The 144,179-nt window shown below is 48.9% G+C and overlaps 2 pseudogenes; both read left to right on the top strand.

Moving 5' to 3' along the window:
• Nucleotides 1–4,606: 4,606 nt before the first annotated feature.
• On the top strand, nucleotides 4,607–5,393 carry LOC114693864 (annotated as a pseudogene).
• A 17,682-nt stretch (nucleotides 5,394–23,075) lies between these two features.
• LOC114693865 lies at nucleotides 23,076–61,668 on the top strand (annotated as a pseudogene).
• The last annotated feature ends 82,511 nt before the right edge of the window (nucleotides 61,669–144,179 follow it).

Here is a 144,179-nt window from a genome sequence, read left to right on the forward strand (position 1 = left end):
TCGTGCCTCTTCTTTGGCCTATAAAGACTCAGATGGAGCTGGACAGCCAAACTGGGGAGTCCTTTGCTCCGTTAAAGTCCCCAGGGCTTCATTTCCTCTGCCCCTCTGAATTCCCTAGTCCACGACTGAATGGACCCTACAAGATGTGAAATCAGAGCCTGGCCTTTGAGGGTCTGCTGAATGTGTATTTGTCGAGGCAGAAGGGAAGAAAAAACCTTATTTCGAAGTTTATTAGTTTGATTTATAATGTTCAAATATTTAGACACATGGCGCGTGGGCCTGCTTCATTGCTTTTGCTTTGGGCCTCTCAAATGTCAGAGATGTGGGCATGATTCCAGCCTGGGGTACCGGTTTGTTTAAGGAACAGATGACAGGGCACCCTGTGCATAAGCCAGGCTGTCACTGTCCTCCCTTCCATCTCCACGGTGACCTCCGCGAGCTTTTCCTCTCTCCTGTGAATGAACACATGTAAGAAACGGAAATGGAGAAAGTGGTTCCAGGTCTGGTACCGGCAACCGCACAGAGATCTCCCCAGCACGTGTACCATGAGAAAGAGATCAGCAGTCACCGTTACCACCCACCGGTGGCGTCCAGATTCCAGTCTCAACACTGTCGTTAATCAGATTAGCCCTTTTGCATCTGGAACAATTGATTTCTGCTCTGGCCTCCTCTGACCCTGGTTCTGATACTCTGGCACCTGCCTAGGATCCATCGCCTTGGCAGTGGCAGGAGGGATGCTGAAACCCACACAGCAGGATGCTTTTTTGGTGGACAGTGCAAATCTGGACCAACAAGAGGCCAAGGAGGTCTGTGAGGAGAGGAAAGAGTGCAGCGAGGCCCACATGAGCATTTGATTTGAGGCACTACTGAGCAAGGCGGCAGGTCGGAGCGGGAAAGCCTGCTTATGGCAGCTACTATCTTCACCTCGGTGACCGAATCTCAGCAGAACATCAGGGAGGAAGGATTTATCTGGACTCGTGGTTCAGAGAATTACAGTCCATCATGATGGAAAGGCATAGCACCCAGAGCGGGCCAGTCGGCTTGTGGTAGCAAAAGCTTACACAGTGACTTCTCTAGTGATGGGGACAAGGAAGTCAAGAGCTTAGACTGAAATGGAGCTGGTTATTGTGGCGGGCCATGCGAGGGGACCAACAGGCAGCACTGGAACTCACGGAACATGGCTGGGTTGGCAAAGCCACACCTGAGTGAGCCTTGGAGAGGCAAAGCCCGGAGGACTACGTGTCCTGAGGACCTCATGCTGTTACTGAACATACTCTGATGGCCTTCACGGTCACCACATCCCCCATAATCTATGGGTTGTATGAAAACTCTCTGGGGTTCTAACCCTCACTGGGCAATAGTGTACTTACAATAATAATGATTGACTTTTTCCAAGCATTGCTGCGGAAGCAGATTAATTGATTCAACCACCATCCTTAGAAAGAATTTAGACATGTAGGTTGTTAGTAAAGATAGATTAAGATGTTTTTGTTAATGGCTTTGAGTAGAAAATCTTGGGGAACAAATTAAAGTTTAGAAAGGCACATAGTTGAGTGAAGGACTCGTTGAGAGAGTTAGGTTTGCCCCCTCATCAGCCCCAGAGATTAAGTTTTACTCCCTCAGATAGAAAAGTCAAGATGGGTGATTAGTTCCCCGACTCTGTGGATCCCCCTCAGTCGCTGAGCTGCTGGAGGCTGGTCCTTACAGCAGCAATAGGTTATTATTCTCAAAGCCTGTCCATAGCGGCCTAGCTCCAAAAGCCATCCAAATATCCAACCTCCCCAAACAGTGCCACCATCTGGGGACGGGGGGTTTAAACACATGGTCCCATGCTGGACAATTCACATTCAAACCCAAATATTGCTTGCCCAGCGCCACACTAAACTCACAATCAGATGACCCTACACAAGCAAGAAGACATCTAGAGCCTACGGTAGGGCACTGCCTCTATGCAAGCCAGGCCAGGGAGCCCAGTGATTTCTCAGCTCCACCGCCTTCCTCACACAGAGTCAGCAGCTGATCAGTGCTGACATACACAGGCCTGATGAGCCGACTCCATCACTCAACCCCCAATAATAGATGTGAGGTGGATGAGGGGAGAAATTGTTGCCTGATATGATGGATCAACCTAATCATTCTGTCAGCAAGAAAATCTAGACATACATCAGCAGGGATTCAGAGCTGGGGGAGGCCAGATGGTAAGAGATGTGGAGTATTTGCCCATATTGTCTAGCGAGCAGGAGGGAGCTGGGGGAAGGGTTCTGGGCATCTTCATCTTCACCTGAGTTTTTTGGGGAGGGTGTCCTGGTGGTTCTGGTCCTGCCTGTGGAGATAGCTACCCTGCTCTGCCTCTGCCTCTTGCAAATGGGCTGCTTTGAGCAAACCCGTCAACCTTGAAGCCTCAGTTTCCATGTCTAAACACCGAGGCTGCCTGTCTCCCATTAATCATGGGTGTGAGGGTTAGAATCACTGGTTATAAATGCCTAGTGTATTGGTTGGCTGGACACAGGCACACACTAATAGTGTTCCTTATCTTGTCTGCCATGGAGGCCACCTGAGAAGGGGTGTGGCTTTTTCCCAGTCTAGGTTAATGTCTAACAAGCAAATACTCCCTTAGCTGGCAGAGTGGAGAATGTCTTAGCTGCCTTCTTTGTCCAGGCCTGAGGTTGGCCTGTTTGGAATCTGACACCAGAAAGACAGAACAGTATAGAATGGGGTGTCAACAGCCATGCCACAGTGTTGGGGTGTAAGATCATGGAGCTCTTCTTGGCTAAGAATGCAGCAGACCATCTAGCAAGGGTCAGCAGCCATTCCACTGACTCACAGTAAGGAATTTGCCTTTGTTTCTGCTTCACAGAGAACTGAAGTCATAAAAGCAGGATCAAGGGAGCCAGACCCACAGGGCTGGGCTTGCTTATCGTACTGGAGACTATAGAGAAAACCGAGGAGCACAGAGAGAAGGCACCTTGGTAGGGGCCTTCAAGAGACGCCTCCAGCTAGTGTTTTTCAGTTCAGCACACAGTCGGCCTTCCTTCCAGATGGCCCTTCTGGAAGGGTTCGAGAAAGTGAGGAAGAGGAGGAAGGAGAGGGGGAAGGGCTGGGGAAGACCCCCTTCTACAGCGTCTGTCCTGTAAGATCTCACTGTTCGCCCCCATCCTGACCTCAGTTTCTCCAGCCACTTTTATGGACATCTCTGCACCCTTTAAACATATGCTCATGGTTTGGAAGGGGTTGGATTGTCTTTGAAGCTTTCTAAGAGTGAGAAAGCAACCTGTTGGCGGCGCCTCAGTGTGATGGTAAACACTCTGCTCAGCCCCTACTCTCCCCCCAAAACAGTTGCCCCAGCCCTGGAGGCCAGCCATGTCAAGTACTCAGGTCTATGAGAGCTCAGAGTCTGAAATATTAGACTAGGCCAAATGCTAACACAAAAACAAGAAACAGGCAGAGGCTGAGATTAAAGTACATGTTCTGAGGCTGGAGAGGTGGGTGAGCCACTGAGAGTGTGTACTGCTCTTACAGAGACCTGTCTTGAGTTCCCACCATTGATGCAGGGAGGCTTACGACCTCTGGGGACTCCCATGCCGTCTTATGCCTCTGTAGGTATCTGACTCTTGCGCACAACACCCCCCCCACCACACATATATACACATACACACACACAACAAAATAACAAAAATTCTCTCAAAACTCTCGTTTTGAACCTCCTTCTCCAAAAGGCTTCTGGTCCTAATTTGTACATCCCACTCACAACCAAACATGCTCACGTGAATGTATCCATAACCAGCTGTGTGACTGGACTTTACAAAACTGGTCAGATATTCCTATTTGCAGATACTAGAATGCATGCTTTCTCTATTCTACACACATACGTGCGCGCGCGCGCGCGCGCACACACACACACACACACACACACACACACACACACACACACATTGCTGCCCCTGGAGGACCTGTTTTTCCTATCACCCAGGACAAGTTGATAATGTGTCATACCCCTATGGTCATTCTTCTCTCCTCTGCCTTCTTTTGATAATTCAATTCTGTGAGTTTTGGGATGGTTGTGCATTCATTTGTGTTCTGGAATGTTCCTGGGGCCCAGTACAGGGTTGGAATGTAAAAGATGCTGTGTAGGTGAACTGGTGCATGAATAGTATATATCCTTTTTTTTTGTTTAGTTGGTTTTTTTGTTTTTGATTGTTTGTTTGTTTTTCCAGACAGGGTTTCTCTCTGTAGCTTTGGAACCTGTCCTAGAACTCACTCTGTAGACCAGGCTGGCCTTGAACTCACAGAGATCCACCTGGCTCTGCCTCCCGAGTGCTGGATTAACGGCACGCACTACCACTGCCCGGCGAATAGTATGCATTCTTATCACCTGTGTCTATTTTCCTCCATTGAAGAAGGCATGGTGGACTCTCTGCTCCTCTCTATTCCAGAAACATCCACATCTTTTCATGAAGTACCAGCCTCATGCCTGACACATGATGGTGAAGGTCAGGGTGCATAGATTCAGCTGTATTGGGCACCTGGTTACCAGGGCTTCCTTCAACTCTGAAAAGCGGATATTGTCATCACTTAGCCCTTCATTGACCTCAATTACATAGTCTACATGTTCCAGTGTGACTCCATCCACGGCAAGTTCAACAGCATAGTCAAGGCTGAGAATGCGAAGCTTGTCATCAATGGGGAGGTATCCTCACCTTCCAGGAGTGAGAGCCCACCAACATCAAAAGGGCTGATGCTGGTGCCAAGTATGTTGTGGAGTCTACTGGTATCTTCACTATGGATAAGGCTGGGGCCCACTTGAAGGGTAGGGACAAAAGGGTCAACACCTCTGCCCCTTCTGCTAATGCCCCCATGTTTGTGATGGGTGTGAACCACAAGAAGTAGGACAGTTCACCTAGATTGTCAGCAATGTTCCCTGTACACCAACTGCTTAGTGTCCCTGACCAACGTCATCCACGACAACTTTAGGATTGCAGAGGGACTCATGTCCACAGCCCCATGCTATCACTGCCACCAGAAGACTGTGGATAGCCCTCCAGGAAGTTGTGGCACAATGGCCATGAGGCTGCTCAGAACATCATCCCTGCATTCACCACCAGCATCCCTGGTGCTGCCAAGGGTGTGGGCAAGGTCATCCCAGAGCTGAACTGGAAGCTCACTGGTGTGGCCTTCCCTGTTCCTACCCCCAGTGTGTCCGCCGTGGATCTGCCATGCTACCTGGAAAAATCTGCCAAGTACGATGACATCAAGAAAGTGGTGAAGCAGGCATTGAGGACCCTCTAAAGGGCATCCTGGGCTACACTGACAACCAGGTTGTCTCCTGCAACTTTAAATATGACGCCCATTCTTCTGCCTTTGATGCTGGAGCTGGCATTCTTTGCTCTCAATGACAACTTTGTAAAGCTCATTTCCTGGTATGACTGAATATGGCTATAGCAACAGGATGGCGGACCTCATGGCCTCTATGGCCTCCACAAAGTAAGAAGTCTTGGACCACCCACCCCAGCATGAACATGAGAGCAAGAAAGGGCCCTCAGCTGCTGAGGAGTTTGTCTTAGTTAGGGTTTTTCGTTGCTGTGAAGAGACACCATGACCACAGCAACGCTTATAGAGAAACATTTAAGTGGGGAAGCTCACTCTCAGTTCCAGAGGTTCAGTCCATTATTATCAGGACAAGAGCATGGCAGCATGAAGGCAGACATAGTGCTTGAGCTGAGAGTGCTACCTACACCTTGCAGGCAACAGGAAGTTGACTGACTGCCACACTGAGGGAAGCTTGAGCAAAAGAGATCGAAAAACCCACCCCCACAGTGGCACATTTCCTCCAACAAGGCCACACCTCCTAATAGTGCCACTCCCTTTGGGGGCCATTTTTCTTTTCAAACCACCAGAGTCTCTGTCCCAACTCAGCCCCCAACACTAAGCATCCCCTCCCTCATAGACTTCCGGAAGAAGGGGAGGGGCTTAGGGACCCCTACTCTCTTGACCATCATCAATAAAGTTCACTGCTCCCCACCCCCCAAATAAAAGGCATGGAGGGAGATGGGCTGACCCACTGATGCAAGAATGTTCTGGAAGAGCATTTACTAATGAGGTGGGTAGAGCGTAAACTGGGCTTTTTGTCTTCTCTACTAGGAGTGAAATGGGTGAGAAGAGGGGCCCAGGGAAGCAGTGAGAAGCTTCCTTGGGCTATCTTATTCATCTCTCCTGTGGGATGGAAGCTGGATGCCCCCACCCCTGAACTGACTTATAGCCAACCGGAGACAGATGTCTCCCCTCTCCTTCATGGGCCTTTATGACCTCTCCTCTTTTCTAAGGCTGGAAAGGGAGCTGTGGATTATATTGCCTCCATTTTCAGGAGACCGGGAAGGGTAAACTGTGACACAGCCATAGAAGGAACTCAGGCTAGAGAAGTTCCTCCTCACCAGTACTTTCGGCCTCAGCCTGCTTGGAAGCCACCCATGCACCTCACTGTGTCCTCCAGCTCCCAGCATGCAGCAGCCTGGGTCCCCACCTGGGTTGACTTGTCCCTCTCCTGTATTCTTCACTGGCTTTAAGCTCACTCAGACTCAGGCAAGAGGCTAAGGAGTGTTTCTGCTCTGTGGTTACAACTTGGAAAAATACTTGCTCCCTGTTCCTCCCGGTTTAGGCTGAGGAGCTCTTTGCACCCGGCTCTGGAACCCTGTGAGGTAAACCAGGCTGAGGAAGAAAACACAGGGCCAGTGAATGTACTTCCTGGACCTGACATCATCGCTCATGGGCCAGTGCGTTTGCCTGAGGGAAGGAGACTTGAGGTACTCTCTGGCTCAGGAACCCCGCTTAGACCTGAGTCACATGCTCCGTGAGCTTGTGTGGGAAACTTCAGCTTTGGGCTGAAGTGTGAGGTGAGGCCAGGGTTCACAGAAAAGATTCAGGGGTATGGGAAGGGAGGGGCCTCTGAAGACAAAGGGGGTTCCCAGATCCACGGAAAGCTGAATGTAGAGCAACCAAGGGCCCAAAGCCAGACAGCCTAACTCAGACATAAAGAAAACTGCACAACGCGTAAACTCTAGGCCCAGTCTGTGTCTCCAAGGAGCCTGTTTCCCAAGGCAGGCAAGGGACAAAAGGTGCCTGCCCAGGGAGCTGAAAGGGCTGGGCTGGCCGTCCTTCCGCCCGGGTGAGCAGGCAGCAGAGTGTCTGTGGCTGAGGAGAAGCATTAGGCCCAGGTAGGAAGAATGGCTTGGGATGAGGCTCCCTTCTTCCCTGTGGTCCCTCTCTGAAGGGGACATCCTCAGCCATTCCTCTGTCTGGCATCATGCCTGGAACCCCCAAAGTCCCTTTGCCCCTCACCCCTGCTTTGCTAGACCCTTCCAGAACATTCTTTTTTTTTTTTTTTTTTTTTTTTTTTTTTTTTTTTTTTTTTTTTTTTTTAAGAAAAGGATCCTTTACCTTACTAGGTCTAACTCAGGGACTTCAGAGTGTAGGTAGGTCCCACACACACACCCCTAGCAACTGTGGCTGTGATTGGCACACAACAACTACCCATGCTTGGTTTGTGTCGCTCTGCCTGTTTCAAGCACTCAGATTTTGAACTTGGAACATGTGATTTTCATTTTGATTTTTTTTTTTCTGTTTGATGTGGGAAATTTTAAAACATGAAACCAGGTGTCCCTGCTCCAGATGTAACAATCATTCACATTCCCTACCATCCATAGTGAACTGTCATTTGTGTTTTGGTACTTTTTTTTCATGTTTTTCCCTAATGAACACTGTTTTTAAAAGCATGCTATGGGCTGGAGAAATGGTTACATGTTTAAGGAGTACATATTTTTTTTTCCAAGAGACCTGAGTTCGATTCCTGGCACTTGCATTAGGCAGTTCACAACTGTCTGTAACTTCAGCTCCAGGGGAGTCTCATGCCTCTAGCCTCTGTGTGGGCACCTGCACCCATATGCACACACTCCACCTCCTCCCCTTACATACACATAATTCAAAACTAGAATAAAGTCTTTGAAAGCTTGATATAGACTGGACAAATAATTCAACAGTTAAGTGGGTGGGCTGCTTTTCCAGAGGACCAGAGTTTGGTTCTGAGTGACTCATAGCCACCCATATGCATATGTAACTATAGCTCCGAGGAATTTGAATCCCTCTTCTGGCCTACATGGGCATCTGCATTCATGTATGTACACAGACATACACAGACACAGACACACACACACACACACCACACACACACCACACACACACACACAGAATTTTCTTAGCAACCCTGTGAGATGTGACTTGAGAACCACTTGGAAAAGTACATTGTTGGTAATGCTGAGACAACTGAGATTCTTCTTTTGGAATCCTGTATCCATTCTTTCCCTGAGCACTTTTGTATTTTTTAAATAAATTCCCAAGTTGCTTCTCACTGGCTCTTCCAGAAAGTCTTTTCTGCATTAAAGCCAAAGAGCCAGGTTGGCCCCAGTCCAGGTGCCTAAAACAGGAAGATAATGCCTCTGTGGATGACAGTGTGGCGCTTGGTACCTGAATCCCGGCTGCTGTTGACCACACACAGATGTTATTCCACAGCGTGTCTTTCCCTGACATAGGAACTTGCCACTGCTTTGCGCAGATCTGACCTTCCCTTCCTGATGGGCATTCCAGGTGTTCCAGCTTCTCCACGCTGTGGTCTCATCCAGCCTCCCTGCACTTCTCCAACACAACTTCCCTCCCCGCAGGGGTGAATCAACCACACATCCTACTGTAGGACCAAGTTGTCCTGATTGTCTGTCTAGAAAGAGATGATGGAACCCAATGATACTTTAGTTTCTCTGGTTACCACCAAGCTCAATGTAGTTGGCTGTTTTTTACTCTTTTGACTCTTTTGTTCTTTGGGGCCCACCACCAGCTCCCAGATAAATCACACACAAGAGCTTATTCTTATGTAAGAATGCCTGGCCTTGTTTCTAGCCAGCTTTTCTTAACCAATTATCAGTCTATCTTTTGCCTCTGGACTTTTATATTTCTCTATTTCTGTTTGCCTTTCTTACTTCTTACTCCATGGCTTGCTGTATAGCTGGGTGGCTGGCCCTGGTCTTCCTGTCTTTCTCCTTTTCTTGCTCCTCCTGATCTCTTCTTCCCAAATTTTTCCTCCTATTTATTCTCTCTTCCTGCCGGCTCCGCTTTTTTTCTCTCTCCTGCCTTGCTATTGGCCGTTCAGCTCTTTATTAGACCAATCAGGTATTTTAAGCAGGCAAAGTAGCACAGCTTCACAGAATTAAACAAATGCAACATAAAAGAATGCAACACATTTTTGCATCAGTAAAACAAGTATTCCACAGCATAAACAAATGTAACACATCTTAAAATAATATTCCACTACAGCTCAACATAAAAATGTCCAAGTCCCTCAACATCCTTTTCAGAGTCATTTTTCCTTTTTCCACTAATTCAAAATGCCAATGTTTTGTTTTCTGGGTTTTTTTTTTTTTTTTTTTTTTTTTTTTTTTTTTTGGTTTTTCAAGACAGGGTTTCTTTGTGTAACTTTGAGCCTTTCCTGGAACTCACTCTTTAGCCCAGGCTGGCCTCAGACTCACCGAGATCCACATGCCTTGCCTCCTGAGTGCTGGGATTAAAGGCGTGTGCCACCACCACCTGGCTTCAAATGCAACATTTAAACTTATTTTAGTATATAGTGTGGATCATTCTACTCAGCTCTATCAGTCTGGCTATTTCTAAGTTAGTCGGTGCACATTATTTAAACTAACTTCATAACCTATCAATAGCCACACATTTGGCCAAGCATGTGGCAATTTGTTTGCTTTTTATGGATGGGAAAATTGAATCCCAGGGTTAAAATGATTTGCCCACAGCCTGCCTCACCAAGTTTCCGAAGCTGAAAGGGTCTTTACACAGGGCCACACCTTCTCTTGTCTGCTCTTATCTCCTCTACACGCCCCCAGTCCCTGATACCCCACATCATGCAGTTATGATGTGCTAGGGAATGGCCAAGGAGCCTTGTGCCTCAGCCTTGCCATCAGGATTGGAGAGGCTGTGTCTACAGTGTCTCCAGCAAGGAACACCCTCTGGGCTCTTGGAAACACTGGGTGGATGATCATGTTGTCTCAGCCCTAGGAGAACTAGGTCTCGGAAGGTGCTGATCTGACTTTGTCTTCCAGATGCTTATATTCTCAGCTCCTGTACTCTCTGCTCTGGGTCTAAAAGATCCAGAGCCGGGGGGGGGGGGCGGGGCGGGGGGGTCCCCTGGAGAACAGAGAAGTTTTCCAGGAGGCTGTCGCTTGTCGCCCTTCTCTTCCACACTTCTTAATCTTTTCACTCTTATTTCCCCTTTTGACTTGTTCCCTCAACTCCATCTTTTTTAGAATCGCGTTCTTTGGTGGTTTTGCAGGGAAGTTTGTTAAGGAACAAAGCAACAATGAGACACTCGCCTGAGAGGCGAAGGTGAAGCATTCCGACGGATCTGAAAGGATCTAGAGCCCAAAGCAGGTATCAGTGGGTACCAGTTGCTGCCGGGGCATCCTGGAGTCCTGCTTTAATGAAGAAGTGGCCTCTTCTTCCCTAGAGAGAACCCACCAATGCCAACTCCTGAAGTCACTGTGCTTGCCCAGCCCAGTCCCTGATCGGGCCCATTCCTTTATGTCCTTAGTGTCCTGTGCAGTGAGCCTGACTCACTACCAGCGTCTACGGATGCTGTGGGAAGACTTCCTGGATATTGTGGCCTGTGAGGGCTGGCAGTGACCACAGCCTGCCAGGGTAGACCCTGCAGCTAGGGTGTCCCCTGGGGTCTCAGGGGGGCTTGCAGTGGCTGAACTGTAAAGGCCTCTGACTTTGAGTCACTAAGAAAGCTTAGTTTGGGCAGGCTGCTCAGCTTCGGGGTTGGAAGCTCCCCGCACCACTGCTCTAAACCCGTCATTAGTGGGATTGTGGAATGGAGGTCTGGGAAGGATTTTCCAAGAAGCACAGGTTGGAGAGAAAGAGGAATGGACTGCAGATGGGGAAGCCTGGGATTGGGTCTCTTGCAGCTACTCCCTGGCTTTTTAATGTGAAGCAAAAGTAGAGTCCCTTTTGAACCTGTAAAATGGGACGATGAGACCAGATATAATGACTCCTTCAGTCATCCAGCAATCGTGACTGTCGGGGGCTACTACAGGTATGGTGGCGGGAAAGACAGCGCCATCCCCTCTCGTGGGTCTTACCCTTGTGTTCCAGTGTGTGAAGACAGGCAGCAGCAATGGAAACAAGCCAATGAGCAAAGGCTCTTTACAAGTCCCTCAAGGGCTGTCAAGTACCATCGAGAAAACAAATCGGTGGTCACGCGAGAGGAGGAGAGCATGAGAACCGGTCAGAGGTGACTGTCTAGACACCAGTGCCCTGACCTGTGAGCCATGATATGGGCAGAAGAGGGCCTACAAATATCCTGCTGGAGAGGGACCCGTGGGATCTGATGCCTAGGGGAAGGGGTGGAGAGAACTCACACTCTTCACATCTTCAGATGCTATGGTTGTCCTTCAGGATATAGGCTGGTTCACCCAAGTGAGGTTGGTGATGGAGCCTGGAGTATATACCCAGGAAAAATTCCCTGGGAAGGCTTGAGGTAAGGTAAGGGGACCAAAAATGGATTCGGAGATTTTACTATTCAGAGTTTCACCTCTGTCCCAGAGCTGGGATTCTGTGTGAGTATGGCCAGGAAGAGCCTCAGCTTGGTGACAGTTGGCAGCTGGAAGTGAGCAGACTGTCAGTCCTCTGCAGATGGGACCAGATGAGAGTCACCTCTGACGTACATTGAGGGACACCATGATAGGGACATTTTAAGGCAGGAAATGTTCTTCAAGCAGGCTAGGCAGCTCCAAGCTATGAGCCACCAAGAACCCTAAGGTCTTGTGTGCAAGGACTTGTGATACTTAAAAGAATAATTAATACGCATTTTCTGGGTACATTTGAGGACCATGGTTGTCACAAGAACCCAAGAGCTGGGGTTTGCTGTCTTAATTCTAAAGATGAGGAGATTGAAGTTCAGACGTTGGAGGACCCAGTGGGGACTCTCACAGCTGGCCAGTTCATGAACTGGGGCCTCAGCTTTACCCCGCATGCCGCGGAGGCCTGCTGCCTGCCTCTCCTTTACAATTACACAGGCATGGAGTTTTTGCTCCATGGTGCCCGAGGCTTGAGAAGTACTGAAAACCAACTTCATTTAGGAAATGAAATAGAGGTGGGATGATGTCGGCAAGATGGCGGTCTGGGAGTCCCCACCCTTTGTTTATCAACAAAAACAATGATTTCACAAACAGCCACAGAGGAAAATAGGTCCTGGAGAGCTCTGCAGTACAGTTAGGAAGCTGCAGTCCCTTGGTGGAGCACTGACTTGAGACTGGCTGCAAGCAGAGCACAGAGACCATTTGGATGCATTGTCCCAACCTCAGGCCCAGTGTAGCAACTCAATACCAAGAGCTTTCTCCTTGGCCATGACTTTCTTCTGTGGTTGAAAAAGGAGGTCCCGGACCGCTGAGGATCCCAAGCACCTTTGCTAAAGTCGAGGCTACTCACAGCTTTTGCCACTGAAGGCCAATGTTAACCTCAGCTGATCAGGTTACCCAGAACCTACCCCACTTCTGGGACAGAAGGCTATCACATGCAAGGAAAACCCCATGATGCTATAAGTGTATTTCCTAAGTAAAAACTTAGCAGCCTAGGAGACTGAAACAGTCAAAGGACCAAGCAAGACATCAAATACTTCAAACTGAAGGATTATTTATAGGCTTGAATGAAGGAATAGAAATGGAAAAAAAATATTCCAGGCAAGAGGTAACCAAGAGAAAGCAGTAGCTTCTAGGTTTCCAGTTTTCACTCATAGCCTCCCAGTTTAGTTTTGGTAATTCACAGCTCCAGAAATCCCCTCTATTATTTATTATTTTTTATAGTACCAGGAGTCAAACCCAGGGCCTGTGCGTGCTTGGAAAATTCTTTAACCACTGAGCTATATCCCAGCCTACTTATTTTTTTGTTTATTATTACTTATTGTCATTTCCCTTCTCTGTTGAGAGCACCTATTTTCTGACTCTTCTCAACATGAGATGTAGCAGTTTACATCTATGAGGCTATCTCCTTTAATCCCCTCAACTATAGGAACTGCTGTGGAGTCTCCTTAGGCCTTCTTCATGGCTTCGCCTTCTTTTTGGTTACTTTCTGTTTTGTTTTGTTTGGTTTGGTCTTTCTCGTGTCTGGTAACTTTTGTTGAAAACTGCTCACTGCACCACAATGATGCTGGTTTTGTTGGAGTCTCCTGCAGTTATGGTGTTTGGTGGTAGGAACTTATCTGGACTTGGTTTACAAAATGAGCCCCCAACACGGTGCCCTGCCCCTACCATCTCTGCACAGTGTAGTGTCAGCAGTTCCTTCAGTTTCTCCATGATTAATTTTGAGTGTTTTCAATTATTTGTATGTGTGACTGTGTGTATGTGTACATGTGTGCAGCAGTGCCCGTGGAGGCCAGAAGTCTTGGATCCCCCTGGAGCTGTTGTTAGAGGCAGTTGTGAGCTGCCTGCCAGGCGTGGGTGCTGGGAACTGAACTCAGGTCCTCTTCAGGAGCAGCTATTACACTTAGCCACTGAGCCATCTCTCCAGCCCCTTTACTTTAGTTTGTAGTCTGGATTCCCCCCAAGGGTCTGGTCACGTTCTGCGATGCAAGATAATCACTTGAACAGAGAGCATGTTCAGACATCTTGAACAAGAGGCCCTCCCATCCGCTGCCCAAGCTGGGTGCGGTTGGAGAAACAGCTGTGCAGTGAGCCTCCCATGTCCCTTTGATGTCACTTCCAGCGGTACTCTCTTGGGTCTCCCCCCACCCACCACCTCACTCAAGCTTGTTTTAGCAATCCACTGGGTGTATAGAGAGATTGCATTATCTTGACTTCTTCTTCATGGCCATCTTGCCTGAAGGATCTTCCCATTCTGGCTGAGTCTCTTTCCACCTTGGACCAAAGCTATAACCTTAACCCAAGAGAGTTGTAGTTTCCCCCACTTCTTGTAACTGTTTATTCCAAACTGAATAAATAATCTTTAACCCATAAACTGCAGATTTTCTTCTCCACCCCCCAGACCAAACCTGCTCCCACTACCTGCTACAGCTGCTGGTTTCCATTAGCCTTTGGACCAAGCCCACCACAGGTACCAGCAAATCTCTGATTTTCCTCGTCCAAGATAGCACACTGCTGCAGGGTGGACAGCACAATAAGGCCACAGACTAGTGGCCATCCTGGTACGACAGAAGTTCTTAATGATGGGTCATTTTCCAGCGATCTGGATGTTTGTTCTTTGTACTTGCTTCATTGACAATTTTATCTGGTATTATACTTGTTGCCATTAAAAGGGGACTATCTAATGTCTCACGCCACTACCTTGGAGGTAAATCTTGGGTTAGATTACTGTAACGTTTTTCCACTTGACTATTCTATTGCTCACATCTTTTGGTTTTAATTAGAGATGAGCTGCTGCTGCTACCAGGAGGTTGGTGTAGAGTCATGGAAAGAGAGCCCTGAGTTTTGCATAAGGCACCTCAAATGCACAAAAAATAAATGGGGGAAAGTGATGGAGGGAGGCAGTCAGGCTGAACACAGAGCTGGGTGAGTCAGAGTTGGGTCTGGTCTCAGTCCTGTCCTGAAAAGACCTCTCTGAGCTCCTTGACTTTCTACCATGTCTGACAACGGATACCCCGTCTAACCTGGCATTCTTTACCATCTCTCCCAAGGATCCTCTCCCCACCAAGTTTCTGAGGGGCCCTGTGGCTTTGAGAGAGCGTGAAAATGGCTGAAGTCAGTTTTCACTTCTGCTCAGATGTCTGAAGCCAGCAGCAACATCATTCCCTTTGTTCTTTTCTGAGTGGCTGCTGGAGTGTGTGTGTGTGTGTGTGTGTGTGTGTGTGTGTGGTGTGTGTGTGTGATCTCAACCTCTATTTGTGGCAAACAGAAGGGTAGCTTTTTCTCAGGCTAAACCAAGGCAAAGGCCATAATCTACAGCTAGCAAATTGGAATCTTCTAAGCAAGCCCTCCCATCTCTCCCACTCTGTCTCTGGGTAGATGAGTCGGAGGAAGCTGGATCCCTGACTTCCCTTTGTATTGTCCTAGCCTCAGGTTCAAGTGCATAAAAGCTGTCCAAAACATTCTCTGCTCAAGGGGGACAGTTCATTTGGTAAAGTGCTTTCTTTGCAGGCAGAAGAAGCCAAGTCCAGGCCTCAGAACCCACTTTCAAACAAAGTTGGTGTGTGCTTATGATCCCAGCCAGGGGAGAAAGCGGAGACAGGAGGATTCATGAGGCTCAGTGGCCAGCCATCTTATCCTATTTGTCAAGTTTAAAGCCAATGGAAAAAAATACCTTAGAAAAAAATGACACCTGAGAAATAATTTCTGGGCTGTTCCCTTGCTTTCCACACACATGTGCCTGTTTGTTGTAGCTGAACACTCCAGCGGCTTACTCTGTCCTACCTACTGTGATAGGAACATTTAGACCTGAATCCAGCCCTCCCCCCCCCCCCCCCGCCAACTCAAACCTTTGGAACAAGCAACAGCACTTAGAACCCAGAGCTCTGAGCCCTGCTGCAAAGGACTTGTGATAGCTCTTTCCTACACTTGCAGTGAACACTGTCTTAGCTCTAAACTCCCAGGAGGGAAGCGCCATACAGAAACAGACTATGGGCTGTAGTAACAGAAGCTAGCAGATGGATGACACATTCCATCAAAGCTCCAGACCATAAAGAGAAGGGCAGCTCTGCCCACTGGCTCCCATAGATGCCTGGATGAGCAGGTGATCAGTGGCCCATGGTGTCTGCTGGGCCAGCCGGTCCTCTGAGCAGTTTTCGTGATCCCGTTTGCTCCTTGACTGATGTGGGGGAGGATATGGCTAACCTTGGTGTTACAGTTCCTCCCCTGTAACCTCACTCTCTCTTCTCTGAGTGTTCATTGCCAAACAGAGTGGTTGGTTATAGAACCTCTGAGGTCAGAATCATGCAGTGGCTGCAGTACTATCCAATATGGAGGATTTGTACTTACGGAGCATCAACTCCACATACCCTAGTCACACCCATTCTGCCACTGGATGGTCACAACATCCTGTGACCTCACTAATATTAGCATCGTTTAAAAGCAAAGCAAAGTCAACGGACTGAGAAGACACTGCCTACTTCCCACAGGTGGCCCAGACAGAGCCCACTGAAAAATACTCCCTAGAGTTAGTTGGAGGTGTGTTAACCCTGCTGAACCAGCTGAGAGAAAACATCAGCCACAGAGTGAAACCAAAGCCTGTGAGAAAACTTTGGGGTGATCAGCAGGGCTGAAAGCTGGTGCCCAGGGAGCCTCTTCAGGAGCACCTGTAGGGCTGAGGAGCCAGAAGTCCCCAGAAGACTTAGCTGGAGGGTGGAGCTCACACTGAGCTGCTCCTTAGGGCAGCTGATGGAGGTCTGATCACAGCAGCAGGCACACACACACACACACACACACACACACACACACACACACACACACACACACCTCTGTGTGCTGCTGGCAGGAAGCTACCAGCAACCAAAGCTGACTGAGATGAGAAGACTCCCTCTGGGGATGGGATTGATTTTTCTTAACTGGGTCCAGAGCTCCTGGTTACTGCTAGAAGGTTCTTCAATCACATGCAGCCTGGAATCTGAAGAGCTATGGTGAGAAGCTGTTGAAGCCCTGAGAGGTAGGTCTGTCAGCTGGGTTTTGGTCAGTTCGTCTCTCTACAGGTCGTGAACAGTGCTCTGAGGCCTCTGGGGTGGGTGAGTGGGCAGAGACATTGCCTTGGGTGTTACATGTGGAGCTCATGTGCTCTGGGCTGTGGCTGTGGCTAAGACTCCCCCCTGTTTGCTCCCTGAGGAGTCTTTGGATTTATGAAAGTTCATCCATCCAGGGGGGATTGATGTCTGAGGCTCCAAGATGGGAAGGGTAGTGAAGGTCCCACAGAGGGTCTGGACTGTGGGAGAAAATGGATGGGGACATGCTGACCAGCTGTGGGGCTAGAGGAAAGTTCCCCGGCCTCCCAGAAAGGAAGGCAGCTGGAGCCACTGCAGAGCCCAGTGAGGTTGGCAGTTACATGTGCACTATCCGGCTTAAGGTCAATGTCTGGTTGTTGCTTTCTCTTACTTTGTTTTTGAGTGGAATTGTCTGGCTTTTCAGGTACTCAGGGGATGATGAAAAGATAGAACTGGTTTCATAATCATCTTTTTTGGCCAAGATATGTTTTATTAGGAAAAAATAAATAGTTGATAGATAGCATGCTCTTTTTTTTTTCTTTTTTTCTTTTTCTTTTCTTTTTTTTTTTAGACAGGGTCTCTTTGTGTAGCTTTGTGCCTTTCCTAGAACTTGCTTTGTAGACCAAGCTGGCCTCGAACTCACAGAGATCCGCCTGCCTCTGCCTCCCGAGTGCTGGGATTAAAGCATGCGCCACCAACAAAAGGATTTTTCTTTGTTTTTGTTTGATTTTTGGTTTTTCAAGTAGGGTGTCTCTATGTAGCCCTGGCTGTCCTGGAACTCACTTTGTAGACAGTGCTGGCTTTGAGCTCAGAGATCTGCCTACCTCTGCCTCCCGAGTGCTGGGATTAAAAGCCCGTGCCACTACATCAGGCTTTCTTGAAAGGATTTTTTAAAGTATCTTGGACTTGGGCTAGGTTGCTAGCTCAATCAGTAAAGAGCTTGCTTTGGAAGTGTAAAGACAACCTGATTCCCTGGCATACATGGAAAAACCCTGGGCATGGTGGCACACACTTGTAATCTCAGTCCTGGGAAGGTGGAGACAGAGGGATCCCTGAGGATCATTGGTCAGGCAGGCTCTCCTACTCTACAATCTTTTTCTCCAGTGAGAGATTCTATCTGAACAAACAAACAAGCAAACCAAAAAGCCTGCAAGGTGGATAGCCCCTGAGGAACAACACCCATACACATGCACACACATACACACAATTTAAAAAACTTTCAAAGCGTCTCTATTCGCTTGTGATCGGTCGTTGTAGTCATCCTCATTGGCCCACACCAACACACAGCCAGTGTTACCATGAGCTGGAACTGTGGGGGGATTCTCTTGACATGCCTGACCTTCGGGGGCACTGGGTCTAGAGTACAAGAGACAGAAACAGCCACTGGACAGGGTAACTTTACAGACGGCCGCTTAGCTGAGTTACCAAGATCACCCACACCAGGGAGAAGACATGTTGTTGCTGTGAGCTTCTGCCACCATGTACTTCCTTCCCCAACGCTGCCAAGACCACAGAGGTCCAAACGGAGGGGCGTTCTCCAACGTATTAACCTTCCAGACCGACAGGGTCCCCAAATCAAGCGGGGTGGTAAAGTTACAGATCAGTGTCCCTGGTACCACTCCACTGGTGTTAGTATCTTAGTTCTGGGGACTGCCGTTTCCCACAACCCTTGAATTTTTCCAAAATAAAAAGTTCAAAAAAAAAAATTAAAAATTCACACTCATCTCGCTCAGAGCAGAAGTGGTCACATGATGAGTACTCCTGGGGAAACTTGTCTTTGAGCCTTCTGGAACCCAGGAGGCCTTTGCCGCTCACTCCGATCCTCCATCAACTTCAGGACCACATTGTGGTTCCTGCTCCGCACTGTATTTTTCTTCTATTTTTTGTTTGGATTTACGTTTTGGGGCTCTCCCTCGTGTCAGGGGCTGTGGGCTGACACAGCCTGCCCTTCTCTGCAGCGCTCACTGTCTGGTGTGGACTCAGCCTCCCAAGCTCAACTGTTCTTCAAGAAGAAGGCGAGGGGGTACCCAGGCCTGCCTAGGGTGCCTCTCACCAAATGGAGCCAGCCATCCTTTGGGCTCCACTATCCCTCAGGAGTCCACGGCTGGCCTAGCAACTTTGGTCTGTGCTTGAAAATGCTTCCCTCTGAGTGGGATGGAGGATGGGGACCAGAGGCTGACACCGGCACTCAGTGGCCTGCTGTAAGGTTCAGGTGTGTGGAAAGGAGCTGTAGGACAGGGTCACCAGCTTTTCCTCAGCAGGCCTGCCAGAGCAGATGCACTTTCCTCAAAAGTGATGCCTCTGCCAGATTAGCAACACCTCAGAACCTAGAGAGGAAGAGGAAGACTGATAACGTTTCAGGAAGATGATGCTTAGATGTGAATCACAGCCCTGAGATGAAAATCAAAACAGAGAGCAGTGGTTATGACCTAGACTCAGGACGTTTCCACCAGCATGGTTTATGTTTTTGCTGAGCTGTGCTGTGCTGTGTTATGTTATCCTGGAGTCCCCTCCTATCTTCTCATGAAGAACTTCTTCTCTTCTCTTCCCTTCCCTCCCTTCCCTCCCCTCCCTCCCCTCCTCTTCCCTCCCCTCCCCTTCTCTTTTCTCTCTTCTCCTCTCTTCTCTTTTCTCCCCTAACTTGAGATTGAACCTAAGGTCTCAAGCTTGCTAAAAAAGTGTTGTGCCACTGAGATAACCCAGCCTCCCCCCCCTTTTTTCCCCTTTCATTCTTTCATTCTGAGGCAGAGTTTCACTGGGTTCCAGGCTGTCCTTTTACTACGCTCTGTAGCTCAGACAGGCATGGAACTTTCAGTACTCCATCCTCCACCTCCCGAGTGCCTGGGGTCCGAGGCCTGAGCTACCAGGCTTGAGGACCATTTTTGGGTGAAAGAAGCAACAATGAGATACTGAGTGTGAGGAAGGTTAGGATATGAGGAGGAAAGCTGGGGGAGGAAGGGCCAAGCTCCAATTGTCACTGTTAACCATGGTGAACTCCAGGATGGCCTCCATGGCCTGTGCTATGGGCTCTGAAGCAGCACATTCAGGGAAAGGGGCATCCCTAAATTCTGGGACATTCTGCTTCCCTTGAGGTGATGTGGGACAGAGGTCTGAAGGGGACATGGCTCTGGAACCTGCCAGCTGAGGGACAGTGAGCCAGTGGCCTGATTGCTCTGTGTTCTGCTTCCTCGCCATGCCAATCAATCCACAGCCTCTCCAAGCAGAGATCCAGGAGCTAAACAGAGCCACAAGATGGAATACAGGTTCTACTGCAGAGCAGTCTCCCACAAGGCGACAGTGGGTCTCCCAGCCCTCCTTCACCAAAAGGACGCTAATTCCCTAACCCTACAGCAAGGAGTTCTTGGGAGACCTTGTCATCTCCACCCTGTTGGCCTCTGTACACCTGACACCTGGGATGTTGCCCCAGGACCAATAGCAGAAAAACACGACACATCTGGCCTGTACAACAAATGTAGGGGATGCTTATGTCCACAAATCCACTGTGCTATCCACAGGGGCTTTAGATGTCCTGACTTCCCAGGTCAAATCACTTCTACCTTCCAGACCAGGGCTCCTGACGTGTTTACTGGAGCCACTGAGGGCTCTGAGCCTGTGGCGGTTGACTAGAGGCTGCCAACAAATGGTGAAGGAAAAGGCCTACAAGGAAAGAGGAGAGAGAGGCCTCTAGGAGCTGGTGTCATCTATGGTACAGTGTGCACACTCTTGCGTAGAGAGCTCTAGGGTTTGCACCGTCTTCCCTTAGGCAGCAAGGTTTGGGCTGCTGACGCGATCTGGGAATGGATGACTTCCGCTTAATTCCTGTGGGCAGGGTGCAGTTCTGCCACTTGTCCCGGGGTCAGAGGGAGACTTTTCCTAGCTCTGTCGTGCACTAGTCATGTTGTCGAAGACCTCCTCTGCAAAGGTCTTTGTTCACCATGCCAGGGAGGCAGGAGGCAGGATGGGTTTCTGGCATGGCATGGCTCTGCTGGAAGGGAGAAAACGTCGTTTACCTCTGAGATGGGCAGAGACACTTGCTCTCTGGAGCCTAGGCCTGGCAATCCCATTCCTATGTGCAGGCTTGGAATGGGGGCCTGATGGGATGAAGGAGATGGGCAGACTGGAGGAGGGATAACTGATAAGATGCTCTGAGCTGGAGGACAGATAGAAGATTTTTAAAAAGGTGAAAGCAGTTAGACATAGCAGTACATGTCTTTAACCCAGTGCTCAGGAGGCAGAGGAAGGCAGATCTCCATGAGCTCTTGTCTGGTCTAAATAATGAATTCCATGCCAGCCAAGGATATATAGTAAGGCTCTATCTCAAAAGAGATAAAGATAGAGAGATTAGATAGGTGGATAGATATAGATAGAAGATAGATAGATAGATAGATAGATAGATCTGTGGCATTTAGCTGGGTGCTGTGAGGGTGAGGTACAGATGGGTGCTGATGGATATTGTTGAGTGCAGGGCCTGTTACTGTCATTGGGAAGGGCAGATGTGGTTGCCGGTAAAGGCACCAACCACCTCACTTCAGGTGGGAGTTCTAGAGGAAGTCAGTGTTCTAAAGCAGGCATGTTCAGCCTGTTGCCAGCTATGAATACAGCCCCAGTGCAAAATCATGAATGTAATTAAAGCTTTGTGAAGTGAGGTTTGCGATTTATTTATTTATTTTGTAACTTTGTCGCACAGTTCTGGAGCATGAATTTTGTAGGTGACCAAATCATGTTCCAGTGTCAGAAGCTGGGCAAAGGTTTAAGGTAAGGGGACTCTGAAGGCGAGAGGTCCAGTGGCCCCACTGGAATACAAGGCTCAGATGAGAGGCAGCTGAGTACTTGCAAGTTAGGCTCTTTCTAGAAGCTGGCCTGAGAGGCGGGGGAGGGAGTTTCAAAGTCCATGTTGATGTAGAGCAGAGCCACAGCCTAGGATCACCAAACAAAGGGTGCTGATGGTATGGACAGGACAAGATGGTGACCTGGGGTTAGGAGGGAGGAAAAGCCAGAAGCTGACAGAGTGCTGGAGGTGGACAGTGCCCCGCCGGGCTCATTTGTCTCTGAGACTGTACTTCTAGACTGGAGCCTTGGCCTCGTGCCTTGGCTGGACACCGCCCTCTTTCTGAGCTCTGTTTCCAACTGTGATTTTTCAGATGGGGGTGGGGGGGAGGTTAAGCTACCTCTCAGACCCCTCACCAGACCTTGATGGCTCTGTAGATACAGCATGCCCTCAGGTCAAACAGTGAAGAGTGGTTAGGACTCAGGCACCTAGACATCTACCAGGAAGCTCTACCAGATAGCCCTGCGTTGGCAGCAGGAACCTGCCCAGGGGCCCAGAGCTGGGTAGGAGCAGGACTGAGATGCGCAAGCTCAGGCTCCTGTCCTTGGGATTAGTCTGAACAAAACACTAGTCAGAACCTTAGCACTGAAGCAAGGCTAGGGGATGAGGGTGGGGATGGGAGTTGGGGAGGAGGGGGGTAGATGGTTATGGAGGTGAAGACTGAGATCAGGCTGCAGCCTGACCTATACACAGACTGAGAGGTCAGGGGCGGGATGTGATGAGCTCTAAACTATGCTCCTGGAAGATACAGGCCGGTACCTACAACCTCTGGCTGAGGCCGTTTCTACCCCCAGGAGACTCTGGCGCCTTCTTGCCTAGGGACATGCTCCTGCTAAGCCTGTTTCTACGCCCCGTGGGCTGTTAGTGTGGTAACCGTTCCCTGTTCCTCTAGGGAAGATCTTTCCCACGCGGTTGGTCCCTCCCTACCATCCTGCTGCCTTTGGGTGACGTTCTCCTCACATCCCTCTGCCCCTTTGGCTCTCAACTCTGCAACTGTCTGTCACCCCTCAGCTGTTACACGGTGGGTTAGTCAGAGATCGAGACCCTGTGTCGAGCCTGTGGAGCTCAGGAGTGAGAGTGGCCATGAAAGGCAGCCTTGCGTGTCCATCGTTCATCCCCACAGTCCAACGAGCGGACTGTGGAGCCGTCCCCACGGCCCTTCAGAAGGCTTTGATCCAGCAGAAAAGGAAGCCAGGCCATTTGTGTGTCCAGACTGGAAAGAGCACTGGGGTCAGGGAGCAGGAGGGGCCCCCTAGGTTCTTGCTCACTTCCCTAGCCGCAGGAAGGGCAGGCCATGAAAGACTCTCTAGGGAGCCCGCTGGAGGAGTTCAGCAGGGCTCTGCGGGCAGACCTGCAGGCAGTTCACTTGGATCTGACCTTGACCCCTCATCAGTGTTTGGAGCCTCTCCGTGTTGGAGCTGTCTCTTTCCCTCAGATTCGGCCGTAGGAACCTATCCACGGTCTTCTCGGTAGCTGCGTGGGAGTAGCTGACTTCATGCTCTCATGGAATACCATGAGGACCGCAGATGCCAGGCGGAAGCTGAGCCAGGCCAGGGTCTTGGCAGCCGAGGGACGGTACTGTTTCTCACCACTAATTGGTCACCACAGACAAGCCATTTACATCTGACTCCAAACGGCAGTCTGTTTGTGAACGATATGAATGTGAACATCAGTCTCTAATGGCATGCACAACAAGACGACATGTCTGTTCCACAAACCCCATGAATTTAAACATGGAGCCCCCTCCCCCGCTCCACACCCACCCTTGTTTACAGAAGCCGATCTCTTCTGAGGATAGAAACTAGGAGGGTCTGAAGGGAACCAGGACGGATGCTGGAAACTCTGATGGTGTCTTTCCTGCTCTTTCTAATGCCAGACTTGGGGTTTGTGGTCGTCTGAGTCTGGGGGTTCTGCTAGCTCTGCCCTGGTCCTACACCCCCAAAGTCAGTCACAAGGGAAGCCACAGAACGAGTGGGCTGCTGAGACCAGGGAGGGAGATCCACTGGGAGGGTAGGCTAATTTAATACAGATGTATCATTTGTCTCCTGACTTCAAATCTGTAAAAATTATGTAACCCCAGAGTAATGCTGAAAACAGACATGGACTCTGATTCGGCTGGCTTTGCTTACGCTGGTCCTAAGACCTGCTCACTTTGGTTTATCCTGGGCATAGTTTATCACGGATGGGTGGGACATTACTTCGGTTCTGCTTTTTCCTTCTCTTTCCGTCCTAACGTAAGCATCTTCCCATGACTCTATGGCATAATGGTCATCCCCAAAACTGCATAAATACTGCACTTCTAGTTTGCTTTTATTTATTTTTTTTTAATGATTTCACAGAGAGCTGTGCTTCGAAAAAAAAAATAGCAGACAGGCAAAGCTATTCTGAGCTGCATCATGTAACCGAAGGCTGTCTTTTTCTAATCCCTCCAAGGAATGGCAATTAATTGGGAACACAAGATGCTTATTTGGGGACAGAATAGGGTTGGCATCGAGGCACATTGTAAGTGATGACGATGGTGGCTGAGAGTTTTATCCTCTGTCATCTGGCTCCCTGACAACCATAGTTGCTGGCCAGTGCTGTGATGTGGTCTTTGGCCGGAGAACAGACTTTCCTGCCTGGGAAATGAAGTGACTCATAAGGAAACAATCCCTGAGCTTTGGGCTAGTTTGTTCTTAATCAGAAGTCTGCGAATCTGTTGTAGACTGCCAGGAAAAGGGATCCTGAAAGTGGGTGCCAAATTAATTCAGCATACAAAAACTCCCCCCCACCTCTCTTTCTCTCTCTGTGGGGTGGGGTGTGTGTGTGTGCCATGTGTGTGCCCTTGGAGGCCAGAAGAGGCATCAGACCAGAGCTGGAGTTCCAGAAAGTTATGAGCTGCCATATGGATGCTGGGAACTGAACTCAAGTTCTCTCCAAGAGCAGCAAGTACTCATAACCACTAAGCCATCTTTCCAGTCCCTAAATTTCTATTTTGTTGTTGTGTTGCTTTTGTTTTCGAGACAGGGTTTCTCTGTGTAGCCCTGGCTGTCCTGGAACTCACCCTGTAGACCAGGCTGACCTCGAATTCAGTTATCTGCCTGCCTCTGCCTCCCGAGTGCTGGGACTAAAGGTGTTCCCCACCACACCCAGCTCTAAATTTCTATTTTTAAAAAATGTTTTTATATTCTAATTTTAATAGTAGTAAAAGTAGTCTCTCTTACTATACTTCAAAAATAAAAAGCAGCTACTTTTTAGAACTGGCATGTTTATGGTAAGCATATTTTCTGGGGACAATATTTTCAATTTCATCATAGTCATTAAGGAGACTGTGAAACCCGAAATACTTTTTGGAGACAGTCTCAAGCAGCTCAGGCTGGCTAAAACTTGCTATGAGGTTAAGGATGACCTTGAACTCCTGACCCTCTAGCTCCTGGGTGCTGGGGTTACAGGTATATACCACCATACCTAGTTTATGAGATGCTAAGGATCAAACCCAGGGCTTTGTGTACGCTGGTAGGGCTTTCAGGTCTGCCACCTGAACTACACCACGGCTCCATATGTATGGTTCCTAGTCAAAGGAAACATTTTGGTGTTTTTAGACCAGGTGGATTCCACCAACTTCATTCTCATTTCCCTCCTGAGAGTCAGAACAGCTTGCCGGTACTTGTGGATGACGGCTCTTCCCACTGCCAGTGAGCTGTATGCAGCCACCTTATTAACTATGGCTGAAGGGACCTTTTGAAATGCAAGCGAGCAAATGCTCTCAACCGCCTGTGGAAGATGTCAGCCTGCTAGTCTGCTGGCTCCCTGATGACAGTTAAGGTCCTTCCAAATAACTGTTTTTATTAACAATGAACTCTCCTGTCCTACTCGGTGGCTGAGTGACCTTTTTTTTTGCAACCACGAAGAGATGAGAACCCTCACGTCCAGTGACTTCTTAACGATGTCTTTGTACCTTTGTAAGTTGAAGTGTACATTCTGTGAGGCAGTAGGGCGTTTGAGAGGTGAAGAAGTGTCCATTTTTCATGCTTTGGTTTTCCTGGATTGACCAATCGATTGATTGATTCACTCATCCATTCAAAAAAGAGAAAGATGTGCTGTGTGAACTGTGCTCCCAGCACAAAGGGGTCTGAGAGGCAAAGGTGAGAACAGAAACCAGCTGTCTCTTGGACTCAATGGGAGGCTGGTTCTTTGCCTTATCTTAGGATGCACGAGTCCAAATCTACCTTTAAGGTCTTTGGGGCAACATAATATGATTGTTTTTTAAAAACATCACTTAAGCAACAAAGACTAGGCCAAGATTCTCTTGAATTCTACAAACTTGACAAAATATTTCCTTTTGCCATTTTATCCTCATGCCCCACCCTTCTCTTTCACACAGTGTGTCTCCGGTGTGTGCTCTGGGGCTCTCTGGTGTTGAGTCTTGGTAGAGGCAGACCCAGGTTCCAGCCTCATCTTCAGCGTGTCCCTCATTGTTTAGGAGGAGGCTGATGATCACACTGTCGTTAGTCCAGGAATGGGACCCCTAAACTTTCGAGGTACAGGGTTGTTTTACCCCATGTGTCTGCAGGTCTGAGCAAAGGTCTAGGTTCTCCCTATACCCTACTGCTCCCCAGCACCTCCATAAACCTGCAGTAGACTCATGGGACTGCTAACTATGGGGTTGGTGCTACCTGGGGGTCATCCGGCAAAGCTATTGTTATGTTTGATAAAGAGACAAAGCCCCAAGGAGATGTGGTTTATACCAGGTAACCCCGGGGAGGTCGCACCATCCCGCAGAGCCTTCAGAATGGTAAGAAGGACCAGTTTAGTGTGTTTTGGGCACCCACGGGGGAGAATTGTTCAATCCCATGCCATTTAGGTGTCATCTATCAGCAAACCTCGAATCCTGGACTCCGTGTGGGAACTGTGGAGGAGAATGTGGTCAGCAGAGCAGCTTGCTTCCTGGCCTCAGTGGGTTTTGGGGTCCACTGCAATAGGAGAAGTCTGCCTTGGAAAGACTCCAGCTCACTGCCCTGCCTTTAGTGAGGAAAATATCAAGGATTTTTCTGAGTCACAGCAAGTCTAGCATTGTGGTATGTTGAACAAGAGGAAGGACATACTGAGAATCACACTTTCCGATACAAGGACCATTTTACTCCAGCATCCATCTTGGGCAACAACTTAAGGAGCACCTCCTCTGTTTTATAAATGAATGGGGTCTGTGCAAGCTCTCAGGCTCTCTGTCCCTCATCACCTTGACCATGTGCCATCCATGGCTGAGTCAGGTGGCCACTCCAGCTCACTGAAACACACATCCAAAACAAAACCAGAGCCACAATCTGTCCTTGAGATAACCATGGAAAGCTCAGCTGTCTGCTCATGAAAGAGGAACTCATGTCCCTCTGTAACTGTACAATCATAACCTAAGAACGCTGAACATAGAATATGGAGGTCTGAGGTCTGGAGTGATCACCCTGGAATGATGATAGGCTATGTTTGTCCCCTCTCCCTCCCATCCAGTTAAACTACCTCTGGCAGACCTGGCCAATCTGTCTAGTCTGTTTTCTTGGTTGTAAAGTGGGCCAGTGAGGCTAGGGGCTACCTGGGGCAGAGTGAAGTCTGTGTACAGTAGAGACGCAGTGTCATAGGTGGGTAACTTGATCCCTTTGGGAAGGCCTGATTGGAGGATGTGAGAAGGAGCAGAGAAACCAGGTGGACCCTGCCGGTGTCTCAGTGAGGGAGAAGACAGTTCAGATCAAGTAAAATATCAGGGATGGAGGCCACAAGACATGTCCAATTAAGCCACTACCTTGATGATGGCAACAATAGAAATTAATTATGCATGAATATGGGAAGGAACATGGAGTGGCTGTCTAAAATGGATCTAGCCGGGTGGTGAGTAGGTCAAAAGCTTAGTTCTGTCCATTTTCAGTCTGAGCCATCTTCTAGAGTTCTCAGAGGTGGGTTGAGGAGAGAGCCCGGATAGTAAAGTGCTTGTTGAACAAGCACGATGACCTGAGTTTGGTCCCCAGAACCCATGTTTTAAAAGCCAAGCATGGTGCTACATTCTTGTCATGCCAGCACCGGGGAGGCAGAGCCAGGCAAATCCCTACAGCCTGCCAAGCTGAATCAATGAACCTCAGGCCAGTGAGAAATCCTGTCTCAAAAAAACCAAGTGGACAGTTCCTGAGGAATGACACTCAGGTGGACCTCTGGCCTCCACAGACATGCATGCATGTGCACACACACACACATGAACACACACACACACACACACACACACACACAACAAGACCAGAATCAATAGTCTGACGGTTGACACCGTCAGCTGGTCTCTGAGTTCTATGGCCCTTCTTCTGGTCCTTTCTCCCTCACGAGTGTGGTGGTCTTCCAGACTCCTCACATACCCTGGTAGTTCAGACCCTGTAATCTTTCAAGGGTGATTTTCTATTCTCAGATGCACAGCTGTGGGCAGCCTCCAGGATGTAAGGGATGCCCACTTGTGCCATGACAAACAGGACCATACTTCTGAAGACCAGCCTTCCTAGCCAAACTGGGAGTCCCTGCCAGCCTCAGTCCTGCCGTGGGACTTTCGGCCCCATTGCATACAGATAGGCCTATTACACAATCTCCCCCCCCCAATCAGTTGGACTTGAGTCAAGGGTCCCCTGCCAGAGAAGGGAGTGACCCTGCGAAGCCAAGAAGCACATTTCCCATAATAGCAAGAGCACCCGCTCTCAGGAGCAGGTCATGGCTTCAGGAGTCATCAGAGGATGGTTTGGACTGGGCTGGCCTATGACCTAACCCCCGCATGGAGGAATGAAGCACCCTAGGATTCTCTTGGTAGATGTGGAAACTGAAGCTGGGTGGAGGAGTACTCAGGCAATAAGTATCACTTCATGAATCAGGCATAGAACTGGGCCCCTGGTCCCAAGTGAGCTCAGTGCCCAGCCTTTGGTCTCATACGGGCACTAGCCACCTTTATCCACCAGGCACAGATTCTTAAGCTCGAGCTCCTGCAGGGGACCAGATATTGGCACAATTGCAATTCAGACAAGGCTTGCATACGAGCTCATGCTGCCCAGAAGGACATTTGCCTTCATGAGTTTCCACAATGTGGTTGGGGTTTCAGATGCTTGCTGGAGATGGGACTCTGATTCTGAACACAGATCCTAATCTTCTTCCGAAAGGCTGAGGTGGCTCTTCCCCTGCAGATAGCGCGCCCCTCCAACGAAGGTCATCACACATTGCAGATGTGATGTAGTGAGATGTCGGTGGCGTCTCACTGTTTCCATCTATGCCTCCATATGTGCTGGCAACACGCGTGTCCCAGCCACAGTCTCTTGCTTCTCCTCCTGCCTAGGACCCCTGCTTTCTGCTCTCACTCCCAGTCTTCCCCACACAGCAGCTCCAGTGATCTTTGTAGACGGTACATTGGCTCTTAAAGGCTTGCAGTGGGTCATCCTGGTATTAGCAATGAAATGCCAGCTCTTCCTAGACTCACGTCCATTTCCTCTGTGGTCCCTGCATCATTGCACTCCAGTGCATTACCTTTTACTCCTGGATGATGCTGAAGCCATACTTAGGCTTTGCCTCCCCCCCCCAGCCCCTGCCGCCCCACCCAGCAATACTTCCTTGTCATTCATGCCCAAGCATGATGACTTTCACCCAACCCTGGAAGAGGTTTGATCTGAACAGTCCAGCCCTTCTGGTATGGTTGATGGACTTTCTCCACAGCACTCGCTCTGCTGGGAATTCCTGCTCAGTGATTTGTTTGTTTGCTACTGTCTTCTCTTGGCTCTCCTCCCATGTCATTCTAACATGAACTCTCCATGGCCCCAGTACTGGCCAGCATCCTGCCTCTGGAAAGCATTTGTTGAGGGATGATGGGATCCTCTCGGGGGAGGAATCAGACCATCTCTGGGATTGTCCTGGGTAGTAGAGACCATGCTGCCATCACGGGAGGCAGCTGACACCGTCATAGCCTTTCTAGGAAGCAACTTGGTGGCTTGGGTCAGGGATCCCGAAACAGTTTCCAGGAACCAGTCCAAACTGGTTTGCCTTCTGAGAACCTAGAAAGCCTGAAGTGCAGGGAGACACAGTAACCAGCTCACATGCGTGGGTGGATGAAGGTAAGCTCGCACATGCAAATACTCATATACACGTGTAGCAAGGAGAGCTGTAAAAGCGTGTTCAAGTCTGCAAGGTGAGAAAGAAGCTTACGATAAAATAGTGAGTGATGAAAAAGCACAGTCTCTCAGGTGAAGTGTCAGCCAGTGCTCCCTCCCACAGACGCTGTGTCAGACTCCGTTCCACTAGCTAGTCTTCTGTGAGATGTTGTGAACTGCTAATCATTCTTGCCTCCACTTTACCAGACAGTGAAGGAGACTCAAGAGATGAGGACACTGGCAAACGGGCTTTAGTTTGCAAACCTTGCAAACTATGATGTCAGGACGTGGGCAGTACCTCTCCTTCCGCAGACTGCATGTAATCGTATTCCACTTAAAAACATGCACATTCCCCAAAGAAGAATAAGCAAAATTCAAATAATCAAGAGGCTACCTCTGGATATTAAAATCACGGGATGCTTTTCTGTATACGTTCCTGTGCTAGCACTCGTCTTTGTAATACGTTCATATTGTTTCATATGAAATTTTGTGCTGTGTTAAGAAATCAGCTGTCAAGCCAGGTGTGAGGAGGTCATGCCTGTAATCCCAGCACTCAGAAAGCTGAGGCAGAAGGATCATGAGTTTGAAACCAATGTGTTCTACATAGAAAGGCCCATCTCAAAATGAGAGACAGGGAGAGCTTCTATATAAACTTACCCTATTGATTTAGAAGGGAATATTTCTTTTTATATATTACTAATGTCTATGTGTGTGCATGTATGTGCATACACACACACACACACACACACACACACACCAGGATCCACCCTCCACCCCACAATGAAAAGAGAAGCCCACTAATCTGTGCCCATCAACAAATCAAAAGGAGAAAGGATTGCTGACGGTCCTGAGAGAGCCTGTGAGACATGTAAGACAGGGTCTGTGAGACATCCTGCACAGGGTTCTTGTGACCCGGAGAAAGGGTGGGCCAGGGACATAGATGGCTCACTGAGTAAAGGCACTTGAGGTCAAGCCTGACCATCAGAGTTCAATCCCTGGACCCTACATGGTGGAAGAAGAGAATGGACACCCACAGATCATCCCTGATCTCCACATGTGCTGGTGTGCTGGTGTGTGTGTGTGTGTGTGTTGTGTGTGTGTGTGTGTGTGTGTGCGTGCACATGGCATACACACATAATATAATACAATTCAAACTTGGCCACTTCTTCAAAAAGAATGTATGACCATAAATGTAATGCTAATGTAATTAATACAGAACTTTTTCTCAAAATTATTCTTAAATTATTTTTGAAAAACAAATTAGAAAGAATAAAGAATGAAGTCCTGGCAGGAAAGAGTTCTGTGCCGGCAGTGGTAGTGCATGCTTTTAATCCCAGCACTCAGGAGGCAGAGGCATGAGGGTCTCTGTGAGTTCGAGTCCAGCCTGGTCTACAGAGTGAGATCCGGAAAGGCACCAAAAAGAAACCCTGTCTTGGAAAACCAAAAAAAAAAAAAAAAAAAAAAAAAAAAGGAGTTATGTGGTTTCTATGCAGTGGTAGTTTCTATGTGTGGCTCCGTGTAGGGAACACGAGTCCTCCAGGAACAGACCTGAGAATATATGATAGGATTTGGGTCATGAGAAAGATGGGGATATTTAAATTTTATTATATAATACTTGACTTTCCAATTCAATAACCATCCTTATTTAGTTTCCTATTCTCTCCTCTAACAGTTTTAAAGTCTGCCTTTGGTTGTTAAATCTTTCATCAACTTAGATTTGATATTAGGGCACAGCTGTGAGGGGAGGAAACAGTTTCACATTTTGACGGAAAAATCAGATGTCACAGCATCAGCCACTGAGTGGCCTTCTTTCTGGTGATCTACGGTGTCTGTCTGGTGTCTGGTGTGCTTCCATATGTGTGGTGAGTGGTGCTTGTGATTGTGTGTGTGTGTGTGTGTGTGTGTGTGTGTGTGTGTGTGTTCCTTTGCCATCTCCAGTCACTGCAGTTTTTACTGAGACCTCTTTGCCATCTTATTCTTTTCCTTTGTTGATTTTTTTTCTATTCTTAAGCATTTTTCTCATCCACCAAGTTTTAGAAACATCTTGTGAAGTTTCTGTTGACTATTGACAGAAAACCCATTTGACTTTTGAAGGCTGTGGGGAGAAGGTTCACCTCTGTGCTATAGTCACCATAATTAAAACCTCTGTGGCCTGTGAGATGGTCCAGCAGGCAAAGGTGTTTGCAGTACAAACCCAGCAGCCTGAATCTAGGGCCCACATAGTAAAAGGACAACCAGCTCGCCAAGCTGTCCTCAGATCCCCGAGCGCGCGTGCTTCTACACACACAATAATAACAAATGAAACGAAAATCTTTTACATGTCCCACTAACAGTGAGCAAGTTTCAACAGTTACACATTTCTGTATAAGACAGATCAATGACCTGAGCAGATACACTACTGAGCCTCTGTGTGCAGGGAACCACAAAGAAGGGGAAAAAATGCAAAACCTAAGTTGAGAAAAATGTCTGCAACATATGACACAATGATGTGCGGATTAAATATACGTGTGTTACATAAAAATCTCTGCCGTATTATGAGGAAACCAAACCACAGCACTAGAAGCTGTGGTTAATAAATACGACAGATCTTAATAGATGTAAGCTAAAATTGTCTTATTTATCACTTTTCATTTGACAAGTCAGCAAGGTTGACTTCCCCATGACCCTTGTTTTTCCATTGACAAGGGAGTAAAAAATAACTTTTTCTTCAACACGAGGGTGTAAATCAGTCCTACCATCACAGGCTAGAAGCCTAAAAAATGTGCCTCGTTTTGACACAGAATCCCACTTATACAATCGCAGCTTTGAAAATGCACAAGGCAGATGGGATGAGGAATGGGTAAGGAGCTTGCTGCCAAAGCATGGCCGTCTGAGTTTGATCCCGGAACCCACGTGGTGCAAGGAGAGACCCAGCTCCTACAAGTCGTCCTCTGACCTCCACAGGCGTCCTGTGGTGTGTGTGATACACACACACACACACACACACACACACACAATCAGTCAATAAATGTAATTGCAATTTTCTAAATTCACAAACAACTCAATATATAGTTTACAAGTCTGTAAGTTATCATTTAATATATAATATATGTATATATATGTAATATGTGATATTATAATAATATAATTATAATTTATAAGTTATAATTACTGGACATTGAAAATAAGTTATTTGGCTAATACTGGTTATATAAATTAATAGTAAATAATGTAGAATGGCAGTTAATAATCTGTCAAAACTACATTTACTTACTTATAAATCATATTTTATTTAATTACCTAACTTAATTATTTAGTAAATATAAGTAAGTTATATTTACTTATAAGTGTATTCACAATGTAATATTCATTGACATAATTAAATTATTAAACAGGATAAGTGGTCTGGATATTTTAAGTATGCTGTATATGTAACAGCCCTGGTAATGTGAATAGTAACTATTTATAATGGTTTTCTGTTGGTGTAGATATTTTTGTTTACTGTGATTTCAGTTTAGTTTGTTTGGTTTTTGGTGTTTTGGTTTTTGTCTTTTTTTTTTTTTTTTTTTTTTTTTTTTTTTTTTTTGAGACAAGGTTTCATGTAGCTCAGGTTGGCCTTACGCTCCTAATGGAACAGAGGACGACTTTGAACTTCTGATCGTCCTGACTTTATCTCCCAACTGGCAGCGTCATGAGCCTGAACTTTGTGTGGTGCTGGCGGTGGACTCAGGTCTTTGTACACGCTAGGTGGGAACGGCCACCAGAGCCACATCCACAGACTGCTGCTGGGGTTTTAGGGGATTTTCCTTTTTAAATGTGTGTAATCCCCAGATGTTCAGATTTTCTGCATATATTACCAGTTTAACAAAAAAGTGAAACTGAAAGGTAAAGAATACTTTTTAATAAACAAACTCGGGAAGGACATAGGGAGAGAAGCATTCCTGCAGGGGGATACAAGCCCCTACGCTGCTGTGAGGGCCAGCTGGTGACTTGTCGGAGGACGCTCTATGCTTATGCCCCTGAGATTCCACTCACAGGAATTTAAACTCGACAAAAATTAGTGCAAAGGTTTAGTTAGAATTATGACTGCAATCCAGGACGTTTTCACACGTGTTTAGGGGTGCAAAAGGCACTGGAAGTAGACTGGTAATAGAAGGGACGGAAGATATGAAGCTCTGATGGGTGAAGCTCTAATGGGTGGCTTCATAGACTCACGAGCAATAAGGGAGGCAAGGCAGAGAGCGGCGGATAGGACGACTGTGATGTGCTCTTTCAAAAGCAGGTCGCAAAACAGGATGTAGATAATGATCCCATTTTTGCTTTTTAAAAAATAAAATGGTCTTGGAAAATTACATACCAGAGTGTTCAGGCTGTCTCTGGATGATGGTTGGGGATAATTTCTATCTCCATGTTATTTTCTGAATTTCCTGCGGTAAAAACAAAACCACTGTGTAAAGGAGAAAGGACATTGATTTGATTTGTAATAGGTCTCATTCTGCAAGAGTGGATGAAACTGGCCGGGGCCAGGGTGTCACCTCCCTCCTGTCCCTCCGCCGTTCTCAGAGGGGTTCAGGACACACACTCTGGTTTTCTTTCTTTTTTTTTTTTTTTTTGAGTGATTGTCTTGTTTTTCTTTGTTTTGCTTCTCTCTGTAAAAAGTGTTTAGGCAGGTTAATTTAACAGCCCTGGCAGAGGCCTGAACCCTTCCAATGTTAGCAGTTTGATTTGACTCCACAGATTTCTATATATTTTCTTTAACATCTTCAGATATGTACAGACTGCTCTTTATTTCCTTTTACACATCTCGATTGTGTAATAAACACCACCTGGGAATTCCCTCGGCCTAAGTAATACATCCTGGATGTTTTACCTTTCTAGTTCATATCTCTCTACTTGTCAATCTTTACCCATGCATTTGTTACTTAGCTACATGTTGTGATTGTATATGTTATTCGTAAATACACTTTTTAAAAGAAAAAAAAAAACCATTTTGGACAGCTCCAAAAGATGTCAGCTGAAAACTAAAAATTTGCCTCCCAGCCACTGCTTAGGGCTCCGTCCCAGAAGCGGATGACGACAAATGGGTCTTTAAACCTGCTTTTGCTGCAGTTAGAACTGCGGTGAGGCTGCGGAGACTGCTTGTTCCATAAAGTGTTGAACAAGCACAGAGCACCTGCGTTCAGTCCCCAGAACCACGTAAATCAGTTCGGGGCAGCGACAAACGCTTTAATCCCAGGCCTGGGTCCCTGGGGCTTGCTGGCCAGTCAACCTCGCCTGGTTGGTGAGTGTACGCAGGCCACCAAAGCGGAGCGCTCCTGAGGGGTGACAGCTAGCGTAAACCCTCTGGCCTCTGTACACACGGACACACACAGAATAAACAAACCAGTGTGAATTCCAACCCTGAGTGGTGGCTTTTCACAAAGGCATGGAAAGTCCCTGCCCTGCTGCCTCTTTTCTTGCCCGACGTTGCCCAAGCTGTCCCCTCCCCAGCTCTTCCATTCACATCTGTTACCCTTTACACCCAGTGATTGATTTTATGGTTCACCGTAGCATTTAAATGCTGATACCTTCAGTTATCCGCTTCCAACCGTATCTGTCTCTGCTTGGAGCTACACAGCCTATTTTTCGCTATGCTGTTATTATATGTTATAATGTTTGTAATATAATTTATTACATTAATACATACAATATATGTAAAATATTAAGTCTTATAACACTTATATCTGTTCTGTGCTCTTATTAGCTTTACTGTGCTCGTCAATAAGTTACTACTTAAAAAATTTAGCTGAAAAACAACCATTACAATAATACAACTAGACAATGTTTTTATACTATCAAGTAGACTAGTTACACACACACACACACACACACACACACACTTTATGGTACAGTATCAGTAACACTTGCCATCCGATGGACCACTGCCCAAGTGATGAGCTCTGATGGAGCATCTTTTGCTTCCCTTTCTGTATTCAGAGATTCACTCCACTGAGTGTCTCTCCTATCTCACACTGGCTTGGTCCTGAACACGGCACTCCCAGTTTTTCTTGCTACATCCTTGGCAGATTTCTCTCCCTGTGAACGCACATGTGTATAAGAAAACTTCCCTGGCTTTTTGTGTGATTTGGGATGTCTCAGTGGAGATACATGAGCACACTTCAGTGTACAGTTGTGACTTGGTGAAAAATAAACTCACTTGGTCAGACATGTGAGTTCACATCTGTAATCCTAGGATTTAGAAGGCTAAGGCAGGAGAGTTGCTACCTAGACCAGTCTGGATAAAATAAAACAAAGTGTAAAGATGAACACACTGTGCAACGTTCGCCACATAAACACTTGCATCACCCCCAGAAGTTCCCTTCGCTTTTTCTATCCAGTCCCTTTACCATCACCTCTCTGGGCAATCCTGAATCTCCCACACCCAGCACTTCATACAAGGTGTGGCGTTGGGGGAGATATTTGTTTTGTTTTGTCTCACAGCACAACGCTCTTAAGGCTCACTCGGGTTGTTGGAGATGTCAGTGGCTCATTGGTCCATAATTTTTATCCGTTTATAGTTAATGGATTTTTTTTATTGAAAGCTAACTTGAATACTGCTGCTACAATCATACATGCACAGAGCTCTCTGTATTCATTGTCTTTTGTTTCTCATTGGTAACTGGAAGTCCAACACCACATTTTTATTTCGTGGATCATGCTGTCAGTGTTCCATCAAAAAGATATTACAAGACAGGTGTGGTAGCACACGACTGTCAATCCAGAACTTGAGAAGTGGAGGCAAGATAGTCAGGAGTTCTTGGCCTGACTGGGTCTCACGAGAGCCTGTCTCATCATGAATAAGATAAACAAATAAATAGATAATACCCATGGGAGGTAAATATGAGAACATGATATGCATGAATGAAGATGTCACAGTGAAACTCATATTTTGTACACTAAAATTTCTTTTCTTTCTTTCTTTTCTTTTTTTTTTTTTGGAGACAGGGTTCTCTGTGTAGTTTTGGTGCCTGACCTGGAACTCACTCTGTAGCCAGGCTGGCTCAAACTCACAAAGATCCACCTGACTCTGCCTCCCGAGTGCTGGGATTAAAGATGTGTGCCACCCGCTTAAAATTCTAACTAAAAAAAAAAAAACAAAAAACAAAAAAAAAACAAAAAAACAAAAAACTTGCTTTTAAAAAGACATTAACAAGCCAGAATAGATGACTCAGTGGGTAAAGGTGCTTGCTGATGACCTGAGCTCTGTCCCTGGGACCTACATTGTGGAAGGAGAGAACTGACTCTCACAGGTTGTCCTCTGACCTCTACACACACACACACACACACACACACACACACACACACACACATACCACACACACAACACACACATGCATTCATACATACACACATGCACATTGACACACAGGCACATGCATGTGCATTCATACACACATACACACAGATGTGCACATGTACACATGCACATAAGTACATATGCACATACATAGGTAGATGCACACACACATACAAGCAGCACAAATATAAACGTAATTTAAAAAAAAATGTTAAAGACAATACCAAACACAAGGTCGCCTGATTTCTCCCATGTTGTCCTCTATAAGTTTTATAGTTTTGCATTTTATAAATAGTTTCATGCTCTGGTTTAAGTTATTTTTGTGAGCAATGTTCCCTGTCTATGCAGTAAGTTTTTTCCCTTTGTCGTGTAGTGTTCAATGCTCCCACCCATCTATTAAAAAGACTAGCCTTTGGTCTGGTGAATTGCCTTGGTCATTGTCAAGAGCAGTGGACTTTACCTGTACGAAGGTATTCCTAGGCTTTCTGTGGTGTTCACAGGCCCACATGTCCATTCTCTCATATTGCCACTCTGTGTCTTGAGAGAGAGGCTCACACTCAGATAGGATGGGCCTCAACTTTGTTCTTTTCCTGTAGAGTAATGTTGGCTCTTCCGGTCTGTCTCTCCAGAGAAATCTGAGAATCGTCTTGTTAACAACCACAAAGTAACTTGCTGCTGGGATCCTTGAGCACTTCATCTGTGCTCAAGAACCATAGTTGGATATTGACCTTGGTAGTCATGAACCAACTAGAGCTCCAGGCCTTGGATCTGCTGCCAGAGATGTGTGGATTCCTTCATATACACTCAGTACATAGTTCATTAGATTTAGACCCACATATAGATATTTTGGTGTTAATGTAGAGAGTGCTCTTCTTTAATTTCCATTTCAATTGTTCATTGCAAGTACATAAGAAAACTATGTAGTATTAGATTCAGAAATTTTTAGAATTTTGCATTTATTTATTTATGTTTACTGACATTTATTTAGTGTATGTGTGCACACACAAGTGCACACATGTGCACACCACAGGTACCTCAGCACTCATGTGGGGGTCAGAGGACATTTGCAGGAGTCGGTTCTCTCCTTCTGCCATTTCTGAGGACTGAATCAGTCTATCAGCTTGGTAAGTGCTTCCATCCTCTGAGTCATCTCTCCAGAGCTTAAGATTTTTGATTTTTGGGGATTTCTTTATGCAGAGAACCAAGCTGTCCATGAATAAAGACAATCTTCCTTTCGTCCTTTCTGACCTTGGGCTGTTTGTTTTCCTTTCTTGTCTGATTGCTAGGACTCTCAGAATGATGTGGAGTCAGAGTGCTGAGCAGAGACATCCTTGCTGCCTGTCTGCTCTTCTAGATTAACTTATGCTTTATTTCTCTTTTTATTTATGTTTCAGACTACCAATTCAAACTCCATCTGTACCATCCACATCTATCTTATTTTCAGTCATTTATTTTCTGTCTGCAAGACTGTCCTTTTCATGGTTATTTCAGAGAAAGGTGAGCAGCTGAGAAGGCGTGAGAGAGAGGCATGAGGAAAAACATCCTGTAAACTAGAAAGCACCTCAGGTATGAGCTAGTACCGAAAGGGAAATTGTTTCCCGTCAACACACTATGCAAGAAACATAGCGCCATGTAAGAGGTATTTGTATGGAGGACAGAAAAGAAGCATTTCACTTTATAGACAAGAGGATTAGCATCGTTTATGGCAAACTCAAAAAAAGGGTTGCAGGGCTACGGGTCGCTATTACACTGTATACTCCAGAAGCAAAGCAAATCAAAGCATCTATGTGACTTAAAATGCAGATCCTGGAGCCCCACCCCACCTTTGAGGCAGAACTGTTAGGGTGGGGCTGGGATCAGATGTTTTACAAAAAACCAATGAATCCTTTTACAAAGTGGACTCCATTAAGATTGAGTTTGAGATTAAGTGTTTCAGTTAAAAGTTACAAAAAACTAAACAGTGACGAGTAGATACAACCCTTGTGCCATAATGCAAGATATGTAGCTACATTGTTGACAGGAGAGCAGATCACTAACATGTTTCCGTGATCGCTAATGGGGGATTTTAAAATACAAATTTGCATGTGATTTCCCTCCAAGAAGAATTTCAATTCATATAAAGGAGTTTTATTCATGCATGTAATCACGCAATGTTGGGCTTCTCCAAGGCTTCAGAGTGACACCTAGATGATGCACGTCTTGTATTCCGAGCAGCTTCACAAGAAGGTCAGCTTCCCTCCTGAAGTTCTGCTCGGAACCCTCAAACTCTTTATCATCAAAAACTCTTCTCTAACAGATTTACCGCAGTTGGGCTGGAGGATTTCCAACACAGCAGAAATTATTTGAGTTTTTAAAGTTGAAATGGCAACAGGAGTGCCCTTCCTCACCTGCCTTAGTCCTCACTCTTAGCTTGTCCTTGACACGGAGTCACAGGTGCCAGGGGTCCTCACTCACTCAGCCAGATGCTACAAAGCCATATGGCTCTCAAGCCCATTGCTCGTGTTGGGAAAATAAACGATTTAGGAGCTAGGTAGGATTAGCATGCTGTCTTAGTTAGGGTTTCTATTGCTGTGATGAAACACCTTGACCAAAAAGCAAGTTGGAGGAAAGGGTTTTTCTGCTTATGCTTCCCATCATTGTTTGCCATTGAAGGAAGTCAGACAAGAACTAAAGCAGGGCAGGATCCTGCTGCAGAGACCACAGAGGAGTGCTGCTTACTGGCTCGCTCCCCAAGGCTTGCTCAGCCTCCTTTCTAATAAATCCCAGGACCACCCGCCTAGAGGTGGTACCACCCACAATGGGCTGAGCTCTTGCCTATTCAATCACTAATTAAGAAAAATGCCTTCCAGGCTTGCCTGATCTCATGGAGGCATTTTCTCAATTGAGGTTCCATCCTTTCAGATGACTTTAGCTTGTGTCAAGTTGACATAAAATTAGCCAGTACACATGGTCAATCTCTTGATGGGAGATGACTTGGGACTATCAGAAGTGTTCAGCTATCTAAAAAAATGCTTGTTTGTTGTCTGTGGCCCGCCTGCATGTACATCTGTGCACCAGATCCCCTGGGACTAAAGTTACAGGTTGTTGTGAACTGTCATTTTGGTACTGGAAATTGAACCAGAGTCCTCTAGAAGGTGCAGTCAGTGCTCTTAACTGTTGAGTGATCTCTCCAAGCCCAAATTACCTGTCTTTAAAAAGTATTGCACACAACTTGGACTGTGTTCCCTTAAATAATTCTGATACACACACTCTATAATCCAGCTAATGGAAAATCTTCATTTTCTGGACACATTTCCTGCCTCAAATGTCCTCGGGAAAATACCTGCCTGTGGTAGATTTATGATTGGCAGTCTTTCTGGGGTTCCCTTTTCTGGCCGTGTCTTCTCTCAACTCTCAACTAACAAATAAATGTGAAACCCATGATGAAATCGGAATACTAGCTTTGTAACTATCAACAAAAAATCAGCTGAAATGTTGGTGAGACCATTGTTGATGGACATATGGGGACAGACTACCTGAACTACATTGTGTACCTCCTATACAATGTACATCACCCTTAGGGAGCATCCCTACCAGGAAAAGATGTATCTGAATCAAATGGAGCCTGTGGCTTTTCTCTATTATAAGAAAGACGAAGAAGCCAGGCAGCGGTGGTGTGCACACCTTTAATCCCAGCACTGGAGAGGCAGAGCCAGGTGGATCTCTGTGAGTTCCAGGCCAGCCTGGTCTACAGAGTAGGATCCAGGACAGGCACCAAAACTACAGAGAGAAACCCTGTCTCAAAAAAAAAAACCAAAAAGAAAAAAGAAGAGAGAGAGAGGAGAGAGAAGAGAGAGAGAAGGAGAGAGAGAGAAAGAAAGAAAGAAAGAAAAAAAAGAAAGAAGGGAGAGGAGGGAGGGAGGAGGGAGGGAGGAGGAGGAGGAAGGAAGGAAGGAAGGAAGGAAGAAGGAAGGGAGGAGAGAGAGAGAAAGAGAGAGGCAAGTATGCTATGAACCATAACACAGAAGCAAAGTCAAACATAGAGAACGTTCTATAGGACTTGTATTTTAAAATCAAGGACATGGAACTAGTCAAAGTTGAGGCAGGAGAACAGTAATCACAAAGTTGTGTGTGACTGTCCTGGACTCTCAAGGGCAAACCAAGCAAGAAGCCAGCATGAGATAAGGATTGGATGAGGGTTGGATTAGCTCTGTGCCTTCTGCTGTGTGCGGCACAGCACTTTGTTAGCAGGGGTGGAATGTTTGGGACAAAATGAGCAAAAGATTACAGATTCCTGAGAGCCAGGGCTGGGGCTGCTTCAAGTTCAGGTGTGGAGGAACGGTGCTGAGTTGTGACTGAAGGCTGAGCTTGCTGTTCCCTGACGGCATGATGGCAGACAGATTTCTGCTGTCCCTAACTGCCATCTGCAGAAAGGAACTAGTAACACTTGCCTCTCATGGTTACTGAAGACACTGTAACCATTGGCTGTTTGTGATTCTAGCATAACAGTGTGGTGCCTATTAAACATTTAGATGAATTAGGCACTGTTCTAAGATGTACTAATAATGAGTAATACTAATTCAGGCCTTAGAGAAATACAAGAAATATTTTAGAAATTCGGGCATAGAAACAATCATTACTCCAATTAACACACTGAAATCCTAAGCAACTTACGGAAGGACAAACGATTACACTCTGTGTTCTTGTTTACTGTACTGTGTGACCCCCGCCCCCATCAGTGCACTGTGGGTGGAGTGTTAGGATAACTGTGTAGAGCACTAATACCAGACAGCCCCAGCCACTCAAAAATAGGAATTGGAGTCAGACGGACCTCAAGCCGTATACCCTAAAAATGACTTCACTCATGATATTAGTTTCAACCAGGTGTCCCCCTCTTTCTAGAATAACAAGCATGGGTTTCTGGATTAGTGATGCCAGTGCAGCTACATAAATGGCTCAGTGCTTGCTGGGTCCAAGAGGCTCTCACTGGCCACCATCTTTCAAGCCACTACCAAACCTGCAGATTTCTTTTTTTTTTTTTTTTTTTTTTTTTTTTTTTGGTTTTTCGAGACAGGGTTTCTCTGTGTAGCTTTGCGCCTTTCCTGGGACTCACTTGGTAGCCCAGGCTGGCCTTGAACTCACAGAGATCCGCCTGCCTCTGCCTCCCGAGTGCTGGGATTAAAGGCGTGCGCCACCACCGCCCGGCTTGCAGATTTCTTATATCAAGCTTTGGCCCCCAAAGAAAAGACAGACAACCCCAATACATCCCAGGACCACCTTGGAAATTGCAAAGCCCTGGGGAGGAAAGAATCGTGATGCCCACAGACCTCTCACTAGCTCATGTGCTAGCTCTGGAAACAGTCTATCATCTGTGTTAGTTCAAATATAAAGAGAAACAAAAACAGAACAAAATGTTTATTTAGTGTCCCGTTTCTCCTTGTTTCTAACTTGTCTTCATCTTGCGGGGGCCACTTGGCAATGTTTGTTAGTTATGTGTAAGCTGTTGGCCTTTCATTTTACACCTACGTGTCTGCTCTTTATGCATCAACTTGCCCAGACACTTCTGCGCACTAAGCCTACACCGGAGCATGCCAGGGAGAGACTGAACGGTCACAACCGCCTTTGAACTGCTTAGCCAACAGCTCGTGGAGTCAGGGCAGCTGCTTTTGCCCAGGCAGCACACAATTGTTCGCCTCCAGTTCACACAATTGTTTCCATATTTTGGTGCACGTTGCCCTAATTTGACGCAAACGTCCATAGCCAACTGTCACAGGAAGGCATGATTAAAATACATTTGTGACCAGCTGGAAATGGATTGCAGAGACAAGCCAAATGGACAAGATGGAATTGAGAATTTCATACTTGGGTTTAATTCTGCAGAAAGAGAGCTCTTGGACCCCATCCCAGATGAGAGGTCAATTATTCAACGTTCTCAGCCGCATTTGAGGATACCCTCTTCAAAACAGCTTTGTCTGTGGTACCAGGAATGGCCTCATACCTTCCCATCGACAAGGAGATAGACTCAGAGAAGTGAAATGATTTGCTCATGCTCATAAAGCCAGTGGGCAGGCTGTTCTGAGCTCTGGTCACCCAAGCCCTGGCCACCATTGCTAGAACGACGGGGAGAAAGAAGTGTCCTTGAAAGTTTTGTAAGCAGGTGTATCCCTTGCAGGGAAGAAGCGGGGATCTGAACTTGAACTGTCCTGGCAGGGTCAGCTGTCCACCTGCTTCCTGTGTGAGCTGGACACAGCCCTGGAGCTGCTGCTCTGCCAACTTCCACGCCATCTTAAAGCCTCCTGGGCTCTCTCTGCTTCAGATGCAAGGACTATCGTAGCCAGGCCACTGATGCTATCACAAACATCAAAACTGGAGGTGTCAAGTGCTTTTCAACCATGACACACACACACCAGGTGTCAGTCGAGGCCTTCTGTCTCTGACTTTAACTGTTGCCTTCACCACATCCCGTTTGGCTGAAGTTGGGTTTCGGGCTTTGAGCACCTCCCCAGGGGCAAACAGGGACCTCCCGGCTCTTGTGAGAGTCTGCATGGGGTCAAGTATGTTTCCAAGCCACAAAAGTCTCCTGTCTTCTTTTGGGTAACCCACAATCACCACACACACACACACACACACACACACACACACACACACACTTCACTCACTCACACAGGCAGACTCACACCCTCTTCCCATCTTTTCTTGGAAGGGAGATTGTTATCTTCTGGATGAAGCCAAGCCTCCTGAAACACCAGGGTTACATGTGTGTTCTGTCTGCCTTGGTGGACTTCTGTACTTCCTGTCTCCAATCACCCTGAAACTGCAGGTTAGCCCAAGCCCAGTCACAAAAAAAAAAAAAAAAAAAAAAAAAAAAGTTGCCACACAACTACACCTCCTAAATGACTAGTCTATAGTTGGTCTTCACTGAGAAGCTGTGCGTTCCCTAAAGCCCTGGAAAGTCAGTTGGTCATGGAATGTAAGTACTGGGTCATGAGCTGGACTTCCTGTCGGGGTCTTTAAATATTCAATTTTGCTGGTTAAGGGGACATGTTTTTCCAGAAAGTTCAAATTTGGTGGCTGACTAGATTGAGGAAAACAACAATGTGGTCATCTGAACAGGGGCAGAAGATGTCCAAGTGTAGAGAAAGTTCTAGAACCTACTGCTCACTGACTTGTCATTGAGCCTGGAGATGGGGAGCACAGGAAAGACTTGAGTCCAGCCACTTGGTGTTTCTTCTATTCAGGAACTATTCTTTCCCAGGCCCTAAGTACTGCTGTTGTTAGGCAAATTGTTAAGATGGTCTCATAACTTTTCTTCAAGAGTATTCACTTACTATTGAAGTGCTCATGGAATATAGGAAATTATATGAGAGAAAATAAAAGTCCTATGAAGTCCTGCTGTCTGAAGTAAATGCTATTAACATTCTAGAAATATCTTTGGGACAGTGTTTTGCATTAACACCCACATGTACACAGTCTTAAAATTTTATGTTTTTTTTCCTTCACATCTTTATTTTGTTCTTTTTAAAAAACAAAAATAACTGCATCCTTACCCCATCAATAATCAAAATAACAAGGAAAACATTATGTATTAATTTTGCTGCCTGAATTTGGGTCTTTCCCACATCTGCTAAGATTCTTCACCAAAGAACAAACTTGACCATGATCTCACCTCTACACAAAATTTCCAATGTTACTGGGCAACTATGATTGGCCTTCAATGCCCACCATGCTACCTGTCAGTTTGTCCTCTGTATATGGCATCTTACCCAAAAATTCTAGCTGCGGAGTGCCCTATTAGACACAATCAAATAAAATCTCACCACCAACAGAGGAGCCCGTGGGCCCAGGGAGGAAGGGGGACTTCCCAGTGACATAGTGGCCCACTGGCAAAATAAGACTAAAACCCAGACCACCAGACATGGGGCCAGCCTTCTACAGGATCAAGATCGATCCTCTGCCCAGGCTCCTGTCCCTGAGAAACTAGAACCCAGGCCAGGTGATGTCTGTGTCCTGAACACAGTCATTTTCCCTTTCTGGGTCACTGAGAAGAAGATGGATACCAGCTTAGCTCTTTCAGCCTCTTCTCCCACGCTCTGATGTGGAGAGCTGCGCTGTCACGTATTCCTAACCAGAAGGAGGCTGGGTGCAGGGACCCAGGGTTTGTGATCTCTTGTCACTGTCTGCCGCGTACTCTCCTACAGGATGGGCTGCTGAGCAGCAAGAGGCAGGTCGGCAGCGAGAAAGGCAAGGGCTGGAGCCCCCGTGAAGGTCCACGCTCAGAGCAAGGCTCCCCCACCCTGCCACCCCTGGTAAGTCATCAGCCCCCTCCAGGAAAGAGTCTAAGGCACAGGTACCTCCTAACCAGCCCCTTTAATGTCTAGATGGCTGTTTCATTTCATTTCCTGCTTGGTCCAAATCTATTAGTTTGGGGACAATTGTAATCATGCCTGGACCCATGCCCTGCCACGTCTGTGGGCATTACCAAGATTCCAGCAGAGACCTGACAGGAGCAGAGACTGTTGGTTCCCTTTCATAGATGAGCCCTGGCCTCTCTTCTGGCTGTGTCCAAGTGTCACTGTGTCCGAGTGCACACAGTGAGATGTTTATTGAGGGAACGAATGAATGAGAATATGGGCAAATTCAAACTGAGACAGGTCAAGTTGTTTCCCCGAAGTGACATACTAACCAGTAGAAACCTAGAACCTAACTTTTAAAAGCTGTGCAATGGATACTAACTTTAGAAAGATGCCGATTCCTTACTATCACACTTGCAGAGATACAGAATCGTCTCTCCCGAGCCCCTCAGCTACATTCTCTGTTGCCGTAATAAAACACTGTAACTGAAGCAACTCAAGGAAGAGTTTATTTGGGATTCAGTTCCAGGGTTATGGGAGTCCACGGTCCATCACAGTGTTTGTGAGATTTAACCACACTGGTGCATGGTAGATATAGCTCATTGTTTCATCTTTCTGTCATGGATTGTAAACGCTATTCCCATGATGAAAAGATGCTTTATGTGTGACTACTATTGTACTAGGCATATCCTCATACTGTGTCCTGGTACAAATGAACAGAAGTCAACCCTTGGGATAGACACCAGTGAATATTGATTGAGTTTTTGGGAAACACAATTTTAAGATATTTTTCTTTGCCAATAAATACCTGTCTGAAACGTCTTCTTTAACGGTAGAGCCAGAATTTTAACGAAGGTGGCAGTGTTTTTTCCCCTTTGAAGCTGGGTTAACTTCATACATGGTCAAGGCAAAGATGGCAGGTGGCCTGGGTGACTGGTGCTCCAAGGAGTTGACGGTGTATACGAATTTATCTAAGTTTCCCCATATGGTGGCCACTGTCCTTCCTTGGAGTGGGTCCCCACAGGTTACCTAGCCAACTGGATCTCCAGTTCGCCAACTGGATCTCCAGTTCCTCAGTCTACCTTTGCTGCACACTGCTCACTAACTAACTCTGTATTTCTGCCCGAGATTGTCTTCAACCACCTCGCCCCTCCGTCTCCGAACCAGCACCCAGATCAAGGTAGGAATGGGGCACTGGGGCATCTCTCCAGGCCACATCTTGTGTTGCCAGAGCAGTTGGGGCGAGCCCTATAGGGCTGGAAAGGAGCAGGGAGGCTGGGAGCTTAAGAACCTCTCTGTGAGCCGCAAAGGAGACCAAGGAAAGAGTTACGGGAGTGCATCTGCACTGTCGAGGCCTGGCTGGCAGACTCTAGCCCCCAGACTCAAAGGGCAGCAGGACTGCTCTGTCCTTCCCTCTCAGCACAAGGTCTGGTCCACGTGGAGGACAACGTCTTGCCTGCCTCTTCCCATCTATGTCCAGTCTCCAGAAACCTTCTAGTCACAAATGCTTCCTCCTTCATCCCAGACTCCACTCTATGGTGGTCACATAATGAATGAGCCTCCTCTTGGGCCAGGACTCAGGCTTCGAGGGCTCCCTGGATGGGGCCTCATTCAGAACTGGCCTCCATAGCATCCCTGTCACCCATCCACACCAGCCATCCCTTCACTCACTCACAGAGGACGCGGAGCTTGCAGCACGCAGACCGCTGTGTTCCGGGACAGGGGAAGATGTCACAGTGGGTAACACACCTCTCCTGTCCTGAGAGAGGCCAAGCTTGTTGCCTTTATGAGCAAAGTGCTGAAACTGGTGTCCCTTCCCTGGCTAAGGTCACCATCTTTCCCATCAGACAGGTGATCCCTCACTTTCTAACAGGGAGTGGTGTCTCCTCTTCAGAATGGAAGCTTAGGGGAAGGAAGTAACTGAGCCTTTGGCACAAGTCTGAGTCTCAACACTGCCAGGGACCCCTGTCATTCATGCCAAACCTCCTCCCACCAAGGGAAGGTCCCAGCCTCAGGCCATACTACTCATCCATGACAATGCTAGGTCATCTGCAAGCTACAAGTCTCCAAGAGATTCTGCCAGGTGTTCAGGGGTCCCTGGTGCCAAACCGTGATCATCAGAAAGGTGGTCCTCCATGCTCCCGAGCCTACTGCTGCCTCAGGGCCTCCAGCATGTCAACAGCCCTCCAGGAGAGGCACAGAGCCAGGAAGGACAAGTGCTGAGGGCCACTGGGAAGCTCTGGGCACAAATGCCATGCAAAGAGCAGGAATAGAGTGGTTACATGACCTCTGGGATAGAGGCTGGGAAAGGATGCTGAGGGGGTGCGCCAGAGGCAGGCTGGACGCAGGATCCCGGACTTGGGCTTAAAGCCCTCTGAGGGCTGGCAATGGCTGCCTCCATGTAGCCACCCTTCCAAATCTTTGCCCAGGCTTGAGGTCTGAAAGGAAGATGAGCTAGGCAATGAGAGCCAGCCTACTCCTAGATTGGACATGGATGGGTCTAGGTGTCACTTCCTGAGAATTCCCCCTTTCTTGTCCAAAGAGTAGCCTCACATGGCTTCCCTGCCACTAATCCTCTTGGGAGCTGGAAGATGGCTTGCACCACACCGTCCCCCAGACCTCCACCTCTGTTGTGGGTCACAGTGGTAGCCATCTTTCCCTTGTTCTTTTCAGAGGAGCATTTTGTGGTGGCCCTGTTTGACTACGCGGCCGTGAATGACAGGGACCTGCAGGTGCTGAAGGGGGAGAAGCTGCAGGTCTTGAAGAGGTAAATTTCTAGAATACCGCCCCCCTGTCAGCACAGGACCCCCCCATTGTCCGCCTCCCTCATTCACCCACCACATCCCCGGGGCTGCCCCTTGAGGGTCTTCCACATCGCCACACACCCTCCTGTCACCCAGTATTCTCTCTAGCCGGAGCCACTGTCCTCCCCTCCAGGTCTTTCTGGCCGGGTCGTTTCCACTTCCAGCCTTCCGCTCTGCTGTTAAAAATCTAACACAAACGAAGCCGCTCTGGACCCCACATAAAAACTCCATGTTGGCTTATTTCCTGTGCTCTTTCTCAGGACACCTCCAATGTCAATGTCTGCCGCGTTCTCCCTCTCCCTTCCTCCACCCTTCAAGCCTACGTCACGGAACCTCGAGGTCTGATTGGTTCCTAAAGTTCTGCAGTGGGTTTGAGCTGAACCATAAGTGCCCTGACCTTTGACCCTACATGGGTTTCCAGGTCCTCCCTTGTCAGCAGCCCTCCTGGTTTTGTTTTTCTTAGTCCCCACTCATCCCATAAATTTTGGACATTTCCCACGCTGCTCTGCTCCAGGACCTCTCCTGCCTGTCACATGCTCGGCACAGTGGATGGGCCACTCCACTCACACAGCACCTCCTTATCACCAGACTGTCCGTCCGTCTCTGCCATCCTGTCTCCTACCAGAGTGGGATCTGTTTGGGGGTTGCCGGGAGCAACCCAAAACACTTGGGGGAGCCTCTGTCATGTTTCTGTCTCCCCCTCTTCCCACTAGCACTGGAGACTGGTGGTTGGCCAGGTCACTCATCACCGGAAGAGAAGGCTATGTGCCCAGCAACTTCGTGGCCCAGTGGAAACTCTGGAAGTAGAAAAGTAGGTGGATAAATTGCCTCAAGCCAGAGGTGGCAGGGCTGCCCCAGCCACTCTGAGTACGGCAGGGCCAGGACGTGACCTCATGGCGGCTGTTGGCGAGGGGCTGGGAGTCATAGGTTTCTGGGTGTCTTCTAACGCTCTGAGGGATGCCGAGGAAGTCTGTCTTCCCGTCTGAAAGAAGAGCCGCCTGCTTCCCGGCTTCTCTGGATGAGGCTATCCTGTCTGGTCCCCTCCAGAATCCACAGCGAGGCTCTGTGTCCTGCAACCACTCTCCACCCCTCTAGGACCGTCCCCAGAGGGCCTCTTCAGCATTCTCATCACCAGCTTCCAAGGTCCACCCGGGCCACTCACCTACTCCCCACATGGTGCAGAGACATGGGCTCGCACCATCTCACGGTGGTGACACTCCCTCCTTCCCTTCTTCCCACACCCTGTGTCGGCCCTGGGTCTTTCTCCAGAACCATGTTGTATTAGTTATGTCTTTTGTCACTATTAAAAAAAAAAAACCACACAGTTTAAGGGAGGATTTATTTTGGCTCATGGTTTTAAGAGAGTACAGTCCATCGTGGTAGGAAACATAGTAGAGTTCATGGTGGTAGGAATGTACAGCTGGGGGCCTCTCACATCTCAGTGGCCAGGAATTCGCCAGAGCTCCAGCAGGGAAGCTGAGCTGGCTTGTCACCTCAAGTACCACCCCGTGGCCTCCAATTAGACCTCATGTCTCAAAGGTTCCACAACCTTCCAAAACGGCACCACTACTAGCTGGAACCACATACTCAAACATACGAGCCTGGAGGGAGCATTTTACATCCGACCACAAGTGACAAAAGCCTCACAGTGAAGAGAGGGGACTTGGAAGGAATCCAGGCCCAGAAAGCCCCTGGCAGTACCGTTATTCACTCAGATGGCAGGAAAATGTCAACCTCATGACTACATCTGGTGCGGGGGGAGGGTAGTGGATCAGGTGTGATTTTTGCAGTCTGACACTAATAGAGATCACCTAACCCATGTTTTCACTTCATTCAGGGAAAACATGAGCCTGGAGGATGATGGGAGATGGGATGGAATAGGGTTGCAGGGACTTATGGGCATCTAACTGAACGAGATGTGAGGAACACCTCAGGATTGACTTGGGGGGTTGTCACCAACTCTGAGGCTCACCCTATCTAGCTGTTTTCCAGATGGTTCTTCAGGACCATCAGCCGGAAGGATGCCGAGAGGCAACTGCTGGCTCCAATGAACAAGGCTGGCGCCTTCCTCATCAGAGAGAGTGAGAGCAATAAAGGTGAGTCCGGGAACCTCACCGTCCCACTTGCTGTGCGTGGTCCTGGGAGGCCCACTGAGGCCTCAGTCTAAAGTGGGAGGGATTCCCCATGGCTTCTGTCCTGTGTCCCTGCCTGGGAGCTGGCTTTGAGGCTGTCCACACCCGCTGTTCTCCTGGCCTCAAGACTGATACCGCTGGGACCTGGATGGCAGGGGGAATGGAAAGTCCTATGCCGCGGTGGTCAAACTAGCGAAGTGAGGCAGATGGGGGGCTGAGAAAGGAAAGGTACCATATAGCTCTCAGTCCCTGGCCACATTTTGGAATTAAAGAGTCAAGAAGCTCAGAGAATCTTTAAAAAGCATCTTGGGCAGAGGCTGGCAGGTCTCTGGAGGCTAGGAAGTGGCCCGTGTCCAGCTGTAGATGGGCCAATGCCTGGTGAATTAGAAGCTGCCAGGTGTGGTAGTGCACGCCTGTAATCCAGCACGTGAGAAGCAGAGGCAGGTGAATCTTTGTGAGTTCGAGGCCAGCCTGGTCTACAAAACAAGTTCCAGGATAGCCAGGGCTGATACACAGAGAAAGCCAGTCTTGAAAAACCAAGCAAACAACAACAAAATCAGAACCAACACCCAAGATCAGGGATTCAAATCTGTCTGGGACTGAGTCAGTTGCTGCCTCCAGCCTCGGTCACTCTTCTCCTTCCCTCCCTTCTCTTGACATTTTCTAAATAATATTCTCCCCCATCGCTCTCTTTGTTTTTATTATTTTTTGAGAGAGTCTTGCTATGTAGTCTAGGCTGACCTTAACCTTGTATTGCTCCTCTTGCCTCTGCTGGGAGCTGGGATCACAAGCCTGTGCCGCCACATCCAATTGGCTCTCCTTTCTAATGGCTTTGGTTTTGATTTGGAGACAAGACCTCACTTGCTTTTGTGGTTCTCGGAATCGAACCCAGGACCTCAAACACTAGTCAAGTCCTCTACCCCAGCTCTGAACCCCCTACCCCTGAACTCCACCCCAGCTCCTTAATATCCTTTTTATTATAAAGTAGGAAGCATGTACAATGCATTAAAAAACCATGAGTGGATATAAATTATACAGAGCAATAGGTAGACCCCGTGTAACCACAGCCAGAAGGCAGAAGATTCTAGAAGAAGAAGAGCCCCTCACTCCTCCACTGGCTCTTCCCTGAGAGGTGATTGGTTGGTCGAGAGGCCTCTCCTCTTTTCTTGGGTTAACTTTCACTCCCTTCTAGCCTCCCACAGTGCTGTGTCTATTGTGGCTTTTCATTCAACACTGTGTGATTCTCCATGTGTACATGCATGCTCCTCATAATTTCGAAGCGGAATCCCGCCCTCCATTGCAAAGCCATAGTCTTTATTTGCAAGCCAAGCAAGAAGCTGGCACAGATGCCCCATGTGACCCTTGGGATGCCCCTCAGCTTCTCAAGCAGCTGTTTATTGCTTTCTATGTGAGGATCCACTAACACCCTAGCTGAAAGGTAGATGGACCACTCAGTGTTAAGGGATCTGTGAAGAAAGGGTTTAGTAGGGGGTGTAGGAGTTGAGAGAGGGTGTGGTGAATGAAAATGACTGTGACTCATTATACAGGGTCAAAACTAGCCGGGTGGCAGTGGCGCACGCCTTTAATCCCAGCACTCGGGAGGCAGAGCCAGGCGGATCTCTGTGAGTTCGAGGCCAGCCTGGCTACCAAGTGAGTTCCAGGAAAGGCGCAAAGCTACACAGAGAAACCCTGTCTCGAAAAAACAAAAAAAAAAAAACAAAAAAAAAAAAAAAAAAAAAAAAAAAAAAAAAAAAAAAAAAAAAAAAAAACCAAGTGTTTAAATACCCACACCATGTGGTGGTGCATACCTTGAGTCCCAGCACTTGGGAAGCAGAGGCAGGTGGATCTTTGTGAGTTCAAGGCCAGCCTGGTATAGAGTGAGTTTCAGGACAGCCAGGGCAACACAGAGAAACCCTGCTTTGGAAAAAAACAAAAACAAATCCATACTTCTCCATATGCCCCAGGCAGCCCAGAGACTTCCCAAAGGCAGGAGGTCCCATGGACATGGAGCTGACGGTATTGGGGTGCTCTTTAAGAATACTCAGTTGCCATAAGGTAGGCAGGACCTTGGAGGGCTTCAAGCTTCAGGAGCTGTATCTAATGAAGGAAAGAAAGGGATGCTTTGGCGTAGAGCCAGGAAACTACATAGGTGCAGCATCCTGGTGAGAAAAGCTCTTGACCTCATTGTGCTGGTGTGAGGATAATCAACTCCATAGTGCCCGCTCTGGGCCTTAGAGACCCAGGCACGCCGGCAAGGAGCAGGGTGGGGTGGGGAGGTCTGCAGTATCCAATCTAGGGTCCAGGGGCGAGGGCTGTGGCATCCTCAAGGTGTGTTGGACAGGAGCACAGCCTCTTGGCGTTCTTTCGAAACTAGGTTGTGAGGGTCACATTGGCCAAGAAAGACACAAGCAGGGAAGAGGCTTGAGATAGGAAAGCACCCAAAACAATTAGCACCGCACAGGATCAACGTCCTCTGCGGAGAGGTGTCCAGGCCTGACCCCTTGTGGCAGAGGGTGGGACTGCTCCTCAAGGCGTATCTACAGGGAGGGTGGAGTGCCCCTCACCCCAAAGTCTGCTGCTACCTCTCCAGGTGGCCTCCATTCAATGTCCCGTCTTGCAAATAAAGAGTTTGAAAATTCTGTGGCAGCCACAGGGCTGGACAGAGGAGTTTTATAAAGGCTCAAGGGAAGGCGTTTCTTAGCTGAAAATTCTTCCTTCCTGTGTACTAACCCCTCTGCCACCTGCTTCCTTGTCCGTATGAAAATGTCAACACAGGCTGTAAAACAGTGTGAATTTGGAAAGACCTCTGGGGAACAGCTTGCTCTGCTTCTGGGAAGGGCATGGAACTGGAGCCCGACTGGCCATTTCTCTGGGAAGTCATCAGGCCTCAAGTCAAAGATGTTAAAGCTCCAAGTCCCCGGCGACCCTCCATTTCTCAGTATCTCAGGCACCCCGATAGAGGACCCATGTGTAGCTGAGAAACAGTCCTGTCTGTCCCAGAGTTCCTGATTCCCCGGCAGTGTGGGGACTTGAGGGAAAGTCTGGGTCAGACAGCCAAGGGAGAGTAGAGAGTAAAGACAAAACGAAAGGGAATTTGTGTTGAAATGGCTGAGAGCAGGATACCGAATTGGGGGTACCTTTTTCAGATCACAGGAACCCTGTCCTGGATTTACATTCCTGCCTCACTTCTCATGTGTCTATTAACCCTCCAGGTGCCTTCTCCCTGTCTGTGAAGGATGTCACCACCCAGGGGAGACGGTCAAGCACTATAAGATCGCTCACTGGACGATGGTGGCTATTACATCTCCCCACGGATCACCTTCCCACCCTCCAGGCCCTGGTGGAGCACTATTCCAGTAAGAGGTGTCAGGGCATGAGGGTCCCAGAGAACTCTTGGGTTCTCTATTGTACGATCCCAAACTATATGAATCAACTGAGGCGGCGGGGGGTGGGGGTGGGGGTGGGGGGGTGAGGGGGGGAGAGGGCTGCCAAGCGGACTTAAGGAATCGCCAAGTCTCAGTTTAATGATTTAAGATCAGTGGCCTAATGCTGACATGGGCTACTTGGGAAGCAGCAAGGACCTGCAGTCTCAGAGAGTGCAGGCTCCAGACATCATGTCCTGCCTGCCACAGTGGGAGGGAGGAGAGAAGGGGACACAGTTGGGGACAGTGTGGTTCCTAAGGGAAGTCTGCTCTGGTGGCCTCCAGATTCTCTTTCTCCCCTGATACAGAGAAGGGGGATGGTTTGTGCCAGAGACTGACCTGCCCTGTGTGAGCCCAGCCCCGAAGAACCCCTGGGCGCAGGATGAGTGGGAAATCCCGGCAGTCTCTTAAGCTGGTCCGGAAACTTGGGTCTGGGCAGTTTGGAGAAGTCTGGATGGGTGAGTTGTGGCATCCCAGGTTCCCTCACTCTACTCGGTGTTCTGAGCCTGAAGCGGACATGGAGGCAGACAGCTCCATATGGGCAGCACACCCCCTTCCCTGAGATGCCTGTGAGGGACAGAGCATAGCTATGTAGCTTCACATGAGCTAATAAGGCTCAGATGCCAAGGAACTCACATTGTTGCTCTATTTTCCTTGTAGTAGGAGAGACTCGAATCCAGCTCTCCCTAATTTTAAACCAGTTACTCTCATTTTCAACTGGATGCTAGCTTTGTGGCTGACTGATGTATACTTGACCATTTTATTAGGTCCTCAGAAGCCATCCATCAGGCATTGGGAGGCAAGAGCCAGGAGGCAGGAGCTCCGGGGTCTGTGCAAACAGAAGCCACACTTGCTGGTGTGTGTGTGACTGTGGGAAGTCAGACCCCAGTGCCCACACCATTCCATCATAGCGGCTGCTGCTGCTGCTGCTGCTGCTGCTGTGTATTTACAACACTTCCCAAGCATAACATAAGGCCCTTTGTCTTATTCTGCTCTGGTCTGTGTCTCTGGAGCACGACTTCTAAGTCCCATTCTGATGCCTCCCAGAGTCTCACACCCAGAACTGAGGCACCTCTAGCTGGAGCTATATACCTGGTCCTCACAAGGCTCAAAACCCTGGGAAGGGCAAGCAAGCCTCAGCTACTGCCTATGCCCTTCAGTGGATGTCGTCCTATTTCCCCCAGACTGCATGAATCCCACCGCAGCCTGAGGCTCCATCATGGGTCTGTAGAGACAGGCTGGCATCTTACACAAGACATGCTCTCTTATCATCCATTCCTCTTAGGAACAGCATGTTCCAGCTTGGACCTTGGGCCCACAAAGGGTAGGGCTTGAATCTGTGGTGAAGGGTTTTCTTCCATGCCTGAGTGGCTCCTCTATTCCCTTGCCCTGTCAGGTTATTACAAAAACAATTTGAAGGTGGCCGTCAAGACCCTGAAGGAGGGAACCATGTCTCCAGAAGCTTTCCTGGGCGAGGCCAACATGATGAAAACCCTGCAGCACGAGAGGCTGGTCCGTCTCTACGCCGTGGTCACCAGAGAGCCCATCTACATTGTCACGGAGTACATGGCCAGAGGTGGGGCCCTTCCTCTCTCTACAGGACAGGGCTGAGAGGGTAGACACGAGAGTGGATCATGGTGGTGGGTTGGTCTGACCTGAGGGTTCCTATGGGGTGTAGCTAGAGTTTTCCTGCCTTGCCCACAGTCAGGACAAATCTCTCTCACCCGCCAGTCCCACAGCCGCTCAGACCCAACCAAGTAAACACAGAGACTTATATTACTTGTACAGACTGTATGGCCATGGCAGGCTTCTTGCTAACTGTTCTTATAGCTTAATTAATCCATTTCCATAAATCTATACCTTGCCACGTGGCTCGTGGCTTACCGGCATCTTCACATGTTGTTTGTCTGTGTCTGGCAGTGTCTCCTTCCGCCTTCCTGTTCTTTCTTTTCTCCTCTCTGTTAGTCCCGCCTATACTTCCTGCCTAGCCACAGGCCAATCAGTGTTTTATTTATTGACCAATCAGAGCAACACATTTGCCATACAGAACATCCCACAGCAATGGGGGAGCTGTAAGCTTTATCGTAATGAGGGGGGGGGAGCTGAGAAACAAGGGAGAAGCATCTTCACAGAGCTTTGTTCTCAGCTTGGGAAGCGCAGCCTTCCAGAGCATGGAGTTTGCTTCTGGAGTATGTTTTCTACTCCCAGAGCATGCCCTGTGTTTCCAGAACCTCATTTTTGTTTCTGCAACACACACATCATACTTTGATCCCACTGTGATGGACAGAGCCTTGCAAAGTAAAAAGAGCCATAGGCTGGGCATCCAAAGGTGGAACCCAGTTCCACCTCTTCCCAGTTACGGGAATGTTGCAAGCCTGTGAACATTTCACAGTAACGGGTGTCAGGGGAAATGGGGCCAGCAGCCTCTGTATGAGGTCTGGGCGGCCTCTGCAGTATCTCCACAGGGACAGTTGACCAGGGATCAGACCTGGGCTCTAACCTTCTGCCTAAGGGACCTCGCCTTCTTATGGCCTGATGTTACCTTGCTTCCTGCAGGTCCTCAATGTGACATGCTAATTATAATAATTGTCACCAGGGAGCCGGCATCACAGACTGTGCTGGGTACTGCCTCCTGGCACCTACCTGGCAGTGGAGGAGTCTCATTTTTACAAGCCCCAGCTCTCCCTCCTGGTGTCTTCTTGTTAATGCTTCCCTCAGGAGAAGTTTCCATCAAGGAGGGAAATGACCTAGGAAGACACGTGGGAACATCATGCTTGGAAAGAACACTAACCTCAGGCCCAGAACTGGCATTTAACTCCAGCTCTGCTGACCTAAGAGACCCAGACAGGTCCCTGAACTTGGCTGAGAACTAACTTTTGGAAGTCTAGGGGCTAGTTCCCATGAAGTATGAGGCTCCTCAGACATAGGCAGACCCTCCACGACCAGGATCACAGAGCCGGGGTCTAGCCACTTTGCACTCACTGTCTCTCTTTTTCCTAGGATGCTTGCTGGATTTTCTGAAGACCGATGAGGGTAGCAGATTGTCCCTTCCAAGGCTGATTGACATGTCAGCCCAGGTTGGTGAACTATGAGGCAGAGGAATCCTGGAGTGATGATACCCCTCTGTGCTTTGTGACTATACTGAATCCCCTCTTGTTGGTCAGATGAGGGCTGGGCTGTGAAGGACAGAAAAGCCTGAAGTTCTAAATGTATAAGCACCTAGAGGTGGACAGATGAGAGGCTCTGCCCACTGATGTCTTCTGCTGGGCACAGAATCTTAGCATGGAATGACACCTTACTATGTCAGATGACTGCTGTCTTTACCACCCACCCCTGCCTCTTCTTAGCCAGCAAGAAGGGGATGGGGATAAAATTCCACCTTCTTCACTCTAAGGACATTCCCGTTAATTTGCTCTTACATGTCCTCCCACTCCACTTGCCTCAATGACCCACTTGGGCTGCGAGGGGTCTGGGAAATGTAGTTCCAACTCTGGGCAGCCATGATGGGATATTAGGAAGGTAGAGATGGCATCTGGTGTTGGAAAGCCAGGGTGTAGGCAAGAGTTCTGTTTAGTAGGTTGGCAGTCATGCTTTGCTATGACTTTGTTCTTCAACGCATCCATCTTGCCCAGAACTCCCAAGTCTTGATGCAGCCCTGGAACTGGCCCTAGCCTCATTGGCAGGCATGAGCCATGTACAGTACAAGGGATATAACGTTCTAGAGACACCTCCTACACACACACACACACACACGCATGCACGCACGCACACACGCACATCTACCATCAGGGAATTCCAGACCTCGTCTGGACTGACTTTTGGTTCCCTCTGGGTCCATGGATAGAAGTCTCCCAGCTTCTGTGAGGAGAGAGCAGAATCAAGATGGGGAGGTGTCTTTCTCCCCTGGGGATTCTAGCTGAGGGGTCTAACTGGCAGGAAGACACATCTGGTGGCTCTGAGTGCAGCTGTTAAAACTGGAACTCTCAGCAAGAAAGCTGTGGTCTGTGGTCAGCCCGTGAGACATGCTGTCAACACATACAGAGCTATGAAGGGGAGCCTTCTTGCCCACACTTTACCCCACATGCCCGCTTGCCCACTGTGACTTCCCACACTGTCCCGTATTATCTGCAGCTGCATCAACTCAGGAACTGAGGTCACAGAGTCTTTTTCCACTGGGGTAGCAGAGACCTACTGAGGCAGCTGTAGGGTGGGTGCAGAAAGTTAACCCTGGCCACTGGCTTTGAGGCAGGCACTTGCTGGTCAGGAGCCTTTCCTTATCTCGGGTCAGGTCATTCCTTTTCCTTATCTCTCTCTGCCCATTCTCTTTTAACCCCACTGCACAAAGACCCTCCCCCCAAGGGAAGGTTGTGAGAGTATGTACCTGAGTTCCTAGGCAAGTAGGATCCGTTCAGAGGCCGGCAGCCTGCAGGAACAGAAGAGAACTGAGGTCACTTTATCCATCCATCAGTGAGTGACCAAAGCCTTAATGATCTGGCTCAGGTGCTCGGGACAGACGAGGCTCCTCTTCTATGAGAACCTCTGTTCCCCTAGATTCCACTTTCACCCTGGGGCAGGGGCAGGTTCAGGGCCTCAGCCACAGTCAGTGCCTTCAACATTGACCCTAACTCTGTGTGCTAGAGATGGCTTCTCAAGTCCCAGGTCAGAACTGTGACCTCCCCGCTACCCAGGAAGTGACGCAGCCTGTTGGAAGTTAGTGATTCCAAGGCGTAGTTGGCTCTTCTGAGAGAAGTGTCCACTGAGGGAGCAACCCTGTGCTTCCCTGCTATCCCTGTACACCCTGTTCATCCCTTCTTCTCCCTCCTCAGCCCCAGCCTTCTTTTGCTATCCTGGTCGGCAGAACCTGGGAGACAGTTGCCTGGAAAGGAGGACAGGGTGTGGATGTCAGCCTAGGGTGTTTGACGGCAGTTCTCTGCTGCCCTGGGCTCTGTGCTGGTCTCATGGGGAGGGGTGGATGCTTTCTCTCCCCCCACTCCCCACCAGCCTTGTTCCTCATCACCTGGCAGGGGATGTGAGGCTGGTGGGCTCCGTTTTGCTGCTTTCACGCATGTGACCTGTCCCCTCAGGTCGCAGAAGGGATGGCTTACATTGAACGCATGAATTCCATCCACCGTGACCTGCGGGCAGGCCAAACATCCTGGTGTCTGAGAGCCTGGGCTGCAAAATCGCTGACTTCGGCTTGGCCAGGATCATCGACAGTGAATACACTGCCCAAGAGGGTGAGCAGACTCTCCCCCACCCACAGGGGGGCCTTTGCACTTCTCAGTTCCCCGAGTCCCCTTGAACGTCTCCTTGGTGTTGGAGATGGGTAGGGAGACCATGGGCCTGTGTTTGCCATGTCGCTGGCTCTTTCCCAGCTAGTGCAGCGCTTCCTTTCCCTGGATGGAGGGAGGCTGGGGCAGAGAAGCATCTCATGCAAAGGAGCACCTGTGGACCCTTTGTTCCTAACGGCCTTGGAATGCTGAACTATCTCCCTCCCCGACCTGGAGACTCCCATGCACATGAATCTAGTAAAGGAACCGAGGGGGCCCTGCAAGGCTCTCCAGTCCCACTTGTCACACCTGCTGATCCCAGACTAAGCTGAGAAAATACTTTCCCATCCAGTTCCTATCAACTCCTGTGGAAGGAGGGGGTCATGGAGCACACCCTGGAAGACGTGGCCCTAACTAAAACATAATCATCCCACTCTCGCACCCGAGTGAGGGTTGCCATGGAGCTCTGCTCTGTTAATACGAGGGAGGGAGAATTGACTTTGTAGGAAGACTTCAGTGCACTGAGCGAGCAAGCAGTGGTAGGTTGGACGCACCACCCTAAGTGGTAGAGTCAGGAGGATAGCCAAGGCCTGGGGATCCATACCTCTCCTCAGGGGACTTCAGGCTGGCTCCTGAGACTGAGAAAAACAGGGCTAAGCCTATGGGATGAGGGTGGAGAGTTGGCAGTCCCTGGGGCTAATGCGCTTTCCTGGCAGGGGCCAAGTTCCCCATCAAGTGGACTGCCCAGAGGCCATCCACTTCGGGGTGTTCACCATCAAGGCTGATGTATGGTCCTTCGAGTCCTGCTGATGGAGATCATCACATATGGACGTGTTCCCTACCCGGGTAGGTACTGCCCCTGGACTTCTCACCAACCTCCTGGAACATCCTCAGGGTGGCTCCCCAGGCTCGGTGCTATAGGTACCACGCACTGGTCAGGGCAGGGTCTCATCACAGGGACCACACACTGGTCAAAGCAGGGTCCCATCACTGGGACCCCCAACACTGGTCAAGGCAGGGTCCTGTCACAAGGACCACATACTGGTCAGGGCAGGGTCCTGTCACAGGGACTGAGGCCCAGACCTGCATTTTGACTGTGGGCTTCTGTCTCCTTGCTAGCATTGCTCAGGGCCACAGGGCTTCATCCTTCCTCCCAAAGAGCTCATATGGATCCCCAGAAGCAAGCACAGTGAATGCTATAAGACAGCTTGTAGGTTGAGGACAAGATTTTCAGCTTAACATCACCCCTCAGGGTGGAATCTCCAAAGTTCTGTCCTGAGGTGAGGACCTGGACTCCCTGCCCAAGTCAGGAGAGCCCAGGCGGCAGTTATGGGTGGTTGTTTTCCACAGCATCCCCCTCCAGCGAATACTTCCATAGCGAATACACATCCGGGAGAAGCTGCCTATGATTGCTGAAAACCCCATAGTTCCTTCCCAGCTCTTCTCCAAACAGTGTAAAGTAAAAGGCATCCTTAAATATGTCACCAAGGCTGGGGAGATGGCTCAGGGGTGTGTGTGTGTGTGTGTGTGTGTGTGTGTGTGTGTGTGTGTGTGTGTGTGTGTGAAGTGCTTGATAGGCAAGCATAGAGGAGGACCTGATCCTGGTTCCCCAGAACCCAGGGGTAACTCTGGCCACAGCAGAGCAGGTCTGTAATCCTGGCACTCCTACAAGTGAGATGGGGGAGAGATTGGAGAGACCCCAGAAGCTCAAAGGCCACCTAGCCTGGAGTATGCAATGGCAAATAACATAGAGAGACCCTGTCTCAAACACGAATTAAGGCCACGATAGACACTGGATGTTATCCTCTGCCCTTTGCCCTTTGCCCTCAGCTCTTTGCCCTCTGCCCATTGTTCTGCTCTCACTCTCACACACACAGATTAGAAAAAAAAAAAAAATTAGATGGCCCCAGAACCAGATGTAATGGCTCAAGCTTATGATCCCAGCACTTAGGAGGCTGGGACAGACAGATCTTGAGTTCAAGGTTAGCCTGGGCTATACAAAAAAACCCTTTTTTAAAAAATCAAAACGGCATGACCCGACACCTATGTGACCTTCCAGGGTTAGACTGGCCATAGTGCGTCAGAGCCTGCTGTCTCCCATCTAGTGCTGGTCTACCACCCCCAGGGCCCGTCACGGCCCTCCTGGGGCACCACCTGCCCTGATGCCCCCTGTCCACCCTCCTCCAGGAATGAGCAACCCCGAGGTCATCCGAAGCCTAGAGCATGGCTATCGCATGCCCTGCCCGGAGGCGTGTCCACCAGAGTTGTACCGTGACATCATCACTGAGTGCTGGCGAACCGGCCAGAGGAGCGACCCACCTTTGAGTTTCTACAGTCGGTGCTGGAGGATTTCTACACTGCGACGGAGGGCCAGTATGAGCTGCAGCCCTAGCCACCCGTGGGCTCGGCGGGGCTCCCTCCCGAGCCTCCTGCTGGATGCTTACTTCGGGTTAACATGCTCACACCTGGCTCTTCTTCCAGCCCAGACAGGTTGTGAAGTCAGGTTGTGGAATGACATACCTACTTCTCCGTTGAGGGAACCAGGGGACAAAGGTGGCTTCACGGTAGGGCACGGACTCTCGAGGCAGAGCCTCGGTCCATCCTTCACTGACTGTGTGCCCTTGGGAAAGTTACCGAGCTGCTCTGTGTCTCCTGTTCCTTGCATATAAAACAAGGAAGGGTTGTATTAGAACTTACTCCAACTGTGTTCGGACCTGGGAGGGTGCTGAGAGCGGAGTCTGAACTGTTAGTGATGGGCAGTGTGTATGTAAGGCAGTCCTTACCTCGAGGGGGACTGATGGCAGGTGGCCAGAGCTCCTACCCCTCTGACCTCCAGAGTCTCAATAGCAAGGGTCTCCTGTCTGCTGCTGCAGAACCACAGGCCAGTCCTCCAGGTAGCCCTGGCCTGGCTGTGCCCCCGCACTTTGGGACTTTTCTTTAATAAACTCCTGAGAGTTTCACCTTTCTCCAGGTCTTTACTGGTAACGCAATCAGATGCAACACACAAGGTGTGTGTAGAAGGTGGGGAGCACACCAGGGCGCCAACCCCCTATCCAACACCCAGCAAAGGACATTGGGTACAACTGGCAATGCTTTCCTGGCCAGCAGGTGGCGATCTCACCCACAAACCTCGTGTCTGGACCTCCTGGGCTCCAAGGAAGCCAGCTCTGGTTACCCCAGAACATGGACAGAAAACCATGAGATGGGGGGGGATCCCCCCAAGTGCGGCGACTCTCTCCCCTGTTTTTCTGTCTCCCATGCAATCCTGATTTGTTTATATAGGATTCGGGGGGGGGGGGGGGGACAATTTAAGTGTATAGAAAATAAGCAGAAAGAGTCCAGTTTCCATAAACCATAAACCCTCACTCGGTCCTTTTAGTTATTAACATCTTGCAATAGTGAGGCATGCTTACTCCTCCTGGGGGCCCGATATTGACACACTTTACATCGGGGTTCACACGCTATACTCTGTGTTCCACAGAAGCTTAAGGGCACTGATCCATCAAGCCCAAATTATACAGAATAGTCTTCCTGACCTAGGGATCTCCGGGTACCTCTGCCCTAAGCCTCCCTGCATGCTGAGGTTACAGGCACCCACAGTGATGTTTGACATTTTACATGGTCACTAGGGATTCAGACTCAAGTCCTCATGTGTGCAGAGCAAAGTGTTCTCATTAAGCTCTCTCCAGCCCCTGTGGCTTCATATTTAAATATGTCCAGGGGGCATATTTATATGGACATGTATAAATGTGTCCAGATCTGGGCAGCTGATCTGAGTGGGCTCTTGGGACATACTATTTTCCAAGAGTTCTGGCTCCATGTGAACGCTCCGTGCCTCTTCCCAGTTCTGGTGTAGAGGTGGCGTCAAAGGCCGGCTCACTGTGGCAAAGCAGAGGCCCTCGCCCTTCATCCTGGGCCAGGTGAGGCAGGAAGAGTTGTCTCCACAAGGGGGCGCACTTTCCCCGCATTGAAAGACTGTTCCCTCACGTGTTCTTGTTTCACAAATTTATACAGAACAAAGAGCTTCCACATCCCAACCAGAAGGTGATACAGAGAGTGGGGGCAGGGTATGTAAAGAGAGCGGGAGAAGCAGAGAAAATAAAGACTAGGGAAAACATCAGTTGCGGGGAGGACTCCTCTTGCTAACGGGAGGGGAGGTGGCCGTGGAGTGCTGTGTTCTCCAACCATGTGGCGGCCAGGGAGATACTGGCAAGGGGTCTGTCCCTGAGACATCTGGTCATATAATGGTTGTCCCCTTGCCCAGAGCTCTGATGAAGGATACGACTGAGCCTGGGAAGCCCAGGGCCATTATGACCTGAGATAAGTGTCTGTTTTTCCAGAACCGGGGGCACACCAACCTACAGAATGAGAGACAATGGATGTCGGGGATAAGATAAAGTCCAAGCACTTTCTCTCACAGGGTATGTGGTACAGTGCGTCACACCTCTGCACCTCAGTTTCCCCATCTGTGAGATGGGAACCCCCCAGGTGTGCTGTGAGGTTTTGTGGAGAAGTTCACCTGTGCACAGACAGCACTCATTTCAGAGCCTGTCTTAGAGGAAGTTGTAGGAAATGCTGCTCCTATTACAGTCCCTGAGCAGCCTGGGAGCTCTGATTGGCAGGCCCCCAGGGTGACTGCACACCATCACTTTCTGGGATCCCCTTCTTGGGCATGCAACCCCCTCCAGGGCTTCACCCTCTGCCACTGAACTTCGCTGGCTTCCTTGCACATCTATCCAGAGCCTGGGGGCATGGGTGGCACTTTCCAGGGGTGTGACTGAGTAAGTGCCCGGTTCCTCCTTCCTCCAAGCCTGCAGCTCCTTGGTGTCAATGGTGGGGACATACCTTTGTTGAAGGGCTGTTTGAAAGAACTCGGGAACACTCTGAAGATCAGTGGGGCTCACCGGGACTCCTGTGACCCAGTGGCTTGCACCAGGCATTCATTGCTCACTGTTCTGCCAACTGCAAATCAAGGTCAGAATGGGCAGAATCCCACTCCTTTATGAGGCTGAGTACTGATTCCGGTTAGCAGACATACACTTTATCTTCCTCCCCTTTTCTGCTGGTAGACATGTTGTGATAACCCAACTGTGAACACGTGTGTCCTCTGGACCCATTGCTGGAGTACATGGCACTTGAGAGGCTTGATTCTGAGAGACCAATACACTGTCACATCATTTTCTACATCCTCTATGTCCCAGTTCCAGTTCTTCCAATCTTTGTGGCACGTGTGGCTTTCTGTTCTTTTGGTTTGTTTTCACAGGACTTGTGCTAATGGGCGGGGGGGGGGGGGGGGGGCGGTCCCACATTACTTGTAATAACCAAGTTGTCTTGGTTTTTGGTGCCTGAAAGCCTCAGTCCAGAGGTGTATTGATGTTGTAGAGTTGTATCACACACTCCTGGTAGTCTCCCGTGCCTGGGGCCTCTGCCACTCTGCTGTCCACTGGACACCAGTCTCCAGGCATGGGAGTGCGTGGGCCTGGCTGGGAGGCCCGACTGCAAGTCCTGACTAGACCTCTTCAGACCCTGCTTGATGGGCTGGCCCCACACTGTCCTGGGATCCATTCATGAACCTCCAGATGTCTCTCACCAGATGTCCCCAGGTAGACCCTGATGCAACACATGCTCACATCCCCACTCAGATCTGTCACTATCAGTCAAGACTCGTGTCTTGTTCTGAGGCTCTGTCTCGAAGGGCTAAAGAGACAGAGAGACACAGTGCAGAAGGCAGAGCAGGAAACCCAGACCTCCCACAGGCTCATGGGCATAGGCCACACCCCAGCTGAGTCTGGAGCACCACTAAAGAAAGGCTGACGCCCCACACCGTGTAGAATCTTCACACCATGCAAACGGGACCTTTATAAGCAACACTGAGTACGAAGTGCCCGTTTCTGAAACCCCGGGAGGTCCTCGTACCACAGATGAGGAAGCAGGCAGGCACAGGGAGCCTAAGTTAACTTACCACACAGCTGGTGAGAGGCAAACATCTTTGGAGAGAGAACGTGGCGGTGCCAGGGTTAGGACGCCCACAGTATGCTGGATCAAGAGAGAAGCTGAGTTTCCTCTGATTCAATGCAATTCTTGTAGGTCTTCTGTGGTTGCCTTGTAGAAGATAACGGAACACAGTCAGAGATGCTTTCTGGAAACTTCTTGTCTATTCCAGCATGAGCTCGTGCCTCTCACAGGTGGTAAACTGAGGCCAAATGAAGTGTTTTTCCGAGGACCTGGGGTGGCATGGTGAGACCTGCTCGGCTAGTTACCTCAGCTTCTTGGCCACAGATGGTGCTTGCTCTGAGATCTTCAGACAGTGGAAATACGTGATGAAATATACTCTTAAGAACTCTCCCAACCAGACTGACCGCTCTCTGAGAGGTCCTGTTCCCTAGCCAGCCGCGAGACACTTCTGTGAGAGCACAGGATAGTGTCTTTAGAGGCAATCATCCTACAAAGGAGCTGCATTTGGGCGCACAGCACTGCCGTCTGTAGGGCCTTCCTGTGCTGTCTGTCTGGCCTTCGACATCTTCACTTATCCAGACAGCATACAGAAAGACATCCAGACTATGATTCACCACTGTACCCCCCGGAAGTGGGGTCGGGACCTTGACTCTCAGCACGCCGAATGCCTAGCACCGTAGGACTCAGCCATAGGCACCGAGGATAACATTCGTGTGACAAATGGGGAGCAAAGGGGTACACCCCAGGACTAATGAGGTCTCAGGAAATATTTTTACAGAGGTTAAGCAAACTCAGGTCAGCAGGAACTGAGGGGTCATGGAAAATGACAGGAAGCAAGGAGGAGAGAGGCAGGCACTGCTGAGGCCTCTAGCCTGGCGGGCTCTGCGGCTGGATGGTGTCCCAGCTGTCCTGTCCTTGAAGAGTCCCTCTCACGAGGTCACCATCCCAGGCTCCATACAGTCACAACTCTGCTGACATCACTGGAGAGTCTCCAGCACACCTGTTTGAGTTAAACTTGTGGGCGCACAAGGCACGTATCTGGCTGTCGTGAAGGTGGCGACTTTATTACTTTCTGAGGTCACACTTAACCCTGAAAGAGAAGCATCCAGGAACAAGACAGGGTCCCTCCAAGGAGGGCTTCTGTCTTCACCCTCCATGAAGCAAGGATGCTGTGCTCCCAAACAAGGATGCTAAGACAGTCCCCAGGCCCACAGTGCTACCTGTGTGTCACAGTGTCTCAGGTCACTTCTCAGCCCTCGGGTGTGGGCTGCCATCCCTTCTCACTCTGTGATGAACAAACCAAGATCTGAAGGTGAGGTCCTGCCAGTCTTCCTGGCTGGGACCCCGATGGGTGGGCTGAGCCTCTCCCCGACTCTGCAGAGCCTTCTTCAGCTAGTGTCCTGGGAGAAAGCAGATAACACAGAAAGAACCTGGGTAGGGACCGGCCCCAGAACTCCCAGGGCCTGAGCTCAGCCTCATCTTAACTGGGGCTCCTCCCTTGCCGTGCATGGGTCAGTTTCCATGGAAGAACCAGCGTTTGAAGGAGTCACCCTTGGCTCTGGCCTCGCTGGGGCTCTGGGAACCCTGGACAGTTACTTCTCTTCTCGCATCTCAGGAGAATCTGTGTGATGTTCCGGAAGCTCCCGGGCCCAGGGTTCTGTATACAGCAGGACATCATCAATATATACACATTCCCTTCCCTTTGGACCACACTTGAAGTGGAAACCAGGCCATGAAACACCTTCCCTGGAGTCACCTGGGGGTCTAGCCTGCCAGATTCTAGCCTTCCCCCAAACCCCCAACCTGCTCTCCCCTGCATGTCCACCCTGCCCTTGGCCCCTGGACAACCAGGTCTTGTGTGGGCAGCACAGGCGATGGAGGCTGATGGGAGCAGTCTCAGGGCTGGAGGAAGATTCCTGAGGACTTGATGAGGTGAGAGAATGCTTCCCAAGCAGCTGCAGGGAGTGGGGGGAGGTAGGAGAGCCAGGGGAGAGCGTTATCTCAGAACCCTCTTGGCCTTCTGGAAGGGCCAGGTACCATCTAGGGGATCATCTCCTGCTGAACCCTTTGTCCAAGTACCAAGGTCAGTCTGGCTCTCGCGGTTAAAATTAAGCCTCCTGGTTCATTGCCCTGGAACTGTAAATGGCCTTTTCCCATGAACCTCTAGGGCCTGGTCTCTCAGAGATCCAGCTGGCCTGTGCCCTCTGCTGCTCCAGAGAGGGCAGGAGACGGCATATAAGACCGTTCTGGAGGTGAGGATGGCAAGGACAGGCACGTGTGGGTGTGTGCATGGGCTGCATGCTGCACACAAAACACCCAGCCAACCCCGAGACCCCAGACAGGAGGAGACTGTGGAATTCCTGTAAGCCTATTAGCATCCTTCCTTCGTGATGCTGTCTTCTCGCCCACCTCCCAGGTTTCCACGTGACAAGCTGATGAGGTTCCTCAGCACAATTGCTGGCCCCAGTGCTGCGCAGTAACCCCACCCCATCCCACATACAATGCAGTGCTTGAATGTGTATGAAATAAATAAGTCGGGAGCAGGGCAGAAGTGTCATCGTCCAGGCTCTGCCTCGGGTGAAGCTACGCAGTATCTGTCTCTCACGTGCGTCCCAGCTATGGCAGCAGGAAGGGCTCCATTGCCGTTTGCGCTATATGGGTAAAGGTGGGGGAGCCAATATTCTATTTCTAATTTCCACAGCCGATAAGATAGTGGACACATTGGGAATCTGAATAGCCCATTGGAGGCAGGGCTCAGTCCAAGGCTGGATGGGAAGAAGCTGAGTGAGACGAATCTCAACTGGCTCACAATCTGGGGGTCAGACAAGTCCAGGCCTCCAGCCTGCTTGCTATGTGGCCCTACAAGGCAGTCCCAAGTTCAGGCGCCCTCTGGCAAATGCATTCTCTAAGCAGAGGCCAAAGAGGGGCTGGGTGTGACAGTGGCTGCTCTCGGGACCAGCATGCCCGCCCTGAGAGGTGGCTGTTTGGGATTTTTGCAGGTTGAAGTTTACCAGGGGAAACTCGGAGTTAAACAGCCTGGAGGCAGATTGCCCTGGCCATTGAGTCCCGCTGGAGACTCTCCGAGTGACCTCTGATCCAAAGTTAAAATATGTGTCATCCGGGGAAGAAAATATTTGCAGTCCCTGTATAACAAGGATTAACTGCAAAGAAACCCAAGGGTGGGGGGCTGGCGGGGGGCTTCCTGTTCCTAAACACCCTGGAAGACAAGAAGTGATAAGAGCGGAGCGGTGCCTGGAGAGCCCCTAACAGCCTGGAAACGGAAAAAGTGCTCCGTGGCACCAGCATGCGGGGCAAGGCCAGCGCTAAACACCGGTGCCTCACCTTCTGCCATGAGACACGGCAGGATGGCTTTCACATGGCCAACCATTACAACACTGCAAAGATGTAGGAAACTGTCATGTCATAACGCGTTGAACGGGAGTGCTCTGTGATCAGGCTCAGAAGCCTGTGAACATGTGCACTCACGCACAAGCAACACACACACACAACACACACAACACACACAACACAATCACAACACATTTGTGGGGTTGTTGCGCGTCTGGAGAGCTACCCCCCACAAAGCAATTTCTCCAAAGAGAAAACGAAGCAGGATTCCCTACAGTGCTTTAATGTTCAGACATTGAAAGGCAACAGGCTGTTAAACGACGCTTTCTCGTGAGTGGCTCTTCAACATGTGGAGACAGGAGACGTGGACCAAGCAGGATGGGAAGGGCAGAAAATCGTACCTGCTCTGACTAATACACACAAATTGTATCTTGTTAGCCACAGGTCATGTAGGACCAACATGAATACCCACCTGGAGCTCTCCTGACCCTCTGGGAAGCGGGTGGGTTGGTTAGCCCCGGGAGAGAAGAGTACTGTCCGCTCCTCCCTCCTCCTCCCAGAGTTCTTTACCGTGCGGACGCACAAATGGGTTTGGAGAAGGGAAAGGCAGGCCTGTGGGTGCAATGATGGATGGATCTGTGCAATCTTGGCCTGGTGGCAGAGATGGATGATGTGACTCCACAGGGGTTGGGTCCCACCCTGGACTCAATAACCAGGCCTTGTGTACCAGCCTGGCTCCACCCCACACACGCCATTTCCAAACTGCGTTCGCCTTTCTGGGTTATCAGGCTTCTTTCATTCCTCAGGAAGGGGGGATCTAGTGGGAGGGCCCAAGAAGCTCCCGGCCCACCAGCCCCAAGGCAAAGGGGTGTGGTGGTTGAGGTCAGTGTCCTTGTGTGTGGAGGGACCTGTTTGAAAGGCGCCCACCAGACCTCGCACATCTCAAAGACACTTGCCTTTTTTTTGCTTTCCTTTCCTATGCACCAGCCATTACCATCCATGAATGAGGCACAAACACTGATATAGTCCTATTGGGTGAATCTCAGAGTTCCTCTTTCACAGACGAAGAAATGCTCAGAGATAGCAAGGGACTGAGTGACCAGGAAACATGTGGCAGCGTCAGGACCCAGGCTGCTGTGGCTGTGTACACATGGGCAGACCAGGACTTCCGCTCACGAAACAGAAGGTCCCAGTGGACCCCAACAATGCCAGCCCTGGGTCTTCTCTTGTGCCTCTCATTGGTGACCTACTCTGTCTTCCTTTCCTTGGAAGTGAAGTTGGTCTCAGGAAGTGGAACTCACACAACTGTCATTAACAAGCCAATCAACTGCAAATATGTCTCCTGAGTTTGAGGCAGTGAGAGGAGCAGAGAGCACTTTACAGGGATCGATGCTCTGGCAGGGCCTCCTGGTACCCAGGTTTCTCTGAACTAAGCCAGGCCACCTGCCAGTCTCATTGCCCCAACCAAAAGACAAGTGAAGTAAAAGCCCCCATGGGAATAAGGAAAGTGTCCTGTGTGTTCCAGCTAGCTCACAGGACCCCAGGAATTCTCATACCTAGAACGGAGATCATAGTGTCGGGAACTGAGCATCTCTAGCCCTTCGTCACCACCATCACTACCATTATCTCAACTATGGCCATCATTATCACCTTCATCACCACCATCATCACCCTCACTACCATCACCATTATCACCACTATCACTATTATCTCCACTATGGCCATCATTATCACCTTCATCCCCATCACCATCACCTTCATCATCATCTTCTCGTCATCAGCTAATCTCTGCACCTCCGCTTCCTCGTTTTAAAATGGAAAGGACTGCATCATCATTCATGTCCCTTCCAGCTCTATAATTCTGACAAGCCAAGGTGGGGTTTCTTAGATGCTTAGTAGTGTTCTTGGGGAAATAGGATGTGCCAAGCTGGTGTAAAAGAGTCAGCAGCCTGAAAAGGTTTTCACTCTGTGGTGAGAATTTACAAAGCTTCCAGAGACCTGCCTAAGATGCCCAGGAGCTGCCTGCTCCTTGAAAGCCTGCCCCTGGTCATGCTGCTAGCCCTTCTCCAGGCACTTTATCTCCTGGAAAGCAAGAGAACAGCCCTACTTTTAAGATCTCCAGTTTAACAGCATAGTCTAGAATGTGAGTTCAGTTTCTACCCAACCCTAACCCCAAGGGCTGGTGTGACTTCTAGGAGGAGGACCCTGTGGGGCAGCCTCTCACAGAAGTGTGCAGGGGTTGAGGATCTGGAAAAAAAAATCCAGGGAGGAAACGGAAAGAGTCCAAACAGCACGATTCTCTGTCTGCAGACGGCACCTGAGTCTTGGAGATTTAGTTTGTCCCCACTTGGCTTGGAAATCACAGCTCCCTCTGGGTTCTGCTGCCATCTCTGCAGAGAAGATGCTGTCCCAGACCTCAGCATAGACACTTAGAGCCTCAGTGCTGGAGGACTGCAAGGTCCCCTGGTCACATCCGTAGGCATTCAAGCTCTGGGTTTTCTAGCTGTCATCCAAACACTTTTGAGCCCTGGTTCTTAGTTTGTAGACTATTTTACTCCTCCCACTTCCTGAGGCAGGGACTACCTCTTAGAAAGCTCCTACTCTATGTTCCTCACTGTGGGAGATGATGATGGAGGTTTGGAAGGGCTAATTAGGGAAATCTACCATTCATTCTCTCGGATGCCAGTGATGATGGCTATATCTTTTCTAGATCAGTTCCCAAGCAGTTGACAATACAGGGACCTCAGCCAGTGCCCAAGAGGAGTCAGAGGGTAAGGTGGGCATGCTATTGAGGAGGGGCATATCTCGGGTGTGGATGGGTTATGGGAAGTGAGGTACCATGAAGGGGTGGATTTATTTGGAGGCCATGATTGTGGAAGGGTGGGTGTGTCATGGGAGAGAAAAATACATCATGAAGGGGTCAGGGTATGCATGGCATAAGGAACAGGAGGGATGTGTGGGTGACAAGGATCTATCTTAGAGGGATAGGGCTGGAGCAGAGGGCCGCCATCTCCTTAACCCAGGGTTCCCCAACAACAAATCTGACCATGTTTATGAAGCCTATAGTCATAATCTTCAGGCAGGCTGGTAGAAGGATAGAACAGACCAAGAAAATGGATAGAGAGGGCCACAGTCCACACAGCTATGGTCATCGGTGGCTGTGGGTGCCTGCTGGGTCTCCTCTGGCACTGGGGTTGGGGAGAAAAGCTGGAATGACTTGTCAGCTTCCAGCCAGGGATCTTCCGAGCAGCTCTGCCTAGGCTGAACATAGCCCCCTTTCCACCTCACCCCAACTCTACCTAGCAGCCACTGACTGAGGGCCTGTCTGAAACTGGAGACCTTACACATGTCATTCTGACCTACACCCCCTTGAGAGGGCTCTGAAGAGGAAACAAGGCAGGGAGTGAGTGTATTAACTGCCAGGCTGACATGACTTTGATTTCCGGTTTTGTATCTTTTCCTCTCCAGCTCAGTTGGTAAGCTGGAGTGACAGACTGGAGGTCCTGCTCCCCCAAAACCACTGCTGGGGGGGATCATCCTGCCAAGAGCTGAGTCAGCTGGGTGGGAGGGACTGAGGTCAGTGTGATATGAAGGTTCCAGTTGGAATTTCCATCAGCTTCTCTTAGGTTCCTATGATGCTCTCAAAGATTGGACTAGACATATGGAACCGCCATGGGTATTGGTAAAAGAACTGAAGGATTGGGGTGTGGCTCAGTGGAACAGCATTGATTTGCATGTTTGTGGTCTGAGCTTGATCTCAGCTTTAACGTGCCAATAACTGATATATCAACACTGAGTGGTTTAATCTAACTTGATTGAGACAAAGAGCCAGAAGCCTGTGCTACACTCTTCTCTATAGTCTGAGACATCAACACAAGGGCCAGACATAAGCACTTCGGCGGGCTGCAGGAATGACCTTGGTCACTTAATGATGCTGTGACTTTCTTTCTGGAGTTTCATTGCAGCTGAGACCAATCTTCCTGAAACAATGGTCTGTCTTTAGCGGCTGCACCACCAGAGGCTGATGAGTGCTCGCATGCCGCTGTGTCCTTTTGTCTAGACAGCAGGTCTGTGAAGAGTTGGAGGCACCCTGTCCACCAACCCCAAGGATGCTCAGCTCCCACTTCTCTTGAAATCCTGTGTTAGCCAAGGGTCAAAGCTTGGTATAAAGTCCTAACAGAAATTCTATGGCTTTGTCAGGGCCAGTGGAGGGAGGGTGAGTCCAGAGGTAGACACACCTGCCTGGAAATCCTGCTTCTGCCGCTTCCTGGAGGTTGGTGACTTCAGGCAGGTTACTACCCTGACTGTGCTGTGCCTCGGTTCCCTTAGCTGTCAATGTGGATCTAACAGTGCCTCTCCAGGGCAATGGGATGGTGTATAGAAGGCTTAGGAGATGTGAGTTAGGGTTATTAGAGCATGAAAGCATCAGGTGTGTGTTTTGCACCTACCATGGGCCACACTGCCAAGGCTTGAGGAATATTCTTGCTGTTTCCTTCTTTGCTCTCTGGCCCCCTGTGCTGGCTGCACCATGGTGGTCTCCGCCACTGCAGGACTGTCTCCCTGTGATAGCTCTGGGTCATATAGGTCAACTGGGCTGGCAGCTGTCCACTCTCCTGCTGTTGGGAGGGGTGGTGCTGGAGGCTCAGGTCTCTCATTCACAGGAGACTGTGTAACATTAAGCATCCACAGCTATTTGCATGGACCGGAAGCACTCAGCTGGGAGTCTCAGGCCTGCCTGCAACATCCTAGCATGGAGGTGCTGCCCCAGGAACAAGCTCTGCTAGGAAGATGAACATGCCCACAGGAACCTGGTGGGAGTGCATTAGAGATGTTGTCAACGCTCCTCTCCCAAACCCTGTCCCCATAAGCTTTTCTGCTTACTCATGCATTTCCCATATTCCCTATGGACTCCACAGAACCGCTGTGGGCCTTTACCTCTTATTCTGCCAGCAGAGAATCATACCTCCTTCTTGCCTAGCTTGAGTAACTGTGGGCATTAGGAAGCACAGTGTCCATCATAGGGCCTTGGAATGTGGACACTGTGAATTCTGCCTTTCCAGATGCCCTTTTCCAAGATGGTAAGAGATGGACCAGAGAGGCAGCTTGTAGAGCTGGGGAAGAGAATATGGAAAGCTGACAGATCATTTCAGGTTGGCTAGCCCAGTCCCATTCTTACATCTTGTGTGTGTGTGTGTGTGTGTTGTGTGTGTGTGTGTGTGTGTGTGCATGTTGTGCATGTGCATGCTCTCTTGCACTTGTATACACATGCATGTGGGACCTAAGGTTGATGTCAGGAGCCATCCTGGGCTGCTTTCTACCTGTTCCATAAGGTGGAACCTCTCAGTCAAGCCCTGAGCTCCCTGATGCACCTGCTTTTGCTAGCTAGAGAGCTCTGGGAAATCCTCTGCCTCTGCTTCTGAGGCTGGTGTTGCAGTGGGCTACCATGCCACCTGACATCACTTGGGTTTCTGGGAATCTGAACTACAGTCTAGCACTCGAATGCTGACAACTTGAAAAAGTCCTTTGGCACCTCACCCCTTGGGCTTTATAACAAAGTCCACGGTGGCTTCCATGCAACCAAAGCTTATCACACCAACAGTGGATGTCAGGATGCCAGTAAGCTGGAGTCTGTCCAGGGTCCTCTTCTGGGCATATTCTGTGTCCTCACATGTTGGGAAGAGACTAGAGTGCTCTCTAGGCCCCTTTTATAAGGCATTAACCCCATTCATTGAGGGCTCATATCAAGGCCTAAATTGCTTCCGAAGACCCCACATTAGTTCAATATGAATGGAGGGTCCATAGACATTCTGTCCACCATGATGAGACTCTGACAAGACTACATGTGGTGATGGCCAATATTGGCCAAAAGGACCTGAGACAGGAACTCACTGCTCTAGCACCTGTACCTGCTCTGAGTGTGTGAGGAGTAACCACATCCTCTGCAGTAGCTGAAGGATCAAAACATGCCTTGTAAGCTCCCGACTCAGTTCTTTTTTGGAGGTTTTGAGGGTGGAGAGCAGTGGTGGTTGCTGTTTTCACTGATAGTAAGGTTCCCCCATTTAGCTGGAGTCAGACTCCCGGGGCCGTCTCCAGACTCATAGAAGGCATGGTACCCAGCCTAGATCATCTGAGACCAGTGATGAGGGAAGGGAGGGTGGTGCTGTGGAGAAGCATGATCACTCTAACAGCTCACACTAACAGCTTCCCGCCTTCACTTTCCTCTGCTGAGTGAGTGGCTGCACTCGCCCTACCTCCTCCCTCTGTGGAGCTCTGTTACTTTGCCTGTCTAAAACACCAGATGTTAAAGAGTCGCATGGCCAATAGCAAGGCAGGAGAAAGGATGTTAGGGCTGGCAGGCAGAGAGAATAGATAGGAGAAATCTGGGAAGAGAGATCAGGAGTGAGAAAAGAAGGGCCAACACACAGCCACACAGCCAGACACAGAATAAGAAGGAAAGAAAGATATACAGAAATAGAGAAAGGTAAAAGCCCAGAGGCAAGAGGTAGATAATTTAAAGAAAAGCTGGATAGAAACAAGCCAAGCTAAGGCGGGCATTTTAATAGAAAGATAAGACTCTGTGTGTATGTATTTGGGAGCTGGGTGTAGGCCCCCAAAGAGCAAAAGAGTAAAGAGTAGAAAAAGAAAAGCAAGAAAAAAAGCAACTACACAGAATGCATTGAGAATTTGTGTCCTCTTCTGAAGGCCAAGATAACGTCTCTGACCACATCTTAGGATCCATGATCTCGGATCATGGAAGGCCCTGGAAGTGAGGATGGCCCCCACTGGGCATGTGTGTGAGCAGCATACTGGAACCACTCTCTGTGGTTGTATTTCTAAGAATAAAGCAGGTCAAGATGGCTGAATCTCACTGAAAGCCAGGGAGTTTGACTGCAAAAGACAGACAAACAGTGGCAAAACTCACAAGTTATGCACATAACCAAAAAGGGAGAGGCCCCTGATTAAAGAGGACGGCCTCACCAAAAGTGGAGACTTGGCAAAGGGCCCCATTGGCTGGCATCTGACATCTCATTGAAATGCCAGTGGAGTTCCACTCAGCTCCAAGTGATGGATAATGGGTTTCTCCAGTGCACGATGGCAATATAAAGCTAGGCGTAGTATAAATGGTGTACTTCTGTAAACTCAGTTCTGGGGAGGCAGAGGCAGGAGGATGGGTTTTGAGGCAAACCTGAGATATGTTGGAAAACTGTCTGTCCAAAAGAGAGGGAGAAGAATATAAATGTATTACATAATATCACGGCTATAAGCAAATGATAAAGCTGCTAATACTAAATCCTTGTGTGCATCATCCCAAGAACATCTCTGCGTCTCCAGCAAGGGTGCCTGAATGGTGAATCACCAGTTTCCAAACTGTGTGCCCTAGAATCCCTTGGTGTGACCAGCTCATTGGGAAAAGCAAGCAGTAATCAGCAAAGTCCGGGAAATGTTTCAAATTGTATTTGCCTCTCAGGTAGGACTACAGGACCGTATTATAGATGTGAAAAATTCTTCTTACCCCAGAATTTCCCCAAGTTTCTATAAAAATCTTTGTCCAGGTTCTGTCATCATATGAGATGGAGTTCATGGACTGTATTTAAGAAGCTGCCTATGTCAATCATTCAGACCCCTTGAATTTCCCCAGGGTTCACTGATGGTTGTTATCCATGCTTAGGACTGAGTATGTCTTTCTTCTAGGGGAAGGAGACCAGTCTCCAACGGGCCCTGACTGTCTCTGCCCTAGGGTATTTATAGAAATGCTAGTGGAGCAAAAGACCCCCCAGCACAGCCAAGTGCAGACCATCTCAGACACCTGCACTCAGACCCGTGGTCCAATCATCCTCTCTGCAGACCCACTGAGTAAAACCACTGGGAACTTGAAAATGGGCTCCCACATTGAGATTGAAGGTGTGTGCCACCACCACCTGCCCCAAGACATTACAGTTTTTATACACACTGCTTTCCATGAAAAATAAACATGAATAGTAGCTCCAGTCTTGGGTGATCTTAGGTCTCTGGCCCCCTTGGCACCAGACACACAAGTGGTACACAGCCATACATGCAGGCAAAAGAAGCCTTGCCAGGCATGGTGGCGCCACTCCTTCAATCCCAGCACTAGGGAGGCAGAGGCAGGCGGATCTCTGTGAGGCCAGCCTGGTCTACAAAGTGAGTCCAGGCAGCCAAGGTTAAGACACAGAGAAACCTTATCTCTAAAAACCAAACCAAAACAAAACAAAAAACAACAAAATAATTAATTTATTAATTATTTAATTGATTGGTTAACGAAATTTTAAAGGTAGGTGGCTCCTGAGGAATGACAGCAAGGTTGTCTCCAGCTTACACACACACACACACACACACACACACACACACACACACACACACAATACACCACACCCCTGCATGCACACATACATGCACACACAGAAAAGAATGAGGGTGCTGGTGCAGGTTGGGGAGCCCAACTCTGGTCTTCCCTGCACCCCTGCTACTCTGATCCTCCCCTGTCCTACGGCCTTGTGGCCACCACCTCCACCTCCCTCCTCACCGCTCTCTCCTCTGGCAGGGTGGCTATCTGCGGCCCATCAGCTGAACAAGGCATTTGTCAACTCTAATGGATGGCGAGCCCGGCCCTGACATACTTCATGCACCCCGGGGCTTTGATCTCCTTGTCTACACACACAATGAGAGGACTACTTGAGACATCAGAAAGAGGCACTAGGATGCCTGTGCAGAGGTACTTTGGCCTGCAGAAGATAAGAATAATGAGCTGCCATCCCTGGCCATTAGGGCAGGGGCTGCAGGGAACTCTACCCAGAAGTGAGTCGGGGAGGCTGGCTTCGAGGGGTCTCCCTGCCATTACTCCATGTTAGTGTTTATATCTGTGGGATGTGGCTCGTCCCTCTGGCACGCCTTCCGCCCCTCAAAGATTATGGTCAACAGTGCTGATGCTTGCCACGGTAGGGTCCCATATGGTGACTGTCAGCGTTTCTGGAGTTGGGGGCTGGATGGGAACAGGTACTTTTAGGGCCTGTGGAGTCATAGCCACCTTAGGAGAGTTCTCCGTACGGTTGCAAACCTGTACATCTTCTCCCATCTTGCTCCTTCTTTGGAGGGACCACGAAAGGAAACAGGACTGCTGTCCTTGCTGAAGTCTGTATGGGACTGGTAGGAGCCAGCATTTGGAGATGGAGATCCTTCGAGTGAACACCCAATGATCAAATGGCACCTGAGTCTAGGATCCCGTCAGTGAGGTGGACAAAGGTCCCATGAGCTGATCAGGAGAGCAAGCAGCAGTTCTGATCCCGCAGCACTGACCACCCGTCTGTTCAGCTCCCTCCATTGCCTGACAGCTCTCACCCTGTGTGTCACTGGGACAGGTGTATTGGTGACAGGTGGACACATCCCGACAGTATGCTTTCTTCCTCATGAACTCAGGCTTTTAGCAGCATTTCTCCTTCCTACGGGGTCTGGAGGATCTGCGAAGCCAGCTGGCTCACACACACACATCTCGCATTTCTGCACTTCAAGTGTCTCTGGGGAATCCTCACCTGCCCCCTCCTGGATGTTTCCGCTGAGGGGTTCCTCACATCCTCACATCTTCAACACATTGGCAGCTCTGAGTTCTTTCTGTGTTGGGCTAATACCCGTTTGCCCAAAGCATTGAGTTCTCGGCTTTCCTCCCGGCTCAGCAGAACAAGCACAGCCTGTCTCCATGCTCTCGTGTGGAGTAGCTGCTAGTTCGTGACAGGTTCCGCTCTATACCTATCAAATGGGGGGGGGTGACTTCAGGTACTGTCTATTCCACTCTGCTCAGGCCATCACAAATCTTAGAGAGCCTTCCTATGGATTAGAAAGATGCCTTTCCCAAGCCACACTACCGCCACCTGATGGACACAGGCTGTAATGCCCCTGAAGTGCAGTGCCCAAATGACCTGCTTTGCTTTGAGAGTGAGAGGCCCATTGGGACCCCTGTCACAGTAGGAAGCCCAGCTTTTCTACTTTCCTTCTGTCTGAAAACTTCAGCACTTATTGGGGTCCCCGCCCCATCCTCCCCCCTGCTCTCGTGGCTCACTTTCTGGACCAGACTGTATCCTTACGCTGCAGCATCCATCCTTCCACAGTCCGGCCAGGATGGTGCTGAGTGGAGAGTTGCATGAATCCAATCGTCCCTTGAAGCCATGTGCAGAGCTAACCACTGGAACCGCCATTCCTAGCCAGCCTGGATGTCTCTTGTGGAGTGTCCGGCTCTGTGGGGCCTGATACTGTCATAGACCACAAGACTGGCCATGAGTCAGCTGGGGGTCACAGTCCCTTGACTGTATCAAGCATCCTTCAGGTCTCACCTGAAGTTTGGGAAGGGAAAACTGTCCCTATCATCAGGAACATGGCGGCGGCGGGGGGGGAGCGCATAAACACACAGGATAAATGTGAGGTCACTGTCCCGGTCTGAGAGTCCCTTTCTGTGCCTGGCCACTGCCCGGAAGAGGATCTAAGTTCAGCGACCTCTTTGCCTGTTCTCTGCTGCACCCAGACCTTGCTCAGCTGGTTGACAGGCTGGTTGACAGGGTCCTCCTCAGCAGTGGAGTGAGGTAGAGAACTAGGAAGGCCCTTCAGATGCCATGAATTCTTTACAACTTGTCTGCTTCAGTCGCCGCGCATTGCTGTCTTGAATTTCTGAGATGCCAGGGCAGCCAGCCTGCCTCTGACCACTCATGTGCCTCCCATCCCGGCCCTGACCCCGTCCTCCTCAGTGCCCTCCTGGGCACCACAGTCCTAGACTCCCTGCAGCCCACACTGTGCAGCCCACAGGCTGAGCCTGGACACCATCCAGACGGAGTCAGGATAGGGCCCGCTCTCCACAGAGCATTTGAGCCAATTAAAATGACAAATGACCGAAGCTTATCTTGCTCGCCTCCTCTGCCCTCTCCCCCCTCCACTCTCTGCATTTGGACCTTCCTTCCAGGGAAATGGACTGGGAACACCTTCACTCCTCCAGGCCTGGGAACCTCCAGAGCTGGCATGGCTGCTCCTCTACCTCCCACCAGTCCACTAGTGTTCTGGGGACCTTGTTCTGCCTAGGAGGATGAGGAAAAGGCAGGAAAGATAGGGAGAAAGTAAGACCACTGGCACACACAGGATGGGGCCAGAGGAGGGTGGCAGTGTCCTCCCCAGCCACTGTCTACCTTACTTTCTGAAACAGGGTCCCTCACTGAGCTCAGCAGTTCACCAGTTCAGTAGTGTGCCTATGGATACCCCCGTCTCAGCCTCCCTGGCATGAGGATGACAGTAATACACATTGCACCTGGCTTTTTTAACCACGGCTTTGAGGTTCAAACTCTGCACATTACAGCCTAAGCCATATCTCTGGCTCCCAAAGACTGTTTAAAATTTTTTAATATAGAAATCTTTGGAGCTTATTTAAGTTTGGGCCTTGGAATCTAGCAAAAAGATGTGTAATTATGGTGAAGATGACCATCCCCCACCTTTGCCTTTTAGGAAAGAGGGCCATCCTGCCTAGACCCTTGAAAGCAGAGGGCTGGGGAGACAGTCACGTGCACACCCATCTCTCGGGTAGGCCAACTCCAGGGAGGCCCCTCTCCAAGGAAGTCCTGCCTTTGGGGAATCCTGTCCACCAGCGAAGCCCTTCTGCAGAAAGAGGCCCGTTTCTGGGGAGGACTGCCTAGAGAAGATATGGAAACAAGAGACATGGGTGGCATGTTATTAGTGTTCACCAAATGACTTTCCTGGCACACCCTCCTCGAGACATTATTCTAACTTCCCTAAGGCTCATATTTCCACCTCTAAAGTTTAGCTGATTTAAAGGTCTCACAATTATCATCAACAAAAAGTATATTTGAGATCAAAATGGGAATTTTAAAACATCCCTTTGCTCCTATTATGGCCCCCCGATGAACTTCTGCTTATCCTTCAAAACCTAGTCCAATTTCCCGTTCTGTGTGCCCTGCCCTCTTTACTCTGTGAGGCTATAATTGTTCCACTGATTCCGTGAATATTTCATGAATGTCTGCTGCATGCCCAGCACTGATGACCCAGGGAATGGCTGGGTAAATAGGAGGAAAGAAATCTTCCCTCTTCTGGACATGTGCTTAAGCTGAAGGTAACAAATATAGAAAAATCCTTAAAGCTAAGCCATGTGAGTCCTGAACGGTAGATCCCAGTCATGGGGGTGCACATCTGTAAACCTGGCAGTAGGAGCAGGATGGGTAGAAGGGGCAGGAGAGGAAGGAGGGGCAGGAAGGAAAGGAGTTCAGGTCTATCCTTGGCTACATATTGAGTTCAAAGTAAGCCTGGTCTACTTGAAACTGTGTCTCAAATTAACAATAACAAAGACTATTAGACTCCCCTACACACACACACACATACACCACACACACACACACACACACACACACACACACACACAGCTTCCTTTAGTTTCCTGTGCTAAGCTTTGTATGTGGCCTCCAGATAGACTGGGCAGGCATTAATGATCTTCCCCAATACCCAACTTCATACCGAATGCTCTCCCTCTGAGATGACTCGGGGTTCACAGATCCCCAGCTCCTTGGACCTGAGCTACAGCAGCAGTCTCCTACTGACCAACTCTCCTTTGCTGACCAACTACTAAATCGGCTTCCTAGGCCGGCAGCCTGGGCCCTGTGGCCAGGCAAGAGCCCACTTCCTTCCTGTGGGTGATGCACAGCTCAGTGCAGGCTCAGTCATAGGTCCCATAATGGTGGGGCTGAAAGGAGTTCAGAGATCCATCTATAGGGGGCAAGTGGCCCCCTATAGAGCAGGGACACAGTGTAGACAAATGGGCTCTCAGAAACCCAGCACAGTGAGCAGATTGGACACTCCTTGTTTGCTTATAGCATGCATGCATGCTCAACAGTGACTGACAACCTTGGCGCTGGATTCATATTCAGCCCAATCCCTTCATCCCTGCTCTCCAGGCCCAGATGCTGCAGCATACTCAGGCATGGCTGGTCGTAGTGACATGGGTGATGTGACTTATGGAGAGAGACACTGGTACACGTGGGGAGCACTTCTGTGTCCACGCGTGCGTTCCTCATACCGAGACACTGGGAGGAAGATACCTATACCAGCCCCATGTTGAAAACAAGGAGAGGAGGTTTAACCGAGCGGTACAGCTAGCCCACACACCACAGCCTTTGTCATCAGAGGACATGTATAGAGGACAGGAGCACAGGGCAAGGCACCAGCCTGAGGGCTTGTTTAGAGGCACCGCCTCTCTCAGAGACAGAGTTGTGCAGCTCCTGCCTTGGCCAGGCACTGAACACACCATGTCTACCACAGTGATATGAGCATCTACTGTGTGCCGGGGACAGGGCTGGATGATTGACACACTTTGATCATTGTCATCCTCTGAGCAGTCTCACCAAGCAGGCATCATCACTTTCACCTCCCAGGTAGAAAGATGGAGGCTCAGGGGTCTCACCCTGCAGCTAGTTATAGCTTGTCCAGTCGACATCCGCCCTAGACCACTGACTTGGACCTACCTAAATCCTATGCTCTTTGTCCACGACATTAGCCTTCTTCCCATGGACCCCCCCAGTGGGTGGTCTGAGAGACCAGCTCCTCCCATACTTAGAGTCCCAGGGCAGCTGCTTACACAGCTACTGTCTAGTTCAGGCCAGAGACTGTAGTCCCATTCCCAAGCCAAGTGCTCACCAACCCTGGGCACCAGCCTGGAACAGTGGGCCATTAGCGCAATGAGGGGAGACAGCGGCCTTACTCATCACTCAGTCCACTAATCACAGGGGTGTGGAGGAAAACATACCTAGGTCTAAGGTCAGGAGAAGCAACCAGAAGCAAGTCTGCTCCCACCTGGCTGGTGTACCTTGGCCTGCCTCTCTCCTCTAGGCCTCAGCTCCCGTTTCCAGGCATGGAAGGGATCTGTTAAACTTCGAGCACAGAGTGCTGACTCAGAGGCCAGAGATCAGTACTCCCTAACCCAGCTTAGCTACCTGGAACCAGCTGTCCCTTTTAAGCCTTAGGTGTTTTTCCTACATAATGAAGGTATGGCAGTCACACGCTCCCCATCCTTACTTGGCAGATAGAGTGGGTGATGTCTTCAGGGGCATTAGCACTGTGCAGAGGGGTACCCACATGGTGAGAAAATAACCACCCCTGCAGTATACTTCCAAAATAGCAATGCCAGTGTCACAAAACAAGCATCTACAGAATGTTGCCAGCTGCCTTGGCCCTGTAAATGTCCTTGTGCCTTCCCAGGGTCACAGACCGGCTGAGCACCAGGGGAACAGGGGCTCACAGGCCCTTTCCCAGAATGGGCTGTTTCTCATCGCCAACCCCTTCCACACAACAAAACTAGAACTTTCTGGCTCCCCCAGGGCAGCTGCAGCTGCTGCCTGAGACATCACAGTGCCCTTGAGAAGGCAGCTCAAGGGCGTGAATTCAGCCTGATTCCATCCTGGGCCTCCCCTTGTCCTGCAGCCCGTGACCTTGAAGATGTAGCATGCTGTGTGGGCTGGACCAGGCCATTGTGACAGTGGGCAAGGAATGGGAGCTGGAGACCGTGAGCTCAGCAATGGTGGGGTCAAGGCCGAAAAACAGAGGTTCAGGCCAGGCGTAGGCTTCAGCAGCTTCATGGTAATAAACACGTTTTTTAGTGGTTCCCTCAGCTTGGGACCTCAAACTACTTCCCAAATACAAGTTCCTCTCACATCCTAGCATCCTAATGTGCATCCCAGCATCCTAATGTGCATCCTAGCATCCAGTGTGCATCCTAACAGTGCTCTGTGACTCAGCCTAGACATGCCTAGGCTTTTACCCTATTTCATACCCACGTATTGCTGCAGTGGACCCCCGAGATTATTCACCACCTTCTAACCCCTAGCCTTCTCTGAGCTCCACAATCAGTTTGACTGACATGCATGAACTTTGTGAGGGCTGGGCTGTGCCCTCCCAATTCAGGTCAGAGTCCTGAATATCACTGGATCGGGACAGGGGATCTTCAAAGGGGTGTTAAGGCAATTAAAATTGTTAGGCTGGGCTCTCATCCAGTATGGCTGGTGTCCTTATACAAAGAGATCAGGGCAAGGCATACACAGAGGGACACTGTGTGAGGACATGGGGGGACGACACACCAAACGGCAAGGTCCCGGAGGAGCTAGCCACAGCCTTGATCACAAGCACCCAGTCTGCAGAACTGTGAGAAAATAAACGTCTATTGTTTGAGTCGCCAGGCTGTGACCCTTCGCTGTGGTAGAACAGAAAATCAGCCCGGGAACTGGGGTATGGAGATGTACTGGGCATGGAGACGGTGAGGCAGGGGAGTCATGAGTCCCAGGCTAGCCTGAATATAGAGCTGGAAGGAGGGAAGGAAGAAAGGGAGGGAGGGAGGAAGGGTCCCAAAGAAATCTGGGACAAGTCTCCCTCAGTACCTGTGGCTCCTCTCAGCACTTCTCACCCTGCCCTACCCTAAACCTCTCCAGGTCAGGGCCTGGGTTTCAGTTCTCTTCCCTCAGCTTCTGGTTCCTACACAACTCAGCCATTTTGGCTATACACTCTCTCGGTCCTCTTGACTCCCTCTCTCCTCTCTCACTCTCCCCTTCTCTCTCTCCTCTCATAACCCCGGTCCAGTCTAGACTCTTCCAGACACCTCTGGCTGTTCTCTTCTTCATATCTACAATAAAACCTTCTCCTCGGCCATCAATAGGAGCTGTCATGCCCCCATGTTCAGGAAGGAATCGAAGAAGGAGGGAATCGAAGGAGGGAAGGAGGAGTAGGAGGGCAGTACAAGTGCCAGGCTTGGTGTAGCAGGCTTTAGTCCCAGCACCCAGAGCTAAGGCCAGAGAGTCATTATTTTAAAGCCAGACTGGGCTACACAGTCGACTGTCTCACTGCCTCTAAACAAAATAAAAGAAGAAAAAGAGAGGGAGGGAGGGGACAGGAGAGGAGGGAGGGGAAACTGTGACCGGGATGTAAAATAACTGCAAATTTTAAATTAATAAAAGAAGAAGAGAGAGGGGAGGAGACAGAGCACACAAGCCTTCGTAGTACCTTTGACCCAGTCAGGAGACACGGTTGCTCAGCGGCTGTCTGACAAGTGAAAGGAGAGAGAGTGAATCAAAGATGAGTCCGTCAGAGCGGCTCACGGTCAAGTCGGGATCACAGAAGTGTGAGAGATTGCATCTATTCAGGGTTCACTGTGGGGATATATTGTGCACCCCTAAAAACTTATCTGGGATCAGAAGACAGAGCCAGCCACTAGATTAGACATAGAGGCCAGACAGTGGTGGCACACACCCTTAATCCCATCACTTGGGAGGCAGAGATCCGTCTGGATCTCTGTGAGTTCAAAGCCACACTGGAAACAGAGCCAAGCAGTGGTGGCACACACCTTTAATCCCAGTACTGGGAAGCCACATGCTTTTAACTCCAGGAAGTGATGTCAGGGCAGAGAAAGGTATATAAGGCGTGAGGAAACAGGAATATTCGCTCTTTAGACTGAGGATTTCATAGAGGTAAGAACATGGCTGGCTTGTTCTGTTTCTCTGATCTTTCAGCTTTCACCCCAATATCTGGCTCCAAGTCTGTTTGTTTGTTTTTCTTTTGTTTTTGTTTTTTTGATAAGACCATTTTAGCAATTCATGTTACAGTCGTGTCCCGCCCCCCCCCCATGTGACAATCCTGAGTCCTTTCCCATGGTCTTTCTCTAGGCTCAGGCATCCTTGTGGGCTTCTGTCATTTGGAGAGAAGAGAGTCTGCCTTCCTTTCTCAAGCACCAGGGTAGGAAATGGAACAGGACTGTATGTGCTCTATAATATCCATTCCCTTTGAGGGATTCTTCCACCCTGGCCTCAGCTCCCATCCCCAAACTCCTGGGACTTCCCCTTAGCCTCAGCATCCATCCCCAAACTCCTGGGACTTCCACCCTGGCCTCAATGTCCATCCCCAATGCCTAGGACTTCCACCCCAGCCTCAGTGTCCATCCCCAAAGCCCTGGGACTTCCACCCGGCCTCAGCGTCCATACCCAAACTCCTAGGACTTCCACCCTGGCCTCAGTGTCCATCCCCAAAGTCCTGGGACTTCCACCCTGGCCTCAGTGTCCATCCCCAAACTCCTAGAACTTCCACCCGGCCTCAGTGTCCATCCCCAAAGTCCTGGGACTTCCACCCGGCCTCAGTGTCCATCTCCAAACTGCCACTGAAGCTGGCTGGGTGGCCTGAAGCGTGAGGCGGAGTGGGATGGGAAGGGATCAGTCCCGCAGACTGCCTTCAAGGGTTGCTATAAAAGATCAGTTTTCCTGCATCACTTCATTAGAACTGCACTGCATGTTTGCAACACTGGGTTCTAGGTTGTGCTTCTGAACACTGAGTTCTAGGATTTGGTTGTGCATCAGCATGAGGATGCAAAGCAGCAGAAGCAGCGTATGTGAGCCTAGAGCATCAGATAGAAGAAGGCAAGTCCTGCCCCCTCCCCGCCCATCCCTGGGGTAAAGTCACAGCCATCATACAGCCACAGCTCAGTTCGCATATTCTCATCTTTTTCTTTGTTGTTGTTGTTGTTGTTGTTGTTGTTGGTGGTGGTGGTGGTGGTGGTGGTGGTGGTGGCGGTGGATGGTGTGTGTGTATGTAGAAGAGGATGTCAAGTGTCTTCCTCTATGGCTCTCTACCTTGGCTTTTGAGATAACGGTCTCTCATTGAACCTGAAGGCTGCCAATTCAGCTACTGGCTGGCCAGTAATTTCCTGGACTCTACCTGTTTCTGTTTCTGCTCCACCAACGCTGAGGTTACAGGCTCTCGTGGCCATGCTCAGCTTTCACCTGGATGTGGGGCTTTGAACTCAGGGCTTCTTATTTATACAGCAAGTGCTCTTTCCCACAGAGCAATCTCCCTAGCCCTTTGTCTTTTCTTACTTAAATAAAGTGAATGGATAAATCACTGTGTGTGTGCATGCGCACGCGTGGGGGCACACACACACACACACACACACACACACACACACACACACACACGCACGTACGCACGCATGCACGCACACTATTTCAAAGGGAGCAGATGAAGTGAAAATAACCTTTGACTACTTTACTTCCCCATCTCCACAATGCCATTGGCTGAGGGAATCCTAGGAGACCTCTTTCAATGTATTTGTGTGATGGGTATGAATTTAAGATAGAGTGTGGACTTATATACAGGAAATCTAAAGTAAGGAGAGTACGGTTTATGTAGCTGTTTGCTTACAGAAGCTGGGTGCTAAGGATCGGTGATGTAGTTCAGTTGCTAGAGTACTTGCCTAACATACACGAAGCCATAGATTCAGTCCTCAATACTACTTAAAACAGGAGTGGTGGTACGCACCTGTAATCCCAGCACTGGGGAGGTAAAGGCCGGAGGATCAGACGTCCAAGGTCCTTTGCTCCTTCATAGCAAGTTTGAGGCCAGCCTGGGATACATAAAGGATTGCTTTGGAAAAAATCAGCAATTGGGGTTTGGTATCCGTCCATTCTCTATGGCTAATAAGAGACTGAGCCACATTATAAAAAAAATGGAGGGGGTATATTTTAGCTCATAGTCCTAGATGTCCAAGGTCAAGAGATGAAGTCTGGTGATGGACCTTGTGCTTGCAGGGGCTATAGAGACTTGGTGAATTACCCAATAAGAGACAGAAGAGGGGACGGTGTGTCATGCTTCGGGTCTCCGTCCCTCATACAGAACTGCCAGGACTCAACCATGGCACTCTGTGCCACTCTGGTGACCTCATCTAGTCAAGCTCCCTAAGGCTCTTGTCACTACATCAGGCTAAATGTCCACCATCTTGATGCTTTAGTGTAAGGCTAAATAAAGGTCAACATGAGGTTCAGGGGGGCAAAGCGGTCAGACCAAGGCAGCTTCTCCTCCACGTTTCAAATGGTAGGTCATCTTGAAGTTCGTTTTTTTGCTTGTTGTTTTGTTTTGATTTTGTTTGTTTGCTTGTTTTTGTTTTTGCTTTGTTTTTCTCTTACTTTGTAGTCCATGTGGATGGGCATTGGTGTCTCCACTGGACCAAGTGACCTCTCCTCATTCCAGGAATATCAAGGGAGATGCCACAGTCTCGCCTTCCTGGGGTCTATGCAGAGCAGCCAGAGACACTCCGTGTCCTCTCATCCTTCCTTAGTTGTTTGACTTCTGTAAACACTGCTGACAGGTCCAGTGAAGGCTGGTGACGCAAAGACAGCCCCAGTCAGTCCGAACTCATTGCTCAGGTTTCACAGAGTTTGTCTTAACAGTGACTGTGGCCAGTGCAGGGTGGTATTTGTTCCCCATGACTATCATAATGAATGACCACAAACTGTCACCTCAGACAGTAGGCATTTGTTCTTGAGCAGTTCTGGAGGCAGAGGCCTGAAAACTAGGTGTTAGCAGGGAAGGGTTCCCTCCACAGGCTCCAGACAGATGCTTCCTGCCTTCTTCCAACTTCCAGGCATTTTTGTCTTTGTGTCTGCCTCCAGTGTCCCTTGACTTAGCAGGGTATGTCTAATGTCTGCTCCTCTCCCATCCCATTACGAGGACCCACGTGACCAGACACGATGCATGTGGGAAATCCAACATAATCCCATCCAAAGACTCTAATCTCCGGCTTTCTACATAGGCCAGTCTCCTTGAGGGCCACCAGTCAACACACAGCCCAGTTCTCCATAGCACAGACAGGAGTCCTCTGTCTTGCTCAGAGTCATAGATGCTGTGAGTCAAAGTAAAGCAGGACACGAGGATGAGGCCAGGGTGGAGATGTGGATGTAAGTCAGGGAAGGTGGCTCAGTTACTCTCTTCATTGCCAGAACAGAGTCTATGAAAATGGCTCACAGTTTGAATGTGTGACTGTACATTCATGGTGGGGCAGTTACGGCAGCAGAATCATGGACTGGTCCCATTACATCCACAGTCAGGGAGCGGAGAGACATGAATGCTGGAGTTGAAGTTTCAAAGGTCAGTGGATGAAAAGCTTAGTTGCCGAGAAATGCTTTATGGAGCAAAAAAGAACAGCATTGACAGAGAGAGTGGGGGCCACTCTGCCCTAGAGGGATCTTGGTGATGACGCAGTCTACTTGGGTTTTCTGGCTTCCAGTGCATCAAAGAGCACGTCTCCGGTGAGCTCATCCCTTGTCAGCATGAAGATGATGCAGAGATGACTCAGTCAGCAAAGTCCCTCACAAGCATGAAGACCAGGGCTCAGATTCCCAGCACCCACGTAAAAGTCGGGTGTGTCAGCACGTGCCTGAAACCCCAATGCTGACATGAAAAGGGGGAGACAGAGTGACCGCCAGAGACCATTGGCCAGGCGTTCTGGCCACAAGAAACAAACAAGGAAGAGACTTGCAGAGGACCAAGGTTCAGTTCTCAGCACCCACATGGCCCTCTTCTGGACTCCTCAGGCACCAGACATGCACAGGGTGCACATATACACAAGCAAGCAAAAAATCCATACATATAAGATAGCTAAAATGAGGTGGAGAGCAACTGAGGAAGATACCCAGCATACCTCTTGCCTCCACATGCACACACACACAACACACACACACACACACACACATGGGTGTGCATACAGTCCAACACCCACACACACAGAGAGACAGAGAGAAATCCACCTGTGCCTAAAGCCACTTCCAGGGCTCCATCATGAGATCTAGATTCTAACCCCATCTCCAACACTCACTTTGCTGACTCTGTGACCTGGAGCCAGTTAGGGGAACCTGCCCATGCCTCAGTTTCCTCACCTGCAAAATGGAGAGGTGACACCTCTTTCAAGGAGTCATGAGAATGATAAACCAGAAAGCTTGCCTGGAGCTTGTGACAAAGAGCAGACACTCAGAGATTGCTAACTCCTACCTTGCTCCTGCCAGAGAGCATCAAGATTTCACAAGGAAGAAAGTTCAGCTTCCAGGCCTCACGGGAAGCTTTTGAAGTGATCTGGATGGACCACGATTTCTCTACCTCATGGGTAAAAGATTCCCTCACCTATATTGTTATCTTTGTTTTCAGGGGACCCTCTCAGCAAAGTGGTCTTCTGGGTCACAGCATCCTTAGTGGGCAAAACTCAAAGCAGCTAGAGCGAGTTAGAGTGAATATGTGTGGGACCTCGGGCAAAGCCAGATCCTGAGATGCAGAGAAAACTCCCATGGCTTTCTCCTGTAGCCATCCCTCGGCTCTTTTGCCCTTTGGGTGTTGGTCCATTGTACTCCGGCCCTGGCAATCTTCCTCCTATAGAGGAGGAATTTGTGGCAACTATAGACTTTGGTCACTTGGGCAATTCTAGTAAGATCTTCTCATTCCATGCGAACAACCTATGTATAAGCCACCAAGGCACTGTCCTCCCATTGACTTCATGGACCCATCGTTATCTCTCAAGACTGAGTTTGGTGACTGGTCAGACATGTGATGCAGTGAGGTGACACATGACCTCAAGGTGGGGTGGCTGGACAGACATGGACAGTCCACTTGTCACAGTCTGCTTGGTCACTCAGCTAGCCAGAGGCATGGCTGGGGAGAGAGAGAGCACTCACATACTGTGGTGGTTTGAAAGAACATGGCCCCTAAAGTGAGAGGCACTATTAGGAGGTGTGGCCTTCTTGGAGTAGGTGTGGCCTTCTTGAGTAGGTGTGGCCTTCTTGGAGTAGGTGTGGCCTTCTTGGAGTAGGTGTGGCCTTCTCGGAGTGGGTGTGGCCTTCTTGAGTGGGTGTGACCTTCTGGAGTGGGTGTGGTCTTGTTGGAGGAAGTGTGTCACTGCAGGGGTGGACTTTGGGGGTCTCTTTCTCTCAAGTTTCACTCAATGTGAGAGTCAGGTGACTCCCTGTTGCCTCTGAGTCAAGATGTAGCAGTCTCAGCTCCAGCACCACATCTGCCTGCATGCTGCCATGCTCCCCCTCCTGATGATAATGGACTGAACCTCTGAAACTGTAAGCGAGCCACTTCAATTAAATGTTTTTATTTATGTGAGTTGCCATGGTCGTGGTGTCTCTTCACAGCAATAAAAACCTAACTAAGACACGTACTCACCTCCTAATTCAAGACTTCCTCCCCCTGTCAGCTCACGTTTCCAGCCCACTGATAAGCCTTACTGACCAAGTGGTTGGGACGGATTTGTGCTATGCCATCCCTTACTGAATTAGGAGGCTCACTGCTGCCATTCAAGGACCAGCCAACCACAAGCTGTGGAGAAGCTAATCTTCAGCTTTGGTTGGGAGGTAAACACTGTAAACATGCATCCATAACTGCCCCTTCAAAGCTGCCCACGTGTGTGTGGGGGATGCTAGAGGCAGCCCTGGCTTCAATCTCCTTGCAGAGATGGCTGTACAATGCCATGCTTTATCTCCATCAAGAACCAAGGAGCATCTTCCCTGGACACCACACAGACACCACATATCCTCATAGGGTTGGGCAAGTGCTCTTACCTGTCAGTGTGTGGGTTGTGCCTCTGTGATAAAGCACTCCAGGTCAGTTCTTCAGACCGGCTGTTCCTCACTCTCTAGCCTTCTTTCTGTTTTCAGATATTGTAGTATGGTCCATATTGGTCCCGCTGCTCTAGGTAAACTGGCCATGTGAACCTCAGTGTTAGCTGGAATTTGGAATTGTGGACCATTTACTTAGAGCACTTGACTGCCAAGCCAAAGGTGGATGGAGCTGGGTGGAACCTTGGTGATTGCCAGAGAATTCCTTCATTTTACAGATGAAGAAGATAAGGAGCAGGACAGAACCACGTGACCTTAGGGCATAGGTTCACAACCCTTGTCAGAGAAGTACCAAGGGAAGTGGTCACCATAAATAGAATTGGTGGGGACAACCCTCATTTGAGTGCCCTGATCCCCCTTCCTTAGCCATACCTGTCCTGGGGACACCAGACATAGCACCCTATGTCTTACATGAACCAGCAATGGGAGTCTTGGCTGGCACCCAAGGGAACTTAAACAGAGTTACGGCATCCGAGAATAAAGGGCAGGTCCCCTGGCCCCCGAGGCATCACTTCCTTCCCCCAGAGAAGCACTGGCGAGCTCCTCATGTCTGTGCGAAGAGCTCAAGTGCTAATAAGCATGATTTATGAGTTTCTGAGCAAAGAGAGAATGGGAGCTGCACTCTCCATGACACAGAGCCTGGTCCGGGGGTGCCGGCATGAGTAATGCTCTCCCATGGGCCAAAGGGCTCTGTCTGAGTCAAGGGATGATTTAACTCCTCAAGGAACCAGAGTCTGCCGCCAGTAACTTACCCTCCCTAGGACAGGGATGGCATCCCCCAGCCATGTTGGTTGGCTGTGCCCATGGGAGTAAAGGGTGTGTCAGGGGCAGACTTCGTGGATCTGTCAGTCCCCATGTTCAAAGACAGGTCAGGAGCCAGTGAGCATAAAGAGAGACCAGACTACTGTGTCTATGGGCCCCTGTGGGCCAAAGACAAGGTAATAGTCTTGGGGTAATTCCCAGGACAAAGCCAGGCCAGTCAGTGAAGGGCACAGTGTGGCTTTGAGTCAGGATAGAAAGGACTTCCCAATACTTGAACACATTCCTCCATGAAGAACAAAGTGTCAGGGCCACTGGGACCACCTCCTCAGGTGAGAGGCAAAGCCAGCTCTCCCACACCCATGGTGAGGGGGGACAATCTTTCCCATGGCACAGGTCTTTAATCAACAACCAACCATCAGGAGGCAGAAGCAGAAGGAACTCTGCAAATTTGAAGCTAGCTTGGTCTACATAGTGAGTTCCAGGTCAGGCAGGCTACAGTAAGACCTTGTCTCAAATATAACAAACGAATGAATAATGAATGAATGAATAAATAAAGTGGAGGAAGACACCCAAAATCAACCTGCACACACATGGTACACACAACACACACACACACACACACACACACACACACACACACAAATTAAACAGAATTTCCACTTTATCAATCAATTATACATTGTAAGCATTTTGGTGCACAGTGGTTATATATACATAAAGAGTCGAAAAATTCAACAGATAGAATGCACATTTGCTCATGTTCACATATCATGATTACTTATTGAAAGGGTAGAAATGACTCCTGTCACTCTATGAATGGGTGAATTCCACAGAAGGGATATTATGTACCAGTCTCAAAAAGAAAGACATGGTGATGTGTGCCACATCCATGAACCTTGAGCGCACCATGTTCCAGAAATCAAACCAGTCACAAAAGGTCAACAAAGGTATCATCCACTGACATAAGGTGTCAAGAATGGTCAGACAGGTAGAGGCAGACAGAGAGGTAGAGGTTGCCAGCATGGGGTAGCTGAGGAGACGGTGCTTAGTGGGAACAAAATTGGGGTCTGGGAAGACAAGGAAGTCTGGTGGCAGTGACTATTATGACTGCTATGGCTGCTGTCAGTGCCCCTGAGCTGTGCCCTGTATTTAAAGTGGTTAAAATGATCGGTAAGCTGCTCACTACTTGAAGATTCTTATGGTTTTAGTAAATCGAAACCCCGCAGTTGGGTGATCTCCTGGGAAGGGACTCCGGCTCTGGCTGACTTAAGGGAGAATGGGAACGGCAGAAGGTGTACATTCAGACAGTGGCCTCGTCTACACTCTCCTGCAGAGCCCCAGGGACAGTCATTTACAAAAACCATCCTAGGTCCACTGCTGAGGGACTTACTGCCTTGTTTCTAGAAAACTCTCCATGAACCTAAGAAGAGTCTCTCAGCCCGTTTACAGAAGGGGGAACTGAGTCCCTGTCTGACCTAGCGTCTTGAGCCAGAGACGGCTTGGAGTTTGCTGTCGCTCAGCAGGCAAAAGAGACCAGGACCTGAAGCAAAAGGAGGGACAATGCATGAGACCCTCAGCCCTGGAGCTCACCTCTAGTTCTTAGTCCCAGAGTCTTATTAGCATGGCCTGACTCCTCTAGGCCTCAGACTCAGTGTGCAGTCTGGGGGTGGCAACCACATCTGCCCTACAGGTTTACTTAAGGAGACAAGCGTGCCAAGCCCTTAGCACGATACCTGGCACAGAGGAAGTGTTAGGAGCCAAGCGTTCCCCTCGGGGCATCCATCTCACCCTGTGCCTGCTCAAAGGCGCTTGGTTTTCACCCTCTCCTTGCTCTGGGTCTCTTCAACCTGGCTTTGGGGCACTGTGAGTCATTCAGCCTTCCTCTCTGCTCTCCGCAGACTATGTGCTGTTTGTGTCTGTTTCCCTCATCTCCAAGTCTCTGTAGCAGTGGAAGACAGGCCCGGTAAATGCCCAGGGAATGCTGGAATAATAAACGAGGCTTTGGTGCCCTTTGACAAAAACGCCTCTCCCTCCTGCAGCTCTCGCTGGAGCCCCAGCCAGACCACAGAGAGGAAAAAACCACAGGGAGACCTGTTCATGAGGAAGGCCAGAGCTGTGTCCAGCCCAGACAGGCTCCAACAACGATGTGCAGAGCTGTTTTCTGGGACCAGCTGATTTCACTGTGGATAAGGGGGACCGGGCGGCTTCGGCTTTGGAGGGCTGTGCTGGGTCCTCGCAGACAGCTCCGGAGGAAGTGACAGTTTTGTGGCCTCCGCGCCTCCGGGGACGCGGTGGCTCCTAAGGACAGCCTGGCTATGGAAAGCTGGAGCCTGCGGAGAAATGAGAGTGGGAAATAAGAGTCAAAGAGTCAAGGGAAACGCGCATCTGTTAGCACGGCTGCTTTGGCTTTTGTCTCTGGAGGAGGAAGAGGGTGGAGGATGGAGAGAGACTCACGGGCTGGCTTCCTGCTCTGCCAGTCCGGCGGCATCACCTAGATAATGGCTGATAGCAGTGGAAACGGGACAAGATAAAGACAGACCCTGGAGCCAGGGAGGAGCGGCCAAGGGATGAGGAAGGCGGGAAGGAAGGGAAAGGCCTCAAAATGGCCTCAGTGTGACGCTGATGTCGGTCTATTTGGCTGCCAGATGGCATGAGAGGTCCATGGACCGCAGGCTTGCTCAGGCCCAGGCATCCCTCACTCTCTCCATCAAATGCTTAACCCATCCCTCATTCCCTGAGGGAAACTGCTGTGAGCGTGAATTGTTAGAAGCATGGCTTCCCCACTGGATCTTCATTCCTCCGTCTCCGAAGCCACTTCCTCCTGTGTGGGGATCTCAGCCACCTCAGGTTTGGGACACTGGCCTCAGCAGCTCCGGTCGGAGGCAGTGGGCTTCTGGCTGAGATGGCTCTGCCTCCACACAGGTGATGCTCCTCAGTAGCTCCTGAAGGACAGCCCCTGGCTGCCTCTCTATGCAGGCCTAACCACCCGGTGCATTGGGTTCTGACTGGTCACCCTCACACACACAGCTTCCTAAAGAGCCGGGCTGGGCTGGACGCTGAGTGAGGCCTGTGAATGAGGCAACCTGAGCTCATGAGTAATGGCCCTTCTCCACCTATGAGCCTGGCAGCTTGGCTCCCTTCAGGAGCCACCTTAGTGTTCTGTTCCCTTCTCAATGTGCTCCACTGTCTCTTAGCTGGTTCCCCAGTCACAGGAGGCTGTGACCGTGTACTCTGCTTTCTCAGTCCCGGGGCCTCCCTGTTGGGATCTAAACCCTGTTGCTTCTCACGGAGCTGTCCACACTCGCCTGAAACCCTGTGTGTGACAGGTCTCTGCTTTCACCTCCCCAAACTTCACACATACCACATGCTTGCCTCCTCATGGAGACGTGGGAATGTGGTGGGAACAAGAATGACATGTCATCCTTGCTCACAGAGCTGGAAATCTGACGGGGGGGGGGTTGTGGGAGGGATGGGGTGTGGAGAGGGAGGGAGGGAAACTAACAAATAATAATTACAAAGCCTGGTAAGTGGAATCAAGAGATTTGTGGAGGAGGAGGAGAATGAAGAGAGGGTACTAAGTCAGGGGTGTGGTCAAGGATGAATATGCTTTCCCCCTGGGGAGGTCACCGGATTCCAGACTTCCGAAGTGAGCCATTATTCCATGTGTAGAACTGCAAATCTCAAGGAGAGGCAAGGTAAAAGACAAGGCCAGAGACCGGAGGAGGAGAAAGGGATGCCTCCAGGCATTGTGTGGAGGAGAGGGGAAAGGCCAGGGGAAAGGGATCGTCTCAGGCATTGTATGCTAAGGCGGGGTTTCAAAGGCCACGTGGGGCCTGATAACTCTCTAAACAAGGCTGCTTGTTCCCGAAGGGGAGAAAGGACTTTAACGGTTGTAAGAATTTTCCAAGAAATCCAGCTAAACCCTCTACCATCCCAGAAATTAGTCACTGGGGTGGGACTTCTCAACTTAAGAAAACAAGGGTGAGCAGAGGGGACACCTTGGAAATGTCACCTGAACCCAAAGAACCAACCAGTAAGATTTATCCCAAACCTTAGACTCAACAGGAAAGGAAATTGCACACTCCTTCCTAAAACAAAACAAAACCACAGGAAGTTCCCAATCCCGGAACCCTGTCTCTCCAGCTTCTGGACCCTTTCATTTGTTACAGGCCCTTTCTCCCTGGGCACCTACCTGGCACTCTCAGAAGACACCAAGTTAAACTGTTCAGGACTTTGTGTAGGCCTACCCACACACACTGTTTTTTAAGTAGGATAAAAAAGGGGGTCATTAGCGCAGTCTTACTCTGTCCATGACGGAGGATGCAGGACTTGAGGCAATAGAATTTTTTTAAAGCTGCCCCTAAAACACACCAGCTCCAGTCAGGCATGGTGGCACATAGATTCTTGATCCCAGCTACTGGGAAGGCCAAGAAAGAAGATGGAGGAGTTCAAGGCCAAGCTGAGCAACTTATTGAGACCTGTTTCAAAGTGAAAATAAAAATTAAGGGCTGGGGTAAAGCTCAGGGGTAAGGAGTTTGCCTAGTGTACAAAAGGCCCTGGGTTCAACACATATATAGTCTCTCTCGTCTCTCTCTCTCTCTCTCTCTCTCTCTCTCTCTCTCTCTCTCTCTCTCTCACACACACACAACACACACACACACACACACACACACACACAGAGTCTCACAAACACACACACTTTCTCACACACATACACACACGTGTATATATACACAGACACACATACATATGCACAACAAAACAGACAGACAGACACACACACACACACAGAGGACAGAAAGAAAGAGGGAGGGAAGAAGAAAAGGAGCAAAGTCCTTGGAGAATCAAGACTGGGGATGTAACTAGGTTGGTAGAGTGCTTGCCTAGTATTCGCAAGCCCTGGGTTCAATCCCCAACACCATATAAACTGGGGATGTGGTGCATGCCTATAACCTGAGTTCTTGGAAGTGGAGGCAGGCCGATCTGTAGTTAAAGAAAGTCCCCAGCTGCATAGTAAGTTTGAAGCCAGCCTGGGCTACATGAGAGCCCATCAAAATAAGATAAACAAGCAAAGGACACACATAAATTGGTAGGGCCCTGGGTTCAGTGTCCAGTGTGGGAGAGTGGAGTCAGGAGACAGAAGGGGCATCTTTCATCACATGGCAGCGGTGTGTTTGCCACCAGTTTCTGCCAACATTCTGAGCCTCTGGAGCTTCCAGGAGAGTGGTATTATCAGGAGGAGAGGGTGAGTCCATGGCGTCTGGCACTGGGATGGTGGGTTTCCCATCCTGGACTTCTCAACCTTGGCCTGTCTGTGAGTCAAGAACCCAAGGACAGTGGGTGTTCCCTGAGCACCTGGAGACCCTGGGAGGAAGCAGCCTCTGGGTGGAGCATGAGGTCCCGCCCTTATTCTAAACCTCCTTTCATCCAGGAATGTGTGTTTAAGAGACAAAGCCAAGAGATTATTCTGCCTCTTGATGTCATGGAAAAAAGGCCTGAATTTGCACTTAAAAGACCTAGGTTTTAATTCCAGCAATAGACAGGGGCTTTGGCTACCAAGTTGGCACAGTGCTTTTCCTGGAAGGCCTTCTAGGGCCTGCTAGAACCTGGCAAGACAGGATTCCCATGTACATGCCTGGTCCTTGGAACTTGATGGTTTAGCTCTGGGGACTCAGCTTCAGCTCTGCTGTGCCATAGTGAGAGGAGCTAGATACCTGGGGACCCAAGAAATTCACTGGATCCTGTGTGGTCAGACCTTTCCCCAAACCTCTCAGGTTCTTGGGGAGCATGATGACATGTGTGTGTGTGTGTAACAGGACTCCCCTGTTGGTGCCACACTGCACAGGTAAAGCTCTCCTTAACATGGAGCTTTTAAAGTGGGCAGTGAAAGCACTCACCTGTAATCCCAGTGCTTGGAAGCTGGAAGAGTGTGCATTTGAGAACAGCCTGTGCTACAAAATAAGCAAATACCACATAAAAGGAAATTGGAACTTGCTAAGGACACTGCCTGGAGCACTTGAATGTACTCGTTTACCCAAACCTTGACTCTATAGGCTACGGTCACCTCTAAACGCTTGCACACATGTCCAGCCTTTCAACTTTGGGACACAGTGTTGAATCTACAAAGCTCAGGCTGGAGAATATCACAACCGAGAGTCACAAAATCAAGCCCGATGATGTCTGAAGTCACTTTACCATTTTGTGTGTTGGCCACGGCTGTCCTTGGCTTGCATTTGGCCAGTGGTCTGTAGGTTGGATCTGCCTGGCAGAATGCCTGTTTTTCTCTTTGGAAAGATAAGGCAAGAACTTGAGGCCCAGTGCCTCCCTTTCCAAATGTAGATCAACCCAGCCCACGGGGTTCCTCTCTGCCCCAGTTGTCCAAAAAGGGGTGCCAGGACAGTGGCCTCAACTTCCCTTCCATTCGGTCCTGCTCACTAGTTCCCCACACCAGGCTCTGGAACAAAACCCCCAAGAGCTCAACTATTCATAGCTTCTACTTACTGAGCACACCCTAAAGACCAGACACTTAGTTGAGTCCTTAATTGTGCCTCCTTGTCATCTCCACAGCTCACCTGCCTCAGAAGCTGCTGACTTGCTATGCTCACAGTAATCCTGCTGAATCTCGGTAATATGTCTGGGAAACCTCACAGGGTCCACTCAACTCTGGTGGCTTCTTTCTCTGTCAACCAGATATTCTGCCCAGGATGCTTTGTAGTAACTGCATCCCTAATGTGTGTGTGTGTGCGGCGCGCACACACACACACACACACACACACAGAGGCTGTCTGTATATGAATAAATTCAATCACAGGAGGGCCAGCAGCCAGGAGCGCACATGTGCTTCCAAAGCCTTCCTTAGAAGTTGACACTCCAGGGATAGGGTGTGGATGCTCAGACTGGGCCAAAAGGCTTACCCCAGTGTGTTTATCTGGCTCCTGCCAAGGTCTGGCCCTGGTAGACCCTCAGAGGCTTCAGAACACAAAAAAACAAGGAACCCCAAGGTGGTCCAGGGCTCACCTTCTACCAAGACCATATAGGTGTGCTAAGTCCCAAAGCAACCCCCCCCCCAAAAAAAAAAAAACAGTTCTTTCTGAATTCCTCAGCGTCTCAGCTCTAAGGGATACCAGTCCGTGGAGGTCCAGGAGACCTACCCAGGCCGGGGAGTGGAGCAAGGAGCCCACCCATTGTGGCGCCCACAGTGGCCAGGCTGTTAGGGGGAACAGGGTGAATTCTCATGAGAATTCTGATAAATGGGCTCCTCCACCCTCCCCCCTCCGTCAATTAAAGCGAAGCTGTCGCAGGCCCGGTGCAGAAACCACTTCCAAGCCAGGCATGACATCAACATTTCAGTGATAAGGGGTGGACAATGGGGTGTTAGACTAATAGAAAAACAGCGCTGGATAAGGCCCGGCTCCTGATACTCCAGACTGATGGGAAATACCATTGTCTGTCGGGTGTCAGCTGAGTCCCAGGGCGACAGGGATTCCAGAGTCCGGGGAGACTTTGTGAGGCCTGGGGGGAGGGGACAGGAGGAGGGCGGAGGGGGATCCAGAGAGCATTGAGGCCACATGTGCGCGCGCGCGCACCTCAGAACCAAGTCTTGCAAACTGTGGGAGACTAGAGCTGCCTGGTGCCTGGTGAAGCCCTCCCCAGAAGCCTGCTGATGTGCCCACAAGCCTTCATCCTGGCTCTGTAGCAAAGCAGACAGACTCTGGGCTCAGGCAGAAATGGAATCTGACCCTCCAGTTCTCCTATGCTCTTCTCAAGACACGAGTCTGACCTAACCAACCGATGGGTGTACTTGGGTCTTCGTGCTATATGGTTTGTTTGTGTGTGTGTGTGTGTGTTTGTGTGTTTTGTTTGTTTGTTTTGCAAAGCTGAGGATCAAGCCAGCGTCTTGTGTGTGTGTGTGTGTGTGTGTGTGTGTGTGTGTGTGTGTGTGTGTGTGCTAGGCAAGCACTCTAACAACTGAACTATACCCCCAAGAACAGTTTCCACAGAATTTTAAAGTGTACATTACAAACATGGTTGTGTTTTGTCAATTAATAATAAAAGAATATTTAACAACAGAGGAGAAATAATGGGTTACCTGTTGCTACCTCTCACCTCCTCTGCACCCCTTCCTCTCAGGCTCTGTGCCCTGCAAGCCAGTGTTCGCTCCTAGCTGCCGCTCCAGTCCTGAGGCTCTATTTCCGAGTTTATGAGTCAAGCTATGTGTCTTCCCTGACTAACTACAGACTTCAGACACCAAGTCGGCAAGCGGGACGTTAGCAACCATACTCAACCCTTGCACCTCCTCCCCACATCCGTTCAATCACAGTTGGCAGGTTGGAACCAAATGATCATCACTGATTATCCTGAGAATAAAAATACTCCTGGGAGCCCTCGTCTTGCCTCTTTGTCCTCGTTTGGGTCTACTCTCCGCTCTGGAGCATCGTCCGTATCTCCGAGGGATAGGGTATTTTTATTCTGCTGAGGTACTGAATCCTAGGCTGGAAGTCCTTTATGTTCTGTTTCATGGGACTGAATTTGGTGGTCGCTCCCTAGCCTGGGTCTCCAAGAGCAGCCTGGCACCTCTCCGTTTCCCATCCTTCTTGTTGGAGCATCTACACTGTCGTTCATTAAAAGCCTGTCCTTCTTCTCCTTCCTCATCCCAGACAGAAACACATGCCCTTTCAACTGTGAGAAACGTTTATTTATTTCTTAGCTAGCTTCTGCCTCTGCCCACGGCTTCTCTGCTCCCTTTCTAGACATTTCTGCTAGCCAGGATGTTAGAAACCTGGCTCGGCACGTCAATCTTTTCTTCTTTCTTTGATCTATTTTTCTGGGAGTTTCTTCAGCTTCACCTTGACACTCTAACTACCAAATTCTTTTTTCCCCCCAATTGAATTCTGATTTTTAATGGCACTTCCTTTTTCTGAAGTGGTACATTATCATACTTCCCAGAGATGCTAATCAAGACAATGTCTTATTTAAACAAACTGATGAATTATAGACTTTTATGCTTTTTTCCTGCCTTCTCACAATATGTGTTATCCTTCATCTCTTTGCACACCGTTTTTTATAGGATTTTTAAAAAGATTATTGTCAGCATAACAATATTTTCAGACACGTGCAGTGTGCTTGAATCCTATTTATCCTCCTTTTACCACTCCCTAGAAGTTAAATATCTATGTCTTTTATTGTCTTTCAACCTGGGGCCAAGGCCCTATGCATGCTGGCCAAGTCCTGGACCACTACACTGCATCCTCAGCTGTGTCCTCTCGATAGCCATTCTGTTTTTCTCCCTTCCACTGATGGACCATGAGGGGTGAAGAAAACATATGATAAACTATACAGGTGTACACTGGGAGCCTTTGCATAGCATGCTCCCACTTTTTAAGTGTATTAGAAGAGAGTGTCTACATAGATACATGTAAAACTGAAGGCACATGGTCCCCACCTTTATTTATTGTCTCATGCTGCACAGTTTCATACACAGAACATGTAGGAGCTCTCTTGTTTGAATCATAGTTATAGGCTTTTTTTTTTCTCTTGGGAGAGGGGGTGTTGTGGGGAAGCAGGTATTCATGTAGACCAGGCTGCGTCTTGAACTCACAAAAGTACCTGAAGATAGCCTTGAACTCCTGAATCTTCCTGCCATTCTACCTTCCCTAGCACTGAAATTAAAGTCATGCACTAGGTTTTACTGGGGTGCTGGGGATTGAACCCAAGGCTTCATGCACGCTAGGCAAACACTGCCAACTGAGCAGGAACTTTCTGTGTGGTGATGCGCGGCCGCAAACAGCCACATATGTCTGCTTATCAGCACTTGTTGATGTGGTATTTCTATTAAATTAGCACTTCCTCCTTCATCAGGTTATCCAGCTACACAGAAAACAAAAGGGAAGTGCGTGCTGGTGCTCCTGAGGCTGGAAGGATTCAAAACTCAAGTCAGCAGAGACAAGAAGCCACAAATGCGGCCAGTGTTTTGACACGGTGGTGAAACGCGTTGAGTTATTTGGCTGGTCACGCTCAGCGGTAAAGCTCAGTCATTCTGGAGCAAGCACAAGTATCTGGAAACATTAAACTTTATGCTTGGAAGCAGGTTGTAATTGGAGAGCTCACTGTATCTCTTAGCTCTTCAGGAATTCCCTCTGCAGGAAACAATCAGTTGCCTGGTTTTATATATTTGGAACTTTCTGTAGTTTGGAGCCCCTCCTTTTTTTTTTTTTTTTTTGTTTTTTTTTTGTTTTTTTGTTTTTCCACTTCAATGGCTTAGGAGAAAAAGAGACGAGGAGAGTGAGATACCAGTCTCTCCATTGACTACCACGGTAGCAAAAGCCTCATCTATGCCAGCAGCTGAACGCAATCATTAGTGTGAAAAGTCCCTCCTCTCCCAAGGCTCGTACTCCAGTGTCCATCCCTTCTTTCTGTTCCTGGGCCCTTTGATTCCTTCAAAGAGCAGAGTTCTCAGGGCTGGGCATGCAGCTCAGCAAGCAGATTGCAGTGTAACATGCAAGGAGCCCTGAGTTCCCTCCCAGCACTGTATAAAACAGGGTGTCAAGAGCAGGCCTGTAACCCCAGCACTTGGAGTGGAGGCGGCAAGATCAGGGGTTCAAAGTCAGAAGTTCAGGGTCATCCTGGCCTATATAATGGAGTCTGAGGCCAGCCTGATATGTAAGACCCTGTCTCAAAGACAAAACAAAAAGAATTCTGTGCCATCTGAAGAGTGAGGCTTCTTTAGCCTGTCTGTACACCCACATCCCTGCTAACTAGGTAATAATACTCTCATCTTCTTATGTCCAGCCCTGTTCTCCAGCCCTGCTAACAGGATGTCTTATGGCTTCTTAAGGGTCTTTAGAAGAAAAACTCAGTGGAGGAGATGCCCCAGTATTTACTGTGGACAAGACTGCTCTTTCTCACCAAATCCTGATGAAAACCCTCCAGGGGCTCTTTGCTGTCAAAATCCAGACAGCCAGGCAATCACAGCATGGCCCTGCTTTGGTACATAGTTGGCACTTAATAAATACTACGGGATTTGTTTAGCTAGACTTCAACTATTGCAGCCCTGGACCACATATGGTTTACTATCAAAAAAGTGGCCAGAGGATGTTTACATAAAATCAAAGATATGTTTTCAAATACTGAGACAAAGGGTTGGCTTTTAAAATAATTAATCAGTGGGAACGCTGGGTGGCCACTCACTCAACTGCATGCTCACCAAGACATCTGCGGAACTAAGAGGATCGCCCAAACAACGGAGGTCACCCCTTTCTTACCATGTTCATATCTACATTCCAGACACCCCAGTCCTTCTCAATCAGAGCAGAAAATGAAGTCATGGCCATTAGACTGAGTAGAAAGTAAGTTTACCTTCTCCTCTTTATCCAGAACAGGCAATGGGCACAGAGACAGTTTCTAAATTCTTTTGCACACTAGGCCTGATATTTGGTAATGACCGCATAGTGGTGGCTACAGCTACTCGTCAATTTTCCCTCACAAGAAATAGAAGAAGTAGCTGGGTATTTAGCTCAAGACATAGAGCACTTGCCTAGCATATACAAGGTCCTGGGTTCAATCCCGAAGGCCCCCATGAAAAGGCTACTGTGGTTAAAAATTAGAAACAGCTTAAATGTCTATTCAAGGTGGAATTAATTAAATAAAACATTGTAAACAACTATTAAAAAAAAAAAAGAAATAGAAGAAGTTAGGCCATGGTGGCGCATATCTACCATTCCAGCGTGTGGAGAGGCTAAGGCAGGGGGACCGTTGAGTCTAATGTTAGCCTGGGCTATGTGACGAGACGCGTCTAAAACAGCAAGAGCAGAGAAGGTTAAAACACAGACCACCCATCCGGGCATTTTTCTACCTACATGAATCTAAGCATCGCTTTTTCAGTGGCGTCTCCCTCTGCCTGGACTGGTGAGGTGCCTCTGCTGCCTCATCTGTATTGTACCACCATAGCTTTCTTCTCTCTGCCTGTCTAATCCCTGTCTTCTACTAGACATGTAGTCTGTGAGGTCTCAGGCAAGGCCACTGTTTCCTCCACTAAACCTTGGCAGAAAAGAGCAGCAATCTAGAGACGATCTCTCAGTGGAAGAGTGAACTGGAGAGACGAGGGTTGGAAGACCGGAGGACCTGCAGCCCAGCGAGACACCGTGGTGGTTTGCACGGAGCAATAGATTTCGGGTGTAAAGCAGACAGATGTAGCAAGAGATGGACACAGGGCTTGCCCATCAAAACGGTGGATGGAGGTGGGTGGGACAGAGGCAATCTGTGGCGTTTGGCCTCCTCCTCAACCTTAGAATGTCTACTCCTCTGAGCCATGTTCCACAGGATTCTGCTCTCCTGGCGGCCAGGCTTGGCAAATAGAATTGGGGCTGTGTCTCCCTGACCCTTCAGGACTCACACCCTCTCCATCTGTGCCTCGGTTTCACTCCTAGTGTCTGGGTCTTATTTACCGCTCTCTTCTGGCTTTAGCTGTGATGACTCAAGCTCCTTGTCTTCCTCTAAGCACCTAGTTCTGAATTAACCCCCAAATTACAGCAGTACAGAAGGATTACCTCTCACCCAATTCTTCCCACCTTCCCTAAGGCCTGCCTGAGATTCCTTACACTGCCCAGTGAAGCTCAAAGTCACAGGTTCCTGCTAGTGATGGCATCTGGATCCGTCAAGACTCAGGTTTGAGGAACAAAAGGCCAGGTCACCGGAACCTTATGAGCAAAGGCAGAAATTGCAGGGTCTATGAGTGTGCAGTGTGGACCGTCACAATGCACATGGCAACACCAAACATTTCAGTGTCTCTCTCCATATCTGGCTTGCCTTATAAGTTGTCGTCTTCATCAACAAAGACTGTCAGGGCTCCAGCAGTCACACATCGTGATCCAAAAAGGAGGAAGACCATTCTGAGTCTACACATCGCACTGTAGGAGGATTATGATTGGCTCTGCTCAGGCCACATGCCTGCATCTCAGTCCATCAGTGTGAGGCAGGAGGGAAGAGAGGAACAATTAAAGGCTACCTAAATTATAAAATGTCCCTGAGGCCTCAGTGTGTAACCTACCAGGACAGTACAAAGTCGCCATGTGTAGCCCACAAAGGATGCTTGCCGGCTCCTAAAGTCATTCATGTGACAGACACATCATGAATAAAGTGTGGCCGTGGATAAACAAAGATGAGCCCAGCTTGTCCTGGCCAACAGAGCTGTCAGTAAGTGACTTGGTTAGTGTATTTGTTTCTTCTCTGGTTCCTGCAAGAATCTGAGCTCGACCCCTGTGCAATGACTTATCTCGGTTGTCATCTCAACACACCTGGGAAGAGGGAACCTCAGTAAGAATTCCCTCCATCAGATTGCACTGTGGGAATGTCTGTGGGGCATTTTTTTTTTTTAATTTTAGTTGATGTAGGAGGGCACAGCCCATGTGGGCAGTGCCATCCCTATGCTGGTGATCCTGGGCTGTTTAAGATAAGAAGACACATCCCTTTGCATGTGAGCCAACAATGGACAAACATACTAGAACACCTTGGAACCCACAGCAAGAGCAACTCAAGAAAGGGAAGTTTTATTTTGGCTCACAACTTGATGAAACTGTCCACCGTGGTAGGAAATTCTTGGCAGTAGGAGTGTGTGGCAGCTGGTCACGTGGCATCTACAGTCAGGAGCAGAGAGAGTTGAATGATGGGACTCTTGCTTTCTCCTTTTTATTTCAGTCTGGTACTTCAGCATGTAGAATGGTTCCACTCATACTCAGGGTGTGTCTTCTCTGTTCAGTAAAACCTTTCTAGAAATACCCTTGTAGACACACCCAGAACTGTTTTCATGGTAATTCTAAATCCATTCAAGTCAACGATGAAGATCAGCCATCACAGTTTTGAACTAAATATCTGTATGTGAGTGCAGTTGGCTGTCATGGCATCGACAGAGTGTTTTCAGGGCCACAGAGGGAGTGGTCCCAAGGCTCACCTGTGGGAGCCAGAGTATCCCAGGAGGTGTGAGAGCTACCAGGTGTAAGTTGTTTTGTACAGAAGGTAGCTGTGTGTGTGTGTGTGTGTGTGTGTGTGTGTGTGTTTCTGTGTCTGTATGCACATGTGTGAATACATAGGGGTGTATGTGGAGACTAGAAATAGAGTGTTTTCCCTAGTGCCTATGGTGAGACACTTTGCACAGCCTTGGTACAGGAAGGAGGACTTGGACCTGCCTCAACTGAATGTACCAGGCTCTGCTGTCTCCCCATGGAAGACCTTGCCTTGGAGGAGGTGGGAATGGGGGGGTGGATTGGGGGGAAGGCTCAGGGGCACGAGGAGGGAGGACAGGGGAATCTGTGGTTGGTATGTAAAATGAATAGAAAATCCCTTAATAAAAAAAAAATTTATTTAAAAAAAAAGAAAAGAAATAAAGTGTTTTCTTCAGTCACCCTTCACCTCATGTTTGAGGCAGGCTCTCTCACTAAACCTTGAGCTCACAGATTCTGGTGGACTGGCTGGCCAGCAAGCCCGGGATGCTCCTGCCTCTGCCTCCTCAACACTAGGCTTATGGTGCTTCCTGACTGCAGATGCCACATGCATGACCAGCTGCCTCATACTCCTGTTGCCAAGAATTCCCTACCATGATGGACCGTTTCATCAAGCTGTGAGCCAAAATAACCCCTCCCTGTCTTTAGTTGCTCTTGTTGTGGGTTCCAAGGTGTTCCAGTGTGTTTTCTATTGGTTTTTTTTTTAAAGATTTATTTATTTATTACGTATACAGTGTTCTGTCTGTGTGCCAAATCTCATTATAGATGGTTGTGAGCCACCATGTGGTTGCTGGGAATTGAACTCAGGACCTCTGGAAGAGCAGCCAGTGAGTGCTCTTAACCGCTGAGCCATCTCTCCAGCCCCTGTTTTCCATTGTTATGATGAACAGCATGACCAAAAGCAACTTGAGGAGGAAAAGGTTTATTTCAGCATTTGCCCAAGCAGAGTAAATACAAGCGCCATCTCAGGCTCTTTGAGGCATCCATGATGCTACTTCCTTTCCACACACAGTCTTTTCCTGTGTCATTTGTTCCCATGTCAGGCTCCTGATTCTTTTCTTTCTACTGGAGCACACTGTCCTACCCAGTGGTCTCCTGCTTCCTGTCACAATCATCTCAGACATTTTTAAAACACGTATTAGCATGTGTGTGAGAGAAAGAGAGAAGGCGTGTGTGTGTGTGTGTTGTGTGTGTGTGTGTGTGTGTGTGTATGCCACAGAATACATGTAGAAGTCAGGGACAACTTTCAGGACTCTGTTATCTCCTTCCATTGTGGGTTCCAGGGATCAAACCCAGGTCATCAGGCTTGTACCCCAAGCCACACATTGAGCCCTCTCATCAGCCTACTGTGGACATTTCTATTACTGATTCTTTGAGCCCCTGGGTGACAATAGTTCTTAAAGTTAGATTTTAGTCCAGGTTTTGTTTCAGGGCCTACCCTATGACTCCTGGGCTATAAATTAGTCCTCAGGAGTCCTTTGACAAGAATGGTCCTCCAAATGGCCTTACAGGAGGGCAGAGCCTTGCACACAAAAGATCAGCTACCTACTTCGGGCTGTGGAGATGACCCAGTCAATAAAGTGTTTCGCGTTGTAAAAATGAGGACCTGATTCTATCACTGTACCCACATAAAAGCCATGTAATGGTGGCCTGCCTATATTCCTAGCTCTGAGGAGGCAGAGGCAGGAGCATCCCGGGCTTGCTGGCCAGCCAGCCCACCAGAATCTGTGAGCTCAAGGTTCAGTGAGAGAGCCTTGCCTCAAACATGAGTGAAGGTGACTGAAGAAAACACTCTATTTCTAGTCTCCACACACACCCAAATGTGTGCACAAAGCGCATGCACACACAGACACACACACATGTACACACGGCTACCTTCCGAAAAAGCAACACAGCTGTCCGTTGTGGGTTAGCTGAACCAGGTATGCAGTTTGCTACCAAGTGTCCCTAGATTTAGCGCAGTTCCATGGAACACACCGTCCAGGGGTGATCATCCAGATTCTAGTGTGTAAGCTGGAGAAGCAGTGTCAGCCGTCAGTCTCCACCTGTCCCTGTCCCATCTCTCTTTTAATGGCCCTCCTTCTCTTGTGCTAATGTTGGTGTGTGGGTGGATCATTCGTGACTGCCATGGAGAGGATGTTGGCTGGTGAGAAGGGCGTGACAGGTAATGGGTTGCACACTGCAGAGGACAAGACCGAGGAAACATACTGAAATGACTCAGAGGTTTCCTGTGAGTGATGCCGCTTGACTAGTCCTATTCGATGAGTTCTGGAGCATGAAGTGGATGGATGGGGTTTGTGTTGAAGAACAAGACACCCACAGCTTTAGTCCACAGAGACTCGGCTTTCAGTCCTACACAAATTAAGCGCTAATGCTCTTTGTGTCATCAAGTGAAATAGGAAAGAAGCATGGGAACACAAGAGGACAGGGACAAGCCGGACCCGGAGGCCCAGAGAAGACTTTGGTGAGGAGGTAGGCACCATTGTTGTCGGCATGCTGGCTCTAGCAGCCATGAAAACAAGAAGTCAGGCAGAACTGCTCCCACAGGAGGGCAGGGTGGCTTGGGAAGGAAGGGGGCCAGGCCAAGGAAGGGCAAGAATAATTGCCTGAGCTGGCAGCCTGCCCTGGTGAAAGAGTGACTCCCGGTAGCCCAGGGGAGAAGGAGCCAGGACGCCTTTAATGCTGCAGGTGTTGGAGTAGAAAATTTTCCATGAAGAGGGGGCTGTTCCACACGATTAAAATAACCACTTGGGCGCGCTTGGCAAGCACTCTCTGTTCACACTTTGCGGCCTGTCCTTTTGGAGGCCTGAGGATAACGGGAAAGAATTCCTTTTCCCTTCACACACTTTTGAGGGGAGGGGGAGAAGTGGTCTGGGGATAGGGGCAAGCTGGGGAGGCAGGATGGTGAGACATTTTGCAGAAGGCCTTGAGTGAGGCTGGAGAGCGAAACTTTGCTCGGTACAGTAGGCTGGGTACTAACGTCAGGAAAAATGGAGAATGAGTGCCACCCAACCTCACCCAGGATATCGGGCCGCAGCCTGGAGCCCTGTGACAGTGTCTACACAGTGTCACATCCAGGCCCTTCAGCGTCTGGGAGTGAGAGTGGATGACCACCCAGTTTTACTGGGGCAACATGGACTCATGTTCTTCAGGCCGCTGCTTCTGTGACATTTTTATTATTGGGCAGAAGCTAAATAAACTTAACCTTTTTCTGTACTCTCAACTTCCTAAAAATGTCCTCTTGGAAAATGTTGGCAGTCCCCTCTGTCGTAAAAGATGCTTAGGACTCTGCCAGGCTGCCTGAAGCCCTGGCCTTTGTTTCCCTTGTAAGCCCCAGATACCCATAGGTACTGTTAGATGCCAGAGGAAGTCTTCCCTGCGGACCTCAGGCTTCACTGAATTCTCTCCTCCTCCTCCTCCTCTCTCCTCTCCTCCTCCTCCTCCTCCTCTTTTTCTATCCTCTGCTCCCTCCTCCCTCCCCATTCCTCCCTCTAACCTCTGCCCCACCCCTGCTTCCCTGACAACTCTTATCCAAGATTCTACCTAGGCATTACCGACAGTACACTCTTCTGGAAGCTTTCGAGGAAAGCAGATATGGAAGCGGCTCCTGCCCTTTGAATAGTGCCCAGAGCCTGCATGTGTCATCTCTCCACACAGGAATCATACTAAGGACATTGGTCCCTCTGTGCCATGCAGTCTAGAAACATGGTCATCTACCACTGCCCAGCATCTGTCCCAATGGCAGAACTGGAGAATATTCTAGTGACTATCACCATAGCACACATACTAAGGGCATAGAATGTAACTGCCGGGAGTCAACTGGCTAGCTATGTATACTGGATGGATGGATGGATGGATGGATGGATGGATGGATGGATGGATGGATTAGATGCATAGTTAAGTGGGTAGGTGAGTAGATAGATAAATAGGTTGGTGGGTAAATGGATAGATAGTCAGGTGGGTGATCAGACAGGCAGACAGATAAGAAAGCCAGGTGGTGGTTTGAATAGGTTTGATATTGTGGGATATTTGTACACTGTGAAGATATATTGCTGTCATTGATGTAATAAAGAGCTGAACAGCCAATAGTTAGGCAGAAGGTATAGGCGGGACTTCCAGGCAGAGAGAGGAAGTAGGAGGAGATAATCTAGGCACAGAGAAGGTGCCAATAATACATGGAGGGTGTTGAATACAGAATGAAAGAAAGGTAAAAAGCACATGGTGAAGCATAATTAATAAAAGCAGGTTAATTTAAGTTATAAGAGCTAGTGTGGAGACTAGCCTAAACAAAGCCTGACCCTGTGGAGTTGCTGGGGCAAAGGCAGGAACAACTTCAGCACAGTGGGGTTGAAGCCCATCGTTGACTGTTCCATGTATGCTGAGGGGAGTCACTTAGCCTCTGCAAGCCTGAGTTCCCATCCACGAGGTGGCTGTTACCAGCACCTCCTCTCAGGAGTTCAATGACTCTAAGGCTACACGGTGCAAAAGTGCCCGAGGGCCCACGGTGTGCTTTCCATTCCAGCCGCCCTCCTTCCCTATGCCCTTCACCCTGCCCTCCCTGTGTGAAGTCAAACTCTAGCCTTTAGCTCCCCTCAGAGTCAAACTTCTGAGATGGCGATATGACTCTGCCTGCTCGTCTCCAGTCAGGTGACTGGAAGGCCCTTCAAGGTCCGTCATAGCCAAAATCATCTCTGGCTGAGACTAAGGAACACAGCTGAAAAAAACGATGCAGAGCACGGGCCCCAACAGAAGAAAGAATGCTTGGACAGGAGGATGGGGGCCAGCCCGGGATGGACACAACCCCGCAGGCATCCCCTAGGACTTCAGAGAATGAGGTGCTTCCCCTAACTCCAGGGTCCCTTAAACCTCAAAGCGCCCCGCCCCCCACCATCTGTTTGACTCCTTCACCCTTGGTGCTTCTAACCCCTCGCCCTGGACCTGTCCTCTGCCCGCACATGCGCATTTCCTTGGTCTGATGCTGTCCAAGTTAGCAGTATACCTTACGCTGAGGGCCACCAAAGTTTTAAGCGTTGCATTTAACGTGCCGACTACGGAGTTGGTAATACGGAGCCAAGGCACGAACCAGGTGGGGAATAGTTGGTGCTGCCCGAGTCTGAGCCATGACTCTAGGAGCGAGAGGAGGCCAGAGAAGGAAGGGCCCCACCTGAGCTCGAGGGGCAAGAAGCCTCCCTAGAGGAGAAAGAACGTAGGCCAGGTGCCCTGTGTTGGAAAGAACATTCAGAGAGGCCCCGGAGGGATGGAAAGAGGTCTGCTGATAAACTGCTGCTTGGCGGAACGCGGCCGGAAGTGGCAGGAGCGTCCTTCAGAAGAGTCCAGCAGGGAGAGTTGGCTGCACAGCGGATGCTTCCCAATGAAGGGCCTTCGGAGCAATCCTCAGGCATGGGTAAGCTCTGGCCTCCTTCCTCAGACCCCCTCCTTTCAGGCTGGAGGCTATACTACGAACTGGCCACGGCTTCCCAGAAGACCAGGGCTGCTTCTTCATTGATTGGCCTGTGAAAGGCCACTTGGCAGACTGGTTGCGAGAAACGGCCCTGGAGGCCAGGGCTGGGATTAGCGGGTAGCGCTGTTTGCTCTTGTTGTTGGAGGAAAGGGGACTTTGGTCTCAGCTTATCAAACTTGCCCTGAGTTTGAAAGCCCAGGAATGCAGCCTTGGGCAAATGTGCAGGTTCACAGGGACACCCATTAATCAAACAGTTCCCTTCCTCACCCCTAATAACCTGACCCCCACTTCACACACACACACACACACACCACACACACACACACACACACACACACACACTCCAACCCCCTTCCTTTCATTCACAGGTCCCAGAAAAGAGAAGCACACCCCACCAGCAGCCTCTCTCCAGGCCCAGAAGAGCAGCAATCTCAGAACAGTCCACCTGGAAAGCTAAGTCCTTCCAGAGTTTATCTGGTGGGCCCACAAGCCAGCCTGAAGACCTGCTGGGCTTCTGGAAGGTGGGCAGAGCCAACAGGTTCCCTCTACCTGCTCTGTATCCCTAGCAGCAAGTTGTTCCTCAAAATGGGAAGAAAAAATGTTCTCCACACGTAACTTATAGAGACAATTTTGTTGTTGCTGTTGTTGTTTGTATTTTTTTTTTAATGTTCCTTCAGGTAGGAATTCGTGAGGTCCTACCTTTTCCTGAAGCCAATGGTTGTTAGGGTGAAAAGGAGACTTTCTCCAGCAGTATAGACACTAATAAGGTCATGTTCCTGTAAGCCACCTGGCTGGACTCTTGGGGTCACACACACACACAAGGAGATATGACATGAATTGAGAAGAGGAAGATCCATGGGAGTCGGAGGGGAGACGAGGGAAGGTCATGGGGGCGCTGAAGAGATGGCTCAGGGTTAAACACACTGGCTGCTCTGCCAGGGACCCAGGTTTGATTCCTAGCACCTACATGGTTGTTCACAACCATCTGCAACTCCTTCTGACACGCTCTTCCAGCCTCTGTAGGCGCCGTACACATGCAGTGCACAGACATGTGCAAGGCAAAACACATATAAAATAGAGTTTTTAAATTGAAAACAGAGAAGATAATTGTGATGAATACATTTGAAATACACATATACATATATGAAAGTACCATAATGGATATAACGAACCCGTTATTATATATAATTAATAGTATATATTCCCATAAAATGCACATATACAAGTTTCTTTGTAGCTTTCATGGAATGGAAAGGCAGTATTTGTTTTCTCTACTACTAGTGGAACAAAATTGCTAGTCACCATCCACCAGAACCAAAGCTCCGGCTTCTCAGCTTTACAGAGGCGGGTGGATGTAAGACACCTGAACTCTGGAGGGATGTGTGTGTAGGTAACAGTCAGTCTCCCTTCCTGTTAGTGTGTGACACCAAACAATCCATGTTCCAGCCTTCAAGATTCTGGGTGGGGAGGGTTCTGGCTTTCAAGAGGCCATGTGGTTGTGGTGGGAGCTGACTGTGGCTGTGGCTACCACAGGGCTAATGTCAGCGGGTGACAGAAGGAAAGAGCCCAGGAGGAAGAGTGAATGTTAAATCTTCCTTTCCTAAAACACTGTTTTCCACCCTGTGTCCAACACTCGAACCTCCCATGAAAAGGGAAGCCTGGTATCCGCAGAGGTGCCGACTGACTGGGAGGGACGTCCAGGTGACGGTGAGCTGTCAGAGCGGAGCCTGGAGCTACGTGCTGAGGAGAGCCTGGCCGAGTCTCAACTCTGTCCCTTGCGTTCTGCCTGGTGGCCTCAGCCTCTAACTCCAGCACCTGCCTGTCACCACCAGCAAGCCCTTCTGAACTCTGGCCAAGACACTGGACTGCCCTCTCTCCACCTGGAGGACAGGTGGACGTTTTAAAACTCACCTGGGTCCTCATGTCCCTTGTCCTGGCTGCCCTCAGCTGTCTGTGCCCTGGACAGACTGGTTGGAATTAGCTGCAGGTCAAGGGGTCACCCTGCTCCCCTGACTTTGTACACCCTGCCCCTCGGTCTGAAAGTGCTTTCAAGGATCTGACCCCCATCAGAATATCTTTCTCCACAAGACTTGGCCTTTCCCCAAGCCCAGCACCCTACCTGTGGCCGACTATTGTCTTCCCACTAGCCTCCGTCACTACGCCTTTCAACTATTATGGCCAGCCATGCATCTGTCCTCAGCTCCCAGCCAGACTCTCCATGAGTTTTTTTCTAAATGTAGGGTGCCAGCTTTCAACAATGTACAAGAGTTGAAGAAACAGCTCTTCTTCAGTTAGGGTGCTTATGCTACAATCTTGAGAGCCAGAGCTTCAATCTCCCAGAAACCATATAGCAAGCTAAGTGTCCCCGCTAATGCCTGTAAGCCATCTCTGACGCGAGTAGAGACAGGAGATCTCTGGAAGTTTACAGGCTTCCAGCCTAAGCAAGAAAATATGAGCCCTGGCTTCAAAGAGAGACCCTGCCCAAAGAGGAGTAGGCAGAGAGAGATAGAGGACACCTAGCATCCGGCTTCTAGGCACACACACAAAACACACACACCACACACACACACACAGGTGTGTACATACACAAAATAAGTAAGTAAAATAACGCTTTTTAAAGGATGTATGAGACTGTCCTGTGGGAAAAAGGTTCAGTCCTGACCTGGGTGGCTCCACATGTACAGTCAGGGAGGCCACAGAGAACAGGAACCAGGAAGGTTGCCCAGTCCCCCTATCACCTAGCCCTCTGGAGTGGGATACTGTGAGCCCCAAAAGGGTGTGCAGAGGGAGTGCTTGCTGATCTGACTTCCTGATCTCTAGCTCCAGACTTTTTTGAGCATTAGTTCATACACACAAACACAGCGTGCGTGTTTCAGTCAGAGCCACCAGCCTGCACCTCACATTACTGAGCTGGGCTGAACTAATTAGGCCCTGAGAAGCCAGTTACCATTTGATAAAGACCTGCTTTGCATCTCCTGAAAGACAATATGGGGGAGTTTGACTAGCATTCAGCTGGTCCTAAGGGAGGTCGGACTCTTTCTCTACCTTGGCTCTGCAAGGCCAGTACTCAGCTCACAGCCTCTCCTAGAGAGCTGAGTCCTGCTTCCCACCAAAGGACACAGGCCCAGAAGGCTGAGAGCCGGGTGCTGGGTGGGGTCTTGGCATCCCAGCCAGCCAGGTGCAGCAGGGAGGAGAGGTGACCTCAGCAGCCCGCATAGCTCCTTGGCCCCAGTGGACCATCCTCCCTGACAGCAAGGTCACTGTTATCTGCTCCGTGAGCATGCTCACAGGGTCTGGACACCCTCCAAATATGTGCAGGGAGTTTTAGCCTAACCCAGAACTGAAAGACCTCCTACGCCTGACATTATCCAAGTACTGTAGACGCCAAGCAAGGACGAGACAAAAAGGGTACTTTAAGATACTTCTACAGCCTCCATTGTGGCTGTGACCTCTGAGTGTGCTCACATGCACGTCAATGCATATGTGACAGCGTCTGAGTGAGTCAATGTGTGCACATGTCATGCATGTGTGGGTCTGTGTGAGTGTATGTGTGTATGCATCAGTATGGTGTCTGTGTGAACATGTTTGAAAGTGTGTATGAATGCGTCACTATATACACATGTATGTCTGTGTGCCAATGGGTCAGTCTGTGTATGTGTGTATCTGTGTCCATGTATTGGGAAGGATTGTAAGAGAATCATCCGTTTTGTGAGACTAAGTTAAAAAATGTGAGAGTGGGAGACATATAGCTGTAATTCCAATGCTTATGGAGGAGGACGAAAGGAGGATCCGACACTCAAGGTTATTCCACAGCTAACATAAACAAAGCTCAAGGCCAGCCTGGATCGACGAGAGACTGTATCAATTAAATTAAGTTTAAAATTTTTAAAGAGCCTGGCATAGTGGTATATACACCTATACTCCCAGCATTCAGAGACTGATGCAGGAGGATCCAGTAGCTTGGGCTATCTATTGAGTTCAATAGCCAGCCTGGACTATGTAGCAAAACCCTGTCTCAAAAAACAAAACGGAATGTAGGCATGTGGCTGAGATTACTCCAAGGGATGAGCTCTGGGAGACGTGGAAGCAGGTGAGGCCACAGGATGCTTGGGTCAGCCACAACCACATCCTGACCAAGCCAGTCCTGCTGAGGTCCATGACTTGTTACTGAATTCCCCTACACTCAGCTTACCTCACACAGGCATTTGGAAACAGGAAATTAGAACTATGAAGGTGATCTGAGGTTATGTGCACAAAATGTCTCTTGCTGTCTCCGCATTTCCCCGTGCCTGGTCTACAGCTTCAGCCCTTTGCGAGAGAGTTGGCCACTTGAAGGCCCATGTCCTCTCTGTTAACCATGCCCGTCTCAAGAGCAGGAGCCCTGTGAGGCATGCTCTTCCGTGGCTTGCAGTCAAGACCTGCAGCATCTCACCTGCTCTCACTCTGTAGCCTGGCTGTCCTGAGGTGTCTGAGGGCTGCAGAAACAGCTCCCTGGTTAAGAGTCCTTCTGACTCTTCCAGAGGATCCAGATTCAGTTCTCAGCACCCACACCAGGCAACCCACAACTGCCTGCAACTCCAACTCCAGGGGATCTAACACTCCTCTGGCTTCCACTGGAGGACACCCGCACATGTGTGACATACACTCACACAGAACACATAAATAAAAATAAAATTTTTAAAAAAATTGGTGCTTGCCAAAAAGAGGAGACATAAATCTGACTCTCCAGAATCAGATGCTGCTGAACGAGAGAAGGATAAGAAAGATAGGAAAGTGAAAAGACAGAAGTAGACAGAGATCAGAATCAAACACAAATCACCTAAGAAAAAAGACTGGAAAGGATTCTGGTAACTGGGATACTTCTGGCAGTGAAATGAACTGAGTGAAGGGGAATTAGAAAAGCGCAGAAGAACCCTTTTGGAGCAACTGGATGATGATCAATAAATTATACCAAATATATGTTTTATAGTATGATTTAAAGTCTAATTCAGACCAGGGATTATTTTAAGTTCAATTTACATAATAACACTGGTTTTAAATTGTGTCACAGGAAAAAAAAAGTGCATTTATGTATTGTTACTGTGGACTTTATAAAAGCAAAGGAAATTGAAAATACTTGATTCTGTATCAAGAATCATATTTTCCTATGGTCATAACTGTCTTTCTGTGACCCTTTCCTAGGGCACTGCTGCAGGATGGATTAAAAGTGGCAATTTACTGAAAAAAAAAATTGGTGCTTGGAACATAGCAGTAGAGTGGTATGTCAGGGAGCCCTGCCCAAGGGTGAAGGAACCAGACCAAAGGTTTCTGTCTTACCTGAAAACTTCCCTCCATTGGACCTCCCCCTAGCCAGAATCTGGGGTGGGCAATCCAGGTGGGTGGTTTGTTTTGTTTAGATTATAATTACATTATTTCTTTCTTTCCTTTCCTTCCTCCAAACCCTCCCCTCTACCCCCCCTTGCTTGTGTTCAGATTCGTGGCCTCTTTTCCATTACTTCTTGTACATGCATCTGTATACTATTGCCTGTATGTTGGTTTCGGGGCTGACCACTTGGTACTGGATAACCAGTTGGTGTACTCTGCCCGGGGAAGACTGTGTCTCCCGCTCTCAGCAGCCCCCCTGTCTGTCAGCAGTTCTCTGTGTAGGGTTAAGGCCTTGCAGGCTTCCCTCAGCCCACCTTCACATGTCCATTGTTGTTGTCTTTCTTAGTTACTGTTTAGGCAGTCACGAGGGTGTAGCTTCTGACGTCAGCAGTAAACCAGTCTCGGCAAACTCCCTCATCTCCTGGCTCTTACTAACTTTCCACCCCCTTTTGTGCAATGTTCTCTGAACCTTAGGTGGGGGGTTGGTTTGTAAATGGATCCTTGGGACTAGGCTCAGTTGTGTGTTTTTTGTTTGTTTGTTTGTTTTGAGACAGGGTTTCTCTCAGCTGTCCTTGTCTGAATTCGCTCTGTAGACCGATCTGGCCCCAAACTCAGAGATCCACCTGCCTCTGCTCCTAAGTGCTGGGACTAAAGGCGTGCGCCGCCACATGTGGTTTTCTAAGGGTAGTGGCACATGCTTGTAATCCTAGCACCTAAGAGGATGCGGTAGAAAGATGGTGGGCTTAGGTTATATAGTGAGACCCTGGGTCAAATATAATAATAATAATAATAATAATAATAATAATAATAATATAATAATATAATAATAATAATAATAATAATACAATAAGAGAAGGTACAATATCCAACCCTAAAATGTCTTATTCTACTTGGAATCTCAGTTGGGTGAGAGAGAAAATTGGCTAATAAAAAATATAGTGAGCTGGATCACTTTTATTTGGGGTGTCATGCACAGACAGAGAAGACTTCCAAAGGGCTGAGCTTGAGGAGAGAGAGGACACAGAGGTGCTCAGAGGCTGGAGAAGGTGACAGGCTGAGGAACAGCAGATGTCTGAGGTGGGAGAGCCGTTCTGCTCAGAGCTGACCTGTGGGATTTTCTTAGCACAGTCCCCATGACTCATGAGCATGGATGAGGGGCTCAGCTTCCAGGACGAACATGTGACTGGGTCAACAGATTTGGTGTGCCAACACCTTAACTCCAGCATTTTAACTCGAGATATGTTCCCCCATTGTTTTTGTCTCTCTGGTCTTCCTCTTCTGGGATGAGGCACCAGGCTGGAAGACTAACCCAGAGCACCAGTCCTTTTCCTCCTTCTAAGACAAATGACATTGGCGAAGAATGACACCTGTGACCTCCTGTTCCCCAATTTACAGTGCTGTTTTCCGGCTCTGACTTGTTGGGTTCTTTAGCATTGAATGCTAGAAATCTCTATAGTCTTAGCCCTTCTCGGCAGCTTCTGCCATCACTCTGCACCCTTCCCCTATCCTCCTGACTCAGACCACTCGGCTACCCTCGGCCCATAGCTCTTTCCTATCTGTGACTCAGGTGGTACCACTGATTCTCAGAATGACTTTTGCTGTGTATCTGCTGACAACGTGTGTGCTTCCCATATGTACCCCAGAGCTCAGGCGTACACACTTGAGCACCCCCAGCACCCACGCAGCACACTTATCTAAACCCACCCGGTCCCAGTGAGGAAGATGTAATGGAGGCTCTTCCGACACCACAAAAAAATATTTCTAAGAATGATCCCCTATCACCCTCATCTCCCTGTCACATTCTGTCCCCTCCAGGCAATATGGACACTAAAGTCAGTCTAGTGATCTGTGTCAGATACCTACCAATGGTCTTCTTGGCCCTCCCTTGGCCCTGTCCCCTAGGAATAATGGGCCCTCCAGCTCTACTCCTTCAGTTCCACCCTTTACTTTCTTCTCCTGCCCAGAGCCCAGCTTCATCAGTTCCAAACTAGCCTCCTAGCTAGATGATTCACCATCCTCCTTGGCCCAGTACACCAACATGAGCCCCTTAACATGAAGACTTGACCTGGCCATGCCCTTCTTGACATCTCTAGGTAAGTCCCTACCACTCTCTGGCTAAAGTCCAAGTCCATTAGTACAACACTCTGCTCCCCTGGGGCCACACTCCCTTCCCTAGCCTTCATCATTCACACTTTCCCACACTTGTACCCTAATCAGCATGACCTGCTTGCCCTGAGTGAGACCATCCTGATGTGCCCTGCACTGATGCCTCTACCTGGGTCTTTTCTCTGCCTGGGATGTGCATCCCACCTCTTTTAGCTGGTATAACACCCATCCATTCTTCAAGACTATCTCAAAGGACATGTCCTGGGAACTCTGACTCCAGACTAAACTAAGGGCCCCTGATGCCCTGTCCTCCAGTGCTCCATGCTCAATAGAAAAGCCTATCTTGGTGGTATCTGATTGCAGAGCTGGTTTAGTTCAAAGGTTGGGTCTTAGCCAACTTTGAGACCTTGTCCACTATTTTCATGCCTGGCACAAGTGGGAACTTGATACTTTTTTTTTTTTTTTTTTTTGTCAAATGGAACTAAACTAAACTGTGGGATTCTTTTTTTTTTTTTTTTTTTTTTTGGTTTTTTTTTTTTTTTTTGGTTTTTCGAGACAGGTTTCTCTGTGTAGCTTTGCGCTTTCCTGGAGCCCACTTGGTAGCCCAGACTGGCCTTGAACTCACAGAGATCCACCTGGCTCTGCCTCACAAGTGCTGGGATTAAAGGCGTGAGCCACCACCGCCCGGCAACTGTGGGATTCTTTAGAAGAGTGTTAGTCAAAAAAAGGAAAGGCAAAGAGAGCCTGGTGTTGAAGTCAAGGTGTGGATGACAGAGTTCTACCCTGTGCACCTTCCCCTTTCTCTGAAGAAGGCTTCTACAACTAGGAAGAACCCCTAGTTCAGCAGGGTGAGAGGAAGAATAGACAGACAGAACAGACAGGAGACACAGTGGTAAGCTGAAAGGCACCATGGGGGAAGCAACCAGAGGAACCCAGAAAGCATGGTCTGGAAATTACGTAGGACTATTGACTCCAATCTGAGAAAAATCAGTAATTTCCAGGTGACATGTATGGCCACTGGTTGAACCCTGGAGTTAAAACATTTGTAGAAATTGGAATGCAGAGTGAAGGTAGAGGTACTGTGAAGTTATCAGCAATGTTTGGATGCTATAATGTAATTTTGACTATGTGGAAAAAAATCGCTTTTAGAGGTACCTTTGGAAATGGATGACATAAGTGAGATCTGCACTTCTCTTGGAAATACTTTAGTGTAAAATACACAGTGGATTTGGAGGGTAAATGGAATACTGCTATGAGACCCTGCAAGTTAGAGGCAGCGAGTGGACCGCAACTCTCTTCTAAGAGTGATGACAGCTGTTGAGTTCACACTGATAGAAAAGTGGAGATTCATATCGAGGTGCTTATGGCTTGAATGACAAAAAGAGAACCCTGGCAACCCTTACCATCCCTTCAAATACTCTAAGTTCAGGGTCATCTTCTTTGAATCTCCTGAAAAAAAATTTTTTTCCTGCCTGTCACCTAACATGGTTATGTGTCCTTGAGAGTCACCTGACAGAAATACTACTATCTTAGTTCTTTTCCTATTGTTGTGATTCAACACCATGACCAAGACAACTTCTAGAAGACAGAGTTTATTTGACTTATAGTTCTAGAGGGCTGAGTCCATCATGGAGGGAAGCGTGGTGACTGGACCAGGAAGATGAGGGCTTACATCTTAAACCAAAGCTGGAAGCTCAGAGAAGCTTGCCCCCAGTGACATACTTCCTTGAGCAAGCCCACACCTCCTAAAACTAACCAAACATTACTCTGGTCTTTGTTTTTGTTTTGTGTCTTCTTTCTTTCTTTCTTTTTCCTTTTTTTTTTTTTTTTTGAGACAAGGTTTCTCTGTGCAGCTTTGTGCCTTTCCTGGAACTTACTCTGTAGCCAGGCTGGCCTTGAACTCACAGAGGTCTGCCTGCCTCTGCCTTCCAAGTGCTGGGATTAAAGGCGTGCGCCACCACTGCCCTGCTGCTTTGTGTTGTGTTTTCTCATTATTATCTCTACTCCATTTCATCACTGACAGTTTCTATTACCACTTCAAGTTCACTCATTTTTATTCTGCAATATCTAAGCTGTGATTTATCCCTCCCAGTCTTTTATGTGATATATGGTTGGTTAGCGTGTTCCTCCATCTCTAGATGTGATTTGGGGGGTCCGTTTATATCTTCCCTGTCTTTATCTAAAATGCCTCTGCTTTTTCTTTATCTTCTCAAACACATAGAAAGTACAGCAGCAGTTGAAACCATTTGGCTGCGGATCCTAAAGGCAAAGCCATTGCTGGCTTTTTTCTGCTCATCATGGGTTCTACTTTCCTGTTTCTTTGTGTATCTGCTGATCGTTTTGTTTCATTTATCCTGCAGTGCCTGGGTATGAGTGCTTCTCTGCATCTATGTATGTGTACCACAATGCATCCAGTGCCTATGGAGACTAGAAGAGGGGAAAGGATTCCCTGGAACTGAAGTTACAGATGATTGTGAACTGCCGTGTGGGCGCTGGGAGCTGAAGTCAGGACTCTGGAAGTGCAGCCAGGCTCTTAACCACGAACCGTCTCTCCAGCCTCCTTTAACTATTTTTCATAGATTTATTTTATTTTTTCTGTGTGTGCATATTTTCTGTGTGCATGTGCCTATATGTGCCTGTGTCCCATCCCGTGTGTGTAGTGTGTGTGTGTGTGTGTGTGTGTGTGTGTGTGTGTGTGTGTGTGTATGTGTACTTACGGAGGTCAGAGGTTGACATCTGGCATCTTTCATTACTATTCCACTTTGTTTATTTTTATTTATTTCTTTTATGTATATGGGTGTTTCTTCTGCATGCATGTCTGTGTTCCGTATGCATGCCTGGTGCCTGTAGAGGCCAGAAGAGGGCATTGGATTCCCTGGAACTGGAGTTACAGACCATGGTGAGCCACCATGTAGGGCTGGGAACTGAACCCTGGTCCTCTGGAAGAACAGTCCATGTTCTTAACCGCTGAGCCATCTCTCCAATCCCTCCACCTGATTTTTGAGACAAGGTCTATCTGAACTCTGAGCTCAGTGAATGGCTAGACGATCTGGCCAGCAAGCTCCAGGGATCCCCTGTCTCCACCTCCCTAGTGCTAGGTGCATACCACCACACCTATTTTACACAGGACTGAGGGTGTGAAGTTGGGTCCTCAGAGCCATCTTTACAGACCCTCTTTTTTTTTTTTTTTTTTTTTTTTTGGTTTTCGAGACAGGGTTTCTCTGTGTAGCTTTGCGCCTTTTCTGGAGCTCACTTGGTAGCCCAGGCTGGCCTCGAACTCACAGAGATCCGCCTGGCTCTGCCTCGAGTGCTGGGATTAAAGGCGTGCGCCACCACCGCCCGGCACAGACCCTCTTTTTAACTGTGGGGTTTTGTTTCTTTGTTTTTGTTTTGTTGATTAGTTGCTTGGTTGGCTTTTGTTGGCTTATTTATAGGGAGTTGTTTTGTTTTGAAACCGGGTCTTGCTAAATTCCTCAGGTTGGTTTTGAACTCATAATTCTCCCAATCTCAGTCTCTCAAGTACTGTAATTATAGGTGTGCCCCATCCCAGCTTTGTATGTACTCTGATTTTTAATTGGCCGTGTGAATTTTGCCTTTTTGGTTCTGGGTCTTTTATTATTCTTGAGCTTTTATGCTGGGGACCAGATGAGTGACAGGAAAGCAATCTATTCCTTGCACAAGACTCACTGGTACCAGAGCAGCCTCAAGTACAGGGCAAAGTGAACCAATTCCCACTCCCAAAATCATACCTTCCAGATACCCACACACCACAGGAACTGTTCCTGACCTGTGAGGGCTCTGATGATGCCCATTCTGTCAAGGGGTTCCTTTCCCGAGCACCAGGCAGCTCCTTGTGCAAATGTGTCCCTCTGTTCTCTGCTAGGTACGAAAGGAGAGCTGACCTCTGCAGAGCCGAAGGAGTGCTCTGAACAGAACACACTCACCTGTCCACTCCCACGGGTGGGGGAACTGGACTCCCAAGTAACCAGAGCAGAACAACCCATCCCTCCAAAGCCTCTGTCCTATGCTCCCTGCTGCTCCTTGTCTAGAAGCCTGTCAATGTGCCTGCCCTGGTTTTCATTTTCTTAATGTGGAAGTAAACTTGGTCCCTGCTATTCCATTGTGGCTGGTGATGGAGGTCGGTCCTGCTCAGACTGTAGAGCAAAGATGTTATGCTGGCTAGGCTTGGGCCTCAGAGGATCAGAGGTCCAGGTGGCTGCTATCACTTAACCACTTCAAGGAGTCTGAGCCCAAAGCCACCTCAGGAGAAGATGGCACAGAGGTGGGTTTGGGACTAATCCTGGTGAGATGATCTGAGCCTAGAGTGGAGCTAATGCATTAGACTTCTTTACTGCCCAAGAGAGGGACCAACAAAATGGCTCAGTGAGGAAAGGGGATTGCCACCAAGCCTGAGGACCTGAGTTCAATCCCTAGGACCCACATGGTAGAAGAAAAATATAGATTCTGACAAGTTACACACACACACACACACACACACACACACACACACACACACACACACACCTAATTTCTAAAAAGAGAAGAGCCAAATCCCTCCACTCAAGTTTGTGGGGTCTGGGTTTCCAACACTGACAAGGACCAGAAGAATGTCTTTACTTAAATATGGAGCTGGAGAGCTGACTCAACAGTTAAGAGTGTACCCTGCTGGTTCAAAAGAACCCAAGTTCAGTTCCCAGCACCCATATCAGCCTGCAACTCCAGCCCTAGGTCACTCTACCCCTCTTCTGGCCTGGGTGGGCACCCACACAGATGTGGCACACATTTATAAATTCATATGCACATAAATAAAAATATTTTAAAAACTGCATATAAAGCTAGGTATGATGGTGCATGCATGTAATCTTAGCGCCTAGGTAACTGGGGCAAGAGGGTGGTGAGTTCCATGCTCAAAAAAAAAAAAAGGAAAGTAAAGAAAGAAAGAAAGGAGGAAGGAAGGAAGGAAGAAGGGAAGGAAGGAAGGAAGAAGGAAAGAAAGAAAGAAAGAAAGAAAGAAAGAAAGAAAGAAAGAAAGAAAGAAAGAAAGAAAGAAAGAAAGAAATTACACGAATAATGGTCTTTGTTGCAAAATTGTGGTAAAAGTTGCTGGGAGTAGTCTGTGGAAAGGGTCCCTGAGGTCTGTACACAGTAGGTGTTCAATAGATACTATTTATTTCCTGGACTCAACTCAGATACTTGCTTCTTGGTCTATGGGCTTCAGAGTCAGCCACAGCCCACCCCTGCCCCCACTGCCCACCTCCACCAGTTACGGATTTCTTTTCAGTGGCTCGCAGGCCTGGTTCTGGGGTTCTCTGAGCAGAGTCAGCTTTACAGCCAATATCCCTCTACCTCCGGGTAAAGCTTGCAGAGGTGTAACATTTGATAAGGTCCATTTAGTTTGGCGGCACTACAGTGTTTAAATTATCCAAAGACAGATCGCTCCCTCCAGCACCCCCGCCCCAAAGGATTTCTGCTCTGCTGAGTCTGCCAGCAGTGCACTGGAGGAAGCAGGGACCGAATCAGCAGGCAGTTTCTCACCAGTAAGCTGAAATCGGTTCCAGCCCTTCTTCTCCGCCCATCACACCCCATTATTCCCTGCTAATTGCAAGCATGGTATTCAGGTTAACTCTTTGAGAACAATGGCCGCTTTGATTGCTGGAAAGGTGGAGCCTCCCCTTCCTTGTCACCCCACCCACACACACACTTCCATTGTCCCCAGCTGACTCTGTCTGTCTAGGATTCTGAGGGACTCACTTGGGAAGCTCAGCTCTGGTGTGTATGGTGTGTTGCGTCTCGTTTTGTTTTGTTCCGTTTTTAAGACTGGGTCTCATGTAGCTCAGGCTGGCCTCAAATTCACTATGGGCCTAAGGCTAAGGTTCGCATTGAATGCTTGGTCTTCTTGCCTCAACCTCCTGAGTGCTGGTGGCGTTGAACCCCACTAAGCCTGGTATTGTCACTCTGTATTCTGATGGGGGACCTGGGACGGGGCATCTGGTGAGGTCCCAGCCAGAGACAGTGAAGTCTCGTCTTTAACTGATATCTGAAAGCATCAGCCTAGAAATCTGGCGTGATGGTACAGGCCTATCATCTCAGCACTCAGAAGACTGAGGCAGGAGGATTACCAGTTCAAGGCCAGACTAGGCTACATAGATAGACTCTATCTCAATCAAGCAGGATCAAAGTAGATACAGATGTTTGGCAAGCCGTCTGTCACACTGCCTAGGCTGGGCTCAGTCTTGACTCCATACCTCCAAATGAGGATGAGGCACTGTCCCCCCACCCCAGCACCCAGACCTGGACTATCCCCTCGCTCACTGGGCAGTTGGCCGAAATACTCACAATCAGTCTAAATGACAGTTGTGCAGCTGAGGAAGCATTCTCCAGGGACCCTTCTTGTCATCCCCACAATCTATTGGCCTAGGTTTTTGGATGGTGTTCACTTGGGACAAATAAAACTAATTGAGTACCAGGGAGATGGTCCCATGGGTAAAAGAGTACTCACTGTGAACCCCCAGGTCCCGTGAAAAGCCAGGCTGGGTCATGTGTCTGAACCCCAGCACTGTGGAGAGTGGAGACAGGGACATCTCTAAGGATTGCTGGCTGCCAGCCTAGCTCCAGGTTCAGTGAGAGACCCTTCACAAGGGAATAGTTGGTGATTGAGCGCATTTTGCCTGGTCTTTTACAGGCAAAGGTTCTTGACTCCAGCACTGGAATTTGGATTCAGAGGGACAAGGCAGAGAGGCTCTGAAGACAGATGAGCCTGCTCTAGACTACGCCCTGGCCCAGAAGACTGATGTCAGAAACATAACTGAAAGGACCTTTGAGTAGACATCACAGCACTTCTGTGACCTGGCTTCCATCAATGTTCTGGGTGGCTGTGAGGGAGCCACTTACTAGGGAGACTGGGGACCTATGACCTCCTGTGTACTGCTCTTGTACCCTTGGAAATCTGCAATCACTTGGAGGTCTATGCAGAAGTCTGAGGTACATGCAGCTTTAGTGTGAGGAGGGACCCATGGCAGAGGCACCTGGGGCACATGCGAGTCGCCTTCCCGGGGAGCTAGAATGTGAAGCAAGCAACAAACAGTCCCTGAGAACTCGGATTTGGGGCAGGGATATGAGTGAGGAGGTATAGGGCGGCAGAGGGGAAGACAAGTAGCGAAAGGTAATTCACAGGAATCTTTACCCATCAAGCCTAAGGCTCCCGTGAACTTTCTAACCTCATGAAACACAGATGTAGTTAAACAGTTCCCTGTTTGAGCCACACTAGCGAGCTGTCAGGAGGCTTCACAGAATTGGCCCACAGAAACTCAGGAGCAGCAGCAAGACTGACCCTTCGAAGGAACCTCAGGAGACTCTGGCTGACCCAGGCTATGCCATGGGGGTCTCTAAACTGCCACGGGACAGAAAAGCCCCCAAACTGGGATGCCCTCTCATGCACGCGCTGCGGGACACAAGCTGTACATTGCTTCCTTCAGGGGAGGTGACTCCATCTATGCCCCGGGGAACATGCCACCCACACTGATGCTAAAGGGAACCCTGCTGAAGTCGGTCCATCAGAATGCGATAATGCCCAGTCACAACTCTACCCTGCTGGTCTTCTCCAGCCACAGGACCTCCAAACCAGGCTCCAAGAAGGACCACTGGGTATGTCTTCAGCGACATTATCCACAGGCTGGTTACCTTCCTTAGTGTATTGATACTGTTCTATTGCTGTAAAGGGAGGACTATGATCAAGGCAGCTTGCAAAAGAAATCATGTCATCGGGGGCTGGCTTACAGTTTCAGAGGGTTAGTTCACTATCACCATGGTGGGGAACAGACAGGCATGATGCTGAAACAATTAGTTGAGAGCTTTACATCAGGCAGCAGCAGAGAGAGAGAGAGAGAGAGAGAGAGAGAGAGAGAGAGAGAGAGAGAGAGATGGGTTCTATTCAGGACTTTGAAACTTCAAAGCCCACTCCTAGTGACATATCTCCTCCAACAAGACCACACCTCCGCCAACAGGGCCACACCTACTAATCCTTCCCAAACAGTTTCATAACTGAGGATCAAGCATTCAAATATATGAACCTATGGGGGCCACTCTCATTCAAATTACACACTTAGTGACCAATGACCACCAGGAAGGTCTTGCCTGTGGCAGAAGTGTCTCCAAGAAAGAAATGATGTAGATAGAAAGCAAGCCAGTCAGACAAGGTAAACAAAAACCTGTGCCCCATAGGCTCAAATTCCAGAGGGCTTACTGACCGGGGCCACCCATAGCCACACTGACTGGAAGGCCTCTCTGCCTCCTTCCTGTGAGTGCTTGCTCTGTGACTGTTCTAGAGTGAGACTTCACTGCTTCCCCTTATAATTACAATAAGGATTGTAATCCTGACATTTTATGCTTTAACTGTGTGTGCACTTGCACATTCATGTACCCAGGCACATGCACATACACGTTCACTCTTGTGTGCACACAGGTGTAGGGGACAGAGAACAACCTTGGATGTTGTTCCTCGGGTGCTGTCCACCTTTTTTTTTTTGAGTCTTTCACTGTCCTGAAACTCCTAGAAGACTAGGCTGAATAATCAGCTAGGCTCTAGGGACTGCCTGGCTCCAAGCACTGGGATTACAAACACATGCCACTACACCCAGCTTTTTCTACGTAGATTCTGGGAGATCAAAGTTGGACCCTCATGCTCCAGAGAAGGAAACACTTTACTGAATCAGCTATATAAATCCCACTTCAACTTTTACAGAACACTGTTAAGCATCATCCAACCTTGCTTACATCCAGCCACTGCCCAGGCCAGGCTGGAGTACAACAGGAACCAGGCTGCCCCATAGACAAGATGAGCTCAAAAGACCCCCGCTACGCACATGACCAAACTTGCCTTGTCTAAAATCCAACACCTCTCCTTCTCCTTACCTCAGTTCAAAATCGCCTCATGATTGACAACCTACCCTATCTCCCTCCCCATTTTCTCTCACACAGGCAGTGTGCACATTATGCACATTCTCAAGTGTACATAATAAAATCTGCATCTTTCAAACCATCTTGCTGGGCTCTTTTGGCCAGTGTCTGGTCCTCAAACACAAAGAAGGGAAAGTGGAGGTGCCTTATTTTTATGCCCCAGGGATGCTGGAGACATGGGTCCCCAGAGGAAGGGGAAGTGGTGGTATGGGGCTGTCCCCACAAAGAGTCTGGGAATAGCAGCCTGGGATGGGTCTCGGTTCCCTCCCACACACTGAGGATGCCCAGTGGTTCTGTGAGAACCATCAAAGAAGGCAAAAGCCAGGTCTGCATGGAAGGGATGCTTGGGGCCTGGAAGGCAGCCCACTGTGTCAAGGTTAGGAAATGGGGTTCGAGAGGGTTACAGCTAGCAAGCTAAGAGCTGGTATCAGAATAGGTCTGGCACCAGCGTGACTGTGTCCTGACACAGTCCCGTGACTCCTCTATCAAGGAGGCATTTCTGGGCTCCTGGCCTCAGTGCGCTCTCAGCAGGATATTCGTTTCAAAGCTCCCAAATGTGGGGATCAGATGGTCTCTGCACAAACAAGTCTTAGGTGTTCAGCATACGGCAGAGTAAAAAGTGTGTCTTTAACAATAATCAGATATACATGCACCAGAGTGCTTAAGATACAGGAAGCAGAATCCTCAAACGAGGCTCCCTGATGACGTGCAAGTGTTCTAGTTCTCTGCCTGTTTCTTTCCCTCGCTTTCGCGGTCACTATTGAAAAGAAAGTGCTCCTTTGTCATCGGACAAGTGCTGGATGCAAGGGTGCTGGTGGCCTGAGCGGGCCCCAGAAGAGGCAGCAGGTTCCCAGTGGGCTATACTTACTCATCACCCTGGCTTTCTGGGATTGTGACCCCAAGTGGTCTTCTTAACTCTGTGGGTCACTCCACTGCGTTCCGATACCCGGATTCCAGGCCAGTGGACACGCTCAGCTCAGATGCCTCGAGTATCAACTTCAGTAACAGTAACTTACATATATCACATCACTGACACCCCCAGAACCCCCAGGCATAAATAGAAGGTATCCCTTGTTACCTGATAAGAAAGCAAGGCCAGGTGTAGTTCAGTCAGTCAAGGGCGTGACATGCAAGCATGAAGACCTAAGTTCAGATCCCCTGCACCCAAAAAGGCCAGGCAACGTGGTATGTGCCAGTAATCCTGGTGCTGGGGTGGTAGCCATGGAAGATGCCTAGGGGCTTGCTGGCCAGCCTATCTAACCAGATCAGCGAGGGCCAGGTTCATTGAGAGACTCTGTTATAAAAAGTAAGGTGGAGAAGTGGTTGAAGATTCCTGACCTTGACCTCTGACTTCTGCATACTCACACAGAGAGGAGGCAGAAGGGGAGGGAGGGGACGGGAGGGGAGGGGAGGAGGAAGAGGAGAGGAGAGAAGGACAATCAGACTGTCTGATGACTTTGCCAAGGTCACCTGCAGCCATTATTGTCAGACTTGGTCTTCTGATGTTCTTTGCACCAGAACTCAGTTGTGCGACCCCGAGCATTCGTGTGTTCTCTGTTCCTGGACATCCACATCCTTCGTCTCCTCACTCTTGTAAGTCTCCTCTCGTCTCCTCTAGTCCTCCAACACTGCTGGACCAGGAAGGCCCTAATTGGGAGGAGTTTCTAATAGTCACTTTACGACAAGGAGCGGCCTCAGCCAGAGCCTGCTTCCCGGAAGTGAGTGAGCAGTTTAGCAGCTTACACAGGCAACAGCTTGCTCACGAGGAAACGTGCGAAGCCCAGGGCCTCCAGCTCTCCCGGACCTCTCTAAAGATGCTGTGGTCAGAAATGACTTCAAACCCTTCCAGGAAACTTGACCCAAAGACATTGCTGGTGGCTAAGGGCTTTATTAATTGACTGTGCTTGCAGCTTCTTCAGAATAGGGAACAGCACGCGGCACCATAGGAATCTTAAGTCCTGTGCCTGTGCATGCTTGCTGGCTTGTCTATCTAGAGTGACTGTCAGATGTTCCGGGATTTGTTGTATTTGGGATTAAATGTGGGGAGAGAGGATAAATTAACAGGGTTTCTATAAATATAACTTCACTGGTGCTTGTTAAAACTCCGGGGTCACAGGAAGTCTGCCTTCCAACAGGACTGTGTGGCGTGAGCCTGTTTACTTGAGACGTCTCGCCAAGATCCAGCTTTGCCCATTAAAACTAAATAAATAATTTCCACAGAAGCTATTTTTTTGGCCCTCTTTGCAAAAATTCTGGGAGTAGAGGCCAGCACAGAAGCCTCACATGCGTGTTTGCTGTGGAGGTCTCGGGCTCAGTGGGAAGTGGGCTTCTTCTGTAAGCTGTTCCGTGACAAATGAAGTTCAGCTGGCAAACTTGTCCACAGAGAAGGACCCATGGGAGCCACCGTCCTGGCCACTCTTGACAGGCAGCTGCATGGCTTCACATATGTCTGCTCCCCATAAACGACAACTTGAGGGGAGAATGTTCACTCAGTGGGTCTTGTCTCACTGAGCTTACACAAATGCGAGGCGGTCACCTAAATTGGACTTTCAGAAAAACCTGAATAATTTTGCTTTGTTTTATATTTGTATTTTGTTTGTGGTTTTGTCTGTCTGTTGTTTTATGGGTTTTATTTATTATTATTATTATTATTATTACGTTTGGGGAGGGTCACGTGCATGCCACAGAACACACGTGGAGTTCAGAGGACAGCGGGCCATGTCAGCGCTCACCTTCCACCACGTGGGGTCTGGGGAATCGAACTCAGGTCTTCAGGCTTGGCATCAAGCACCCTCACCTATTGAGAGCATCCTTTGGGCCCCTGTTTTTGTCAATGTAGACAGTCTCCAATTTACAACCGTCCCATCTCAGACTCCTAAGTGCTGGGAGTATAAGCGTGCAACTAGGCAAGCCAAGCAATTATTTTTTTAACTACAGGTATGTTGTGTATGATCTTTGAAACATCTTACATTAATTTGCTCCTTGTGATTTGTCTGAAACTCAGATCTAATGGACATCTGCTTTGCTGCTGTTGTTGGCAACACCCCCCCACCCCCACCCCCACCCCCTTCAAAACGCCCAATCTGCTTGTTTCTCAGGGAAATCTGATTTCTAACAGGATCAAGGCAGGCAGTTATGAGCTTAGAAAGGAGCTCTGGGGCCTGGTGCATTGCGGACATGAGAAGAATTTGCACATTGGAAAGATGCTAATCCAGCCATCTGGTCCCGTGAGGGCTGTGCTCCAGGCTTGAGGGAAGGCTGAGGGCTGGCGCTGACTCAGTCCCCGTGGGTCTCACCCCACTAAGACAGACCACCAGAGAGGCTCAGGAGGAACCAAGGGGGAACTTACAGTCCCTTCATAAGCCCGCTGAGCAGGGGAAAGGCAGGAATGGAGAGCATGGGTGCAGAGGGACAGAACAGGGAACATTCAGTGAGGAGCCGCAAAGGAAGAGTTTATACATGGTGTTCTGAGAACACTGACTTTTTACCGGCTGGTTCACTGCTTCAGGGCGCTTTAGGGCCAAAACGTCAGTGGAGAGAAAACCGTGGAAGAACCAGAGCGTGGAAGGACCAGAGGAGATTTTTCTCAGTAGGGCAGGGACCTACGGGACTTCAGGGGTGTGTGCTCCTGACGGCTAGAGAGGCCCTTGCTGCCTCAGGTTTACATCCAATTCAAGGAGAAAATAGAGCCAAACTTCTGGGTCTCCTCAGTCTGACTTCAGGACAAGAATGCATCCCTAAGGAGAGAGATGGCTCAGTGGTTAAGGGTACTGACTGATGTTCCAGAGGAACTGGGTCAATTCCCAGGGTGTCTGGAGTCCGATCATGCCAGGATAAAAAAATAAATAAAAGAAAAAAACCACTCAACCCATTCCTCCACCACTTTTTAATGGAACCAGTCAGCACAAAGCCTCCAAAATTTCTACTAAATTCAAATTCATCCTCCATTAAAACCAGTACCATGTCCTACTAACTTTGATACCCAGGATAGATTTTTTCTTTAGTTAAATTATTTTGGATTAGCATGCAAAGTAGTAAGTTTCTTTATAGACTTTTCACTCATTTCTGTCCTTGTGTTTTGTTCTCATGCCCTCCTCTCTCGTGCTCTCTGCACCTACTCTGGTGGTTCCTTTCTCCCCACAAGTAGTTCTTCCTTCTGCTTCAGCACCACAGGTATTGAATGCCCCCTCTTCTGCTCTGCTTTCTTCCTCCTGTTCATGCTCTTTCTAGTTTCACGGCTACACCACACACACACATATTCATACACACACATATACACACAACATTCATACACACACATACACACACACACATATACATACACACACATATACACACACACATACATACACTCACACACACGTAATCTCTTTTGCTATTTAATATTTGTAAGTCAGCACACAATACGTCCACTACATTACGACATTTTCAAACAAAGTGTGTTTTTTGTCATTTTCATCCTTGCATCTCCCAGACTCTCTTATGACCTGACTTCCGCTAATAGCCTCCTCTTCCTGGATTCTTTCCATTTTTGTCTTAAAGCTAGCTTCTGCATGTAAGAGGAAATATTGTACTTTCAAAACATTAAGGGGCCTCTGGCCTACACCAGCAGTTAATGAGAAGGAAGTGTTGTCCCCAGGATACATATGACAATGTCTAGAGATGTTTGGAGTTAGTCTTCCTTCAAAGAAGTGGGAGGCAGGGATGCTGCTGCTAAATAAATAGACTACAGTGCACAGGCCAGCCCTGTCCCATCTCAGAGAAGTGCCTGGACCAAAATATAGCCTGACTTGTCCCTTAATCCTTCACTCACTGAGGATCTATTGAGTAACATGGTGCCGCAGAAGTTGGACTCGATGATATGCCTTGGCGAAAACAGGACATGGTCCCTGCGGGTATCCGTTCACACTGTGTGGGAAGGATGATCCACTGTGTCTAACAAATGCCACTACTCTGGGCAGGGGAGGACAAAGAGAGGCAGGAAGAAGACTGTGCCCTGGGAAGATCTGGGAAGGGCTTCTAGAGAGATGTGCTGGAGAAGAGTTATGATGAATGGGTGTTTGATAGGCAGAGACCAGAGATGGCAAAGTAGCAAGGCAGGTTCTAGAAACCATGGAAGTTCTGGGCAGCAGTGAGGGAGACTGGGGAGTCCAACATGGAAGGCTTAAGGCTACTTGCTTCTGGTCCTCCTGCAGCTGCTGAGGATCAAACACGGTCCGATGAGCCTGCGCAATCTCAACAAACTTAGCTGAGGGTGGAGGATAGCTGGAGCAGTGGGTCAGACAGAAAGGCTGAGGAGGTAAATTCCAAAGCCCTTGAGGCTAAAGGAGGGGACAGTGAAAGGGAAACTGGATCAATGACAGGACACAACTGGAGGGCCAGGGTGGGTGCCCAGGGTCTGGGAAATGACCAGAGAAAGATGAAATGCTGATGTGGTTGATGAAAGAAGGGCTAGAGCAGGTTGGGATAAGATGTATTAGTCAGCTGTGGCTGCTGTAACAAACACCACTGATCTTCGGTATCAGAATGGATGAGGGTACAGCAAGCAGTGGTGGTGCACGCCTTTAATCCAGCACTCGGGAGGCAAAGGCAGGTGGATCTCTTAGTTTGGGGCTAGCCTGGACCACAGAGTAAGTTCTAGAACAGCTACAGAGTGAAACCTGTTCAAAAACAAAGACAAAGAACAAACACAGAGAATGTATGAGGGTAGAATTGGAACCATCGCCAGGAGGAGTAAGCCGAGCATTTTCTAGCCACACCAGGAGCTGCCAAACTTCACTGATTAATAAACTTACACATTGCAAGCCATTTTGCCCTCAGAGTGACACCACAGCTGGTTTTTGCTATCCTTGTCGTACAGATTCAGAGACCAAAGGTCAGAGATGTCAAAACTTAGCCAAAGCCCACTCCAGGGCCTTTCCTGTACTTGAACATGCTAACTCCCTGGAAGGTCATGGCATTGTATTCCTGGGAGAGTTTGACTTTATGTTATCATACATCCATAGCCCAAACTCAGTAGGTCTGTCTCCATCTCACCAGGGACGTGCCATGGAGCAACAGGTAGCCCGCAGGACACTGGAGCCTCCAGTCAATATTTGCCTAGTATTCAGGCAGGCAATAAACAGCTTATAGGTAGCCTCCTTGTACCATACAAGCTTCCTCAACCAGGAACTGGGCCCAAGCCCATGTAAGCTAGGCTAGAAGAGTTTATTCTTCAGACTCATGGACAGAGGTAACTGTCTGGCTATACCTTAATACCAAAGAAGCCTTAAATGGCTGGGTCCAGGCCACCTCCAGAGCAGCTGAGGTAGTCCTCAGGCACTAACATTCCATAGAGGTCTTCAAACAACTGTGGTTGAGCGAAAGCTAAGGTCAATCGATGTGGTAAACACTCGACACTGTTCCTCATGCCAAGGACCGGAATGAGGGCTATGGCATTCAGTCGGGCCCCTTTCCCTCTGCATGTACAGCAACAGGTTCCTGCTCCAGTGTCACCATGCAGATGGACACATGGCCCGGGTATACGTGTGCACTCACAGGCACACATGTCCCTCACAACCTCGGAGGAGAGGCTCCAGGCTGGGCGACTCTGTGACTGGGGAGCAAGGCCAATCGCTGCGGTTTTCCCACGTCACCCACCACGTCAGTGCCTCTCTGGGAAGGCGGCACCTGTGCACACCAGCTCCTTCCTGAATGAGGAAACCAAGGCCGGAAGGCAGTTAGGAAAGGACTCAAGATGACCATCCAAGGCACTGGTGCAGAAACACAGTATGAATCCACACGGTCTCAATGAGAGTCCCATCTGGCATGCTTCTGGGGATGTCAAACGTGTTCACCAGGTCAACTCCACTGTCCTGGGGGAACAATGGGGCTTCCCCCCAATTTTAGATCTGAGGAACAAAAGCAGGACATCCTGTTCCCTTTAAGAACAGTGGTTGTTACATATGTTACAATATGCCATGTAAACATTCACATGTCAAGTTGAGGATTACTTACGAGATGGCCAGTGTGTGCAGCCCTCCTCACATGCTGCCATCCGCCCATTCAAAACCAGCTCCCCCAGCTCCTGCAACCCCCTTCTGCTCTGTCTCTCTGAACCCATCACTCGGGGCTTCACGTAAGTGTGCCACCCAGTATTTACGCCTTTGTCACCGGTGTGTGTCGCTAAGCCCAGTGCCACTGAGGCCCCTCATGTTGGAGCATGCGTGTGAATCTCTGTGGGGTGGGATCTTTGTACACTGTGTTCAATGGATTGCTGTGACTGGTGTAGTAAAAGCTGAACAGCCAGTGGCTAGGCAGGAGGTATAGACGGACTTGTGGGCAGAGAGGACTCTGGAGAGGAACTCGGAGTCGCCGGCCGGGCATGGAGGAAGCAGCATGAGCAGTATGGAGAGATGAGGTGATGAGCCACTCAACAGAACGTAGATTAAATAACGGGTTGATTTAAGTTATAGGAGCTAGTGGACAAGCCTAAGCTAAGGCCGAGCTTCATAATTGTAATTAGTCTCTATGTCACTATCTGGAGTGGCAGCGGAAAGAAAGTCTGTCTACAGTTTCTTTCCTTCATAGAAGTGGAAACATTCCGTGTGTAGGAAGCTTTGCTTGCTTATCCGTCATCCATTCGTGGTACTTGGGTTGGCTATTGGGAACAACGCTGCATGAAAATTGTGTCAAGTGCCTCTTTGAGGCCTGCTTTCGGTTCTTTTGGACATCTACCAGAAGTGTGACTGGTTGATCAAATGACAGTTTTGCATTTAATTTTCTTTTCATATTGTATGATATTTGTATTGTACGTGTTGGTATGTGTAAGAGAAATGTGTACATGTGATCATGAAGGCAATGTGCCAGACACCATCCGTCATTTCTGAGACAGGGTCTTCCACTGGCTCATCAAGTAGGAAAGGATGGTTAGCTAGTGATCCTGAGGCCTACTTGTCTCTGCCTCCCTGCATTGGGATTACAAGCCCAAACAACCATGCCCAGCTTTTCCCTTTTCTTTTCCTTTTTTAAAACATCATGTCCTGTCTAGAGTTTCTATCACTGCTACAACACCACGACCAAACCAAAGCTGTGGAGGAAAGGGTTTATTTGGCTTACGCTTCAGCATTGCTGCTCATCACCAAAGGAAGCCAGGACAGGAACTCACGCAGGGCAGGAACCTGGAGGCAGGAGCTGATGCAGAGACCATGGAGGAGTGCTGTTTACTGGCTTGCTCCCCCTGGCTTGCTCAGACTGTTTTCTTATAGAACCCAGAACACCAGCTAGTGGTGGCTTCACCCCATGGCTGGGCCTCCCGCATTGATCACTAATGCATGGAAGCATTTCTTCAACTGAGGTTCCTTCTGCAGTTGATGTTTCTCTGTCCTGCAGGCTGCAGTCAAGATGAATCTCTTCCACCACATCCAGCAGCCACTTGGCCCAAGTAAACACACAGAGCTTATATTAATTATAATGCTCGGCATTAGCTCAGGCTTATTACTGACTAGCTCTTACACTTAAATTAACCATAATTCTTTTTTTCTCTATTAAGAAATTTTTTACTCACTCTTCATGCTACCCACAGACACCCCTCCTCCCTCCTCCTCCCCCAGCCTCTTTCCCAAGCACTAACTCCCTAAATCGAGGTCTCCATGGGAGTCAGCAGAGCCAGCACACTGAGCCTAAGCAGGTCCAAGCCCTTTTCACTGCGCCTAGGCTGTGCAAGGTGTCACACACAGGCACAGATTCCCAGAAGCCTACCATACCCAGGGACAGATCCCGATCCCCTGCTGGGTGCCCCAAACAATTTGAGCCAAACAATCGTCTTCCATGTCCAGAGGACCTCGTCAGTCCCATGGGGCTCACAGCCACGTCCACAGTTCATGGTTTCCACTAGTGTGGCCAGTCATCTCTGCATGTCCTCCATCATGATCTCAACATCCCTCGCCTGCAGAATCTCTCTCTCTCTCATCATTGGATTCCTGGAATCAGCTGGTGCTGACTGTGGATCTTGTATCTGCTCCATCTGTCACTGGACAAAGGCTCTATGATGACGCTAGGTTATTTGCTAGGCTGGTCACAGAGTAGACCAGTCCAAGCACCTCTGGACACTGCCAGCAGACAAGGTGAGGTCACCTTGTGGATCCTGAGAGCCTCCCAGCACCCTGCTCTTCTATTCCATGATGTCTCATCTATCATGTTAAACATAATCTTAATCTATGTATCACACATGGTCCGTGCTTTACTGCGTCCCATTACATGTTGCTCCTTGGCGCTGGCTTGGTCTTCCCCTCTCTGCCTTCTTCTTTCTCTCCTGGATTTCCTGCTGGTTATAGCTGACTCGCATAGGCAGAGCAGCTTCTTTATAACCAATTATAGCACACATATTCACATGTACGGAAAGTCATCCCAGCATCCTTCCTCTCAATGACTCTAGTTGTGTCAGGTTGACAGAAAACAACAGTGCACATCAGTTCTAGGAATGAACTCATGCCCTTGCGCTTGCCAAAGCAGGCACTTTCCTGACTGAGCCGTCTCCCCGCCCCGATTTCATCTTAAAGATCACCAGCCGGGTGGTGTGGCACAACCTTTAATCCCAGCATCGGGAGGCAGAGCAGGCGGATCTCTTGTGATTCGAGGCAGCCTGGTCTACAAAGTGAGTTCCAGGAAAGGCGCAAGCTACATAGAGAACCCTGTCTAGAAAAAAAAAAAAAAAAATCCCACCCAGTTTTCCACTTGTCTACTCATCATTTTTTTTTCTACTCATTCTGGTTTTATTTGTAAGCAGCCAGCCATCCTTACGGATGTGGTGTAATGTTGTGGTTTTAATTTTTATCTCCAAGTAATCAGTCAGGTGAGGCACCTTTCATAGGCTTCTTAGCCATTTCTACAACTTATTTCAGAAATGTGGGATGCAGAGGCTTTAAGCAACTTGACAGATGCTGTGGCATTAACTGTGGCAAGGCTAGCTCACACCTAAGCCTGCATTTACATGACTTGCTCTCAACATGAGCACTGGGATAAACATATGGAGGTTTTCAAACACTATCCATAAGCAGTAAGCATACAGCTATGCTACCTTCATATTACACCTACTTTTACAACCATTGACCTGACTGCCACTATTACCTCATTTGACGCAAATGCAGATTACTCCACTGACGTTACTGCCACTCTAACCTCACTGGACACTACTATAATTACCTCCATTGACATTATACTGCTATTACTCACACGGACATTACTGCTCCTATTACTACACTTACGTTGTGCTGCAGCTTTGGCTGCTGCTACAAGGCTTCCCCAGGTGGAGCCAGCCAGTTCTCTCTCAGAAGATGGCAACCACCAATATGACAAAGCACAGGACTGTGAAATCTTCTGAGCAGTAGGGAACAGATCAACAACACATCAGATGGCTCACCACCACCTCTGACTCTGGCTCCGGGGGATCTGGTTCTTCTTCTGCCTCTGTTGGACATTCACATACGTGTATGTGCAACACACACATAATATAAATAAATCTTTAAAAAGTAGTCAAAGGGCTAGAGAGATGGCTCAGTGGTTAGAGCACTTGCTGCTCTTGTAAGAGGGCCTGAGTTCAAGTCCCAGCACCCAACGGCAGCTCACAATCATCTGTAACTCTAGTTCCAGGGAATCCTTTGCTTCTTCTGGCCTCACCAGCACTGCGTGCATGTGGTAATACACAGATGCAGATAAACACTCATACATGTAAACTAAATCTTAAAGACAAGTGAAAATAAAAAATAACTAGAGACAGACATCATCCAGGTCACTCCCAGCAACAGGAACTGTGGTGACTGAACACGTGACTGGTAATGTCTCTCTGTCTATAACTTCCGAGAAGACTCACACAGCTGCTGCACAGCCCAGAAGACTCCTTCAGTAACACCCTGCCCGAGACATGACAGTCCAGCCTCTCCTGCCCAGTTACCCAAAATCCTCTGGCAAGGTTTCCTTGCTGGCCTATCACATAGCCCTGGACAGACCAGGCACAGGACACCACAGATGCTCTCCTCAGCCATGTGCCGGGAGAGGGTGAAGCAGAGGGAAACATGAGGAGCAAATGGAGCCAGAGTGTGCTTGGGAAGGAACAGAAGCGAAGCAATGAAAGCGGCCAGATGTATTTCCTTAGGGACATGAATGTGTAGCTCCCTACAGCTGTGCGACTCCCAGTCAGAGTATCTGTAAAATCACAATAAGTTTTGTTGAGCATGAGTATACACAAGTCACTACAAGACAGCATCTCATTGAATCTTTGCAGCAATCCCTAAGTTGCCTCTTTACAGGGACCAATCTAAAAATGGCAGCCCGGATCTGGGAGCTGACAGCTCAACCTAGAGGCAAAACCCTCACTCCAGTGCTACGGGCTTCCTTACCTCAGTCCCAGACCAGATGTGGCAAATGCCAAACCATCCCCGTCTGCACCCTGGGTGTAGAGCTCTCACCATTCAGGCCTTAGCCTTCGCACTCAGCTCCAAGTGAACTCTGAGCACTACCCCAAGGCAGTCATGCTGCAGACCTCAGGGCAGAAGTGAGCCTGTCTGAATTATTCCAGTGTTCCTGTTCCCAGGGTCCTACCAAGGGCTCCAGCCCACATCGTCCTAGCGGCAGCTATGTCAGGTAGATGGGTAAACAGCTCCTGGTCCGAATGGCTCTTCCATTCCCCGGGACACTCCATTATCTCTTGTTTCCTCAAATCACTTGTGAGTCTTTTGTTCCTCCCTAGCTGGCTTGTGGAGGCTGCAGCAGCCAAGTGCAGAGCAGAGTATAATCAAGTGGAAGGAATTTGGAGTTTCTAGGCAACTAGCCAGGAGGAGATAAAGAACAGGGAGGAGTAAAGACAGCAGAGTGCTAAAGAATGAAGAGACAGCTCACAGCTGGAGGGACTCTCTGTGCAAAACTCCTATAAGTGGCAAGGAACGCAGGATGAGCATGGCCAGGCTCTACGTAAATACGCTCTCTGGGCTGGGGATGTAGCTCAGTTGGTAGAGAGCTTGCTATATGCATGAAGCCTTGTGTTCCATCACCAGCACTGAATAAACTCCCATGGTGCCACACCCTGTAATCCAGCACTGAAGAGGCAGTCAGAAGGATAGATGTTCAAGGTTATCCTCAGTGACATAGCCTGAGCTACATGATAACTTGTCTCTAAATAACTAATACAAACAAACAATGTGCTCACTGAGCAGCCGCATTGTCCTGAGAGGTGAACATCCCTTTCTTCACACCACACACACACACACACAACACACACACACACACACACCCCGCATCCATAAGCTTTGTCTTGATCTATGAGACACAGAGGAAATGATGCTATTGAAGGGCTGCAAAGGAACAGGAACTTACTGGAGCCAAAGAAAACTAGATAGACTGGAAGGAGCCTAAGTTGCTGGAACGCGCTCAGCGCCCGTGACTTCTGCACAGATGATGCTGAGGATGTGGCCGCAGAGCTCCATCCGGATTTGAGCCAAGGGATGAAGCACATGTTCAAGAACTAGAGGACACGTGCTTTCCTTTTCACAGATGAGGCGTGGAAGCTACAGCTTCTAACCACCCTGCTACAAGTCTCTTCATCTGCTTCTCCAGGAAGGACATGAACCTGGGCCTTCCTAATCTGCTCCACTGCCCTACACCAATTTGCTCCTTGCCTTGCTCTGCTCCCGCTTGCTCCTTCTTGCCTGAGAGGAGAGCCTTCTCTTGTCACTCTGAAAGGAGTCTATACTACCCACCATTGAGAAGGTTCTGTCTGGACCAGATCCCAGATCCTCTAATCTCTTCCAGCTCCTATGTCTCTTGACAGATTCCAGCACAGGGAGCCAAATCCAACCTTGAGAGGTATTACCTCCAGCACTCCCATTCCGCATGACTCTAGAGCCCAGATGTTTCATGTCATAAGAAATAAACATCTAGATGATTTAATACTTCCTGCTACATCTCATTTGGCTTCTGGCACAGAGCTGGTTGGAGGTACCCTGCCTTAAGCCTGGGCCAGGCACCTGTTCTGCCTAGCAGGGTCACTGATGACCACTGGTCTAGCATCACTCTGGAAGAGCCATGGAGCCAGGCTGTAAAGACTCCATAACCACAGGTGATTGCTAAAAATAGCTTTGCTCATCATGGACCAGGGGTTACAGCAATATTTTATAAACCAGTTCCAAAGAACCCCCACACACACACACACATGAAGACGTCCTGAGAGAATAGGGATTTAAGGTCTAAGAGGCTCCCAGAAGATGTCTGTCTGTGCCAAATTCAAAGCTGAAGGCCATCTGCCTCTCTTACAAATCTGAGGGAAAGAAAGGAACTCAGTGTGCATTTCCTAAATTTTACCAACAAGAAGCATTGGTGAGTGCTAGGGGGCGGGAGGGAGCCAGTGTCTGTTATAATGCCTTGGCACCACACGCCATGATTCGTATGCAACTCACATAACAGCAGATGCGGCAGATACAATGACTTAGTGACATTTAAATGTCCTAACAGCCTAATGCAATACTTTCCTCTTTTGCCTGGGGCAAAGCTGGTGTGGACAACTACTGCTTGGGTGGCCTGAGTGTCCAGACTACAGTTGCATACACAGCATTCGTGATAACAGCAGTGAATGGCTGTTTCTGGTGTGCCAATTTGCCAGGCTATACTCTTAAATTATTATCTTAGCATGTTCTTCTTCTGTTTAAAAAACACTTGCCACAAAGTGACGTCATCTCCAGACACGGCCTGCTTAATACGTGCATGGTTGTGTTTTGGAGTGTTTTGCTTGCGTTGAGACAGAGTCGCATGTATTGCAGGTTCACCTGGAATGCTGTGTAGCTGAGGATGAACTGAACGGCTGCCCTCACTGCCTCTAACTCGGAGTGCTTGGACTGCAGGTGTACACCACACACTGTTTAGGTGGCGCTGGAGACTGAGGTCCGGACTTTTGTGTATCTTAGGTAAGTGCTCTACCATTGACTACATCCCAACCCTCATGGTGGTATTTTACATACGTAGGCCTGAGGGTATGCTACACTATATGGAAGTCATCGTGCCAGTCGGGGTGCTCAGGTGTTCAGGGGTAGACTCCTGTCCTTGAAGCATGTGGCTGCAGATGTGTTGGGCTCTGCACCACACTGGCTGCTCGAGAGCTGGGCTGCTGTGCTCTTTCTGGCCGCTTTGCTGTGACGGGAAGATCTAGGGAAGGCTAGGTCCTATGACTGATTTCTCCTTTCCCAGGCTCCGGAGGGTAGACCACCAGTCTGAGGAGATAAATGTAGAGACAAGGATAGATGAGCTGGCTTTATGGTCCATGGTAACGGATACCTGGCTTTTCATCCACAATCATCCACTCACTCAGGAAGCCATACAAGGTCAAAGCCATTGAATACACAGAAAATCTTGCAAAGTGCATTGTAGAGCTGTTCTGCTTGTATTGTCTTCTTCTGAGGCTGGGTCTTGGATAGGTCTGGACTGGTCACAGGCTCTTTATGTAGCAGAATTGCCTATGCTCGTAAGGGCTGCTGGGGTTGGAGGTGTGCGCCACAGGTCGTCTGTGCCGTACTGAGGAGAGCAGGCAGGCCTGGGACTTTATGCATTCTAACCAACTGGAACCAACGAACTACATCCTAGCCAGATTTAGCATTCATTAATATCATGTTGTAGCCGGGCGGTGGTGGCGCACGCCTTTAATCCCATCACTCGGGAGGCAGAGCCAGGCGGATCTCTGTGAGTTCGAGGCCAGCCTGGGCTACCAAGTGAGTTCCAGGAAAGGCGCAAAGCTACACAGAGAAACCCTGTCTCGAAAAATTTAAAAAAAAAAAATCATTTTGTATTGTGATAAAATGACATTTTTTTTTTAAAATGGCCATGGGCCAGAGTGATGGCCCAGTATATAAAAGTACTTACTAACAGGCCTAGAAACTTGAATTCAATTCCTAGAACCACAGGTGGAAGATGAGAACAGCTCTCCATCTGTACTCTGACCTCTACACATGTGTGGTCACACACACACACACACACACACACACACACACACACACACACGCTCCCCATGTAAATGAATCCATGTAAATGAGTAAATAAATAATTTAAGTTTTGTTTTGTTTTGTTTTTGTTTTGTTTTGTTTTTTATGCTAGGCAGTGGTGGCCCACACCTTTAGTCCCAGCACTCGGGAGGCAGAGCAGGCGGATCTCTGTGAGTTTGAGGCCAGCCTGGTCTACAGAGCAAGTTCCAGAACAGTCAGAGCTACACAGAGAAACCCTGTCTTGAAAATCAAAACAAAACGAACAGAAGCTTCTTTGTGTAGCAGACTGAAATCATCACAAAAAGCCATAGTTAGCCAAATGCAGGGACTAACTGGCTGTGGAGCAGCCAGCTCCAGCTGACATCACACGACTTCTACCCTGCAGCTCAGGGAACTTGACAGAGAGGGGCAGGAAAGATTGTAATTGCCAAAGGACCAGGGAGTCTGCAGCTAGATTGTATGTTCTATATATGTCAGGGAAGCTGCATGCATGAAACTTCAACAATACAGCTGCTTACACAGACCTGAGCAACAGCAACACCAGTTGACATGCCAATATGGATGAGGGAAATTTCATGAGACCTCACTCCCTGATGAAGCAATTCATTACTGCCGAGAGAGAGAATTAATCTTCCCTGGGAATGAGCCCCTAATTGGCTATCAAATACCAAGTGGGTATTTGATACCCACTAAAAACATACATATAAGCAACATGAAACAGACTCAGCAGTTTGTATTTATATATTTATTCTTGTGTGTGTGTGTGTGTGTGTGTGTGTGTGTGTGTGGTGTGTAACAATAATAATTAAAGAAAAAGAGGCCACAAATGTGAAAGGGCATGGGAATGGTTGGAGGAAGGAGGGCTAAATGATATAATATTTCAATTAGAAATTTTTAAAAATATCAACTGTCCATCCCCCAGTTTGGGCACCCACCATTCTACTTTGTTTCTATGAGTCCATCAACTCTAGAGGTCCATAATCCCACCCTTCCTCCTCTCAATCTCTGTAAGAGAAGGTCTCACTATATTAGCACAGACTGGCCTCAAACTGCAAATCTTCTATCCCAACATCTTAGTTACTTTTTGATGCTGTGCTAATACACCATGACCAAGGCAACTTATAGAAGAGTCTCTTGGGCTTACAGTTTCAGACAGTTAGAGACCATGACTGTCTTGGGAGTAGACAAGCAGTCATGGTACTGGAGGAAGAGCTGAGAGCTTGCATCCCAAGCACAACCATGAGACAGAAAGAGCTAACTGGGAATCTCTCTGTGAAGGCTATTCTTAGTTGTCTATATCGGGAATGAACTACAACCTGGAAATGGAGGGTTCACCTGTAACCCAGATCTTGAGACAAGAAGACAACATGCCTTTTGATCCAGATCTTGAGGCTCGAAGACACAGGTTTTTGATTTGGATCTTGAGGCAGGAAGGTACACCTTTAATCTGGGCCACACCTTCTTCTGGAAGCCTATTTAAAGACAGGGAAGAAGGAGGGTTTCCTTCTTTGCCTACTTGCCCTCACCTTGCCAGCACATCCATTCCTTCACTGGCATTGGAGTCTACTTCAGGATTCCATTGTATACAGAAGACCAGCTGAGACACCTAGCCTCATGGACTGAGAACTACTAGATTCTTGGACTTTCTATTCATAGCCAGCCATTGTTGGATTAGTTGGACTGTGACCTATAAGTCATTTCAATAATTCTGTGTGTGTGTGTGTGTGTGTGTGTGTGTGTGTGTGTGTGTGTGTGTGGAAGAGAGAGAGAGAGAGAGAGAGAGAGAGAGAGA

The sequence above is a fragment of the Peromyscus leucopus genome, unplaced genomic scaffold (genome assembly GCF_004664715.2).
Source record: "Peromyscus leucopus breed LL Stock unplaced genomic scaffold, UCI_PerLeu_2.1 scaffold_242, whole genome shotgun sequence".
NCBI lineage: Eukaryota > Metazoa > Chordata > Mammalia > Rodentia > Cricetidae > Peromyscus > Peromyscus leucopus.